Source organism: Mugil cephalus, chromosome 4 (assembly GCF_022458985.1).
Source record: "Mugil cephalus isolate CIBA_MC_2020 chromosome 4, CIBA_Mcephalus_1.1, whole genome shotgun sequence".
NCBI lineage: Eukaryota > Metazoa > Chordata > Actinopteri > Mugiliformes > Mugilidae > Mugil > Mugil cephalus.
Genome location: NC_061773.1, coordinates 2,883,444 through 2,987,172, shown reverse-complemented (window position 1 = coordinate 2,987,172; position 103,729 = coordinate 2,883,444). Strand labels below are relative to the sequence as shown.

Here is a 103,729-nt window from a genome sequence, read left to right as displayed (position 1 = left end):
CGGAGAAAGAGACAGAGAAGGAGAGAGGGGGAGAGAGAGAGAGAGAGGGAGAGAGAGAGAGAGAGAGAGAGAGAGAGAGAGAGAGAGAGAGAGGGCCCCAGCCACAGAACAAAAGCATCTTTGTGAATGATTGGAACCACATTTTCGCCCTCCCATCTCTCTCTCTCTCTCTCTCTCTCTCTCTCTCTCTCTCCCTGTCTCTCTCTCTCTTTCTCTCTCTCTCTCTGCCACACATGAAGCTTCATCAACTTTCTCATCAGACTCATGGCTCCTCAGGGGAGAGACTAAACCATACCTGTGAGAAGACACTAAAAACTGGAGGCGAGGTTATTTAAAAAAAACAATGCAAACCGCTGCTTCGACTTAGTAATCTCTCGTTAAATCACTAACGTTACTCGTGCCTTTAACTTTCCAATTGGTTTGTGAAAGATCTGCAGACCATCCAGAAAACAACAGAGCTGCCGGATGCATGAATGAATCTCAGGAAGTTCCTTTAAACTTTGAATCAGTCACTCGGTTCAACTATTTGTTTCAACATCGGTGCAGATGAGCTTACACAGAGGATTGATGCAATTAGCAGCTTAATCTCTCAGTAAAGGGAACTGAAAAATGTTATTAATCAATTGGAAATGTAGTCAGTTTCAGAGTCGTCTTTACAGCTTCTCAAAGATTTTGTTTTTACTCGTTTGAAATATGGGTTGTTTGTAAGATATTTTAATGGCTAAACTATGGCAGCTTAGCTCAGTTGGTTAGAGCGTTGTGCTAATAAGGGCTGGGGCGCGAATTCGGGTACGAGCCTCATAGTTATGAGAAATTCCCCATATCTTATCTGAATAAAGACATACCTTAATATATGATATGAAAAGAATTTATTGATTGGTTGTAAAGTAAGGGTTACCTGCTTAATTGGTATGTCAGTGTACTTCCAAGGCAGCAGTGTCAAACTCATTAGGGGCCACTCTACACTACAGCCCAGTGTGCCCCTAAGCGGGTCAGACCAGTAGCATAATAGCATAATAACCTATAAATAATGACAACTCTAAAATTTTCCATTCGTTTTAGTGCACAGAAGCACATAATTAAAATATTTACATTTCATTTTCTATCCTAAACATTTTATGTTGAAATCTAAGAAAAAAAGCAATTTCACAATTTTGGCACATTGCTTCCATCTGTTTGGTTGTGTGTCTCAGTCTGCAAATTTGATTAAAACAGTCTGACAAATAAGGAATAGATGCTAATCTTATTCAGAAACTGCAGTTAAAGTCAGTGAAAATGACATCTATCTGTTTTATTAACGGATTTTCAAGGTGGAAATGTTTTAGTTGGATCAGATCAGATTGAAGAAAACAAACATTTCAAATGAAAAATGGTCATTTTACCGTCGTAGTCTTTACTGTACATATACACATAGAGTTGTAGAATCTGTCGAATACCAAGCAATGAGGCGATGGAGTCAACTTCAACAAGACACAAGGTTTTTATCAATTAATTGCACTCGTTATCAATCCACAGAATAGATATTAGAGTGATGCTTTAATAAATGCCACACTGCCCTTACTACGGGACCCACAGGATATCACTGATTTCTGTCCTTGATAAACTGTTAAATAATCCAGATCCATTTTTGTTACTGAATACATGAAACGATATAATAATGAAGGAATCCGCAACGCTGTAGATAATATACGGTTTGTTATTTCTGATATGATTTGTATTTGATCGAATTTTTAATTTTTTTATTTCTCTACAGTGTTCATGTTGTTAGTAACATTAGTGTGTTAATGGTGAATGCACAGGCGGGCCGTCAGTAAGCGAAGCCAAACTGAGAGTTAAAGCAAATCACAGCTTGGGTGTTAACTCGAATCAATTCCTTTTTTTAAATGGAGGGGGCTGGGCTAAATTTAAATGAGCAGAAGAGAAAGAAGCGTATTAGGCTGAATAAGCAGATCCATGTGGGAGCTTGCAGCGGCAGATACACAGCATGTTGTGTTGTTTTCAGTGAGTCAGTAGTGTTTGGAGAGCGGCCCACCGCTTCAGCCACAGACACGGAGGGGAAGAAGGGAGAGGGGGGAAGACAGGGTGAGTGAACTGGGGAGAGGAGGGAGATGTCAGCGTTGCTTCTCAGTAAATTTATTTTGTGACTCACAGGGTCTGCCTGGACCTCAGTGTGCTCCATGCTGTTGGGACTAGCAGCCCCTCGCACCCATCTGTACACTCAGTCACACACACATGCACACTGATTTAGCATCGCAAGTTAATGCAAAACAAACAAACGTGCATTAGTGTAAAAAACAAAACAAAAAAAGCTCCACAGGCTCAGAGAATTGCCTGATGCATGCTCCTATACACACACCCAGTGCTTGCTTTGACCAGATGAGCTTTGAGAAATACATTCAGAGGTTCAGACTCAGGTCTGTGCCAAACATTACTGAGCCACGCCAAGAATAACCTCTTTGTGTGTTGCCCTGCACCCTGGCTCACCTTGTGCAAGTATAAGGTACCAGGTTTCTGCTTAGTATTCATGATGCATGCATGCCAGTGAGTGTGCATTTGTGTGTTCGCGTATGTGTGCCTGTGGCTCGATAATAGGCTTAGGATGGGGTCTCTCCCAAAACCAAATGTCACAGGGATTTAAGCGTCAAGAGTGAGTTTCCTCCCAGTTGACTGACGCAGAGGTTCACTAAAAGCACAAGATTAAACGAAAAGTTTTGACTTTCCAGAAAAACATGCAGCCAGTTCCTCCCCTTTTTTTTCTCCTTGTGGCAACACATCCACGATGCAGAGTTGAGCTCTGAAGCTAATAGGTTGTGGGTTAAATGGGTTAAAGCCTGCGTGGGAGACAAGACACAGGTGAGGAGGGAGAAGGAGGAAAAACTAGAAGTAAAGATGGGTCACAGAGATGTTTCTCACAATGCAGCCCAGCTCATATCTTATAAACCCTACTGAGACTTCAGCCACCTGTTTTCTAGTCATGCAGTCCATCACATACAGGGCTGATAGCTCACATAGTTTTCCTCTAGCTTGTCCTGCACTCTCTGGCCCTCCCTGTTGGTCAGAGAGTGTCAGTGGATCCCAGGCATGTTTGTTGCTGGGTTTATGTTTGTGAGATGCTGCTTGTGTTGTCTGGTTTGTTTACTCCTCCTGGTGGACACTCTCTGTATCACAACACATGCTGACCTCGGCACAGGCCTGCAGAACTGAGGCTTCCGTTAAGGAGCAATATCCTTATCTTTCCTCAGGTAGGTTTGACTATTACTATTCAATCAGTTGACATGTTAAGTGCAAGGGAGCATTTTTGGTGGTGCACGAGGACAATAAATTCAAATATTTTCTGTACTGTAATGATCAGGTAGTGGTGGCAACACGCAACTCCGTTCAAATGCATAAATGCTTGGCTGCTCCTGAATCTGATTGAGTTCTGCATGAATATGTGGTCCCTGTGATAGGTTGGAGACCTGTCCAGGGTGTACCCCGCCTCTCGCCCAATGCCAGCTGGGATATGCTCCAGCAACCCCCACGACCCTAGTGAGGATTAAGCGGTATGGAAGATGAGATGAATATGTGGTACAGCACAGCTTTTTTATACACAAGCTTCTTTACATTACAGCTCAACCTGTGCAGTCAGACTCAACAGGACAATAATTTGGCTTCTTTAGTTCTAAAAGAGGTGTGGGGTTGAAGTTTCAAAAGGAACATCATCTTTGCTGTTATCAAATTCACTAATTTACAGGTACGCAGTTTGGCCGTTAATAGACCCTAGTTATTCCAACGGGCATATTGTGTAGGTCTCCCTTGTTCCGCCAAAACAGTTGTGACTCATCAGAGAATGGACATGGGTCTTCTGAGGGTGCCTCTGTGGATCATCCCACAGATACTTGATCAGTTTGGGATCTAGTGAATTTGGAGGCTCATTGCTATGAGGTGGGGGTGTCTGGTCTGGTCTAGGTGGGTGCTACATGTCTAAGTAACATCCACATGAATGAATACCAGGTCCAAACGTTTCCCAGCAGAACACTGAATTGTCACAAGATAGTCAATGTTATTAACCTCTCCTGTCAGTGGTCATAATGTTGTGGCTGATTAGTGTATATTGTTAATGGTTTGAAATAACTGACGAGGTCAGTTATTCTCTATTTAATATAAAACAATGTTTTTTTTAAAAAAAGAAAACAAAAAATTCCACTCTTTATGTTTGTATGTGCTAGAGAAGAAACAAGGACTCAGTATCTGACAGTGTAATAAGTATTTTATTGCATTTTATAATGCCATTGTCAATAATTAGTACAGATTACATGCAACTAGACCTACTGTACAGTTTTTTTATTGTCTGCATGGACAGACACAAGAAGATTCAGGTTACAAATACACAGATATATGTGTGTGTTTTTATACAGCATGAAGGAAAGGGCAGTGACTGGCATTACATGGCTACCCGGGGTGGAGGGTCAAAGGTCTGGGCTCCACTGTCTGTCTAAAGCCACCACCCAGTCCCTGTTCCCACCTCTTCCTCGGGTCACACTTTCAAATAACAAGAAACATAACAAAAACCAAAAGGATAAAGAGAGGTAAACTGAACTAAGAAACAATACAGAGTCACTGCTGAAAATGTACACACATTCCTAAGGTTTAACCAGAGGAGAGGAGAGAAGTGGTAGTTCCATCAGATTCTGGCTGTCTACTTGATAATACCATCAGGCAATGCTCTGCTTTGAGAGTCCCTTCCCCCTCACATGACACCTCAGAACTGTCCAATCACACATCAGGATTTGATATCTCCCTGCATCCTTTGAGTCAGTCATCAGCCAACGGGATGGAGGCTGGTTCTTCAACACTGGACGTATGAGAGATAACAGCTATCGGTAAAGGTGGTCAGTGAAGTCGATGGAGAGTTTTGGAAGTAGCTTGGGTTTTGTTTGGTTAAAGTTGTGGCATTGGTTTGGTTACAGTTTGGTTACAGTTCAGACATTTGGACTAAGCAGTGTTTGCTTGCAATGCCTTTGGTAGTCAGAGGATGAGCTGCATCTCTGAGAGCCATTCCACATTTTGGTCTTGAGACTACACAAGAGGAGGAGTATCAAAAATGCAACAGTGTCAGTCTTTGATCTGCCTCTGCGGGATCTGGGAGATGGGGTGTGTAGCTGGTCACCACCGGCCAGGTGCTTGACTCAGTGACACCCCCATGGCACCTGCAGATGATTGACAGCTCTGTGGGTCGGAGTTCAGCACAGGAATGACAGGGGTCAGGGGTCAGAGGGAGGGGTCACAGGGAGCAGGGACACATATTGGCACCGGAAAGGACCAACAGCAATACCTTTCTAGAGCTCTGCATTTTTTAAAGCAAGAGAGGGGCTACATATTCTCACATATTTTTTTTTTCCTCTTTCTCTTTTTCTTTTCAGAGGTTTTGGTCCTGTCTTTGAGAAAAAGTCCTTCTGAGGTATCAATACGTAATGAAGAAACTTTTTGTTTGTTTTCCATTAGTTGTTTTTTTTCTTTCCTTAAAAATGCATAAATGCAGTACAGAGACAAAAAAGTATCAAAATAGACCTAGCTAAGATAAATATACAAACAGGTGTTACCTAAACCACTGATCTAACTTTAATCTTTTCTTTTTTTTTAGAGAGAGAGATAATACACTTAAAAAATCCGCGTCCCAGACGTTTTATGAAGAACCGAAAACAAAAAGCAAACAAACGAACAGAAACAAAACTATTAAACCAAGATACCTGCAGCACTTAATATGATAAATACATATACTTCAGCATTAGCAGTACAGTATAGGAATCAGAGCTGAAAGCTTTACGATAGCTAAACAGGTGCAGAAAAAGGAAAAACCCCCAAAAGAGAAAAATCAAAGGACAAAATGGGAAAGAATGCCCTGGAGAGACAAGCCAAGCATTAATATACAAGAATACGTCATGTTATGCCAAGCTGGAGAAAGAACAGAAGTGTTACATGGTGACCTGTGAACAATCTACATCTTTATAAAACAGCTTTGTTTACAGGTGTACCTTAAAGCACGAGTCAGAGATCATCTATGTTCTGTATGCAGCAGTTCCTCTTGGTTTGGATATTTCTAGTAGTAGTAGTAGTAGTAGTAGTAGTAGTAGTAGTAGTAGTAGTGATGAGTGTCATTAGGTGTGTTAGTCATCTCGGTGTCTCTGTGAGTGGTTTGCTGCTGTGTTGTGGGTCTTTGGATATCTGGATGGTCAGAGACTGTGTTTGCACTAACCCATAGTAGCCCTGCTTCTACGCTCCTGTTTTTTTTTTCCGTGTGTGTGTGTTAGTGTGAGTTGTGGCACCGATATATTCTGCCCATCACTACCTCTGCAGCAACACATTAGCGTGCAGCTTCTCACCGGCAGAGAGCCTGATCACCAATATGCACACGTACAGCTTAAAGCACACACAGCTGAGAGGCCGTTGTCATGGCTCAGGGGTACGGTTAGTTAGCTCTACGCAGCTGACAGAAAACTGTTCACACACAGTGGAGCGCTTCACAACACACTTTTGAGACGCAGAGAGTGCTTTAGATGTGGTCTGAGGAGAGGTAGTCGTTTTTAATTCTATGGAAAGTGAAACGTCTCTGTGTTTTTTGGGCTCGAGCAGATGGGTTAGGGAGTCCAGATCAACAAATAGCTTTTTCTTTTTTTTCTTCTTCTTTTTTTTCCTTGTCAGTCATACAGTTAAGTGTAAGAATAATTTTGGCATTCATATTACTATCATTTGAGGAAGAATGGAGAAAAAATAATAATATTTAAGAGCGTTCAGTCTCCTATTGGCTATGTGTTGAACTCTTTTGAAAAGGAGGTAGTGTTATTTTTGGTTTTTATCTCGTTTCAAGATGCCTCTGTCTGCCACGTTGTACTTTGTACGAAATCAGTCTCTAATGTGACAGGAAACGGTCCTGTTTGAACACAAAGTCATATTGGAAAGGTTCTTTCATGAAATAAGAAAAAACGCCTGAAGTGCAAGAGACAAGTTTGACAAAATGTATGAAAATATGAACCAAACTTTAGATACCATGGTGTCCCTTGGTTATGTTCCTCTTACATTGGTATTTTTTTCTTGTTCCCTCTTTATTGTGGTATTATTTGGAATAACTCTTCCCTGTCCAGAGATGTGACTTCTCTAAGCAGATTACAGTACACTTCCTCTTCCTGTGAGCACTATGTACAGATGAAGAGGGCTTTTTTGTCTTTAAAGAGCTTTTTTTTCCTTCTTAAAACATCCAAATGTTAATTACAATAGCATCGGAAAAGTACCTTGTAACAGCAGGTGTTTGAAAACTAATATTTTTTGTTTCACTTCTCTTTTTGCTGGCACCTCAAATAAGTAACAACACACTTGAACTTTCAGGCCATACTGTCATAAGGGCCAGTTCTGGGATTGTGTTTGGAACACAAGTGAGCCTGAGTGTGGGGTGAGACAGGGTTGTTGTTGTTGTTGTTTTTTTTTGTTATTTTTTTAAACTCTAAGTGCTTTTCTTTTTCTCTTTCTTTTGTTTTTCAGAGGAACTGTGCGAGGTTTGTTAATAATAGTTTTTGGCCTCATACGTAACATGAGTCATTCATAACCGTCTCCAAATTCTAGTTGGCTTTACACACTTTGGTTTTTGGAATGGGCAGCACTGTAAGTCATGAATAGTTTTAACACAACAGTTTATATGAATACAATAATAAGAATTCAAACTCCTGGTTTGTTTGTCTTTTGGCCAGTTCTTTTAAGAAGGGGGGGGGGGGGGGATAAAACCATAAAGGGCAAAATAAACTACAGGGTTTTTGGTTTTCTACATATTTCTTTGGTTACCTGTAACAAAAATAAAATGGGAATAAGCAGATAATAGATTAAAATAAATGTTAAAATTTGGTATGGCACCGTAGAGAAAAGTAATGCTTTTATGCTCACGGAAAAACAAAAGAAACATGCTATTCCTTTAAAACAAACTCACACAGTGAATTGCAGATAGCTTCTACACAGTAACTATTACGACCATAGAGCTTTGAATCCAAGCTGAGCAGAGTTGCCGCGTTTGGTGTCCCACAGAAAAAAATCCCCCTTTTATTTCTTTATCAATTTTGGACACAGTTCCAGGTAGAACCTTTGTGGGATGAGGTATTCTCTGACTGCTATATATATATATGTATGTATATATATATATATATATATATATATACACACACACACATATATATATATATGTATATGTACACATACACATATATGTTTGTATGTGTATATATATATATATATATATATATATATATATACACACACATATATACATATATATATATATTTAAAGCATTACGGATAGTTCTCAACTAAAGTACACAACGGAAAAATCGGAATGAGAGAGAATTAAAAGAAAAGAAGATTCAGCTGTTAAATAATGTGTCTGGATAATGGCAACTTTAAGTGCTATTTCCAAATTTCTAGTCTTGCTACAGTTGGGACAGAAAGGGACAGAGGGGCTTGATGTAATTTGGGACAATACTTCTTCTTCTTTGTTTGCTTGCCAATACTCATTTGGAATGGTGTGAACAACCAGAGTAAATCAAACAAATTACAACGCAATAAAACAGAAAAACAGCATCCTTAGAAAAGGTATGTCAAAACAGAGCGCCATCTTGGAAATATTGATCCTCCCAGAAAAAAAATAAAATAAAATAAAACAATGATAATAACATCAAATAATAAAAAAGAAATGACAAAAAGCTACCACACATTTTTCTTGTTATATTCCATAATCATCAACAGTTTTCTTTTTTTTTCTTAGTCACAATATTTCTGTAGACACTTCCTCCGTCGTTTCTGCGCTGCTTCCCCTCTTTTCTTCTTTTTCTCTCAAAAGTGTTCCATGCTTGTCGCTCCATCCACAGATGGAGGAGAGAAGAAGGACAGCACCATATGGTCCTTTTCCTGCAGTCTTCTGGGGTTTGGGGAATGAGAAGGGATGCACTGTCGGTGGGGGTTAGGAAAATGTCTTCTTCTTTTTTTTTTTCCACTCAAAAGCAAAGAGTTTGAAAGACGTCCCTCAACAAGCGTCTTGCTGCTGGCAGAAGTTTGGGCAGGGGGGGGGGGGGGCTGAGCCGCCTCTGTTGGGTCAGTGCTCTTACACAGATGTGGACAGGAGCCTGCTCTGAGTACTGCTGGAGGTAATCTTAAACTTCCTTCCTCCTCATCTTAAAGCCCAAGAGTTTCATTTTGATCAAATAAAAAAAAAGAAAATGAAAAAGCAAGTGATTGACTCAAAGAGGGGGGAGAAGGAGAGGTATACTGCACAGCCCCTGGTGACTGCTCCAAATCTATATACACATGATCCTTGCGTGTGTGTGTGTTGTACTTTCTAACACACACACACACACACATCTGCGTCTTCTCATCTGACGGAGAGATAAAATGGCTAGCCAGGCAGCCAGAGACAACAGAGAGGAGGGTGTGTGCAGGGTGGTGGGACGAGGAGGAGCGAGTGTGTGTGTCCACGCCTCTGGGGGTCTCTACATAGAGGGTGATTTTTCCAGGGAGGATGACGAGACATGGTTTGACAAGTGAATGTGTGTACGTGTGTGTGTTTGTGTGAGTGTGTATGCATTGAGTGGTGTTACACCTCTGAGCCGAGTGTTGTGAAAGCAACACAAGGAGGTAAAGCAGTGCTCCACAGTCTTGTTTTTGCGTCTGAACGTAACGAAGGTCATCTAACCCTGTTTGGAGTTTCTCAATGTCTTAATTGAAATTTCTTAAAAATGAAAAAAACATTCTCTTTTTTTCTCTCTTTTCTCTGAAGTGTACAGTTGGTATATTTTTCTCTTCACTCCGGTGCGAGGGCACGGGTTATCAGCCTCGTCGGGTCCCGCCCCTCTCGCCGGTTTTCGGATCTGTTCCTACTCCAGCTCCTCTGTGGGAAGATCCTCCTCCAGGTCGCGCTCATCGCTCGGCAATGGCAGGCTGTGTGTGACGCCGGCCAGCAGGGATACGGGCCGGCTGTCCTCCTCCACCTCAGTGGGCTCCTCCTTCACGTGCACCTGGTGGCTGGATGAGACAGGGCAGTCTGCGGTGAGGGGACACGTACAGTCCAAGGGACACGCTAAAAGCTGAATGTTTATGTCGACATCACTGATAGCAGATTCATATTTAAGTTTTATTTATTTTTAAGTTTGATTTATTTGGAGCTGTTTTTGCAATCTACATTTGTTAAGGAAAAGGAATTTCTTCTTTTACTGTATTCACTGGTGAACTTACTGCTGACCACCCTAGAGCAGGCATTATGCTTCCAACTACACTGTGATTTCCTAGATATCCTACAGCAGCACTCCAGGTGGCCTTAGGCTTTGATGATGATCTGACCAGCAGAGGTTAAATTCTCCAATCAAACTTATGTATTCATATTTTTGAATTATGGTTCATCGGCTCCTTGAACAGAGGGAAGGTTCCCTTTAAATTTCTCACACATTAAAATGATACAGTGCACCACCATTAGTTTGAAATACTGGCCTACGGGAAGGGACGACCATAATGTAATAATAACAAAAATAATAGCAAAAAAAAAAAAAAATATTATAATAATGAAATAATACTTAATTGATTCCACATGGGGAAATGATTATTATGGGCTTAACGTTAAAGTCTGGTTTAAAGCTTCATGCTTGTGTACCTGTACTGTTGAGGGCTGAGCGTGGGGCTGCAGCTGCCGTTGCTGTTGACCTGCTCCACGGTAGAGCTGACATCATCGTGGCCCACGTGCAGCATGTTGAGGCTGGCTGCAGATGGAGGGGTCACCAGGGGAGGGCTGTTCAGCAGGGACAGACTGCTTTCAGCCAGAGCCGCCTGCACACACACACACACACAGTTGGACTTTTTATTTAAACTATAGTGTTGTCGTTTCCCAGACTGAGCAGAAGATGTTCTGATTTCAATCTGTGCCCCTGGGTAAGATATGTTGAAACATCTCCATAAAAATAATCTAACTGACTGTTAACAACCTTAAGGAATGATGGGGACTTCTTCTACATAAAGCACATGTGGATGCACTACTTCCAGTGAACACGGCAAACCACTAGGGGGCACTTATATACAGCCTCTTCCCCGTCAAGTCCCTGTCGCAAGTGTGAGTGTTGACACTAAAGTCTCAACAGGAAAGTTGAGAGGGAACGAGTCACACAAACAATGTGCAATCTCTGCGCCTGCAGCGGAGGAAGCAGCTGGACCGATAAATGCAGCTTCTGCCACTATTCTACGAGCTCACATCCAGATGTTTGATGAGACAGGTTAGTCGCTGCCTGAGAGACTCACCCCACCTCCCCTACTATGCATAAAAAAAAAAGACAAAAGGAATTCTCACAGGCTCAGAGGTGGATTTTCTGGGACAGGCGATAATTTTATGCAGTAACCTTAATTGACAACTACTTGACGCTATAAATCATCTCCGTCACAAAATTGCATGAGTGTGGGTCCGTCTGCACCGAGGTGAAGAGATGGGTCTAGTGTGCGATTGTGTGTGTGTGTTTGTGTGCATGGCGGTGTGAGAAAGTGAGGTGGGAGGTGAGAGTGTGTGTCGATGTGGGAGGAAGAGGAGGAGGAGGAGGAGGAGGAGGAGGGTGGCGGTGTGAATGTCGTTAGGGAATCGGCTAATTATAAGAGGGAATTGATATTAGTGTCCTTGATTATGACTGGCTGCTATGTGTGCGTATGAGAGAGACTGAGAGGGGATGGGGGGATGTGGGGGGGGCATGCCTTACCTGGTAGCTGGCGTTTAGGGATCCAAAGCCCAGGCCTGAAATCATATTTTTCACCAGAGTGGGACTTCTACACATACGCACAGGAAAAGAGAGACGGGAGAAAAAAGGGAGGGCGGTTGAGAATCACAGATTGCGCACACATGTGAAAAGATGTCACCTCACCCTGCACACTATGACAAAAGATGTTTGTTACAAATAGAAACATCCCCAGACTGTAAACAGATGCTGAAGCATACATGTGAAAGTGTCTGATGTCTGGTGTGCAGGTGCTAATTATCCCTGGGTTCTCTGGTGGTTGGAAAGAACATCTGTTTACATACGCTAACAAGGTTTTTTCCTGTCTCGCATCTCACACAGCTGGTTACTAATGGTGTCGACAAACAGGGAAAAACACACACGCACATACATTATGTACAGTACAACCCGGCAACCCCCCCACCTTAGCCGTACTTGATTCCTGACTCTGCCATTTGGTAATAATAGAGAGGTCTATTTGAGCAATCATAGTGCCAGGGCCCATAAACTCACACTCACATCAGCCTCAGCTATGCACCGAGAAAACAAAACGTGTGTGTGTGAGAAAACCTACCCGGTCATCTTTGGTGGTCTCCTCTTTTGGTATTCGACTTCATCCACAGTCCACACGGCCCCCTTCACGTTCTCAACACGAACAAAACACTTGTGCAGACTCAGGTTGTGGCGCACAGCATTCTGGGAGAAGACAGACGGAGAAAAGATTGAAAGCTTTAATATGACTCAGGAACAGTCAGCTACTTCCTGAACATTTTATTATTTCATAGTTAATTGGAACTGGTTAAATTACTTTACAGCGTTGTGCACCCTCACACTTTCTATACATAAAGTAGAATTTATTTATATTTTTTTCTGGTTTTAAAATTAATCTCGCTTGTAATTCGGCGAAATACTGGGTGGAATAATTAAAAAACACCTTCTGAATATTTCTGTAATAATGTTCTAGGTCTCGTTTAATATGTAACATGCATGAGTTACATCTTGTATTTTTATCATGATCACATTCTATACGTATGCGAACATGAGCTGGTTCTGCTCAAGCTTTCCTCTTGTTTTCAGGGCAGATTTTGAAAAGCATCTCGAGACATATCGCTAAAGAAGCTATACAAATAAAAATGAACTGAACTGAATCCTATCCTGAAAATCATTCATTGAGTATATGTAATAAAAAAAACACCTCTTAAATTCCAGAAGGTAGTGTGTACTTAAAAAGGAGAATTTGTCATTTCCTCAAGCTTGTACTCAAACAAAGGTAAGAACATTTGTTGTGTGCTCAGGACAAATAATGTCTTCCATCTCAAGTTGAAGTGATGTGGCCGAGGGCAGTATTCCTTAACTTCAGCTTCCTGTTCCATGTTAACACAAGGCAGCGGTTCTCTAGTAGCGTTATTTTATCTCAGAATGTTTCTAATCAGTCACCATCAGCGCACACACACGGAGACACACACATCCACAGGCGCTCAGACAGCCGAGCAGGCAGGCAGGCAGGCAGGCAGGCACACCGCTATCTTCGTCTCAACCCCCCAGGGACAGGCCTCCCTTTTCATCTGCTATTTGTAGTTTGTTCATGCCCAATTTCATTACCAATTTTAATTCGTCTATAATTAAATCCTGCATATTCTCTCTGACACGCTGTTCTAAGCCGAGAGGGAGGGACAGGCCAGGCATGCATCACTCCTTGCCGTAATTACACACGCAGATACACACAGGCACAAACACACACACACGTAATTACACAAGCCATAATCAGCGGAGGAACCCTTTCTCCCCCGCATCCCCTCAACCCTCGAGCCGTGATGCTAAGTTTTGTAAATGAGTCTGACCCCAATCTCTGCCCGCCACCCTGACAGTGCAAACACACACACAGACACACACACACAGGCACGCACCAGACACCCGCGCTATTGCAGCGCTATTTGCATTCGTCTCCGTGATGAAAGCCTAATTCTCCCAGTTAAAACATTAGCAGTCATTTACAGTGGGTCACAGCACATGTGCCACTCATCTCCACTCCCTGCAGCTGAGGAGGGAGGGGGGCCAGTTACTAGAGGCAGAGATTTTGGAAGAAAAGATTAAATTGTGGACGGAAAATATTTAAAAATATGACAGACCACATCTGCTTCTTTCATATCCATGGACGTTATAGGAGGTGTTATTGCCTTTATACTGTAAATGAAGATTACTCTGATTAGTTCACTTGTGTTTCTTGTGTTTTCTGGAATAGGCTGTTGATATAGGATCCTAAATATTGATGCAAGGAAGCAGGTAAAATGAGAGCCTGAAGAAAATGGCAGTAATGTGAGGCAACCTGCAATTAGATGTGTGTGTACTCAAATTATTAAAACACTCATAAGGCAGAATATTTTATAGTGGATCAAGATTTTAAAAATTATAGGATCATATGTTTTATACTAAAAAAGAGAGATGAAAAAAAAGTCAAGTAGAGCATCAAAGATTAAATGGAAGTCAATGTGAAACATCTCAGGTCCACATTGTTCTGTTTTATTGGATTTTAATCATATCTTTATGCACTGGACCAACTTTCCAAAAATAGTGAATTGTACCTGGTGAATCTGCTCCAACCCACTGCCCGGCACCTTAACATATTACTTAACACTAATTTCTTCTCCTCTCTCAATCATGCTTTTCTCGTTCTCTATCTCATCTCTTCTCCATTCTCGGCCACTCTGTCTCTCTGATCAATGACTTCCCCTCCCCGACACCGCTGCTCTCCTCATGAAATATGACGGCTTATTAAAGGACATACATCTCCACGGCCCTATTTGACTCACTGAGCCGCTATATAAATACATAGAGCTATATTTAAAGGTCTGCGAGGCCAACGGCGCAGGAAGCAGACACCAGGCATTAATAGTTAAAATTCATAAAAGTCAGATGAGGAGGTAAAGATATTCCTGGCTACCCCATCTCTTAACCTTCTCCTCACCCCTCCCTCCCCCCCATCAGCCACCCCCATCCCATCCCACCCTCCTTGGTGAGGCCTATTAGGAGGAGGCTGTGGTTGCCCCCTTCTCACTCCTTTGCTCATTCCCTCACTCTCCCTCTTTGCGACACCCAAATTAGTGTGAGGTTTCTGCAGAAATGGGTCAGCACCTACAATGGTGGGATCAGGCCAGGTGTGTGCGTGCGTTAGCGACAAAGATGAAGAGGGAGAAAAGGGGGGACAATTCAGTGTGTGATCATGAGCAGTGTGTGTTAGCTCTGTATGTGCTTCCCAGTAATGAGGCTGTATAACAGCTAGATGTGGCTTTACTGGGCTAAGTGGGGCTGACACTCAGTATGCCGTGTTGGAGGTGAGAGAATTGTTTAGGACTGAGAGAGCTAGGGAGTGAGCGAGGGGAAGGATGGCAGTAGGAAAGTGTCTCATAAAGGACGGAAACAGCCAATAACTGTCAAATCAGTCATATCTTTAGGAGCGGGGCAAAGTCAGCTTTAAAGTTTGTGGGTAGAGGTGTGTGTGTTAAATTTATGTCTTTTCTGGTCATTTTTGGCTGTTTCTCTATGAACATTAAAAGCTGCCTACTAACGTTGCTTCTTTCATTGCGGTGTATCTGCTTTCATCTGCTTTGGTGAGGGCCTTCATGAGTGGGCTCACACCACAGTTACTTTGTAATAATCAGTCACTGGTGTATATGAAACTTTAGTGTCAGTCAAAACATCGTGTTCTCTGGGTCGGAGTCGGAAGTCCAAACCTTCAGTTTCTAAAAATGGCTCTGGTTGTTTTCCACATCGTGTAAACAGCTCGAGAGTGATGTGTTATTCTGCCTCATTTATCTCAACATCTTTCATGACTTATTTTGTGGTTTTATCGGATAATGTCTCATACAGAAGCCTCATCTTAGGATTGTTATACTCAGGTTGTTCAGAAGCAACGCAGAGACTACAAGTATATATAAAACAAAAGTGTGCCCTTACCTTCCATGTGGCTGTATTTCTCCTGAAATAGGCAAACTTCCGTGTAAACCAGTTGTAGATCTCATTGAGAGTCAACTGTCTGTCTGGAGACTCCAGAATGGCCTGAGGACGGGGAGAAACAAAAAAGTTAAAGGACCACACAGGCGGACGGAGGGATGGCGAGAGAGGACGTACGGCGGGGTGTTGACTTACATGACGTATAAGGGAGGCGTAGGTGAAGGGAGGCCTGACATCAGCGTTCTTGTAGAACTCACAGTTCTGAGCAAGCTCTGAAAAAAATAATACCCAAAAAATAGTTAAATTATCTGACGTCCACCTTCACAGTCTGTTGCACTCAAAAAATATATATCCGCAGAGAGATTGAAGCTACAGGAAGACTAAACCGAAGCGGTAATCAACACAGGGCGAGTAGCGTATGTATCATTAGTAACAGCTAATTTGAATCCACAAAAATAAATTAAATGGATTAATTATAATTCAGTGAGTGGATAATACATGCTAATAACATAAATGGGAAGGTAATGTAGTAATCAGAGGAAGGGGAGAATGTAGGTTTCAGTCTACCTGAGGCGATAGGGGTGCAGTACTTGTCGGAGTTGCGCCTACGTATTGGCCCAACGCCGTGCGAGTGGGAGTGGGAGTGTGTGTGCAGGCTGGAGGAGCTGATGACTGAAGGGCCCTGGCGCAGTGGGGTGATGGGGGTGGCAGCTGAGGTGGGCGGGTGAGGAAGACCCTCTGGGTAGGCATCGCTGTCCCGCTTTAACAGAGCTCCACTGGAAGCCAGGTTCAGCTAGAAAAAGACACAGACAGGGTCATTATTTCGGTTTTATGTTTTTTTGAAATGTATACAAAATAATAAAATTGTTTTCTTAAAATATCCCAGTACAACGTATGCAGGCAGTTTATTTACACCACCAACACTTGCTTGAGAAGGTGAGAAATTTGCACACTGAAAACATAAATTGACTTGTGTGAGGCTATTCATACTGATGTTTTAATTCAGATGTGAATTGTCCATTAAGTTCAGCTGCTTGGCCACACAAAGAGCACAGAAATGATCCAAACACACACAGACGGCAGTCCCACTTCTCTTCTGATAACTGAAAATTGTTCCAGCCGTTCGTTTGACATCATTTAACCTATCGCAGTAAAGGGGTGCTTTATTCACCAGGCGCTGCTGGTGTTCACTCACATAAAAAAATAAAGGCCTTTAACAGTCTCTGAATGAATATGTGGCCCTATCATTTGTGCAGAACCACAAACACTCGCACACTCCACACACGCACACATATATTTATACACACAGCATTGGCTGCAATTAACCCTCAGCTTACAAAAACAAAACCACACGACAGCATGTTTGTAAGAAGGGAACACACACATGCGCTCTGCGGTGGCGAAGTCTTCACGGACCAATTCGGCCCAATTAGGCAGAGCCTTGCACACACACACACACACACACACACACACACACACACACACACACACACACACACACAGAACCAGTGCTCCCAGTCTCTCTGGGAGAGTCGTCGTAGGGCTGCTAGTTTAGGACTAATTAAAAGCACTGTGTGTGTTTGTGTGTGTGTTGTCTAGATGTATGTAAAATGTGTGAATCGCCTCCTCTTTACTCTGCCCACTCTCTGTACCATTTAAGCTGACTTGAGGGGGCGGGGCTGTTTAACAGGTACTTCATTAAAGCTGCAACCCTGCCCCATCACCACGGCAACAGTCGAACACTGTTAATTGAGGCCAAGCTTTGTTTCCATTCCTGATGCTCCTCCTCTGCCCCTCCTTCTCCAATCCCTGACCCTGAGGCTCGTCTCCAGTGGTGACAGAACACGCCTCTTCCTGATTTCCCATTAGATGATAATGGCAGCTGATCCCCCTGCGATCAACACATCATCCAGACACACAAGCGCGCACAAACACCCGCGCACACACGTTGCCACTCGGCTGCACCCATTTATATCCTCAAATTAAGACACTCTACCTCTAATTGACAATTAATTTCAACATCTTCATATTTTAATAAGACTCCTCGTCAATCTGAATAATGAAATATTCATTAGATACCTAATAACAACCTCACCGAGCAGTTTGGACACACACACACAGGCACACATCAAATTTCTGTTCTATTTGTCGGCACTTTCTGGAAATTACAGAGTGAGACTGTTTTGGCTGATTTGTCTCACTGACAAGCTGAGAAATTGAAATTTGAAAATGCTTATAAAAAGTTAATTCAACTTGGACACTTTGAATGTGTGAATAGGTGCAATTTCTGACTTTTCTGGGAAACTAGAACATTATGAAAGAGTTGATTTCTGGGAAATAAAACACAGTGTGTCATAGGAAATTTAAGAGAGAAGGAAACTTACAGGAAAGACAGAACAGAGTGACGAATAAGAGAAACAGAAAGTTGTCCTTTAGGAGTTATAAACAATACATCAACCCTCATTGGTCAATAGGGGGCGTACATAGCAAGCTAGACAGAGGCAGAGGGATGGAATCCAAAGATGCATAGAAAGAAACTATGAATTAAGAGAAGCTTGTGGGTGAATACAAGATAAGAGTAGTGGTTTAGGGTTAAGATGGTAAAATGGATTCAAAGTTTGGGGTCACAGTGTGGACTCACAGGTTGGTTAAAAGGCTTTGGCTCTGAGGGGCGCATGTGCAGGTGGGTCATCATGGCCTGAAGTCGCTCGCTCTCTTTTGCCAGCTGTGGAACACACAAGAATGGATATCACACACAAGTTATCTAATTTCCTAAACCTTAGATTGATAATGCAGTATTGACACAGAAATTACAATTACATTTACACCCCCGGCGCAGGGCTGAATATGAGAGTCAGTTGTCTCGGCACCCCGAGCGCTCTCGCACACTTACGCCTGCAGACACACTCGTCCCTGTTTTACTTTGTTAACTGCTGTTTAATGGGCGCTGCTACAGCCCGTGGAAACGCTGAATCTTCCTTGTGTGTTTGTGCATGAGTACAAGCGTACACAAGTGTAGCCTCCAGACATAACAGATCCACACTAAGACAAATAGCACCATTAACATACTCACACACACTACAGCGAAGTGTGTCAATGCACAAATATGAGATATTTAAGCACAGTGTATGACCTGTATGTGTGTGTGTGTGCTGTGTGAGGGCAGAGCGGTGGGATGCCTGTGGACTGCTGAGGGATGAAGTGACATGTCAAGAAGAGAGGGACGGCTGTCCTGATGTGATGTGACACCAGCTGCCTCTCTGTCACTTTGTGTTCCCTGGTGGTGGCTTCAGGGGCTCAGCTAAACGCTGTTTACCACCGCTGCCAAACACAAAAGCTAACCGTAATGCTGGACAGCACACACACACGCATACACACACGGATGTGAATGCTGTATTCAGGAAACTGAATGTCAAGATGTGCGTGAAGAGACAGCCTTTGTGTTTCCACTTTGTTTGCAACTTTCCTACGTGCAGTACTGTTAGAGTGCAGCATCTCAGCTCTCACCCGGAGTTATTTTGCATTTGCTGGAGCATTCAGATGTTTCAAGAGTGTTGCGTGCACGAGCCACTTTGAGAACAAGAGACTTCTTGCAGCCTGGTCCTCTCTCTCGTTCTCTTTTCTCTTCTCCCCCTCCTCCCCTCTCGGCCTCGCTCTCTCTTGCTGGTGACCAGAGAAGCTTTATAATTGGAGCAGCGATGGCAGCTTCCCTGCTGACTGCTCCTTTTAAATTACAAGCTCCACTGCTCTCCATAAACTCTGCCCTGCCTCCGACAAGTTACTGCCATTGACAGGCTGAAACAGTCTCCATGACTTTGTTTGTGAGCAAATGAAAATTAAGCATGTGCGTGTGTGAGTTTAATGTGGCTGCATGTTTGTGCATGTCCCACCTGTATCTCCAGTTGCTGAACCACCTGCATCTGGACTCGGCACTGAGCAGTGCTGCGGTCATCGAGGGCGTGCTCATTGTTCAAGTGCCTAAAGGAGATGGGAAATACAAAAGGATCAGGATTTGTTCATTTCTGGGAAATAGCTTGATACCGACATATAAAGACCGTCCACCTCAAAGCTGAGCTCGTCCTAATTCAGTGAGGAATTTCAAGTCAACAGGATTATTATTAAATTGCTTCACAGGTCCCGAATGACGAAGTCACAGAACGCAGCTCTTTACACTGAGTAATGAGCTGTTTCAGTGCTACAAAATAAAATAAATCTTGGAAGTTTATTTTGTCTAGTGAAGGACGCAGCAGCTGTGTTTTGTGTGTGTATCCTTCATTGGTGCTCAGTGAGCCGTGATCCAAGAAAACCACCTGGATATGAGCTCATGTGTTATCGCACAGAGCCTTATCTTATGACTTTCTTTCAGCTTAACTCCACTTATTAGCACCAGTGGGCGTGCGCGTGCGCGGACGTTGTGTGTCAGGGAATGGTGGCACCGTTTGTTTCCTCAAATGCGGGAGGACCTGGGAACTTCTGATCTTTCCCAGAGCACCCCTCCCTTTCTCCCTTTCACCAGCGATTCCGCTTCCTTCTGTCATCACCAGGGTTATTCACAGGTTTTGCCGGAGCCCATCCAGCGTGTGTTCATATATGTAGTGGCGTGGGTAGTTGTGTGACTTCTCAGAGAGAGATATTTGATATCTCGCTGTGTTAACTTACTAAAAGCCACTTCTCTGACTTGTTTATTGTGAAAAAGTACGTTCCAAAAGACACGTCTGAATGTGGTGTATGATTATGAGAGTTTGTGTGGGTCTTTAACAAAGTGGAAGGTTAGGCAATATCAGGCAAAGACTTGAAATGAAACAAAAACAATGATGTCATGGCATGGCTAATCTAGGCAGATAGATGGCTCAACACAAGTGCACGATAATAATAACAAAAACATGATCTCACCCGTCTCTCTCTTTGCCCTCACTCTCTCTCAAGCTCTCTCTTCCTCTTCGTCACTTACACTTCTGTCCACTCTCCCCATCCCACTCTTCTGCCCCCGCAACTCCCCAAATGCCTATGATTCACGCTCATTCCAACCAAATCTGCCCCCAAATCCCTCCCCTCTCTCTATAGCCGGGCCATAAACAGTAGCAGGATTTTTTTTTCTTTTCTCGATGTGTCCCGACAATGAGGCTCTGTTTACTCCTCTGAGTGCTGGCAGACAAGGCTTTAACCCACATTACACCCAGCTCCGCCGACCACAGCCAGAGTATTATACCAGAGGACAGGGAGGAGGAGGTTAGGGAGGGGAGGTGGGAAGAGACAAGAGAAGAGAGAAGAAAAAAAAGACCTGAAATAGTTGAGTGTCTCCCTCCTCTGTTCTTCTGCTCTACCCTTTTCCCTCCTGGGGCGATGACTAAGGCCTGCTGGAAGGGAGCGCACTGTTGGACTGACGGCATTATCTGTCGCTGCTTCTATTTTTTCTCTCTCTTTCTTACACACACACACACATACGCTCTTTCACTCGATCTCTCGCTCTCCTTCCATCTGCCCTGGGGCTACGTGAAATGAGACACCAAACAACAGCTTTCCTCTCCAAACTTTCCCAGCCTGCCTGCAAGCTTTGATCTGACTGTCCGATGCCATCACAATCACTATAACGCGCACTTCTGTGTGCGCAAAGACGTATTTCATCACCCCGGCTTATTAATATCTCCATTGTTCAAATAGCTAAGAGTTCAACGTCGATAATGACTGTGAGTTTGTTTAAAGCTTCATTAGAGGCTGATGAAGCCTTCGTTAGCAGCTGTAGTGCCGAGGGGAAGTCCACTGTACTATGTGTGACAAAGGAGGAGGTAGAAGAACGCAAAGGCCAGACACTACGGCAACATCTGACTAGGACTCCAAACTGGACTGTAGAGGGAAGAGTCAGCGTGAAGCAGAAGGTAGCAGGGGTGGACTGGAAGTGAGAGAGAATCAGCTCGAACACAAAAACCCTAAAGTGACAAATAGGAATGACTTGGTGGCAAATTCTAAAAGAATGGATATGAGTGCACACGCACAGCCAATTAAATGCATTAGAGCTGAGGAATGAAAGAGGAAGACAATTCTGTTGTAACAGGTTGATCTAAAATGAATCCTTGAAAAGAAAGAGTGTACACACACATCAAGCAAATGTGGGTATCAGTGTGTTTGTAAGTGTGTGTGTGTGTGCGCGTACGCATGTATATGCCTCAGAGCAAATGTGATGTAACAGATTGCAACACATGAAGTCAGGAAATGCACAACTCCAGTAGTGTACGTGCCTGTCATGTACATGACTGGCGTTGCTTCATCTTTTACTCGTAGAGGTGATCTAAATCGGAGTAAGTTTACATTTCCTACAATTCTCCTACTGTCCTGTGTGGTTCTGCATTTTAATGATCACAAATTGCTTACCAATTGGTGTTAAAACTTAACAAAGCTTTAATGTGGTCTTAAACCTGATATTGCGAAGGTGTGGGTGCAGGATTATGACAAGACAATTCTGTGCATTACCAGCTCTACCTGAAACAATGCACAGTTATCAGTTCTCAACTTAAAAATAGAGGACTTTGAAATAGCCTACAAATACCGCTCCTCTGACCTCTGCAAGGGAACTATAGACACATCTCTAAAACATGACCTTTCAGTGCCAGTAAAAGCGTGTGTAAATGGAAAACTGACACTTGAACACATGTTTTGGTCAAAACAGAATATTTACAGCTGTGTCCTTTCTAGGCCACAGTGTTAAATATATACGGTGGCAGCACATAGCGCATGTTTTCACTTGTGTCCCTGCAAACGGACTGACATCTTTAAAAGTCTCACAATGTATTCATCACATCTTTGGGCGATTGTTGACTCACTTGATGAACTGTCCCATGTCCTCACACAGTGCTTCACAACCAGGCCACTTACACTCTCCATGGCCGTAGAGGGGATGGGAGCCGGCATGCTCCTCATGACTGCAGAGGAAGAGAGAGAGGCACACAGGAAGAGACAACGGTGAATAAAGCTAGAAAAATTCTTAAAATAAGCAGCAATATGTGTCAATATGCCGCAATTTCACAAGCACATGCAAAACAAAACAAAACAAAAAGCAGAGCAGCAGAATCAATTCAGCCATCTGAGTCTGGTTAGCAGTCATTAGTTTGTGCAGTTCACGAAGCCAAGTGCAGAGAGAGGAGGATAAGAGCAGAGTGGGGTCAGTTACAGAAGCCAGGCAAACAAGGGAATTGGTCCAGCAACCTCAGAGTCGCATTCTGAAGTCCACGACCTGTCTCTCTGTCCTTGGCGCGTGTTTTGCGTGTGCGTGCGTCCGTGTTAGTGTGTGTTCTAATATTTCAGGAGTTGACACAGAGCAGGCACAGGACCAACCAGCCATGACTGATTGGCGGTGGTTGCCGTCATGTGCTGGTTGTTCTTTTGTGGTGAGCGTATGCGTGTGTGTTATTGTGTGTGTATCCGTATGCACGAGTGTGCGCGTATTTGTATGACTGCGCGACGATGAAAGACTAGGCCAGGTTTGGTTTGGATCAGGGGTAAAATAACTGAATCCGTGTGCATGTGTGCATGTTTGTGTGTGAGTGTGTGTGTGTGTGTGTGGCAGGTCCAGTAGCAGATGTGGTTCAGACCTGGATGTTTGCCGGCGACGGCTGTCTCCACATATATTTACATGACTGTGTATGTGCGTATTTGAGAGTGTGTGCACAAATGTGTGTGTGGAGTGGAATGGGGATTCTCCCAAATCAACATCAGAAGGTTGTCTAACAAAAACCATTTGTCTCGCAGATGGAAACATGTCTCCCTCTCTCTCTCTTTGCTTTTTGACTCTTCCTGATCATATGTGGAGGCTGAGGTTGGAGTGTATGTGTGTGTGTTTGTGTGCACGCTGGCTGTGGTTGAGTCAACTCAGAAGCAGCTCAGACAGTAGACATGACAAACTGCTGGCAACCACATTCTCCTCCAGATCAGCCATGCATTAGCTTAGCAGGCTAACACACTAGCGCTACTCCGTTTGCACCCTTCTAAGCCAACCCTGCTGGAATACCCACAGCACCCTGTGGTTGTAATATGACAATGTGTGACACATTTGATCAACTAATACAAGCTTAACACTTGTCCACACACCCTGACCCCGTCCAAATCGAGGTCGCGGTCGACAATACCCCTGGTGCACGTAATGAATCAGTGCTAAAGGAGACCTGGGCAAGTGTTTTTTGTTGTTTTTGTTTTTTTTTTGTCTCGGTCCGTGTGTACATGTGTGTACGTGTATATGCTACTCACTGGCTGCTTGGAAGTTGGCTGCCTTTGGAGTAAAGGGGGACATGGTCTTCTCCGCTGTCTGCCTTGGTGAAGGAGGATATCCACTCAAACAGTCTGGCTCTTAAAGATGAAGACAAGCCCATGAGCAGCCAACACAGCCATGGGTCGACACAGCCCTCATACACAGTGTGTAGTACAAATACCCCTGACACATGTATCCCTGATAAAGCCCACAGTAGTCTGCAGACATCCAGCATCCCTCTACCTCTCCTCCCCTGAATCCACCATCCTCTCCTCTCCTCTCCTCTCCTCTCCTCTCCTCTCCTCTCCTCTCCTCTCCTCTCCTCTCCTCTCCTCTCCTCTCCTCTTACATGTGGTTGACAGCATACGAGCAGAACATAGTGAACCCAACACACCTCCCATCAAATGAGTTGAGGGAGTTTTACACCGTGGTGATGTGTGATATGCTGCGTGTGCACGTTTTGTCACTGTGTGAAGAACAGCTAAAATCTTGCAGTGAAAACCCCCAAAATGACACACAGAGAGCGTTTTTGATTAGAGAGACACCGAGTCACATAGAGGACAGACACACCAACAAAGTGTGGATATTGTAAGAAAGTGAGCTTTTGTACATTTGTTTTTACATCACTGTACCTGTCTCTCTTTGGGGTGTGGCTCTGCCCGTTGGGCAGGCTGTGCAGTGGAATGTGAGCACTGGCAGCTTTGGGGAAGGCTGAGGTAGAATTGGAGCTGTTGGTGCTCAAGTCCAGGCCCTCGGCCTGTTTCAGGGCCTCCTCACTACTCTGCACCCCCGACACTTCCTTCCACAGTTGTTGGAGGTCTGACGGACACATCGCTGCAGAGAGGAACACAAAGGTAAATTAGAACCCAGTTTCACATATTCAGTGCAAATGTGATTAGAGCGTATTACGTTAAGTTAATTCAAATAAAGCAAATAAAAGATGGAGTTGACTCTAAATCCGATAACATCACCCAAAAACAGAAACACACGAAAAAACACTTGACCGTTGACTGAACCAATGTCGCAGACAGACGCAGCTAGTTTTACACAAAACATACATGCTACTATTGTAGGCGCTGTGCTAAGATGAATGGTTAAAAAATGAAAGTGGGGCCTCCTAAAAAAGACACATGGCTAATTTCTGAATGTTTATGTTATCTGTCCACCTACCCACTATTCCGCACAAGTTTTCTAAACTTTTTTGGCAATTGCTACTGTCCACCACCACCACTACTACCACCTCTTGCCATTCCTACTATTTGTGTGAATAGGGTGGGTGCACACTTTGAGCCGCTTCTAGTCGCAGCTTTGTTATTTCTGCTCCAATTTCACAGTGAGCGAGACGCCTAAAATGCCACAACCTACTCCAATGGATCTTAGCGCACACACACACACACACACACACACACACACACACACACACACACACACACACACACACACACACACATAAAATCTGCACAAACGGAGACCTCGCAGCAATCCAAATATTATGTCTGCTTTGTCTGCATTCTTCTGCGGTCCCGCCAAAACAAAAGTTCTCACTCTGGAAGAATGAGGTGGTCGGTGCATAGATTTCCATGTATGTGCGTGCGCATGCATGTATTATCCAAGAAACCTGACCAGTCTGTGAAAACCATCCGAAAGTGAAAGCGCAAAGTTCTTATTTATTGTCATAGAAAGTGGTTTCAACCACATCAGTCCAGTCAATTAAAAAGACGACAAGAGTGTAATGTGTGTAACTGGGGAAAATCTGTATTTTACTGATGAGTGCAAGGTAAACAAACTTTGACTCTGGCAGAAAGCCGATGAGAGGCTGCACAGATTTGTACACAGCATTAGGGTTGCAGCCTTGACTCTGCCAACCACATTGCAGTTTACTTCAATGTGGGTCCAAACTCATGAAGACTTTGAGGGAATTTGCGAGATATTTTCTCTATGATGTCATAGTAAAGTTAAACAAAACAAAATGTCACTTCATAATTTTATCCAATTAGGCATTTTGGGAAATTGCATCAATGTGCTCTTGAGATATCGCGTTCACAGAAATGGCATGGACGTACACAGAGAGAAGGGGGATGGTGGTACAACCACAAAACGTAAGGCCTCGGAGCACGGTTGTTGTCCGCGTGGAAGAAATAAATTCCAACTAGTGTTGACAAATGAAGTGTATTTGAGAAGCTATGTGTGATCCTGTTAACAGTTTTTGGCTAACTCATTTCAAATGTGTACGCATCTATCCGAGTTTCTTTTTATTTCACACAGATGTCTGCAGATAATGAAACATGCTGGAAAGTCTGAATGAAATCAAATCAAGGTAAGTCATTTATATGTTACGGAGAGCTAAAATAGTTCCGTGAATTGTTCAAATTTGTTTAGTGCCATGAACTTTTCGGAGAGTTTTCTACAGGCTGTTGTTCTACAAAGAACAGCATCATACTGCAGTCAAAGAAATAAACAAAAACCACAGCAAGACCCCCTCATGTCACCCCCCTCCACCAACTACACACCACACACAACAGCCCTTTGAGGTGGGGTAACAGTGTGTGCATTTGTGTGTGCGCATGTGTGCGTGTGTCTGTGTGTGCGTGTGTTTATGTGTTTGTGTGGCATGGCTGGTCAGAGGAATGCACTGGCTCACGCCTGGCTGAGCCGTCACAATGGACCAGCTCTTTCACACTGCAGGGAAATTCCAGTCCGATACGGAGGAATAGAGAAAGAAAGAGAAGGAGATGCCAAAGCACAGTGTTTGAAACTGTCTGAAAAATTACACTCTTAAAAAAAACACACAACAACTGTAGCCTCTGTCTTTTCAGCTGCATTCGCTTGATATACAGTTGTTGTTGTTTTTGACCCACTCTGTAAACTGGAAAATCCACTTGTCTGCAAATGCACGCACAAACAATTACTGCGAGGTTACAGGAATTATTTTGGGTGTTGTATTAGATTTATTAGAAATAAACTTTTCCAGAACTCGCCGAATTCGGTTGAATTGACGTTTGATGCTTACAAGTGTGCGTTTGTGCGTCGCTGCATGTGACCGTGCACGTGAGAAAAAGAGAAAGCTCAGAGAGATCAGACAGACAGAGGCAAGGAAACTGGTCTGTTTGGTCAACTCAGTCAGCGCTTTAGCAATGTTACGGCCACTTTAGAGCCCCTAAAGCATTCTCTGTGAGCGAGAGAGTGCGTGTTAAACGTTGCTGCGCAAGTACACAAACAAAGCTGGACCCAGACACACATGCTCACTAAAGGCGGGCCAGTCAACAGTCAACATTTATCATTTTAAATCTCTGCTGACAAAATTAAGAGACTGTGGGAGAAGTTACACATAGGAAAGGGAAAAAAAAATCCAGTGGGCAATGCAATAGCAAAACGATGATGTTCTTGTGTCTGGCTAATCTCAAGTACACACACATGCATGCACACATTCGCCCGAGCACATGCACACATCTCTAAGCAGGGGGCTTAGTGGCATATTTTACCTATTATACAAATGAGTACTTTCCACAAACCCACAAATACGTTCCCTTTTATCTTTTATGGGTTGATTAACTTAACAGGCTTCACAGGCAGCACTGGGTACAGGCCTGTGGGTGCATGCAATTATGCCTATGTGTATGCATGTTCGTCAGGATTTGCCTGTGTCACTAGGAGTTGTACGGTTCGGCCACTGCGTGCACACATACCTTGCTGCAGAGACTGCATGGCAGCAGTGGGCTGCAGTGGAACCAGGCCTTGTCTCTGGAGGTTGAGGATGTGCTGCTGCTGAAGCTGCTGCATCTGGATCAGCTGCTGCTGGAAGGCCAGCTGCTTGCTGCCTAACTGCTGGAAGTAAGAAGATAGGGAGACAGTGGGTAGAGAAGTTAGAAAGGAAGGTCCCATTCATTCCGTAATAGTTTGAAGAACAGAGTTTCATTGTGAAATGAGATCACTACCACCAAAATCTTGCCCACTGACCCATAATCAGATCTTCTTCAGACCAGGAAAAATGGGAAATTTATGGCCACAACAGAACCCTGGAGGTTTGAATATTGTATGCGTTGAGCATGTCATTTGCCGAAATCCCAAACAACTTGTTCTGCTATGACTTCAGTTTGGCTGCTTTTCTCATTACATCATGCATTTGTAGCGTATTCAAGTTTATTGAAGTCGAGGAACACAGAAACGGAATAAAAATGATCAAACAAAGGTTAATTGCTTGTTGCTCAAAAACAAAGTGAGAACAGTGTGCTATAAATGTAGTCCCACGCTAAAAGGAAGGGGAGCCTGATGGCCAGCTGTGAGGACCCTGAGGATGTAGAGAGGGGGCAAAGGGATTGAGGGAGGTTAAAGGCAGGGTGGAAGAGACTACATGGCGTGTGCCGATAATGTCGGTGTGTGTTACGGTGATAAATGTCCCCTTTCCTGCTCTCACAGTCTGGGGTAGACAGGGTCTGCGCTGCGCTATTTGAAGCCCCCCCTCATCCTCCAACCAACCCCTGAGAGACATGGACTTTATCTCCCTTAGATAACTAGTGGAGAGGAAAAATAAATAAATACAACTGCTCATTGTGTGCGCATATGTGTGTGTGTGTGTTAAAGAGAGTGGCAGCCTGAAACTCTTTGAACAGAGAAGAACACACAGGAAGGGCAAATAGGTCATTTCCTTTTCAGACTTGGTGCCTGGGGAGTTGAAGTGTGGTGGCGGTGTGTTTGTGTGGTATATGGGGCTGTTGGTGCTGTTGTGTGCACGTGTGTGTGGTAGAGGAGTGAGCACAATTGTTCATTACATGGATGTAAGGATTTTTCTCGTTTAGTAGCGGTTAAGTTAAACCATACAGTGTTGTTTCCTGGAAATGTGGGAACTGTTTAACAAGTGCAATTTGCAGTCATTTCTTGCACACGGAGACATGTTTAATAGATGGCTGTAGTTCCCACATGTTCAAACGTGCCAAATGCAAATAATACAAATTAAGTATTATACGTCAATGAAGACATTCTAAGGAACAGGGCATAAATGTACATTAGTGAAAAGAGATAATTCCATGAGCAAAGATAAATCCTCATTTCTTGATCTGCTTGTAACTAAACTGAGGCTGCGTTATCCTGCACTTAACTCTAGTCCTGAAGTTTGTTGTTTGAGAAAGCATGCGTCAGTTGTATTTTACCAGTATAACTGGAAAACAGCCTTATCATACGCAAGAGCTGCAGTGATCATTGACAAAATCTGTGTCATGCTTACATACTTGAGCTCTTTGAAGTGAATTGCCAACTTCTCATTAGTTGCAATAAATGGTTTATCAGGATCAGAATGTCCTGACTGAACTGTTTCCTCCCTCTCTTTCCAGTCCTCCTGCCCCTCCTTTTCTTCTCGTCTGTCCATTTTTATTTCTTCCACTCCCTCTTCTGGCTCTCGTTCCCTCCTGAGATATGGCTAAGGTTTTTTTTTTCTTTTTAAACACACATTGTGTATGTGTGGTGTGTGTATGTGTGTGCCTGTGTTCTGTTTACATTAGCTGTGGCTGAGTGGCCAAAGCTAGCGCAGTAACAGGCTGTCAATGTGATTTATGAGCACATCACACACTGTCTGAGCCTGCCAGTCACACAGACACACACACACATACACGCATAGAAGGACACAGAAGATGCATACACACACACACACACACACACACACACACACACACACACACACACACACACACACACACACACAGTAGCTGGACACCCAAGGAAACACACACACAGCACACATCTCTTGTGATGGTGAGAGTCACTTCATTAAGCTGACTCCTGACCAGTCCCAAATGCTCTGGCGACACACAAAACACTAACTCGACGCACACATACACGCTGGTGCTCTCAACGCATCGCTTCCACGCAGACAAGAAAGTGAAGAACTGCAGAAGACAGGGAAAAGGGCAAAAAGTCAAAGCTACTGGTGCACAATCAATCCAAAAAGGCAAAAGAGAAATATTCATTTCTTGTTCCTCCATCCCCTCTCTTTCTTTTCCTTTATCGTTCCCTTTGCTAAAGGCCTGTGATGGTCTGGATGTAGTTAAAACTACCAGCTACCGGCAAACTAATTACTACTATTACAGCATTTTTTTAGCGTATATAAAGCATAGCATTACATCTAAGTGGAGGCTTATGTACAGCTTCTAAACTGTGGGATACATTGTTTGTCTCAACATCTTATCCACCACCCGGTGTGACTAAAAAGGTGTTATGGTGGCGACTGATGCCTCACAGCGACTGAACAGCAGTGGCTGCTGGAAAATGGCCTTAGTCTCATCAGTTGTATGCAGCTCTGCAGAGACGCATATTCCCCCAGATGTATGTGTTTGTGCGCTGAACCATCACACGTCAAGCCTCTCTCTCTCTGCATGTATGCCTAGCTGTGTGACCAGTGTTTGCACTTGTCTCGTTGTTACAGGACAACAAACCTGAAAACTGGGACAGTGGCAGAGCGAAGGGAGAAAAGGGAAAACGGTTCAGGCACCCTCTCAACATGCGAGTCAACCACAACTGGTTTGCTTTGGTCATGGTCGAGTTGCTTGACCGCTGTCGGCGAGGAGTTTTTTGTGGGGTGGGAGGGAGGGGAGGAGAGGGGAGGAGGCTCTGCCCACTGGGAGAGGGGGATGAGGGCGAGGAGGAGGAATCTAGGATGTGTCTCCTCATGCATTTATCAGAAAAGTCTCGTGAGGTCTTTCTCCTTAAGTCTGTCTCCTGCGCGCTCCTCTGTGCACGTGGACGTATTTGAGCTAATGAGCGCTCACGCATGACACACTTTCACAAACACACTCTTGCACACACGCAGGTTATGACGGTAATCTCCTCTGATCAATTCAGATCCTCTTTGTTGTGCCACGATGTGATCCTGGTTGATCCTCTGTTATCCTACTGTATCACAGTTGCAGTTCATGCATATTTGTGTGTGTGTGCGCGGGAGAGCGGGAGAGAGAAGAATAGAGAGCATGGGAGGCTCCAAGTGTTGGTGGGGTTAATTGACAATTAAAAGAGTGGCAAACCCCTCCTACAGAGAGATTTCCCTTCAGTCTTAGAGCTGAAGGGAAGCAAATGAGTCCTGTGGCAGGGCAGAATATGGCATAGCACAGCTCTCCTCCACTGCCCTGACACAGCATCGCCTTCTGATGGAAAATAAAAACTCAGTACATGCCACAGTAAACTAGAGAAAAGGAGGAACAGGAGGAACAGTGAAAGAAAGAGAGGGGAAAAGAAACGTACACTGAGTATACATTAGACCCTCTATGTGCTTTTTTTCTTTCTGCTTATTCACATGTCAGCCACTTTTACTACATTTAAGGGCACTTGTGTACTTCAGAGTGTGCTTGAGCTGAGCGAGTGTGTACTTGGTTCACCTCTTTTGCCGCTTGCTTCCCAGCCTGCTGTTGTTGCTGCTGCTGTTGCTGCTGTTGCTGCTGCTGCTGCTGCTGCTGAGTCAGAAGCTGGAGATGTAACTGCTCCTGCTGCTTTTTGTAATACTCCTGTAACTAGAGACCGACACAGAAAGGAGGGGAGGGAGGCAGGGTGATAGGAAGAAGGGGGTGGGGGGCGTTGAGAAATAAGAGGCAGGTAAGTCCCAACAATCTTACAGTTTTTTTAAACAGTGCAATCATCCACTATAGTCAGACACCATAACCTGAACAAGAGTCTCAAGGAACTCTTTTGATTCCCCCTGTTCTCAGCGAAGGCCACAGTTTATTGTTGTGGTGGTGTGTGGTTTATTGACAAACCACATGTAACAAGCAAACACAGACCTGACAAAGGAGTGACTGTATTACGACAAAGGTAAATGTATACCGCTGGGTTTATTCGCAGGCTCTATGTGGAAAGGTCTGATTGTGGCACAATGCCGCCACACTCAAGGGCAACAAATGTACACCTGCGCTGCATCGCATTATGAAAGGTGAAGGTAACGTGACTAGAAAAGATAAAATCTGAGGATGAGCGCTGGTGGCTGGCACACGCACTTAAAACACGCACAGCCTACAAGACTGAACAGGGCTCCTCTGAACCGACAGGCTAAAAATGCACATGGAGATATTCTTCAGTGGAATATTTTGACTGCATTTAGAGTGCTGCTGTCAAAAAACACCTGCTGGGTCCATGTGTGTGTCTGCTCTGCACTGAAAGGGCTTTTGACTCAGTAAATCTTAAATAGGCTGGTTTTTATACCACGTACTTAAGAGAAGTGGCCCCAGGTTATGTAGGGTTATTTACAGGCTGAACATCAGTTGCATGGTTATGTACCGACACATGCAATTTCTTCATAACATTCTTATCTCATGTAACTAAGAAGATTATCTCTGAAATAAAAGACTGCAACACTAAACACATAAAGGCACAGCAAAACTACCAGATGTGGCAATGAACACGTGACTCACATACCGTATTTGCACACACACACACACGGACACGTGCACACGCATAAGTTCCTCTGATTGGCCACAGCTTGTCTGTTTGTTTGAGTTGGTAATCATTAATTTACTCAGGAAGCTCCATTAAGATTATAATCTTGCTGAGAGGAGAGCGGAGCAGACAGGAAAACTCACACTGACCACAGTGTGTGTTGGTCTTTGTGCGTGTCCGTGTGCGTTGGGGGAATCCTCTTGAGAACAGCTTGTGCATGTGTCCGTCTGCAGTTTGTCTTTGTTTCATGGTGCATCAAATGTTCAAAGAGGCTTTTCAGCGGAGAATGACTTCACAGCGCAGCAGTTGCTTCGGCCTCTCATCCGCCTGACCCTGCAGCGAGACGACTACACGCCACTGCCCATCCTCGCCACACAAGCCTTTGTGCAAAGCTGTTTTGCATTTTCTGGTTCAAATCTTATTCCAGACATAGTTCCATTTTTGCATAAATCACTCTCATAATTTACTTGCTTTTGTACCATGATGTTCATACCTGTCCCTAATTTATTTTAAATGCAGGACTCATTCGTTCTTGCAGTTCTTTCTTTCTTTTCCATCTGTCTTTCCGCTTTTTTTTATCGTTCCTTAGGCGGAGTTAATCTCTGTGTTCTGCGTCACTAGCTCTGATCACCTCCTAATCACACAGACAAATGCATATGCAAGCGCACACGCACACACTTGGCTGGAGAGTGGTGAGTTGAGGGAATAATTAAGTGATAATTAAGGTCTTTTTAATGATTTGATTCAGTGGCTCTGTGCATTAAGAGTATGTGTAAGTGAGGCACTCACCTCTCCAGCCTATTACCATGACCTTGACTTTAGTGAACACACCAAGAAAAAAAAAATAGCCAGAGCAGCTGTAGCTTAAGTAAAGGTTAGAGGAAACTTAAAGGTTAGAACACACGCACACAAACACATATGCAGACCACAAACCAGTGCAAACCATACAAACTCTCAGCTGCTTTGTAGCAGTGGGCTGTAAAACTTATTTCCACACTCTTACACAATGCACTATTGCCATGGGGATATGAAATTTAATGCTCCAGTGAGTGATATGTTGGTTGATTGTTCTGTGTGTGTGTGTGTGCGTCTGTGTGCAAAAGTGCTTGATTTGCAGATATACTCTAAGTGCGTAGTCCATACTGTGGTTAATTAAGTGGGAGAGCAATGTTAAACTCAGTGGTTTTATTAGCGGTGCACTGAGTGAGTGTGCATTATCAACCCCCTTCCCCCCCATCTCCTTTTTCCTCGTTATAGAAAAAAGAGCTGGTGAAGAGGTTCTAAGCCATCTGCATGTCTGTTTCCAGAAAGCCAGCACATTTCACATTTCCATTATGATACATGTTGTCAGATCTTCCCACTGCAATTTATACTCGCCTAAAGCTACCGCTTCTTATTAAATCTACTGTCTGTCTGCTCTGCCCTTTTCTGAGTGTGTGTGTGTACGTGTTTTCGAGACATCCCCTACTATGCAATTACTTCTCTATTGCTATTGCCACACTGTTAACTGTCTTCTTCACAGCCTCTAAAAGGTAGCATGTGTGTTTTTGTTTTGTGGGTAGGAGGTCATCGGTTGGTGTGACTAAATATTGGACAAATCTGTTTCAGCTGAAACATGTTTATTGGTTTGTGTCGACATAGCAACGCCTCTATCACCTGCAGGGCATCAACACACCTGAATCACTATGATTCACGCATTGATTCTAAAGAGTGTCTGTGTGTGTAGGTGTGCACATGTACGCCTGGAGGCGAGGCATGCACATTCTCCAACAATAATGCTAAAGAGGAGGTAGTCCAAATGACAATGTGTGCATAAGTGTAAATATGGACGTGTGTTTATCTTCAAAGACCTTGAGCGGTGAATATGATACAATCACACCCAGTGTGTGTCAGCACCTACTGAAACAGACACATCCAAACATGCCAGCTTGGGACTAGGTCCAAACTGAGTGTGCATGAGTGTGAGAATGCGGGTTTTACCTGCTGTAGCATAAGAGCTTGCTGTTGCTGCAGCAGGGCCTGGAGCTGTGGGGGAGACAGGATCTGTTGCATCTGCTGAGGAGTGATCATCTGTGGACTCATCATTGCCATGGACACGGGCACCTAAAGACAGAACATAAACACACATGCGTTAAATTCCTTACGGAGTTACATGTCAGCATGCAAATGTAGGAACATTTTGTATGAAAGACGCAGCCAGTGCTGCAAGCTTTAAGCATGACTGTGCCTGCAGCTCGCTGCTCAACACAAAACAAACAATGAGTGGAAGTTATAGTGTGTGCTGGAATAGACAGGCAAATCAAGAGAGGTGCATTGTCTCTTATTTTCTGTTGTCAGTCACCACTAAGAAAGGCTGGCAACACCAGACAGAGATAAATAGACAGACGCAGTAAAACACACACACGCTGTTGACACTTCACTACACAAAGCTGGCACTGTTGAAAACAGGCAATTTCTGAGGCAACAGTCAGAGATGAAAGCACGGATATGTAATCTCCCCATAAAATATAAAATCTTATCTGCTTTTATAAACACATGATTACGACTTCCTCTGATTCTCTTTCTACAGAGTCAAGCCTGGCTAAGAAGGAAGGAACAACAAAGTGGATATCTGATGAGATGAATATCTCATCAGATAGACCTGCAGGCAGCTAAAGAAAGAGAGAATGAGAGGACTGGGAGAGCATCAGTGATTTCTGCAAATGTGTTGTGCAAGCACTCTTAATGCAGATGCACTGAACACAGAGATGTGCAGAGATGCTAATCTGATTACAAAGACTGCAAAAGTGAAGCAAACTTAGCACATAGGTCTGAAAGGGAGAGACACACGTGCATGCATAAATGCAGACACAACATGAAAAACCACACCAACAGCCCTGCTGACAACGCGCTTCTGCATTTATTAACTGCTAGAGCAAAAACAGTTAATAAATTCAATTAATATAGAGATAAAGACACTGAGAGATATTTGGAGGGTGATTGAAATTTGAATTGACAGCGGATCTTCGACTGTTTACAGAGTGAAAGACGATTACCTCTTCTTTCACTAGCTACACATCAATAAACCATAATGCGTTCTCAGTACAAATAACCACCACATCTTAACATGTTAACACGGAGAGTCATCACCTCTGAAATTGGCTATTCATCTCTATTCACTTGAAATGAAATATTCATCTCTCTCATGGTCAGGCCGTTTGTATGCGTGCAGCTATGCGTGACCACGTGTGAGTGGCTGTGCACAACTGCCAGTGTGAAGAGAAGTCTATCTATTTACCACCCGAGGGGATAGCAGGTAGGGGGGGTGAGAGGCTGGCCCGAGCTTTCACTGGTAAATTAAATTTGTAAAGAGCTGATTTGACTTTGTAAACAAGATCGCCCATAAATACTAACACCCTCTTTCCCACGTGTCCTCTTTCTTCATCCTTCTCCAATCATCTTTCTCCTTTTCTGTGTGTGTCTGTCAGTGCTCTATCAAACCAGGCGTCCCCACCTGAGCACACTTCCAAGCACGCATAACGGTGTAGGGGTGTGAAACAGGTAGCAGAGGGCAGGGAGCAGGTGTGTGTCTCGGGTTGGGAGAGTCGCAGGGTAGAGCGCCGCGATACGCAGATGACGCCACCGTAGCGCAAGAGTGTGAGTTTACGGCGAGAGAAAGCAAGGAAAAGAAGAAGAAAAGAAAGAGTCAGCGCGGGGTGAGCGAGGGGAAGGGTGACTGTGTGGCAGTTGGTAAAGGAACAAGCAAAGAGGATGGGGGAGGTGGAAAAGTGAGCAAGATGGGAGTGGTGATGGGTGCCGCTTGGCGTCATGCCAGCTTGCCCCCGCCGCTGGGCCTTGTCAGTCTAAGCTGCCAAATGAAAAGCTGTAATTAATTGCTCTTGTGCATCCCATTCTTCCCCCCTGACAACTCATACATTCTATTTTATACACACCGCCATCGACATTTTGAAGTCACAGGCGTAATAATTACAGGAGTTATAGCACCTTTCTGTGTGTTGGCTGACGCTGTGATGCCAGAACTGAATATGCGTGCCTGTGTGCGAGAGTAGATATAATGTACTGTTTGTGCGCGTGTGCAAATGTGCACGTACGCATGTGTTTAGAGCTGAATGTGTGTGTGTGTGTGTGTGTGTGGCAGGCTGAACGCTGAGTAGTTAAGGTTTGACGCCATTAATTGCCCCTATAATCTAATATCACAAAGCGTGGTGATTACGGGGCATGCGTTGCCACCGCCATACGACACCGCCAGGCTGAGAGCGCCGCCACAAAACAAAAGCCTCGCCATTAGCGATTTGACGGGCCAGGACAAAAGCGCCTCACAATGCAGAATTATATTTTCATTCGGCTTTGTCTCTCCTGGTGAATGATTTCTCCCCTTTCATTGGACTGTGAATAGGGAGAGTCTGAAAAGCCGGGCGATTTGAAGTCAGCCATTTATTAAATGCATTTAATTTTTTTTTCCTGCTGTCGTCCAATTTTTTTTTTTTTTTTCATGTTGCATGTTAATTTAAAAGTGAGAGATGCGTGGTAGATTAGTGGGAGAGAGGTGACTCTGGGTGTGTGTATGTGTGTGTGTGGGGGGGTGAGTGAATGGGTGAGCAGAGAAAGGGGAAGGATACCATCCACATAGTGGAAGAAAGGGAGAGAGATAGGGAGGAAGGAAGTAGTAATGTGAAATCATGGTGGAAATGTGTGTGAAGAGTCATACAGAAACACACACCCACGTAGCGTACATCAATGCACACGAGGAGTTCGCTGAACATGAAGCCACTAATAATTAGAAGATTTTAAAAATGTCCCTCCTGCGATTAACATGCAAGAATCCGTCATGAGTAGACACATAAACACACACACACACACACACACACACACACACACACACACACACTGCTGAGGGGTCAGGGGCTGACAGAGGTCAACCGCTGCCATGGATAGAGGGAGATGGGGGAGGGAGGTAAGAGAGGAGAAGCAGGAGACAGTCCTGTCGTTTACAGAGAGAGGAGGAGTAATTAGAGGGGCTGTTTGAAGAGGGAGTTTAACTGATTAACAAAGGAAGAGACGGAGCGAGGGAGCGCCTGGAAGATGGGAAGGAGAAGGAGGAGAAAGGCATGAAGTCCCAGAGGAGGGAAGGCAGAGAGAAACAGGGGAATGTAACTTGCATTTCAATGAGGCTCCATCCCTCTCTCCTCTCCTCCCTTGATGACTTTTCATTCTAGCAAGAAGGAAGCGCTTTCCATTTCAGATGAAAACCTCAGGAAGAGAAGAAGGGTGGCGACTGATATTAAAGCAGCGTGCAGCCAGGGGACTGAGCCCAAGGCAGCAGAAGTGTGTTTGTATAGAGACATGGCATCGCCTCTAATTTAGGAGCCAACTTTGGATTTCACACTTCTCCTTCCTCCTAATTGAGGTCTTGGGCTACACCCAAAACGCGGCACCCGTGAAACATTTGTGCACTAATATTATCACATTTGAAATTTAACACAGACAATCTTTTCAGGCGGGTTAACACAAATTATTAAATTGAGAGAAAGGCACAAACACTGTGTGATGCTTTCTAAAAGAGCAGCAGTCATCCAGCCTTCAGCACTCCCCCGAGCTTCACAGCCAGACAAATTTACTTCTGCAGTTATTCGCCTCGCCAAAAACTGTGCAGCCAATACATAAGCGTGTGTGTGTGATTGTGTGTGTGTGATGGCAGCGAGAGGTGAGAAGAAAGGAGGCTATAATCAGAATCTAAACAGGCTCTCAGTCTAAATGATGCAGGCCCTGCCTCTGGGCCTATGGGGACACACAGGAGAGAGGGATAATTGAAAAAATGACAAGGAGAGAGCAAGAGGAAAAGAGAGAGGCTGACACGGACCTCCTCCTCCTCTTCAACCCCCTCTTGGTAGGAGCAAACCCCAGCGCTGTTTATCCTTGTCACTGAGCATTACCACCTCACCTTGGAAGGGACGGCTGCCTCTCTAGTCAGACACCTAGGGGTGCAGAGGACTGGCCTCTGTCTTCAGACGGTTTACTTTCCACCGTTTTACTGCCATAGTGGTTTTATCGGCATCTTAATTAAAAAATTATAATTGTCACGTCACATCACCCTGTACGAAGCACAACAGCACATGGAACCCCCCCCGAAACTGCACCCGTCCATCCACCCTTCCTCCTCCTGCTTGTTAGTTCAGAATTTGTTTATTCACCAGCTATCATCAGCTTCCATCTTTCAGTCCCTGCAGGTGAACAGCCTGCCTGCGCTCATCACGCAGAGGGATGAGAAGAGGAGGAGAAGAGTTCAAAAAGAGAGAGAGAGAGGGAAAAAGAGAGGACCAAGGAAAGAAAAAAGGCATTTGTGAGTGAAGGAGAGAAATGGAAGGAGCGCCCACTGGACTGAGAGTGTTGTTTAGAACAGGCCTCTACTACAAGTAAAAGGGCCCCATTGTGTGTGGTGAGTACCCCTCCTCCAGCTAATCTGTAGTAGGGCCAGGGGCCACATTACTCAGGGGGGAAACTGATGAGCGAAGCCAGGTGGGGATGATACGGGCATCTCACAGCTCCCAGCTTCAAACCTTTTTTTGCTGAGTAATGTTTCTGTATGAAATTTCAACGTTCATGCCTGAGTTTACATTCCAGACAACATGGTATCTGCAATTTTGAATTCTTAAACTTAAACTTAACTTCCAAAAGTGTAATGTTAAAGATGAACACTGTTTTGGTACTACTACGATATGGTTTTCACAGGACAGCGAGAAATATTTATTATTTTATTATAATTTTAAATGTGACTTTCTAGAGGTTTATTTATGTCAGAGTAACTCACAGGAATAGAAACATCTATAAATGTGGTAGCTTCAAGACTCAAAATGTTTATTGTTTATAGGGTGTTATTTTAAAGATCTGAAGGTGTAAAATGGGTCTTCCGATTTTTCTTGGAGTAAAAATGATGCGCAGATAAACAAAGATAAACAGGGGAGGGACAGGGAACGGTGAGCATACATCGGTCCTCTGGACTCTTCCACTCACACACAAACAGTGTGTATGTGGAAGCGTATAAAACACAGCTCTCCCTGACAGGGGCCAGACAAATGAAAAAAAAAAAAACTTCAAAGAGGACAGTGAAAGACCAGCAAGTTCAAGTGGATAATCCCCCCTCCCTCCCCCACCTTCTCCCCCCTTCTCCTCCTCCTCCTCCTCCTCCTCGGCTGCCTCCCTCCATCTAACGCCCCAGTGCTTCAGAATAAAAATGACAACACATTTCCAGAAACACACGCACAGACATACACACACCCGGGGCCCTTCATTGGGAAGTGTGAGGGGCCGTTATCGACCATATTTCATTACTGATTTCACTCATGTTTCAAATCACAAAATAAGAGTTTCACACTTCAGTGGCCAGACCCAAACCTTTCCTCTCCATCCCTCTCGTCTGTCTGTCCACCCTCTGCCCAGAGCCAAACCCCAATCCACTGGCTGCTCGGCCTCGTCCCATACACACTTCACAAACTGTCAGGATCCCATACCACCACCCCAACACACACACACACACACACACACGCTGACCTGCACACAGATGCGTGAACACACAGCCACAATTCCCTCCACATCAAATAAGAGAAACTGCCAACTAAGCACTTTCATTGAGTGGACAAAAGGAGTGCTTTGGGAAAAACACTTTGAAAGGAAATAAAAGAGAACGAGAGAAGGAACTGCTTCAGTTCCGCAGACTCCGGGGGGCTTAACGCTCATCTTTCCACATACTTCTGTTGATTAGTTAAAAGACTTTGAACCCTGCTTCAGTCTTTACGTTTAGTTTTTCCACAAATCTACAGCCTAGTAGTTCAAATAAGGCAGCGCCAAGAAATCACCTAGCAACGTACAGAAAAATACTGTGAGTTAGGGTTACGAAACTGATCAAAAATAGTTGGAGCTCTAACAGTGACATGACTCAGTTTCCTCCTCTCCTGTTTCCTGGGTGACTCCTTCCCTTCCTCCGTCCCACTGTGCTGGTGTCAGCCCTCTCCAGAGACAGAGAGGGAGAGCCAAGCTAATTAACATATCTCTAATGACTCTTTTCATTTTTTTCCTAATTAAACGAGCTCCTCAATAATACATGAAAACAGGACACCACACTATTCAATTACATACGTATGGGCCACGGCCAAGCACGTGCGTTAATCTGTATGTGCGCATGCCAAGTGCCAGTGTGTTAAGTGTGCCAGGCGTGTGTCTGCCAAGAGGTGCATATGTGTCTGCTTGAGCCTGCCCAGTGTGTGAGTGTGTGCCAAGTGTGTCCATTGTAGACAACGTGTGGCAGGTCAAAGAGACACGGTACGGATCATGCTGGGTAATCCTGGCTTGTTAACTGTGTGCCCACCAGTTCTCTCACGGTCACTTGTACCACGGCCAGTGAAGGTTTAACACCGACCAGAAGCACGCACCTCAAGTGTGAAATTTCCACAGAGTAAAGATATCTTTCAAGTGTAACATTGAGTGACTGCTCCATTACTAACTAATAGAGAGGGCAAACACTGATCAGGCATAACATTATGACCACCTTCCTAATATTGTGTAGGTCCCTTGTGCCTCCAAAACAGTTATGACTCATCAGAGAATGGACATGGGTCTTCTGAGGGTGTCCCGTGGTGTCTGGCAACACAGTGTTGTTAGTGGGGGCCTTTGGGTCCTATTAGTTGAGGGGAGGGGCCTCTGTGGATCATCCCACACATACTTGATCAGTTTGATCAGCTTGTACTGTTCTTCATGTTTTTCTGAGTTTTTCCTAAAGCGTTTTTGTGTGTGTGTCTGTGTTTTAGAGGGTGGGGGGTCCTATCAGGAATATAATTCTTAACAAATACAATTTGTTCCTGTGTAAAATTCAGCTTTTTGGGACAATTGTTTCTGAACTGCTAAATAATCCCTTGTAAAATATATTTGGTGCACCTCAGCAATTCTGCTGCACACAATCAATTTTTCCCGCAATTGCCTGTCTAGAGACTTGAGCCATTGTCGTGACATGTGACGGCGCGACACACACATGCACACGCACGCACACAAAGTGGATTGATACCATCTCACACAGCCAGCCAAACGCAGAGACTATCTCCGAACAACCAATCAAAAAGCAGATACAATCTCAGAGTTTCTTTTGCTCTGCGCTCAGATCCTCCCCTCTATTATAAATAAAGAAAAGAAAAGAAATATGATGGGGAAGGCGTGGGGAGGAGGGGGAGCACGGGGCGGGTGGGTAGGTAGGAAGGGGGGCGGGGGGGTGGGGGTGTGCTTGTCAAGGCGGACCAAGGCTTCTCCCGGAAAGTCAAGACACGAAAAGAAGTCTTCCCGCTCACCCTGTCTGCCTCTGCCGTTCTCCCTCAGAGAGAAGGGAAAAATCTAATTATCGAGCTCCTAAAGATCTCATTATTGGCTGAGGCTCATTTGCATGTGTGAGAGCAGCCCAGCAGGAACCAACCTGAGGACGGCCATTTTGTGCCTTATGTGAGCCACTGTACAGTCTCTTACTGGCACCTTTAGAAATGACCACATTAAATGTCCTGCTCCGCTCAAACTCCAGTGGACGGCTGCCTTTAATCAAAGCAAATGAGCACAGTTGCTGTGATTTAAAGAAATGACAGACAGTTAGGAGCTGTAGCAGGTTTATTGTAAAGTCTGGTAAACAACTAACACTGCTGCAGCGCCTAAGTACACAAACAACAACCGGTTTGTACTGTGCTTTGGTGTTTGCCACTCTGTTGACCCAAGCACAGAAAAAACACATACACACAAATGTAGATCAAAGTGTGTCAGCGTGCGCTGGCAGGATGTGTGGGGCCATGTGAGCTGACAGCTCAGACAACAGAGATGTAGCACGGATGCCCTGGAGAGTATAGAGAAACTGGCTAGGCCGGGCAGCAACAAACAAGACAAACAAGACAGAGATGGAGAGACTTAGAGGAGGGGCAGCGTCGTCTGTGTGTGTCTGCGTGTGTGTTCGATATACAGCGAGAGCAGGAAGGCAGTGGAAGGGTATACTCCTTTCATATCACAAATGTGTGAATAAAGTAGGTCGAAGGAATGCGGGTCCGACACGCGTTTTAGCCGCGTGTAAATGCGCGTCGACATTCAGAGAGATGCGACCACGGTTCTTCACACACCACCGCCTAACAACAGATTTACATCACATGTTAAACTCTAGGCCTCACTTCCTCACACATGCTCACTTTCACTCACGCGCCCCCACACCTTCTTAAGATGAGTCGGGAAGTGAAAAGCTGTAATATGAAATTGAAATAAACCCCCAGCCCACGTGTGGTTTTAAGCCAGAAACAAAAGTCATATCAGTTTATATTTATATCAGTTTATCTCATGTGCAGCATTTTACGTTGACTTACAGGACTCATGCCATGCTAATCTTGAGAGGATCTACACAGTTCAAACGTGTAATGAAACGCTATTTATTTTATTCTCTTATTACTTAAAAGTCATCGTCTAATTTCCACTGCTGACAGTTTCTATCCCGAGTAAATAGAGTGGTTCTGGTTCCAATTCAGCGTTTGATTAAAGTGTAATCTTTAAGATCACACTTTTTTTTATTTTATTTTTGACATCTTGAGTTATAAAGCAGTCATTAGTTCCGTGGCATTTTTGTACTTCCCTGAGGTCACTTGGCAATTAAACTGCGAGGCAGACACTTCCAAATCTTTACTTTTACACTTTATATTGCTGATGTTTCGAGATTTCTATGATATTTTTTCTCTTTTATGCCCCATCATGGAGGACTCAGCTATTGTGCACATTTATTTTTGTTCCCAAAAAATATAATGTAAAAGGCTTTTTTTCTCCCCGGACACTAAATATTTATGAGAACAAATGAATGTGCTTCCACGCATTTTGCATTTAATTTACATTATCTTATCCCTCTCTTACTTTCAGATATACTGTACACTGCACATAAAAAAAAGACATTATCCTAAGTTTAGTGTCTCACTTCCATCTTTCTCTCCCTTCCTCCTCTTTCTCCTTTTCCCACATGGAGATATTCAAGCTGTCTGCTCATCATATGGGTTACTAATGAGAAGAGCAGTGCAACAGCCAGACTGCTTGCTGCTCTAATAGACCTATAATCCCACTTTATTGATATGAGCTGCAGCTACAAATCACACTTCTCCGCGCTGTCTGCACATTATATAATTGTAAACAATTGCCAGAAGTAATGTCTTGTGTGATATCTGTCAATATACACTGGTAGTAATAATGCATATGTCCTGTGTGTGTGTGTGTGTGTGTGTGCATCCCGTTCAAGTGTCTTCTTCTGCACTGCATTCTGCACTCCAGCTAACCCCCCTCACTCTGCGCACTGTGGAATTCAGCTCCAAAAAACAGCTCACTACCCAATCACTACAAAGGCTTCATTCACTCACATACTAACAATCACACACACACACATGCACTCTCAGAAAGAGAGAGACAGAGAGAGAGAGAAAGACAGAGAGAGAGAGAGAGAGAGAGAGAGAGAGAGAGAGAAAGAAAAATGTGCGCCTATATCATACACTGTAGTTGACGTGGCAGGTTGGTGAAAACAAAGCTGCAGCAGCCAGCGGCTTAATAACATACAGATTCTGACGAAGCAACATTTGGGTTTGTGCATCTGTGTGTGTGCGTGCTCTGACCTGCACAGGGCTCTGTTTGACCTCGTTGCTGCCAGGAGAGTTGAGTCCAGAGGCCTGCTGGAGGAGGAACTGTCTGGCTGCCTGAAGCGCCTACAAGAAAGAAATAGCAATGATCAGATGTTCATGGTACATGCACATATATTTTCAAATATTTTCCGTATTAAACAACAGCATGTGAAAGTACTGCAAGTGGTATGTCGCTTTTAAAATGTAAAAGAATGCGCGTAAATGGACATGTAACAACACAGTTATTAATAATAATAATTAATGCTGCCTTTCATTTGCCTCTCCCCATCTGATTTCCACCACTCAGTGCGTGTACCTACCTAGTTTGTGTCTCTAGGAGTTTCAACTCATTCCAACTCATTTAAAACCTTCTTCCTTTTTCTTCTCCGAACTCTGACTCTTTCAAGTCTTTCTTTCTCTGCCCTGCCCTCTGTTTTAAACTCCCTTTCATCCTCCGTTCTTTACATAGGAGAGTGAAAAGTGGGTTTTCCACATCCTCTGAGGCAGAAGTATGTCAGCAGATCTTCATGTGTGTCCGTTGAACTGTGTTTGTGTGTGTCAGACGGATGCAAGGAAACGTTTGCCCTGAAGTGCCTTGAAGAGATGTGACTAACCACCCCCACCTCTTCACTCCCCCTCCCCTTTCTAGTTCCTCTCCCGTCTGCCCTCCAGCGCTGTCCGACTAAACCAGTGACACCATCGCTTACTAGCTCTGTTTCCATTCTTTCACACTGCTTGAGTGTTGCCAATTCATCCTTGCGACGCAGCAACCCCGGCCATCCCACATCCCATACCGCCCCCCCCTGCTACCTTCCATCTCACCTTTAACTGTCTTTGTGTCACTAAATGTTCTCTCTTTTCTTTGTAGTGCTGCAGCGCTGAAGAGTGAAGCTCTCTATCATCAAGACAAATCAGTCCCCGAGGAAAAGGCATTTCTGTTGGAATGTTTGAACTACTCTGAAAACAAGAAAACACCCATTTCAAAACACAAGCGCCGCCTTTCACTTACTGTAAGCACACATACACACACACACGGACACACAGACACACAAACACAACCTCATGACAGAGGGTTAGCGAGTGGAGACAGCAGGATGCACATTTGCTTCCTCTGACTCAAAGGGGAAAGGTTCCTTAGTAAATATTGATTTATGAAAGTCCCTGGGTGTGTGTTTGTGCATGCGTGTGTGCGTGTGCGTGGACGCGCAAATTAACCGCCAGAACGAGGGATGGTCTTTACTGTGGAAGCTCTTACTCAATCACGCAGCGCTAGAAATCTGCCCTACTGCATCATTTCACAACTACATAAAACTGTAACTTGGTGAAACGGCGCGGAGCACACACACTTATTCAGTGAATTGTCACATTAGAAGCTCTGGTACATTAAGTAATGTTTAATTACGAAAACAGAGAGGGGAGATTAGAGGGGAGACGGAATGAGAGAGACGTTCTCTGAGCCGTCGGGGTGATGAAAAACAGCTGCATCCAGCACACTTGCTACTTTTGCTGAGACCGCAATTAAAACACTCACACGGACGTGGCCGTGGATGTGCCTACACACACACACACACACACACACACACACGAATTTGAACACTTTGACAAAATTTTGGGAACCCCCTCCCATTTACTGGTTTGACCTCAGCATTAAAGCAGGCGCAGACACACACACGCACACACACACACACACACGCACGCACACACACACACACACACAAGCACACACACACAGACGCACCGAGAAAACACAACCGCCCAGTTTGTTGGCATGTGGTGTGAATTACTCCTTGAACACCCTGTCTGCCCAAGAGTGAGCGTGTGTGTTTGTCTGTGCATGTGTGTGTTGGCAGGAGTTGAGGAGGCATGTCTGGCAACAATAAGGGACAATTCCACCCAAATTACCACCCTGATTACCACTATATTAAAGAACCATTTATGGCTTTCATAAACGCTACAACCAAGCAGAGGTGATGTCTGTCTCCTCTCCTTCGCCTGTATCCATGGATGTATGAGTATATCTGAAAGACTTCTAAAAAAAAAGGGATTTAATTCTGTCCGCATTCAAACTAAATATGAACGCAGCTGTGGGGCAAACTGTTGGAAGTAGCTACTGTAAAGATATGATTTACAGAAAGATGTTTGCCTGGGAGGTGTCCTGTAAGACTGTGATTCAAGGCATCTTTGACTGAGTCATTTTCAATATTTATTTGAGCTCTAAATCAATATGATCATAACGTCATGCTACAATTCCATTGAAAGACCCGTTTAAATCTAACACAGGAAGGATAAGTCCCAAACAGTAATTACATCCCTATGCTCAACACGTGCCTGTGTCTTGTTAAACTGCAGGTAATCGTACAAACAGTTCTTCTGTAGTGCAAATTAACCATAACTTAAGACCAAATACGTGTGTAGTGAAAATTATTGCTTTCTAATTCAACAGCCCTGTATTAATTCTTAGCTTCATGGAGGTTATGGTATTCAACATTTGTTTAAAATAACCGAGAGAGCTGTTGATTCAACTGCGTTTTCCTTTTGGAGGCTGTGGTTTGTAGTATTATCAGATTGTACTTTGTTGTACCAACACATGTCTCTATTATCTTAACAACTCCATTTTAGCCAGTGGACTAAATAACGGAAACACTTTACCGTTTAATTCAAACCAGTTTAACAGCACCACAAACTGCATCCTCCAGAATGCTCATCCAGCTGAATCACCACCTTTTCTTATGCCGTTTCAACATAAACAAAACTGTCATGAAGATGGATTTAGTGCAGGATTCTAATTATATTAGATTGCATTCTTTTTCTTTGGTGTACCTAAGAGTGAATGTAAAAACAGAGCTTAAAAAATAGTGGATGACTATTTAAACACTGCTTTCTTCTTTTACCTTGTGTAAACACCCTGTTTTATGAGCAATGATACACCCTGAGGTGTTCCATTATAGAAAAATAATGATCTCACCTAAGGAAAACATCTCACCCTCTTTTATCATCAGGATATGGTGTTGTGTACTATGATAAACTCACCCTGGTTCATTAGTTCATTGTGTGATGGACTGTATTAAAGTGTCTATAAGTAACGCACAGAAGTTTGTTTTCTCTACATCTATGGTATCTATGGTGTAGTGACGGGTTTTTACTATATTTGGTCTGTAAACATGTTAAAGCGGGGAGCACTGAAAATTCCATTATTTTATGGATGAATAAATGAAACCATGTACTTTCAATGACTCGAAAAAGAAGGCCACAGGTTTTGTCCTCACACACACACACACACACACACACATACACAAATGCCATCAGCAACCAGAGTCAGACCCTCTTGTGTCTTCTTTGTCAAGAAGCACTTCTCCTCGTTGACCCGTCTCTTTCTTTTCTACTCTTCATACTCACTCCTGGCCTTTTTCTTGGTGTGACCTGGGTGAGCTGTAGCATTGCAAAGCACCCCCCACACCCCATAACCTACCCTCACTCACTCTCTCACTCGCACCAGCTTCTCCAGAAACCCCCCCCACACACACACACCCCAACTCTCCTCTCCCCCTGTGGCATTCTTGGGGGCGCACTGCACCTTTAAAGAAAATATGAGGGAGGCCTAAGAGGGAGGCCCAACAACAGAGTCTTTGTGCTGCCGCGGAGCGCACACATGCACGCGCACACGTATACACACATCAGTGGTGTCAGACAGGTTTTATTAGAGTGAGAGAGGGAGGGAGGGAGGGAGGAGGAAGGGGAAGGAGGGGTGAGGAGGTCACTGCTCAGCTTGGAGGCCTGAGAGCGCGGTGTGAGTGTGCAAGTGTGCATATCAGTTCAGTGTGTGAGTTCTTCTGACTTGTCATCGCTCCCCTCTGTAAATCATCGCCTCTGACACAGCCTTTAATAACAGTGCATTTTTTAATTCTGCAGGGTCACACACACACTCACACTGGCACGCACACACACTCACACACACACGCGCGCACACACACACACACACACACACACACACACACACACACACACACACACACACACAGAAACAGCTACTTTCTCTCCTTAACGGGATTCTAAAAAAAATAGCTGACAACACTGACATGTTTCATTGAGGGCTAGTAAGTCTGTTAGAGGACCCATTAGAAGAAAAGATAGAAATGATTTTTTTTTCTACATGTGTGATGATTTTATGTGTCAGTGTGTATGTGGGGGGTTCTCTGTGTGTGTGTGTGTGTGTGTGTGTGTGTGTGTGTGTGTGTGTGTGTGTGTGTGTGTGTGTGTGTGAATGAAGACATGGACTCAACCTATCAAGGCTGAGATGTCTAGCTGAACTGCCTGATACGAACAAAAAGGTGACAACCGTCATGTGGCAAGGCTAGGCCGCCTTCATTAGTGTGTGTGTGTGTGTGTGTGTGTGTGTGTGTGTGTGTGTGTGCGTGTGTGTGAGTGTGTGTGTGTGTGTGCCTGGCTCAGGTTGCTAAAGCAAACAGGTCTGTGTCTGCATGTGTGTGTGATGAATCTGGCCTCTAATCTGCCCAGTGTGTTTGGGTGACACAGGGAGAGGGAACGCAGGAGTAAGCAAAGAAATCTAAACAGAGAGACATAGCGAAGGAAAGGGAGGAGGGGGTGAGACGGAGGGAGACGGAGGGAGACGGGGAGAGAGAAAGAGACAGGTGGGTACCATATGTTGGAGTAATCCGTCAGCGCTGACTGAGGTCCATTGTTGACGGCCGAAACGAAACAAACCCGTCCCCTTTCTACCCTCTCCTCCTCATCCCTCTCTCCCCCCATAGATAAACAGCCTCTGGGGCAGACAGTGGGCTGTCCTTGGGGGGAGAAGGAGCAGGAGGAGGGGGAGCGGGGTAGGAAGGGCAAAGGGGGAGGCAGGTGGTATCAGATTTCTACGACCTCAGAACCAGAAGTACAGTGCACAAGAAAACGGAGCGAAACAGAAGTTCCATCTGACCGCAACAGAGCTAAACTAGGCTCGACTAAGCCGGTGATTCACATGTTTTCGGTGACGTCTGAGGCAACAGATCTCTACAACATCAAACAACTATCCCCTGCCTGCCTTACAAGCTCAGCAGCCGGGGAAGGGAGGCTTGTAATGCACCTCTCATCCTCTATATGTTCTCCTCCCCAGGAGAGAGCGATAGAAGGAGACATGGGCAGATAGATTCAGGGTGAAGACGGAGGAAAGCGCTCGTCACACCCAGCTGCTTCTCCACAGGTCTGCATGCTTTCTGATTTTGGATCAGGGAAAGAGACTGCGGTTTGAGAAAAAAGCGTTGGAGCTTCTTTTTTCTTCTTCTTCCACACTTCCCTCTCTCTCCTTTTCTGGAGTGCTGTCATTGAAGCTGAAAGCCAAGCTAAAGCTGTGTCGATGCTGCCATCCTCATGGGTCACCCCAGTGATCCCTCGTATCCACTGCTTCTCCTCAGTCTGGCACCAAAACCTCTCCAATAACCCCCCCCCCCCCCCCCCCCCCCCCCCCCACCCCACCACCACCACACCACCACCACCACTTTAATTTACTCTCTTTCCGTCTGCTTCTCTGCTACTCTAGTAGCTTTTTCTGCCCCTAAGTCTTTCTTATCTTTGAATCCTTCTCTTTCTTTAGAAACTCAGAGGGAATTATGATCAGAGAGAAGATGAAAAAAAGCCTGAAAAGATGTAACACAATCTACAAAGCATGTAAATTTGTTAAAAGGATGATGATACACAGCATAGTAACAGCTCACCTGTCTTCAGAGGACGGCCCACTATTTACACCCACGCACACTGTACACAAAGTGAGATAACTGAGGAGGTGACAGTGAGTGGGATTGCAAGATGACTTTGGGGCATCTGTGAGTGAGGGCTTGGTTACAGCTACAGTGGAATCTCACGTATCAAATGCATCACTGTCAGTCACCACAAAAACCAGATTGCTTTCCCAGATCACTCCTTTATTTCTGTCTGCCCATATCACCCGATCTGTCTCCCGCCTTCACTCCACCTCTCCACATAATGTACAACTCACAAAAGTTTGTCTGGCATTTCTCCAAGGATTCTGTCTTTCTTGTGCCCTGACCCAGCCAGCCCCCACCCCTCCCCTGTCGTCTCGAGAAATCTGTTACCCATACCCTTACTCACCACAGTAAATTCTGAGAGCAGACATGGGTTCGACAGAGGCCTAAAATAGATTGTCCAGGCCTACCCGTGGAAGCCAAGTCCTGTGAATGCAGCTGTTGGCCTTATGAGCAGACACTGCGCCTTCAAGTGATTGTCAGACAAAGACCACTACAGAGGCGGCTAAGTGCTAGCTAAAGGTAAAGCTGCATGCACCGCGTCTGAGAGGAAAATATTGAGGAAACGGTTGTAATAGATTTATAACATGTGGCTTTTTAGGTACCTATACCGTTTTGCATAGTTACTATAAGCTTTCATAGTGCTGACATCGCCATCAAGGACATGGTCTGGTAGTTCACATCCCAACCAAACATTACAGCAGCTTATTTCTCCACGCTCATATTTTCCCACCAGACATGAACATTAATGGGAAATTTGATTTGTTAACATGGAAACATAAGAAATCTACAAAGTGTCTACAAGAAGAACTACGAATGATTTTTTTTTTGTGTGTGCGTTCCTCATCAAGGCAGCCATTCCTTAATTTGTTTATGGGAGATAGAAAAAGGGAGTGGCATATGTATTTAGGAAAGATCAGGGGGTTCCCAGGGGGTAAACATATATGTAGAGGGAAGGGCCAGCTTCAACCAAAAGCCTTCTAAAGCCTGCCAATTTCACGGTGGGTTACATATAAACTATGCTCTGCCAAGACCTCACCCCTTTCCTCTGACTCTTCCTCACGTACACCGTGCAGTATTAATCAGGTCCTTCCTCCCTCCCTTCACCAACTTTCTGGCCACTTTTTTTTCCTGCTTTTACAAATGTGGACTTCAAACCAGTTGTCCACCAATACATCTCAGCTCAAGTAGCGCTGAACACCTCAGTCCGCCGAGGATGCCGCCGAGCTGGAACTATGTGGGACACCTTCGAAACAACCAGCCAGCGGCAACCCTGTTCAGCTATTTAATGTAATGTTTCCGCAATATAAAGGCACCATTTGAGAGCTGAGGTTTTAAAACGGCTGAAGCAAGCTTCTCTGGGCCCAGACTGACCATTAAAGAGAGGAAAGACCGCGTTCAAGAGCCAACGCAATAAAAAAAACTCACAAACTCCAAAAGAACTTCAAAATATGCCGTAATGTTTGAAAACCCTGGCTGATTTTAGTTTTTTTTTTCACATACTATTTTTCACAAAAGGGACCTGTTCTAAACTCCGGGGACCCTGCCGTTTTCCAGATGGTTCTCTTCAGTTCAAAACTGTTTCGTGAAACGAGAAAACCTCTCCCCTTCAACTATGTCCCTACACTCATCTAATGTTTCTATTGATTCACGGGGGGAATATGCATGGTCATAAAAAGGAGCTGACTGAATACCCAGGACTGCTTTATATCATGACACAATTCATCATCACACACACATCTTGAATTCACACAGTGAGAAAAGTCCTGAGCTTCCTAAGGAGACGTCTTCGGCTTTTTTTTATTTATTTATTTTTTTTATGTCTGTTGGTGAATGGAAAGAGCATCAAGAAATAGACAATTAAAGATAATGATGAGGTGAGTGGGGACAAGAAAAAGAGAGGAACTCCTTTCCAGAGAATATAAAAGTAGCTCATTCGGCACTGTAGGCCTCATCTTAGTCCAGGCGGCTAATTGATGGCAAATAGCTCTACAGCAGTTTCTTTACACACACACACGCACACACACACACACACACACACACACACACACACACACACACACACACACACACACACACACACACACACACGTCATACATTATATACACATATGCAGTTTCCCTGCGGTTTTCAACACAGCTCGTTTGGCAGGAGAGGAAGGTCTCACTCCAGACAGACCCAGCCCATGGAGGAAAACACACAAACACACACACACAGACGGACAATGTAATATTTATCCCTCATCTTGGGTAAGGTAGGACAGTTAAGTAGTTTTGGTCATGCTCCTGGGAAGACGAGGCCACTTAGGTGTTAGGTCTCATTTGGGTGACCTTCCGAGCTTAAGCTATTTCTCCTACCCGACGAGAGTAGCTTGTGAGAGGGGAGACTGTGCGAGGCCAGTCAGCCCATGATGAGGATAGCACTAGCCTGGCAACCAGGCCTCACATATGGAAACCGTTTAACTCTTATTATTAATAACCAAAAAGAAAAAAATGGCAAACTAATAACACATGCAAGATTCTGCCAAGACTCAGCTCAGGAGACAGAGGGAAAACACATACATACACAAACAGAGGCTGTCTGCCATGTGCACGCACACACACACACACACAACAACGCACACACTCAGACGCCTATTGGTTAAACAGAAAAACACGTTCCTCGTCAGTGGCCTGTAAAAGTATTAGCCCGCCTGCCCACTTGGATGGAAATAAAACTCTTTCATGTTTTTGGTTCAGAGGGTTTTTACACCTGGCTGTGGCTGCTGAGATGGAGATAGACACACCCTCACACCCACCCATACCACAGGCACATGCACAAACACCGGAAGTGGGCAGGCACAACAAAGACTTGGTGAGGCATAAGAAGTTTAACCTCCAAACAAGCACAAAATCTTTAACTTCCCCAAATAAGAAGCAGGGGTGGAGTGCGTTTTAGAAAAGGGAAATGAGGAAGCGTGTGTGTGTGTGTGTGTGTGTGTGTGTGTGTGTGTGTGTGTGCATGTGTGTGTGTGTGTGCTGGACTGTGTGATTTAGTAGGAACTTAATCAATCCAAAGGTGAAAGGCACATTTTTTTCCGTTTAGTGTAATACATGTACAATCCCATTTTAAAAAAAACATGTTTGCTAGTTGGTTTGTTTTGACATTTGGACATATGGTTTCCTGATACAATTCATCTGTACTAACTAAAACAATTATAAGAACGTTATGAGCCAAGTTCTTGCATAGTAAGTATGTTTTCAGAGCTCCTCCCAGGTTGAACTTTATTTGCCGTTCTTGTTACCTCCAATAATTGGTTCAGATAATAAAGTTAAAATGAAGCTCAACTTGTCTGTTGTTTTTATTAACGATAAAAAATAATAATGAGTTGAGTGTATGGGAATTTGTTTTTCTCCTGCAGAATTGTGGACAAAGAAGCTGTGTGAGCATCCAATTAATTTTTCATAACTACGTTTGGCAGTATTTTGGCAAAGCCGCTAAGACAGAAAATTGTAGGAATTTGTCATTTATTCATGCTGCTTTTTTATGATATACTTCACTTTACATATAAAAAAATTACCTTTCCTAATCTCAAATGAAGTTTCACGACACTTGCACTACTATATTTACTTTCTAAACTAACAAGACAACAAATCCATTCTGCCTATCAGGTGAATAAGGGGCCTCTGTGCACTGTTCCAGAGCTTGAGAAGAAGGCAAACAAGAGAGAGAGAGAAGAGCTACATTCCTCTCCTCCTCCCTGTTGACTCTAATCTCTTCTTTAAAATGGCTCGCACAAAGAACCAGCGCAGACTAGCTAATTAGCAACACTTTAGGCCTCTGCAGCTTTTGTGTGTGTGGTGTGTATATGTGCGTGCTCATTGTGTGCATCTTGGGGCTCTCAACTGTTTCCAGGGTAACTGCTTGCCTAGCAGCCTTGCAAGCGTTGCACATTTTGTCTTTACTCTACTTTCTCTTGTTCCCCATCTCGGTGTCCGTCTATTTCGCACGAGTTTGGAGTGGAGGAACGAAGGGGTGAGGACTTAAAGAAAAAAGAGGACGCTATAGGACCTGGATGGGAGGATCCTGTGGGGGTGGGTGGATGGATTGCTGTTCTGTAAACGAATGCTTTCTCGTAAGAGTCGCTTGCCCCTTATGAACTTTGAAACAAGGCACCTGAGCACATGTCAATTATAAACAATTATGGCTGCTGCTCTTTGATAAAGGAAGCCGTAGATGGTGAACACGCACCCCTACACACACAGAGTCCCAGCTCACCGTCACTGGCCAGTAATAGTAATGAGGTCATTCAGCTTAGCTCAGTGACCTGTGACCTCTTAAATAGGCCCAGTCACCATGGTGATAACTTCTGGGGAGTGAAAGTCAACAGTCGGCTTTTTCACCCCACGGAAAACATAAAATTCTCTGTGAGCGGAGGCCACCCCGGCTCACGCGTGACTGTGTGCACATGCGTGTTATTTACCTGACAGCACAGCCAGGCCTACCGAGTTTAAGTGCTTCCAAACACTCCCATGGCAACCAAACCCAACCTAGCCCCTTCAGGTGCCCAGGTATGTGTGTGAGTGGAGCCGGCGGGACACACATTTCTTCTGCTGCTCGTATCTGTCTATTTTTTGTCTTTGAGCCTCTTGGCTGGGTGGGTCAGCCAACCGTGACTGTGTCCATGCTGGCTGATCTCGCCTGCTGGACCATGTCTACTGCCCCTCTACTCCTCATCCACAAGACCCGTAGCCTCACAGCACATTTCTGTGAAGCATCCAGACAGTAAACCTCATTGTTAACTAGATTCTGAGTTCAGCTCAAGGCAGTCTGAAAATGATTATGACGTATCTTCCGGCTATGATTTTCGAGACATTTTAAACTACATTTGACCGTTTTTGTGTAATTGTAGAATGTGGTTGATTGAGGAACACAAAAGCAAAGGAACCGAAGAAACGGGGGTAGTGAGAAAAAAAAAAAAAAAAAACCTCACTTGGTGGATTCTCCACCATTCAATGGCCCGGCTGGAAAAAGCAGTAAAAAAGTTTAATGGGTGCTCATAAATACAACATCTCAGCATCTCAGAATTAGGTCCCAATGTGTGAAAAAATTACTGGATGAGAAATAGGAGGAGGGGGAGTCATGTGAAAGTAATTACGCACCAGTGAGATCTGTATGTGCAGGTGTGTTTGTTGCACGATGTGAGTTGACATGCGCGGAGCGAGGGAGATGAGAACTGTGCAGTCTCTAATGTCCTGCAGTCTCGATGCCTCGAGTATAACTGTCCAGCATGAAGTGCACAGTCTTTATTGATTACTGCAAGCAGGTTCTGATGTGGAGAGATTGTCGTAGAAAGAAAAAAGGAAGTAAAAGTCAAAGAAGATGAATAAAGAGAGCAGCTAGTGCTTTTAAGACTCCTAGAGGAAGTTAGTGTTGTATAGGTCTCTTTGTATCGCTGCGGTTAGAGCAGTGGGTGTTCTGCGATGCTAGGCAACCCTACTTGCCCCTCCTCTGTCTCAGCATGACCTCTGGTGACCTGTGAACTATACTGACCTCGCACATAAAGAAGAAGGCCTGGCCCAGACCGAGGGAAAGCTTTTAGGAGGTGACAGCACTCAGAGAGAGGCCTACGACTGATTTACTGGTCGGCACACACGACCGACGGACACATGCAGACACTCACACTCGGGTTACGCATGCATGCGGACACACAGACGGGAACAGGCACACAGTGAATACAGCCTGTCACACAGATTCACACATCACAAGCATAATTTTACCAAATAAACCCAGAAAATGTATCTGAAAACATCTTCACCTCCTACTCCTCCTCCTCCTCCACTTCTCTAGCCACCCCTTCACCTCCATCTCCTCTGCACCCCTGACCTGAAAGTGAACTCAGTGGAGAACTGGAGGTCAAACAAGACATAACTGTCCCAGTGACCAACATTCACCCCCATTCACTCACATAATTTAGCAAGGCCTTAGCAGCCAAAGCTGGGGAATCACATGTGTCACAAAACGTCCCCGCCTCCATCCATACAGGCCATAATTACCGAGTCTAGCCTATCTAACAGGAAGCCATACGTTATCTGAATCACCCAGCATCTCTCGTCGTGTGTTAACATACACACACACCGGCCTCATACATCTATCCGCAAAACGCTCCCAGCATCAAACCCATATGCACAACCTCGCACATGTGAATACACACAAAACAGCTATCTTTCATCAGTGTTTGTGTATATCTGAGATCTGTATCGGTTCCCCCTGATCTCCAGTCATCACTGTGGCTCCTTAATTACACCCTTCATTAACTCGCATCAGCTCTGTGCATGTGTGGAAATGCCTGTGTGTGTACGAGAAAGGGAGAGAAACAAGGACTGCTAGCATGCGCGTGTGCACATGAGAGAGCAGGAACCAGGGAAGCGCTGAGGAAAAACTAGAACATGACAAATGGGAGTGTGGATCGAAGCTCCAAACCAATTTCTTAAACTGTCTTTTTCTCAACCAATGCTCCTTTTAAACCCTTGGGGAAGGGAGAGCACGGCTGCAGTCTGCCTCTCACTTTCCATTTGTGTGTAAAAGTGAGTTAAGGGTAAGAGAGAGAAAAAGACAGAGAGAAAGGGAAAAGCCTTCCCTGGCTGGCTTAGCCGACCCACCGATGACACCCTCAAGCGGAAACGGCACCTTTCTGCCACCATCTCCCCCTTTCTCTCTCCTCTCTCCGCCGCCTGCCCTCCTTCTTGTTCCTCCCATCATCACCAGCAGCGACTACTGTGGCAAGAAGTGACTAATTGATGGTGAGGAAAAAGGAGGAGACAGAAATGGGTGAGAACAGGAGAGAGAGGGGGGAGCAGCAGCGCTTACAGTGTAGGCTCCCAAAAAAAAGAAGAAGAAAAAAAAAGAAGCGGGTATGAGGGACTTAAAGAAAAGGAGAGAATTGAAGACACCTGGTTCTCGTCAGAGCACCCTCCGCCCAGCCATACACACACTTTGAGGTTTGTTAGGATTTATCCTGCTTACATTTCTCCTCTGCTATGCATCATTTCATGTCCACACCCGGCACCTCAACAAAGTGCCATACACTCTCCACCGCACTCTCACTTTTCCTCCTGTCCTTCCTCTCCCTCTGTAAAGCCGCTCATTGTTTACCCTTCCCTCCCCTCCCCTCATCTCTCCCCTCGATGATGGGGCAAAACTGGTGTTCACCCCCTCTTCACTTTCTTCTCTCTTCTTCCCTCCTTCCTGCTCTGTTCTTTCTGGGGAGGCAGACAGGCCACATTCCACAGGGAGGCCCAGGCGCCCTTTTCTGACACGTCTCAGCATTACACCCCTCCCTCTTCCCTCTATTTCTTCTTTCCAGGCCGCAAATGCCCCCCACCCCACCCCAAATGTGCTGCTTCTCTGCCCGTCCTTTTACCTTCATTCCCTCTGACTGGACGTCCATTCTCAACCATCTCCCCATCTCCTCCGCTGACAATGTTCTTCTTTTTTTTGTTTTTCTTCTCTATCTATCTATCTATCTATCTATCTATCTATCTATCTATCTATCTATCTATCTATCTATCTATCTATCTATCTATCTATCTATCTATCTATCTACCTCTAAGGGAATCTTGGACGGGTTTGATAGCTGGAGATGGCTGTGATTTCTCTCAGGTTCCCAAGGGGTCTGAGGAAAAGACGGGTTTGTGTTCTGACAACACCGCGCTGTCAGGAGCTCCGTGTCTGTGTGAGTGTGTCTTTTCTGCTCGGGTGCGCACTGGCATGGTGTTTAAGCACAAACACTGGTGAGTACTGCACCTTCAGGTGAGAGGCTCCAGCATGGAGGAGAAAGAAAGTACAGGTGGATACGAGGAGCAGGAGGAGGATAAGGTGTATATATATATATATATATATATATATATATATGAGAGATTCAGGTGGCTTTTATGGCTTTTAAAACACCCATATACATTTTTTATTCAGTAAGACATTTAAATAAAAAATAAATCTAAATAAAAATGGTCAGTGTGATAAACAGGTCTTTTTGTGTGTGAATTGTTGTGGACAATTATTAAGGTATCATAAAAGCTTTTCTGCACGAGGTTGACATGTAACACTAAAATTTATTTGCACCATGAAATTTAATTCCCCAAAAACACATGAATATGGGTCCGTGTCAGCCCAGCTCATTGTTGCCAGCCTTCATTTTCCCCTCACACACCTCTCTGTTCTCCCCCAACAAACAAACTCATATCATAGCTCATCTTTTCTCCGCATTCCTCATATTTTCTTTTCATTTGTATGATTAAACACTTATTAAACACACTTCAAAAAATATCTCACCAAATAATTTGGTACAACAACATGCGTAAATATTACATTACTATACAGACAAATGAGTGGGAATATGCGACGCACATTTGTGGATATAGCCTTTTTTTCATAAGGTGAGCGTTGGGATCTGGAGGAAAGGTTGTGCTTGTCTTTCACGGCCCATAGCGGATAGAAGGAAAAAGAAGTACAGGGAGAAAGAGGAAGAGAAAAAGATGGAGAAGGAGAGGGAGCTATGTTTGTGGTTGGTAACCCGCTCAAGAGAGGAAATACCAGGGTGCACACACACACACACACACACACAGGTGCAAAAACATAGAGAGCATAGACACGTCCAAGAGAATAAAGACCCGCTTTGTGTGAGCTACAGGTTTGGTGTTTAAGTGTGTGCATGCGTGCATGGCTGTGAGTCCTCAGCTGAAGGTTGCTGAGGAAGCAGGGTGAGGATGCAGTCAGAGGAAGGAGGGGGGAGGGATTTGGGGGGGGCAGGAGTGAAGGGCTTCAAGTGTTCTTCATTCACCTAAGGCTCCATCATTATAATTAGAGGGAATAATTTTAGCAGCAGGGAGGAAACCTTGATTTTTTTTATTTATTTTTTATTTTTTTATCCCCCTCTCACCCCCTTCGGTTTCCTCAACTGAAACCCAGCTGGTCTTGGGCAGTCCAGAACTCACACTGACCCCACCGTGATGGCTGGGTGCGCAGGGCAAGCGCTACAAATAGTCCCTGTAAACTTACATACTTAAAATATTAAAGAAGACGAATCATCTCTTTTTACCTCTCCATCACTGAGCTTAAAAACATGAATCAGCAAGTTTCCATCATTAAATGACGCCGCAGACATTTTTGTGAGGTGATGGACAAATGACTAATAGAGGGACCACTGGACAAAAAACTGTTGAGGAGCTCTATTTGTGTGTGTGTGTGTGTATGTAGTACGTGTGAGAGAACAGGGTCCTTTGGAGAGTAATCAGTCGAGAGTTTATGTGGATTTTGGGGGAGGAGGGGATGAGAAATAATGTAGAATTTGATCCAAGATATTCCGGGAAAAGTTTAGAAATTCCATTTGACGCAGTGGCGAGTGGGTGCACGTGTGGGTGTACTGTGCATGTGCAAAGTCAGGGGTGGCGTGGTGGGATAAATAGCTCGGCTGCAGACATTACACTCTGACGTGTCAAACACACATAAACACCACTTCACGGGTCAGTGAAAAAAATGAAACACACAGACTTCACGCCCACAACTATGACACACACACACAGTTTGAGTATCTGAATCCTATATGGAGTGTGTGAATGCCATGTTAATACACTGAAACTGGTTTATTTCACCTAGACAGAGCACACCTTATATGTGGCAGGTAGGTTTTTCTCCCAGGAACAACATATCTGTGGGAATTATTCTGGTGAACTGCTTCCCAGTGGAATTAGTTGGCACATTATGAACGGTGGATAATTAAAGCACAGACGAGCCAACCTGTCAGAGCCTTTCACTGCTCGCACATGCAAAGCCTGACAATTACCAGAGTCTAGCCAGCTGAGTGTTGTCACATCTGTACATTATGTAACGCCCGGTGTGTACATGCTGTTCTAGACAATGTACTGTACATACGCGCATGAGTTGCACAAGTGGGCGGTGTTGCAAAACAAGTCTCATGAGAACGTATGTGCAGGTAGATATGTAAACATCACGTCAAACACATGCACGGAAGCGTGCCGTGGCCCATAAACACACACGCACACAAACACACACACGCACACACCTGTTGCTGCTGCAGGTGCAGTAAGTCAACCGGGCTGATCTCTCCGTTGGTGTCTCCATTGGATCCACCCTCTCTACCTCCCCCTCCGTCTGATTGGCTGGTGAGGCTGCTGACTCCGTTCTGGTTGGACGGCGTCGTTCGAATGGTCTCAGAGGCTGATTCCACCATCATCACTGGCACCTGAGAACAGGAGGGGGCAACACACAGGTTTGAACAAAAGTGACCTGGGCAGTTTGAGCAGAGCGTGTTCTCCGGCCTGATTAAACAGACCAAGTGACAAACTAAATACACAGAGAGATAGAGAGTGTTTAAGTGTGTGTGTGTGCATGTGAATGAATAGTTTCTATAAAGGGCTTTTGGTCATGAACCATATGTACAAACATGCCCAACAAAGCAGCACCTAAAGCAGACACTTTTTTGTCTGCATGTAAATGTGCGTCTAGGAGCGTACACACGGATTAGGATCAGATGTGCAGCAAATCTAAACTGACAAGGCTGTTAATACTCGGCTATACAGTTAAATAACACACACATTTCTCCAATAATCAGAGGTGGCAAGTGTGCGCGGCGTGTGAGCCGTGAGCAGGTTGGTCTTTGAGGAAGATCCGTTTGATGCACCTTCAGAGGGCCTCTCTAATTAGAGCGTGTTCCTTCCACAAAACCCGACAAAACGAGCCGTTCCTGGATGTGTTGTTGTTTTTTGAGAAACAACGCCTCGCAAACACACAGGCGCATTTGCCATCGTTAGGAGCTCGAGCGTGGGAGAGAGGAGACGCAGAGGCACACACTTGCACAGAAACACGCACACACTAGCGTGCAGAACACACACAAGGCAGCGAACACAAAACAAAACAAACCTTCATGCAAGCACGCAGGCTGTGAACTCCTAATGACAAGCTCAATCTCGTCTTTCTGCCTCATCCAGTTTTAGAAATTAACACACACACACACAAGCGCATAGTTTTTAAAGGGGAAAGTTCTGCTGCTTTTATGGTACACAAAGTGGGTACACAAAACGCCATCGAGGCATTCTACCCGCCGTCTACGTGCGACTCTGGGTGTGTGTGTGTGTTTCTCAGAGGCGTACAACACATGCCTTCTGGGGAAACAATAAAAGCCATTTCATGAGAGAATCTAACTTTTCTTTTCCTCTGAGGCAAGAGCAGGTGAATCTGTGTGTGCGCACACATTTTTTTTTTTTTTTTTTCTCTGAGACTCTGACAGCAGGTGAGCGTGTGAGAGATCGCTGTTGGCTTTGTTAGAGGAATGCTGCCAAATGCTTGCAGAGGGACAGGGAGTGTGTGTGCAGGTGGACGGGCTGATGGGAGTGCTTGTTAAAGGGTCAGTTCAATCACATAAAGAAAATATATCTTTTCTCACTGAAGAGGTGTCCAGCCATACAGATAGAACTTTAGGGGTCTCAAAATATCTGAACAAGGAAGAATTCCTTTTTTTTTCTACTGAATGTATTCTTTTTTAATTGTTCTTTTTTTTCTCTTTTTTTTTTGCAAATAAATGTGGATACTCTGAAATCTCGGAAATTAAAATATCATTTTTCAATATGTTCCCTTTACCAACACGGATCTGGGAGAACGTCAGATGTTCTGGATACAGATTTCGGTAGAATTGCTGAAATTACACAGCACAAAATCTACGTTTTATGAGCTACATGTCATTATGAGCAAAAATAAATATGCATTTTTTAATTTTTTTTTAGACTGGAGGATTTTAAGATAATACTTTACTGATTCCCATTGGAGAAATTCAAAATTCAAAATTTTGTCCATTAAGACATTTTGAAGCACCCAGAATGACAACTGGTCCCCGACCAATCTGCTGCATGGACATTGTGGTGAGATATATATATATATATATATATATTTCTTAAATTTATGAAAGCTAAACCTTTAAAAGCGCAGTACGGACATATTTCACTTGTTTAATACCCCCCCAACAAGCAGCCCCATTTGAAAACCACAAATCACACTGTAGTATTTTTTTCCTCCCCATTGACTCTCCCCTGTCTTCCTTCTGGCACCCATCCGCCTGAGAAGTTAAGAGTGAGAAGTAGAGCGTTATTGTGACATTTAAAGATAGTCACTTAATCTCCAACCTCACTCCTCTCCCTTCCTCGTTCTCCCTCCCGCCTTCGTCCAGACCCATGCTCGGTCAAACTACTCCCTGAGGTAATATTATGAAGCAAGGCAGAGTGCTGAGTGATCAACAGATCTCCTCGGCGCACAGTCCACTGACTTTGCACTGCAGTAGAAACTCTTCACATCATCACACATTTCACTAAGCATGAATCACTGGCCTGCTATCTAGCCCACGCTTTACTGTGCTGCGCTGTAATGTACTGTACACCCATCTGCTTCTTACTCTTCCTCATTGACCTTATTAGCAACGAGGGGGAAGAGAGATAAAGACAGACGGTGAGAGAGATGGAGCTCGCAGGTGGACAAGGACCTAATGGGAAAGTGGGGAGTGTGTAAAGACGTGAGCGCATGCCCTTCTTTCACACACGCAGGCAGTGTGGTGGTATGCTCGTCTAAAGGGTGTGTACTCTGTCATATCCTGTAATGGGTGTATATAAGCTGGTGTAATGGAGGTCGGGAAAAAGGCAGGGGCATAAATCTACCCTGAAGTCTCTGATTAGGGTTATGATACACACACGTTGACACACACACACACACACACACACACACACACACACACACACACACACACACACACGTTGACACACACACGCGCACGCAGCGCTTTAAGTGTTTCTGGCAGTGAAGAGGAGCTGCCCGTGCAGAGGCCTGCCTCAACCCGCTGCTCACTCTTTCTGTGTGTCTTTTTCCTCGCTCTCTCGCTCCCTCTTTACATGCTCAGACCCTCTCCGGTTGAACCCCTGACCTGAGAGTGTGTGGGGAGAGACATTCCCACTACCCCGAGGGGACCCGAGCGAGGGAGGGAGGAGCGCAGATCAGAGAGATAAAGAATGTGTTTGGAAGAAGAGGGAAATAAAAGGCCTCCTTTGCCTTTTAATTGGGATGGAGAAGAGAAGAGGGGAAATGGGACTGAACATGTTTCTGATGACTCTGATGTATATGTGTGTGTGTGTGTTTGTCTAAGAGACTGACACCTACCTTTGTACTGTAATGGATTAGCTCACTGCAAACGCTAGGTGCATGTGTTTATGTGCGCGTCTGGTGTGATTGATGAGTGGAGTTGAGAGTTAGGATGAGTCCTGTTTCGACACGCAGCTTGTTCAGATGTTCCCAAAAAATTTTGCACTAATAATAATCAGGACTCTCTCCCCCGTTTCTTCCCACTGCTCCGGGTGTGCGTGGAGTTCAAACGAGCTGAGCCAAATGCCCATTGAGCTGGCTCACCGCGGCTGATTCTCAGGGCTTTGTCCGGGGGGATTGGCTCTGTCAGATTCCTCCTGGTCACTACGCATCAGAAACATAAAGGCCGGGCCAGCTTCCCTCTCCGCGACTGTATGTGTGTTTGTGTGAGAGACGGAGAGTTGTGTACGAGCGTGTATTTATGTGTTTACAGCAGCTTAGTGGGATAATAAGTCTTTATCATGTTATGCCTCATGTGGGAATATTTCCAGCAGTCCCTGAACGCCTGTTCTGTTTCCTCCGCCTTGCATCAGCTCACAGGAACGCTGCTTATTAGGCAAAGAACTGAGGGAATAAGGGTGGGAGGGAAAGTGAGTCGAGGAGGGAGGGGGTAAGGGAAAAAATGTCTGTACCAGTATCTACACTCCATCATCTATCTACTTTCATCTGACTCTTGAATTATCTCTCCTGCTCTCTCACATGCCGTCTTTCTCCCTCTGGTTACGCCCGGTAACTAGTGGCATGTTCAACCCTGGAAAACATTAAAGTTTCCATCCTGAAATAGAATCCACATAGGTTACTTCTATGATCTCTGATAGTTCAGTCAATATTTGTGAGCAAAAGAAACGCTCTTCCGGAGACAGAATATGTGAGGAACAGGAAGTCTAACCTGTTTTGTAATCAGGAAACAGAATTTGGAGGAGCCTCTGTGGCAGTGAGTAGCTCTGTGGATTCATACAATATTTGGTTAACTGTCACGCCCAAAGGCGCTTTATTTCATTAGAACTAAAAAAAAAAAAAAGTAAGAATAATTGCGGTTGTTGTCAATGTGTCCACAAAATGTCCTATTTACTGTCAACCACTGTGCAACGGCTACAGGATTTGTCTCATCGTGGAGAGTCTTAGCTGCTCTATATCCGTGCTTTGACAGGGACATGAACACTGACATTCAAAGATAGATCTCAATTTACTCAACGCTCACACACCCACATTCTCACACTCTTGCACCCGCAAGCTGGCAAAGATTCCTTGGCTAAATAAACAGTGACACTGGCCCTGAGGGAATCTGATTTAACCCCAAACCCCAGAACAAACCCAACTACCAGATCCGGGGATCTCACTGTATGTCTACTTCAATCCTTTCTTTGGTTCATATGTGAGGAACACAACCAGAAACACAATAAAAAATAAATGTCAGGTTCACTTTGTGGTATAATGCATACAAAAGGGAGCAAAAAAAAAGTAAATATGGGTTGTATTATTAATGTTCTGGTAAATAGTGACTGCACTTATTGGAACAGAGACAAGGTTTCTGTATAATCACACATTGCTTTTACAGCGTATCCTGCTACCAAAGCGGCTTCCGCTTTACCTTTTCATGCAAACAGATAATTAACTGTTTAATTAACAGAGCTCTTCGTATGCGTGTAAAGACGTGTTTTTGGAAGAGCTGTTAGGAACAGTGTCATTCTGAATGAAGCTAAATGAATTACCGTCAGACCGGTCATGCATTTCGTGGAGCATTTTCACTATGCTGCATTACTGTAACTTCCTCTATGCTCTATTTTTTTTATTTTACCAGCGCTCCTATGAAGTGAGACAGCGTTGCTGGCGGTTTGCTAAGAGGCATTAGGTTTTGTCGCATCGAAACGTAGCAGTGTGATCTATGCTATGCTGCCATGCTCCAGAATTCTCTCCTGCTTTTAGAGGAATGACAAAAAGGAGAGGGAGAAGAAAAGGGATAGGAGGGATAGCTGCGTGGCATTTCTGAGCTGACGTGTATTAGCTTCAATAAAAGAGAATGAGGTCAGAGGAAAGCTGAGGAAATAATACACAAACACTGACACCAGTGCGCACACACAGAGACGAAAACACACTGCGCAAATTCTTTTTCCATCATTTCCCTGTCCAAGTTTGGTTGTTTCCTCAGCAGCTGGCCGTTGCTATGTGCTACTCAGATTTGCAGGGGGATGCCAGGTACACTTCCACGCAGAGCTAAAGCTAGTGGCTAGCAGCTTGCCGCCCCGGGCTACTTTGGCTTCCAGCCAGCGCTAACAGGTTGGCTAACAGCGAAGGGCTAATGTTGGATGTCTGTGGCTGCCCTGGCCCTGCTCCAGTGCTAACAGGTGAACTCCATTATCCCAGACAGATAGTCAAGCAGATGTGGGCCAATATCTACTACTGGCTGCCTTCAAAGAGCATCATCGGCCCAGAAACAGAGAGAGAGAGAGAGAGAAGCTAGCAGCACTGTAGTGCTGGAGTCTGATCTCCAGCGTGCCGTGCAGCTGGTTAATGAAGAAGACAGTGCTTTTGTTGGGGAGTGGAGAGAAGAAGAGAGGTGCTCAGAGTGCAGATGATAAGAAAATCCCCTGCTATGTAAACACGGGCAATATGGCATTTAGTTTGGCTGAGCATTTAATAGAGTGTTTGCATGTGCGTGTAGCCCGCTGCACATGCAAATGTGTGTCGCTTTAAGTAAAACTCCTATGCCTGTCCCTCCTCTTCTCTTCTGGCGTCTGTGTGTGCATGCATGTGCGAATTGGTTGTCGGCCTGCCCGTCTGCAGTTCTCTGAAGACAAAGTCCTGTTTACAGAGCCCATAAAGATTAGCCTCCCTCCGTCAGGTGGGTTTTGGAGCCATAGGTAAACACACAGCACATTCCGCTCCGATGAGATCGCTCCGTATGTGTGTATGACCGGGGCAAACATACACTCCTGCCTTCACCTTGACCCTTCTTTTTAGAGTGCAGTAAGTGATTTACCAGCTTGCAGACTGCTGTCTGTTCAAAATACTAGAGACAGACACAAAGATACACACAAATACATGCACACAAATATTTGTAGAAGGAACGGACTTCACGCACACCTCATTTATCTGCGCCTAAAATCACGGGTTGTACATTCCTGAAGAGGTATCGCTCAAGCGTGTGCGCGTGCGTGCCCTCATTTGCCAGTTGGAAATCATCCCGTGATCACGAAGGTGAAAAATCCCTGCTTTCACCTTCTCTCTTCCCCTCCTGTCCGGAGAGGTAATGAAGGCTGAGGTCAAGCTATGACAGTCCACGTGGATATTACTCAGATTGTATTTAACATGGTGGAACAGAGGTGAAAGGGGGAGGTGGAGGAATGCAGGGCAGGAAGGAGAGAGGCTTTTGAAAAAGGCAATGTGCCTTTATTTGGATCTGAAACCAGCTAGAGCGCCGCGGAGCAATTAGCAGCTCTCTCCTATGAGAGCTCTTTATTAGAATGACCTTCACCATGAAGGAAGGGTGGAGGGGGGCAGAGAGGGGAGAGAGAGAGAGAGAGAGAAAGGTAGTAGAAGAAAAAATTTGAAGAATACAGATGAAAAGGTGTCAGTGGGGAAATGGACACATGACATGAAGGTGAAATAGATGAGTAAACTGAAGCTTAAGTAGACTGAGATTTAATTTTCGTATTTGATCAACAGATGTGACGTGCGAACGGTGTGTGGTGAATGTGACCCATGTGACCCCCAGGGCTGGAATTCATAAATGCACACACGCAAACGCAATTTCAGTCTTTTCAAATCCAATGGAGCAAAACGTGCGCGCCTGTCTGTGTCTGTGCACGTGCAAAATCTCCTTCAATTAATATTTAGAGAAAACTCGCCATTACAGAACACGAAAGTGATCCATTCCTGGCAACGATAGCGCCTGCTTTCAGTGAATAAATTACCAAGTTCCTAATTTTAATTACACGGGACACAGGATTTGTTGCAGGGAAGGAAAAGAAAGAGAAAGTGTGTTTTATGAAGAGGTAAATGTGCTGCCTTTAGGTAAGACATGATTTTCATTTATGATCATTGCTAGGTTAAAAAGATAGAATATTTCCTATAAAAAAAATGGGTCATGGCGACTTACAATAATAAAGGGTTACAATGGATTTAAAAAACAGTAGTGTAAAAAAATTAAAAAATAAATATCAAAGTGGACATGATATAATTTTATACATCGGCTTTCAAGTCGGGCACTTTGCATTTCCTAGTTAATTAATAGATTGGATCAGAGCGAGTTTAATCAAATATAATTGAATAAGTCCACAGTAAAAACAGGCCAGACTTTAAAAGGAGACATGCAGAGAAAATGATAGCATGTCCAGTTCTCAAATTAATTGAATTTTAGTACTTTTGAACTTGGTCCAAGCTGTTATAGAGGTAATTAACTCACATCCTATCCAAAAACTGCTAAAACAAAATGATATCCCTGAGCATTGTATGGGTGGCACACACATGCACACCAACATTTGCAGTTCTTCTTCTTCTTTTTTTTTTTTTTTTAAAAAAAAAGCTAAATAAAAAGCAACACTGTTGCACTGTTGCATACCAATGAAACCCTATAACATATTCCGTATTGTTGTTAGGTTTTTGTTCTTTTTTTCCTCTTTTCTCCTCACTTTTGTCTTACAGGCCACGACTAAAATATTAATAATTTCTCAGGCAGTTCTCATTGTATTAAAAAATGTCTCCTTTATAATTTATCAGAGAAAGAAAAATCTTTGTTATAGTGACAAGCATGCTAATTAATAGAAGTAGCAGGAACATTGAGAGAAGTCATACTAATTTGGACCATGCTAATATTAATAGAATAATTTATGGCGCAGTATAAATAAATTAATAGAGTAATTCGTTTGAAAAAGGGATGCCTTCAATTCAATTTGGGAGAAAAGAGCAAAAAAATAAAAATAAATGTCTGCCTCTCGGACAAGGACATTAATAACAGTGCTCGATCACAAGAACAGGAAAGGAAGAGACAAACTAAACATGCACTGTTCACTTTTAAAACGCATCAATATTTCAGTCAGTTAATGAAAATTGGATGAGCAACACTTGTATTTCCTGCCTAGTTATTTTCATTTGCTGTTTAAGGACTTTTTAAGTGGCAAATTTGCGCAGAATCTGCGAAAGCCAGCTACATCGTTTTTTTTTTTTTCTTTAAATGAACTTATCCCATTGGGTTCGTGTGAACCAATAGCTGTGTGCCAGGCAGTGGGCAAGAGATGCAGAGAAATAGAGGGAGTGAGTAACAAAGACAGAGAGAGAGAGAGAGAGAGGACTGGGTCATTACCATCCTTATTACTCCTCATTAAAATACACCCATCACAAAGACATTCTGCTGTGTGTGTGAGTGTGTGTGTGTTTGCATGTGACCCAGCATGTGCATGCGCTCGCTTTTGGTGTTCCTGATGTGCACATGTGCGTCCCTATGCAAAAGTGACAAAAAAAGAACAATATAATTGGAGAAATGTACGCAGTAATAATAGGTATTCACAAAATGATAATTCATATTAAACAGGGTGCACAAAGTCAGCCTCATTTGCATGTTTTAGATTATATGCATTTCAAAAGTAATTTCCGCAGGGCATATGAATGACATTAATTCCCGGGCGGGTTCTGCTATAGACCTCAAACTATCAAACACTCAAACATTTAACAGATGAAAAAAAGAGGGAGCTGGTGCCTTAGCAAGGGGAGATTTCAAGGTTAAAGTATTTGAATGAGAATTTTTAAACTTCTGTCTTGGTTTGTTTAAAGTTGCTCTACAGCTAGACCAAGAATTCCATTAATTTGAAGATTCGGGGAACAGCAGATGTGTTTTTCCTTTTTGTATTACTCAGCTGTGCATATGTGTGTGTTTTCCTGTACCAGTCTGAGAAAGACACCTTTCCTCCTAATCCACAACCATTTCCTCAGCAATAAGCCTAAATTGGTCTGACTCACTTTGTGAGTCATGTGCTTGTGTCACTTCAGAGGAACAATCAAACACAAAGAGAGAGAGCTCCAATAGCCCACATTAACGGACTCTAACTGATGGAGGGGAAAGGAAGAGTGATGAAATGGATGAGAAAAAGGATGTGGCAAGGGAGGGGACGGGGACAATGGGAAGAGCAGGGAGGGAGACAGAGGGTTCCCTCTGCTCGTGTGTTGAAGCCGAGAGGAAGACCCCGGGGCAGGAAACAGACTGGATGAATGTGTGATTCCAGTGGAAAACTCTGGATGCCTTGGACAACATTCTTCTCTTATTAGAGAATCTGGTCTGCAGCCACATCATATCGCCTGTCTCATTACTGCGTATGTGTCTGTCTATCAGACAGACTCATACTGTGCACACACACGCACGCACGCACGCACGCACGCACGCATGTGCACTATCAAGATGTTCCCCACCTGTTATTCTCACAAGTTTTTGGGCCAAGGTGAAAGTCCTTGCTGGAGAAGAAGTGGATAACAGTGAATAGAAAGTGTATATAAAACTTAAAGGGCTCGGCATGTCTGTGTCTTGTTTGTGGTTTGTCTTCATCTTTAAACAGAGCTGCTGCTCGGAGCATGTTAGCATGTCATTATCTCATTAAGAATTGATGGCTTCTGCGCTGAGGAATCAAACTGTTTTGCTTGTGAACGTTCAGCGACTGATGTTGTACAAACACAACAACCACCAAACACACATTTCCGACAGTGCAGACGCACACGGATGCAAACGGATGGTAGCACACAACTCTTAAACACATAAACAGCATCCCAGACAAATTGTGTGAATCTGGAAAAACACATTTAAGAAAGCAGGCAGAAGTGTCCTTTCTCCCACCTCATTCTTTCCTCCCTCTCTTGCCATCATGTCCATTTGCCACCTTTTTTTTTTCTTTCGCTTTTTTTGTTGCTTATGCTTAAGCACTCTCAATGATGTGAAGCATTCTGTGCAAGGCTTCAGGGAGTGGCGGAGGGGGGGCATATCTAGAGGCGATAAAAGTGGGCTAATTGGGGCCTGGGAAACATGTTTGTTTTATCACTTGTTCTTTTTCCCCTTTCATTTTTCCCCAGCCAGTCACAGCAGATCTGTTCATCCGAGAAGGACGGGTGGAAAAAGCAAAGAGGATTAGATTCTATAAGACACTAATCGTTGCACACACATGCACGTATAGATGTGTAATTGCACTCACGCAGACACATGCACAGTCCGATTTAATGTGCCACAAGGCAGCCGTGGGGTGCATGTATTGAACAAGGTCTGTCTGTCTTAACCAAATGACCAACAGGGTGCAGGGCTCTCCACTGGTCCTCTCTGCCCTATCAATACTCCACTGGTCGGCCTATTCAGCAGCAAAGAGCTTTCCTACGGCTGCAGTTCAACACTGGATCAATGTTATGAGCAATGCAGACAAACTGCTGCTAAACAGACTGGCCCCTGCCTGGAAGGCCCGCCACAGCACCAGCTCCCTCAGGCTCAGATCGTTCCACTAATGGAGGTCTCCGCCGAGGCCCCCAAGGACCCCTAACCACCAAACAGGCCCCCGAGGATTCACCCCCCCCCCTTTTTTCACTCTCTGTCACTTCCCAATCTCTCAGTTATTTCTCCATCCATCGACCTACACCTCTTTAATCAGGACTACTGACTTGTGCCCATGTGTGCATTTGAGTGCATTCGCAACATCTCTAATAATAATCTATGTATGCAACGGCTAAGTCCAAATGTGCAGCTTGACTATTTCAGGTGGTGGAAAGGGGAAAAAAATTCCCCCTTCCCGCACCCTCCTCCTCAGCGTTGCTGGGACCCCTCACGGCATGACTTCGGACTAGTCATTCTCCTGCATTTGTCTTCTGTAATAACATTGAAAATAGCGAGAGTTGAAAAAAAGGAGCGATGGAAAGAACCTGCGTATTTGTCATTTCCGATTGTTTACCTTTTTCACGGCAAATTGATTTTTACATCTCCTGTTACTGGAAGCTCTCCGGGTTCGACTGCCAGGCCTGTCTGGCTCTGGCCTCGGCTGCCAAGCCTGTCTCTGAGCTTTATGACCTGGCTCTGGGGAGGACGTTTAAGGCTTTCAACTCACAAGTCATTTCAGTGATACAATACTGCTTTTGTCCTGACCACCTTTGTTGTTTTCTTTCTCTCTCTCATGCCTCTCAGTCTTTCTTTCTTTTCTTCAATTTTCATCTTTCAGTCTAAAATCCTTTTTCGCTGCCTGAGTGCCTGAAGACCAGGAACTATTTCTTGTCCATTCCTGTATGTTTACAGAAAAGGTGGGACTTGTTGCATCATGAAGGGCTGACTATCGAACAGAAAAGACGTGCTCTAGAAAACACACGCTCAAACCCTCCAGTTGACATTTATGTCTTGCTGTGGGGCGAGCCTGGTTGAAGCAGCTAGAGTTTCACTGTGGTGGCTGGGCGGTGCGCTGTGGTTCAGATCTTCCTGGATTCTGGTAGGACTGAGGTTTGCCTGCAGGGACCTCCAGTGAGCCAGGCAGCAGGCCTGGGCTAAACTGAGGCCAGAGCCAGGAATAGTCTTCAGTGCAGAGAGCGGGCCTAATGGTGTGTTTGCAAGGGCAAAACCAAACAAACAACCTGCAGTTTGAAATGAAGGACTGAGCGGGGCTCGGGCCAGATGCTGTCGAACGGGAGAAACACACACAAACATGTACAAACACACGGAGCAAATGTGTATAGAGAAGCAAAGGCTGAAATAGACTTGTGGCACAAAAAAAAAGGTGCACCACGTAACTCCAGACGATAGTCCTGGATCAGCCTCAGGACGGCGCACGTGTGTGGACTTCTGCCGAACGCTCGGCGCATGCTAACCAAAGATCTACCATTTCTCTTCGTATTCGCACTAATGAGAGAAAACGGCCAGAAAACCTTCTGTAATTACTCCCAGAGGAGCAAGGTTTCAGCATGACCATGGTGCATAAACAAATACACACACACTCGTGCATACAGAAAGCCTCAACAGTATGAGGCTGACATTTAAATGTGTTCACCTGTTGTGTACGGGAGCACGTGAACACAGGAATACTAACAGTAATAATATCAGATCATTAGAAAAGGCAGGGACAATGGTTAATTAGAGCCCTGCCAAATGTCCAGTTTGTGTGTGTGTCTGTGCATTTGTAAACAAACATTAACATTACTCACCTAACAATTAGACCCTTCTCATTGTCGCCCACACTCTTGTAACGGCAAATCTAAATAGAGCTTTGCCTTAAACGTGCTAATCTTACGTGTAGTGCGTCTGTGTGTTACCGCATGTGTGTGTCTGCGTGTGTGGAGGAGGCATAATGCGATGTACATGAGGTCAATGTTTTCATGAAACAGCTTTCTTTGTCACTCTGCATCAGTTCTGACTTCTCTGCAATTCATGGAGCTTTTAATTCCAGCAGTACTGGGTCGCAGCAGCTTTTAACATCTATAATAGTCCTATTCAGCACACACACTCACACACAGAGTCACGCACACACACACACACAGTCCCACACACTACCATATTTTAAAACCTGCTCACACTCAGACAAAGAAGCAGCAGATATACGACAAAATCCAGCAATCATTTTGTCTGTCTGAGAGCGAATAGTTGAGAAAGGAGTCTTTGAGGCGCGCGCGCGCACACACACACACACACACACACACACACACACACACACGCTGCCTGCCCAGTGTTTGTGGTGGCGGAGCACAGCTGGTAACATCTGGATGTATTTTAGAAGTGTTTACATTTCCAAAATGCTGAAAAACTACACAGAAAGGGAGAAAGAGGAGAGACAGAATTCTGAAAAACACTGCAGGTGCCAGAAGAGTAATAAAAAAAGGAGCAGTCCCAAAAGACGATTGTTTAAAATCTATCACAGTGGAGTTAGTCCACTTACGCACACACATGCTCATAACCGTTGGCCAATTGCAGTTATTGCCGTAATTCTAGTCCAACAATAACTGACATCTGGTGCGCTAATTGGCAGACTACAGCTTCTCCGTCTGAGTTTTGTCCCATCAAGCTTCCCTTACTCTGGCCGCTCAAATGAAAGCGGAGACTTGCGCATCGGTTTCTCTATGCACGGTGCTTTCTGCTGCTTACCAGCTGACAACCAGTCTTACGCACTCACCGCCACACACCACAAGGCAATTTCCTCCGACGTGCACACATACACACACGCACACAAAAACAGCTGCATTTCCATTTTGCTTCCCCTAAATGACGAAAACACAAAAACAGTTGGACTTCATTCGGCCTAATCAAACCTGACGCGGAGAACAGCTCTGCGAGGTGACGTCAACAATCAAGACACACAGGCACAGAAAGAGAGTCCATAGGATGTAATTTCAGTGATTGGGTGTAATTTACCAGTGTAAGTTGAAACCACACAGGGCAACCGGGGTGATCCCGGAGAGATAAAAAAACAACAAAAAAAAAAAACAGGGACCATACACACTTGGGTGGAGCACAGTACACACACAAGCAGAGGCATACCTTCAAGGTGTGCTCATCTTACAGTAACTTTAAATAAAAAGGTCTGAGGTGTGTGAGTTACAAAATGGCAGTGGAAATTAGTATGTGAATGTGTCCCACGGAAAGCGTCCTCAGGATCATTCTAATCCCCTCAGGTATGCCCCTTTCCCATGGCCCACCCTAACCTCAACAACACACACACACACACACACACACACAGGGGAGATTATTAAAGCGACCTCGTGGCACATGGAGGTTTCTGATGGATTTAACATCAAGTATGATTGTTAACTTTTAGGACTAAAAAGGCTTGGAGTAACTCCTGAGAATGAAAGAAAAAAAAAAAAAACGAGCTCTTAGCCAGACACACGGATCACATGACAACTGGACCGCAGCAAGCGGCAGCAAGCAGGGACCCCTGGGAAAACGGCACATTGCCATCTCTCAGATCACACAGACGCAACAGCCGAGCGGTAATGACGCTGTGCAGATATATCATATTTAGGTATGAATATACCATTCACGTGCAGAGGGCTGAAGTGGATTTTGCGGTGAATATGCGCATAACAGTCAAGTGGTTAGAAAAAAAAAAAAAAGATAATCACCGTGAAATAAATTAAACCTATTAAGAGGAACGTATGCTCAAGGTGACAGAAGAAATTAATTTGGCTCAACTATTGAGACCCATACCTCCACCCTGCTATAGGATTTCAACCAAACTAATTATCACGCTCCACTTTCAGAAATAATAAGGAAAGTACTTAATAGGTTAGGATTCACCCCTGCATTCATATGTCCATTTAACATCCCTGCTTTTATGCCCACACACTCCTGCTTTAATGCAATTTCCCATCCATGATTTAAAATAGGGGAAAGAATTATATTTCAAGTGGTGTCAGGATTAGAATATACAAGCGGGCGATATTAAAATACTGTAAGGTCTTCTGTCTGTGTGTGTGTGTGTGTGAGCTGGGCCTTTCTGAGTGTCTGAAGCGGAGGTAAAGATGTTAAATAATGTTTTTGTCACAGTTAGCATGATGGAAGAATTACAATGAAACTCCAGATCTTTGATTAGTCTTCTCTTGCTGTATATTAATCCCTCCCTCCCCCCGACTCACTCTCTGTTTTATGCCGGTTAGGAGTTTAATTTTTAAACAGAACACAGATATGGAAAGACCCCCAAGTGCGTGCTCCTACACCAGCAACAGAAGTCTGTTTATCTAGGCAGTCATTCGCTCCAATTATAGCAACGTCCACACGCAACTATTGTTTCATCTCAAATAGTCGTTAAAATTAAAATCAGTGTTTATATCCTGCTTAATATGCACTGCGGTTTTAGTCTTTTAGCTCCGCGGGCTACGGGAAAAAAGTGCAAAGTCAAAATGCAGGTTAGGCCAGTTTTGTTCGTTATCTGCGCAACAATAGTCAGACAAAAAAAAAAATAATAAATTAAACGTGCAAAAGGCTCGATCGAAATGACGTTTTTTTTGCCTGAACTCGAAGGCAATGAATGTTAATTGTGCATTTGTGAGGATCTTAATTAGTTCTTTTTCTTTACGGATACACACTCCCGGCTTTTGCTGCGATTTCTCTCGCGTGACATGTGACAGGGCTCTGTTATTTGGAGCCATGTGAAACATAACAAGGTGCTAGAGAGAAAAGGAGTCAATATCCTGTTGAAGGTTGAGGGGATTACTGCTATATGTCACTTCTTCAGAGTCCAGCAGCATCCGCCTCAGAAAACAGCGCGCCGCATGTCTCCCGGTGCATCAGCTGAGATAATGTCGAAAAAATAAAATATTAAGAGACTGAGAAGGAGAGTCTATTAAGTGCTGTGGTTTTCTATTAAACTCTAGTGGAGGCGGGGGAGAAAAGGGGAAGAGGAGTTCACATTATCTAAGCGAATTCCAATTAACACTCTCCCCCTCAGTAATTAGCTACTAAAATAGCTAGCGAACAAACCCAAAATCCCAACCCTGACGCCACAGCACTGCCTAATTAATTCTCCAATCAGGAGCATCTGATTCAGAAAATAACCTGACGGTGGAGAGGTTCGAGCGGTCAGAATGCACCACGTGGAATCGCGCTCAACAGTAAATAAAGAAGAAAATCTGCCTGCTTTAGGAGCTTGCTATTTTCATTGCTCATCATTTTCTCGTGCTAATTTTATTCCAGACTCGTGTAAAAACAAAAAGAAAAAAAAAAACAACAGCAAAAAAATCTAGAATGACCTCATTTAGAAAAAATGTTAGTGAGATAACGTAGGAGATTCACAATAAAAGACTTCTGAGTCATCCAGGCTGAAGAGAATGAGGTAAGACAAGCTGTGACGAGCGCTATGGCCAGAAAAACAGATATCTTTTAGCCGCCTGCCGCTCATTTGCTCCTTGGCCGGTCAGTTCTTCCACTCTTTAATGCAAACACATGAGGCCTTTTCTCGCTCTTTTTCCAAATCCTGTCTTTTTAACAGTGGCTTCTTGGCCTCTGCAGTAACGCCAGCACGGCGACTATTAAAACAGCATGTGTCCCAGACTGCTACACACACAGAGGCGCACGCACGCACACACACACACACACAAAGCAAGGACCTCTGCACTTTTTTTAGTGAACTTTTAACCTCTTTCTACGAAGTGAAATTTAGAGCATGGGCGTTAAGGTATGCCCCGAGGGCTTTGCGCGCGTTGTCGTGTCCGCGTGTGCAACAGGTATGCAGATAAAAAGTTATCGGAGGTGGGGATCGGCACGGCCTGCGGTAAGATGTCGTCTATCTGCAGCTCCTATCGGCTATCGGTGACCAGTGCTGACTGATAACAAGGCAGAGATAAACTGAAACAGCCGACAACCTGTGTAGCCACTGGGTGGGCTGGAAGGTCTGGCTCTAATAATACGAGCCTAATTCATCTGCTTTTCAATATGCACACGGTGGCCTGATACAACTAGACACACATATTAAGACGCAGCCTGTGGAGAATACAGTACTTCTAGCAGTAACCTTTAATATGCTGAGATACCAATCATTTAGATTTTACACCGATTTTTGCAGCCAACACACATGTAAACTAAGCCACACACACACACACACACACACACACACACACACACACACACACACACACACAGTGCCACATTATAAAAACACGCTGTCACATGCTGATCTCTATCTGGACAAGTCAAACTGTGATAAAGTCACTCTACAACTACAGAAATCGATGGAAGTAATTTATTTACCTCACCAGGCAATTTCTGCTCTGTCTTCAGAGAGCGGGAGAGAGAGGGAGGAAGAGAGGGAGACAGAGGGAGATTTGGCAAGCATGTGAGTGGTGTGTAAATTAATCTAGCAGCAGTGAGATCCAGAGCCATGTATAAGTCCATAAAACAAGAGGAGGTTAAAGCAGCTCACATCACACACACACACACACACACACACACACACACACACACATCAGGCAAAGGTCCAACACCAAAACCACTTCTTTCAGAGAGAGAGGAGATGCGAAACGTCATCTCTGTTCCATTAATGTGATGTGCTATCCCTGGATGCCACTAAAAACTAAAAAGAGGGAAAAAAGAACAGTTAAGAGTTCTTTCTCCTATTTTTTTTTTCTTTCTTGCCTGCTTTCTCTCCATTCAAAAGCAACACACACCGGAGAGAGGCCTGTCCATGGCCCTTGACTTTAACTCGGTGAAATAAAAGGCACTTAACTAAGCCTCAATGATCGATACAAACACCGCTGCTGGCTGGTTTTCACACACACACGCACACATGCAGACACACACTTATCCCACCTCCTCAGATGCTCATGCATATGCATGTCCATTGTGATTTATGCGTCCTGGCGGGGGTGTGAGCCTATCTGAGCGCAAGGCCAACACACAGGTCAGCTCATTTGTAAATCAGTTGCCTATTTATGGATGTGTATGTATTTGTGCGTAAACGTGCATGTCTGTGGATGTCTGTGCCTATGAGTCTGTGTGTACGAATAGAGGTCAGCATTGGAAACAGGCTCATAATCACTGCAGCGCCTTCATTCATTATATTTATTGAACTCTTTCCAGCTTCTGCACTTGGCTCGTGTAACTCATACAAGTTCTACACTGTGGGTTGCCGTCCGTTCCCTGTGTGTGCCTTCCAAGTCATGTCCACTGAGTGCTGACTATTTCTGCCAACCAGCGCTCTGACCCCGATCTTTGCAGCAGGAAGTCACCCAGCTTTGTGACCTCTCTTATTATTCCCAGGGAAGGTTGGGAAAAAGTCTTTAAGAAAAACATCTTCCATCAGAGAGGCTGTCAGTTAATGGGGTCCCCATGGTCTCCTCTGACTTGTGCACTGGATTGTGGGTAAAAAAAAATAAGACATGATCCACACCTGAAGAAGAGTTGGGGGTTAAATGTGCGTTTAGATGTTGCATAATTTGTGAAGATAGACAAAAAAAGTGGGTGTTCTTTCCTTTGTGGAAATTCAGTGGTGCTGCTCCACCCTCCTCCCACCTCTGCTGAACAACAGATTTGGGCTAATAGGGCAGCTGCTTGTAACCCCCCCTCACCAAAAAAAAAAAAAAAAAAAAAAAAAAAAAAACACTATGCTGCGCCCCTTGAAATCCTTCCACCCTGTCTCCATTCCCAAAAAAACATCCCAGGAGGAAGCCTGTTGTTTTGTTTTTGACACAGCCGTAAATGGAAAAGTTCAAACTGTTGGAACTCTCCACCCAGAAAAAAAGGGTTGCATTATTATTTGTCCTGCTGTTTTTTTTTCCTTGAGTGCTGCTCAAAACATTTTGTGTGGCAGTTTATCCATCTATCCATCTATGTAGCTGTCTTGCCATTTCCCTTCTGTTGTGCTACGTTGTCAACACCGTATCCCAGAAATAAACCCCACTTTCTACTGGCCAGCAACCGTGGTTTGTCAATCACCCGCACGGCTACGACAGCTTGTATTCTCCAGGATGAAAAATAATAACAATAATTTGGAAAAAAACCTGCCTGGGTATACAAAAGAAAAAAAAAACATGAAAACATTTCAAGCTATTGCAACATAAAAAAAAAAAAGATAACCAGGGGAAACACTATCGAGATAAAACCCCTCAAACGCACACAATCAATCCCTTGTGGTGTGTGTAAGTGAGCTCATAGAGACGTTTCAATGGACTGAAAACTACTCTGTGTGTACATGTCCAATCACATAAGACAGCCCAGCCTGACCTCTGTGAGTGTACGTGTGTGGAGGTGTTTGTTTGTATGTGTGTATGAACATGTGTGAAAGCGGAGCCAAACTGTAAGCCATATGCCACATAAACCGCCCGCCCCCATCCACACACACACACGCCCCCTCATAAACACCCTCGCATGTGCACACACACATACACAGGCTTCCCTGCATAAAAAAAAGAAAAAGAAGGCCCTCCACTTCATTAGGAAAGTAAACACAAGTGCTGTCTGAAGTGGCTAATTAGAGACTAATTACTCCCTGCTCGTTACTAATGCAAATTAGATTATGCTGCTTAACTTCCTCGTGTCCACAACGCTGCTGTTAATTGAGGCCTTTTGAAATTAAATTACCCGCTAATTAGCATATCAAAACCATTAATTCTGAGCAAGGAGGGGGAAAAAAACAACAACAAATGCCAAGTTTTGCTAATGAGTTTTGCTAATTGAATATGTACGCTCAATACGCCGGTTTGTGCCAGGAATACCTATTCAGCTGATCAGCACGCCTGTGCCCGCACGCGCGAATGCGTGCATGCGTGTGTGTGTGTGTGCCAGACAGAAACACCACGCATCATAAGAGCAGCATATAATTAAAGGAACCGTTCCATCTCTCCAAACGCTTTGTCAATATTTCCCTCTGAACACACGACTCCACTGATGTTCGGCATGCGGGGAGCAAGGGATACAGCAGAGACGCGGGGAGAGAGGAGTGGGAGAGGGGACGGATATTCATCTCATGAGAGGCACTGGATGTGGAGTGTGTGTATGTTGCGGTGCCATGTGAGTATGGTTAGCGTTTGTCCAGCCTGTAAGCCTCCTTTGAAGTAAAGAACTCTGCCTCTCTGATGATCTCCTAAAGCCCCAGACCCCCCGCCAGCTCTTTCTCTGTGCCCCCCTCTCTCGCTTCAGCTGGCCCCTCTTCACCTCTTCTACAATACCTGTCCAATTAGGGAGACACACACACACACGCACACACATACATATATATTTTAATGCCACTAGCAGGTGAACAGACAAATATTTCCTTCACTCAAAGATGAATCATTTTCTATCTCTTTCTGTCTCTCTCTCTCAGAATTGAATTGATGATTTCAAACTTTGCGGATTAGAAATGGTGAGCGCATTCATGGCTGAGGCCCACCTGCTTCTGAATGAGAGGGATGCGCACAGTGAGGCCGGGAGCTATTAGCCACTTTAATCTGCTGACGAAATAAAAGAATCCTACATCTGAAGATCCATCTCAGCTTCGCATGTAAAACTAGCAGAAATAATGTCATTCTGAACACCTCCACCTCTCCGTTCCTAAATGTCTATCCAATCAGGGCGCGTGAAAAGCCCCATTCAGGTTGGCCCCTTCTGAAAGTTTCATCTTATTACACTTTCCAACTCTCATTTCATTATCCCTATAATGGCAGATGAAAAAAAAATGAATGGTAAAATTGAGAGGTAGCCATACAAAAAAATTAAATAACCATGATAATTAGATGTAAAGATATTATAATTCCTTTAACAGGATGCATAGAAACTGCTGCTCGACAATATTTGCCCTAATTGCTAGAATTATCATATTAACCAGTTACCATTTGGGTAAGTTGATTAAAAAATTGATTATTCGTCTATTTCTTTTAGGAGTTTCTTAATCAAAATCTAACATCCTTGAAAAATTAATTTGAAGCCGTTTCTTATCAGTTAATTAAATCGGGTTGGAAGTCATTTTTTTTCTGCGCGGCATGATTAGAACGGTTCTGTTCTCTTCTGTTCAGACACCATGACGTTAGAGGGGGAACTTTTCACTGTCTCATCAAACATTCACAACCACAAGAATAGGACTTCTTTGAAGGGCCCGCCGCCTTTTTTTTTTTCAAACCTCTGCCTTTCTGATAAATTGTGCTATACCCAATAGATCTTTCTTTCTCGTTAACACATTCTCATTAACGGACAGAGAAAGCGAAAGGAGAGGGGAGGGGAAGGGAAAAGGGAAAGTGTCGTGGAGAGGCAGAGGGAAGCGAGAGGGTGTGGGTGCTGGAGGAGGGAGGTGGGAAAGCAGGGCAGAAAAAAACTGAATCAATGGCAGAGATAAAGTCAAAAATAGAAATGAATACACTGAGAAATAGTAGCACACGCTGATGAAAACTAAATAATATAAAGACAACACAGACACACACATGCAATGTTGCCTGGGTGACAGCCTTGGGCTGGACTGAGCTGAGACTAAACAACTAAGCCAGGAGCTAAAAACAAGATCTGCTGTTATTACAGGAAGCAAATGACTCTATAACCACATTCCCTCTCTCTGTCATTTAATTTTCTCTAACTGTTAACGTTATGTGTCGTAACAATCGAACGTGAAAATGCTACAAGGCGGACGGTGGTGGAAATCGATTTCCCTGACATTTATATAATAGATTTCACTTCATTTTGTATCGATTCAAATTAACAGCCTTAAAAACTACACATCAGAGGTTGACTTCACCTCAGAAAACTAGTTTTCTATTTCGGGAAGAAGACTAATTATAAAGCTCTGCCCCTGGGAAAGAAAAGCCCCTCTTGGAGGAGAGAGAGAGACAGAGAGAGAGAGAGAAAGAGAGAGAGGGAGAGAGGGAGAGCCCATTCAGCGCTGGCATCAGTGGAATATAAGTTTGTCTCTCTCTACTTCAGTAGGCAGCAGAGCAGAACGGAACAGATACAGCGCGCTCTGCTCATCTGTCCGTCCCAGAGTCCTCAGGGAGGTATGGGAGGACTGGAGAGGAGGAGGAGGAGGAGGGGGTCAGAAGGAGAATTAAAAGCAGAATCAGTGAGGATGCCGAGTGGTAGAGTAAGTCTCTCTGATTGGATAATGAATTGAGTGATTATTAGAGCCAGGCTAGTAAAGTTACACAGAAATCTCAGTTCATCAGCCAATCAGCCAATCAAGCGGCTCCCTCATCAACCAATCAAACCCCCACCCGGGGGGTGCTGAGGCAGGGGTGCGGGGGCTTTTCTATTTGCTCTTCCATCTGCCTCTCGCACCATATTTTTCTCTCTCCTTTTCTCTTACAACACGTCATTCTGTCTTCGCTACAGCTGCCCTCATCTTCCTCTGTGGGAGACAGAGAATTCTCAAAGCCACAATTACTGCACAAAACTATCAATTTCCCCTTCAATTAACCCTGTGGGAAGAGAGGGGACGAGGGAGAGGAAGGAGCAAGAGGAGAAGGGGAAGAGAAATTCAAATTGGGGATAAAGCGGACCAGCTCAGTCCGTTTCTCCTCCCTCACGGCCTCCCCCCAGGGTGCAGTCATGTGTTTGGGCTGAGAAGGGAGAGAATTACACCTCCTCAGGACGAACTTGACCCCGCCACCAGAGGTCAAGGAAGTTACTATACAGCCCGGGCCCCCGATCCTCATTACCAGCAAATAGGCCCAGCCAGTGTTCCACTAATGCAGACTGTATGTTAATAACCAGCACAGATCCGTCGAAAGCTACGACAGAGAGGCAGAGCGGCGAGGAGGAGAACGGAGGGAACAAGAGGGGAAAGGAAAAAGGACGGAGAGGAGAAGGGGAGGGATAAGGAGGGGGCGTGAGCCAGGAGTTGTGTTTCTTAGATCAGCGACTAAGGGCCTGTGCCCCGTAACAACGGACAACTATGATGGCATGCCTGCTCTCTGTGCGCTGCTCCCCTCTCCACCTCTTCTTTGCATTCTCGCTTCCTTTCCCACCTCCTCCTCCTCCTCCTCCTCCTCCTCCTCCTCCTCCTGCTCCTCCTCCTCTTCCCCTTCCACCCACTCTCTGAGCGAACCCCTGGGGGAGCTGCTCAAACCAAACCCAGCCTTCAGCAAAGTTTCGCAGGCAAACTTTTCACAAAGCCCCAAGAAGCCGTACGCCTGCCTGACACCACAAAGCACACCAGGGTTTCATTGCCACTCACCCTCCCTCCTGTCCTCGTTTTTGTACTTTAGTCCTTCGTTCCTCCCTCGGTCCCCTCCCTCGTTTATGCTAACTACTTTCCGAGGCTAATGCACTGTTCCTGACTGACCTTTAGACAATGGAAACCTGCAGCAGCAGAAGTTGCCGATTAGGGCTACAGGTTGCATACAGCAGCACTGACCTTCAATGGGCAAATGGGCATTGTGGCATCTGCTAATCTAACAACTCAATGGCCACCTTTTGAAGCTGATAATACATGCCCAGTCTTTGTAGAAAAATACCCCAGAGACTGCGGTTTTCTCTACTATGTGCAAGTTTATATCAGAAGCATCATTTAGGAAATAATGAGAAAAATACAAACTATAAATCTGTGTCTTTTCTCTCTCTCTCTCTCCCTAGTTTTTAGACTCATGGTTAAAGGCTGTTTACACTTGTGAGTTTTTTTTCTTTTTTTTTTTTCCCAGGGACAAGTAGGTGTGCAAGCAAAATACTGCAATCACATTTTACCACAAAAAATGGACTGAATAAAATTTATAAAAACATATTTCAAAACATTTTTATTCCAAGCTGAATGTAATTATTTGAAAGGCTAAAAGTTTATGAATGAAAATCTGAGGAACATGTCTGAATGTGTGACAGTGACTACAGCTGCCTGGCGCTCTTGCATAAAATTTGCCTGTATTCAAAGCAAGCAAAATATTTTATTTAATAAATAGATTTTTGTTAAGACTTTTTTTTTTTTTTTTAATCTTGAAATAATGTTTTCAATTTGTTGTAATATAAAACCCGTCATCCCGGCAGTCATTTCAGTAATACAGAATAAATTATTCCCATTGAATTGGGGCCTGAGCAGAGGTGGCGAATGTTGGAGGTAAACTGTGATGACATCTTGGATGTAATGAGGAAGCTGAGGGAACACAGAGCTGTGATAATTAGAGTCCAGGCATGAGGACGAGAGGGGAGCACCAGAGAGGGAGAGCGCAGACGAGAGGAGAAGAAGTAGATGGACAACACGACAAGAGGCAAGGAGGAGAAAGGAGAGACAGCAAGTGTTGAGTCCTTCACACTGAGTGACTATTGGAGCTCCAGCAGGGAAAAGAACGCTCCCCAACCAACCGCCGGCCAGAAATGAAGGCAGCCCTGGCAACTGCAGGCACGCATGCTGAGTGCATGTGTGCAGCCTCATGAGTGACACAAGCGTTCACCCCAATACATTTGTGTGGCAACTGATCCAGGCAGCAGTGAGAAACAAAAATTTAATACAAAAGCAGAACAGACGCAACTGCCTGTTTATTGCAATCTAATTTCATTTTATTTTTATTTTATTTATTTATTTAGTTTAAAAAAAGAGGCCTGATTAAATATTCTTTTTTAGTCCACATATGTCTTATTAAAAGTCTAGAAAAAAAAATGTCTGTGTTTAAACATTGTGTTGTGCCTTTGTAGATATTGAGGAACAGTAAGAATGTGACAGCGGTTTATTTGAATGATGTCTCTCTCTCTCTCTCTCTCTCTCTCTCCCTCTCGCTTTCTTTTAATCCAGGGAAATTAATTTTAATTAATTTTTAAAAGAAAAAAATGTGCTTTTTTTTGTTTAGTTTTTTTTTTTTTTTTTTAAACTTGAGTTGATGTACTGAAGTTGGCGGGGGAAAAAATCCCGTAGGTGTAACAAAATAAAAAACAGATTTCTTTCTTTAATTAACAAAAACAAATATGTGATAACAGTAAATGAATGGTATCTTCATCCCCGTAATCTGAGAGTGATCTTAGTTTGAACGGTGAGCCGGGAACTTCAACACTGTTAAAAATCAAAGCCTAGCTACTCTTTCCCTGCTTTTCGCCTTTTCTTCTTCCTCTCTTGCACGGCTCTCTGCTTTGCTTTCCTCTCACCGCCTTGTCCAAGATCCTGCCGGCTAACAGTTAACGCTGCTTCACAGGCCAGCGGCCCACAACGCAAACACACCCACCTACACTCTCTGCCTTCCCTCTCCTCAGGAACATGAGAGCTGGCTCTAATTCACAGGCTGGTAAAGCTGTGGTGGACAGCAGTCTTGATCTGGCAGGATTAGGCTACTTTTATTTCCCCGAGAGCCACGGGGAAGAAGGGAGGAGAAGGTGGAGGGAGGTGAGTGTGCGTGCGTGGGGGGTGCTCAAATCCCTCTACAAATGTCAGACAACGACCGGTGACCAGAGGCCGCAGAGGCAGACACACACACACACACACACACACACACACAAAAATCACACACTCATAAACACTCCCGACAAAAAGCCTGGTGTGCCACCCAGAAAAGAGACTGATCACTCTCCGTCTCATCACTCTGAGGAAGACATGATGTGGGGGCAAGAAGGGAGCAAAGAGGAGGAGGGGGGAGCGAGGCAGAGGAGGAAGGAGGGAGTAGAAGAGGGAGGGGAGTGAGGCAAGGAGGAGGGGGTGTGTGGGGGGGGGATTACACAATTATTCAGATAACAGCTGGGAATAATCTAGTGGCAGATGTCTCTCGGTCAACAATGCCCACCACACACAGGCGTGCATGTGTATGTGCGTACACACTAACAGTGTTTCAATGCTCAGCCAGCAGCCACAGAGTGAAAAAAAAAAAAAACGGCCGCTGATGAACCAACTACTCAACCACACAGCTCCCTCAGCCTGTCTGAAAAAGTTTTTTTTTCTGGTATAAATCAGTCTCTGGTGTGTATGAATCAATCTATACAGAAAAAAAGACATGTTTTCTCCTTATCAATGAAAAAAAAAGGGAAGAAGGAAGAAAAGGCTGGAGTTGGGAACGTGAGGACCTGTTTGCTTTTCTTTCCCCTCTGACAGCGGTCTGAAAAACAAAACCCAAAACTTGGGGAATTCTGTCCGAGGAGGAGAGAGGTGGAGGGTCAGCCGTTTGATTGACAGTTAATTGCAGTGGGATGTGTGCACACCCAGACGTACGCACACAAGCATGCAGATTCCAACAGCATCCCTTCGCATCTAAGAACAATCTCCCGACGGTGGCTGAAGCTGTCACTATCGGCCCCTTCACAGACGCCACCGAGAAAACGCTGGCACAGTCTCTTCACCTCAAAGCAGAGAGAAGGGGAAGAAAAATAAAGGCGCGAGCTGTCAGAGACACTGAGCATGAAGTCTTCTGCTGCTGGACAGATCATATTATTCATCACACTAAAAGAATATCCCTCTAATATTTCTTCCTGGAGTTTTTGAGGAAGTAAATTCCCCCTCGAACATGAATAAATCTTGGTGAGAGTTTATGCGCAGTTGGGAAGGAAGGAAGGGGCGGCCCAGGCAAGTGGCGAGAGGGAGCTCTGTCAATCCGTCAACCCAGGCAGCCTATTGTGATTTGGTTTAACACTGGTTAACAGCTCGTCCTGTCAGGGGATGGATCATCCCACGGCGCCTCACATGCTAATAGCTTAAGTAGGCATCCCATGTCCCCCGGAACTAATACCACAAATACTAATACCATAAAAGAGCGGTGTGCGCCAACGCTCCAGCCTGCCTTTCGCCTGCGTTAGCCAACATCTCGATACTTTACGGATTAGAAAACATAATGAGATGCATTTAAATGGTTATTACCTCCCTGGTCCTGGAACCGGGACAAGGGGAAACGCTCCATTGCTAACTTCCTATATGCTAATCCACGCTGATCGCGGTGCAAGTAATTCAGTGACCAAAAACTGAAAGAAATGCTTGAATATTGTCTTCATATTCATCAAGCCAACTGTCCAACAGAAGCACACACTATGATTCGTGGACCTTTATGCGAATCCCTGCACTCTCGCAGTCTTGTGTGAATCTCGGGATTTCATCAGAGCGTTCACCCATCCGCTCGGCCGACTCTACCGTCACAGCACTGCACGGACAAACGAGCACTCAAGAGCTGTGTAATGCTCTCTCTACAGTCAGATGCTTTATGAAATGCGTAAAAAAAAAAAAAAACTGTGTGTGTGTGTGTATCCATAACGTTCGAGGTCTTGTGCTTCACAGCTGTCACCTACCCTTCACAGCCATCCTTTCAATACACATTAAAGCGAGGCTGCAGAAAGTTTAGTCACATTGTTGTTCTGAGTGAAGCTTTCCACCGCTCCGCTCCCTCGGTTACCCGCTCGATTGACGGCTGCCCTGTCAGTTTGTCGCAGTGCTTTAGAAAACACCAACGGCTCTCTGATGAAGTGCTTACAAAAGGTCATAGGGTGGAGGCGACGGAGAGGAGGGGAGCCGACTACTGAGAGAGGGAGGCAGGGGAAAAGGAAAGGGAGACGGGATAGAGTGAAGGAAAATCCATAACACAAATACAGCTGTCAAAAGCAATGCAGAGTTAGCAGGGGACGCAACGACCGATGAGAGCTTTTTCAAGAAGATGCTCTGCTTGAGCACAACAGGCGTTCTCTCAGATTCCACACACACCTCGGCTCAGTTATTCTCTGTTTACGCTGACCATCTCGAGAGCTCTACCTGATCTGATATGTGCCGCTGACCTAAAGATCCTCTGGAACTCGTTCTCTTTGTCTCTAAAATCAAACTTGATAGCCCCCACTACTTCATGGTCCGCTCGCAGTCCTTCAGACTCCACAGCCCCTTTCCTTCAGCTCCAAGTTTCTGCTCCAGCAATGCTCTCGGGTGCCAAGTACACTCTGGAGAGGCTGATCTAATGCTTCCTCGGCTGTAATAACCCATGCCTATAACCCCTCGCACCGATGTTTCCCTCACTTTACACAGCCTTTCGGTCATATTTTCTATCTGTATCCCTGACCAGTCCCCACCCCCCACCACCATCATTACGCCCATAGGAAACAGTCTCTTCCGCCCCGAGCCGATGGGTCACTCCTTCCCACATCTATCAGCTGTTAATGGGCCGGTGCTCTGTAGAGGTGCTGAAACATCTCTGTTTTAGCCTGCATCCCAGCCACCTTACACATAAAAAGTAGAACTTAGAAGATGTTAGACGCAAAGACATGTTCATGGCCACAAGCTAAACCATTGTCAGAATAAATAATTTCCTTATCAATCAGAGCAGATAAAGCGGTGTAAATTTTAGATAAATTATGCCGGGGTCTTTCAAAAGGCTCGAAATGCAAAATACATTTTTTCTTTCTCACAGGTGGTCAATTCCCAAAAGACCGCAGAGAGCATCTCCCCGCTCTCCTCCTCCTCCTCCTCCGATGTCCTGCAACTACACCGCGCGACACCGTCTCCTCACCTCATCAGAAAAAACACATCTCATCCTCAAAAAATGTGTGGGATTTATTATATGCGCACACCGACAGGCAGACACGCACTTTTTCGCGCGAGCATTCAGCCCTCTCCTAAATAACAGGTTCAATTAGAACCACATGTTATAATCAGGCCTCAGTCTAAAGCAATGTGGCGGCAGTTTCACTGTGCAGTCAATCACTTCAAAAAAGAGCACACCCCCACTTGCGGGTTGTCCACGCACAATAACGCCTTCCTTTAACCCATTCATTTGTCAGTTACATTTCATTTACAGTTCCGTAAAAGAAGTAAACAAGCAGCGGCAGCGATCACACCGTCATTTCATTTTCTATCAGCTTGTATCACAGGAAAGGAAACAGAAACAGAAACAGAAAAGGAGGAACTCTATAAAAATCTGCAGTGCACTAAATTAAAACCTTTTGCCATTTTAATAAATAATTTCACACTTGTTTTGACCTGTAGAGTATCTTATGTCCTATATTTAAACACAGGCGAAAAATGTGTGACGCCCTGGAAAGCTGTCAGGCTCAGGACCAACACACGAAACAATCCCATTTAAAAACTCTTAGAAATATATATATACACACATATACATTTATATATTTTTGCTTTTCTCAAAGCCCATCTAAAAGATATTGAAAATTTAACCATTTCAGCTTTTAAGCAGGTAATACACTAAGTGCTGCAATAGGAGTCAATCTGTGAGTATCTATCAACGGGTCAGACCCTACATGTATAGCAGTGTCGCATACGGGTGCTCTTCAACATCACTTTGGAACCAAAAGCCCACTCAGACTTGTGGGTTTGGGATAGCAAGAGGGTTTTAATGAAGAGAGCGCGAGAGATGTAGACACGGACCGACGCACAGGACATTTAAAACTTCAAATACTGTCCATTTTCACTCAAGCAGGACAGGTGAATTGAGAAAAAAGCACTCTGGCACACACGCTCACATATATACGCTCTTCCACACATACGCTCAAACCTGAGGTAAGGACTCTCTGAGTGAGTTTATGGACTAACACAATCATGTTGGTGGCTTTTAATCCCACTGGAGGGGTTTTAAAGCGCATCAGATTCACAACCATTACTGCCCGTCTCTAGACCGTCTCACGCGTGGCCCCAGTCACAAGCCAGGAAAACACTCAGGACCAAGCTGAAAATCATCATTTCAGAAATGTGTCAGCAAGCATAACAGAAACAATCGTCTGGTGGAGAACCGAGTCTGAATCTGATAATATCAGCAGTACATGAGCAACTCTTGCAAACAATGAACCAAAACAGGACATGGAAAAGACACAGCTGTTGAGAGGAGAAGGAGGGGGAAAAGAAAAAGAAAGCAAAGACGGAAAAGTGTTGGACCAAGTCAGACGAAAAAAGGTGGCAACGCAGAGGCAAACACGCAGACATGGGTACACAATAGCCGACAGAGAGCAGAGACAGTCAATCTGTCTCTGACACCTCTGGCTTCCTGCACAAATACACTCCTTTTCTCTTTAATAACTACTTCTGCTCTTTTGTTTCATTGTCTGATAATATTTTCATTAAAAAAAAGCCTGTCACTGATATCAACAAGCAAAACACCAGGTACAAATAGTAAGTGGGTTTAACGATTTCTAAGTCCTAATAACTGCTGCTGTGTTCCGAGGTAGGAATAATAAAAAAAGATCTTTTTCTCTTTTCTTCAGCAGCGCCTCACACGTCAGGTCTGCAAATGAGGCCATTTTAAAATATAAATGCGACTAAATTGTCTAGTAAGTGGCATCCTGTAAACCATACAAGTTCTAAAATATTTTTTAAACTGAGCCAACTCAGCTAAAAGGAATTAGGCAGCAGCTAAAAGAAGAGGCAACAGTGAAAATCTTTTTTTTCTTTCTTTTTTAAAGAAAATTAACCGCTCAAATAGCTGTCTTATAATTTAGAAAACAGTTTTATATAAAAAGAGGCTGGCTGTAGAATTTGTAGTCACGATTTTAAAAGCAAAACACGTTCACTCTATGGGGTTAATAAATCCACAAACATTAAAAATCTGCTACACAACATAAGAGTGAGACAAAAGCCAGTGCACATTAAAAAACTTGAAGCTAAAGTTGTTGTGTAACAGATGCAGGTGACATCCAACTTGTTATATTTTTTTATTCTAAAGGCACACAGTGAACCAGGGCCTCCGAGCCGCCACAAAATACCTGCTTCCCTTCCTGACACTAGAACTGTGACAAGGTCATAAAACGTGATTAAGAGCTTTTTCATTCCGGTTGGATCTTCTATTAAAGTGCAATTAAAAGTGTGTCACCACGTCGCGGAAATGCCACCGAGGAGGACAGGGTAGTTGGGGGGAGGATGGGGAGGTGGAGGTGGTGGTGTTGTTGGGGGGAGTGGGCACAACAGGAGAGGGAGAAGACACAGTAAATAAAATTAATTATGCCAAATGCCCCTGCGCCCATCAATCACGGGGCAATAATGCCCGTGTCAGGGTGTGCACCCACACGGCCTGTATGCTTTTCTCTCAATGACAGACAACTAACACCAATTAATTGTCATTTCATTTCTCCTTTTTTTTTTTTTTTTTTTCTCTCTGCAGCCCTCAAACGTGATGGATCTGAGTCGATCTGACAGGCAAGAATGTCCCGGCTGATATTTGATGATAGGAGATTTATATTAGGAAGAAAAATTAAGGGAACAACTTGTTTTGTTTTTTTTTTTTTTTTTTTTGTTGTTTGTTTGTTTTTTCCAATGGAAGGTTGCTGCGCAGTGGTTGCTGAAAATCCTAATTTAAACGGTTTATCTTCTGACCGTATACTTTAAATTAAAAATATATATATACATAAACTACGGGGTTTCCTCTTGGAAAAAGGAAATATATTTATAGATACTTTTACGTGCGGTGTAGGCCTACTTTGTGTGTTTTTGATGGCTGCAAAAAGAAGGAAAAACCATCATCGTTGAGAGGTTCAAACTTCACCTCCCTCTATTTCTATTTTTTTCTAAACACCGTCTGTCACACCTTAATGTGAGGGAATATGTTTTATCCTCATGCGTATGACACTTGTATTTCCGTTCATCCGATCAGTCTAATTTATGTATTATACAAAAGCACTGGAACACACCAATGCTGTAATGTACGTCTAATCACTGCCTGCACATTTGATCCGTTTAAAATTCAAAAAATTTCAAAAAAAAAAAAAAAGAAGAAGAAGAAAAAAGACAAAAAAAGGAAGTGAAAGTTTCACCGTGCAGGGACACCTTTTTTCCACCTGATAAACAATTCTTTAAATTTAAAGTGATTTATTTAATCCGATTTAAATATATATGTATATATATGCTACGGGTATTACTGCAGACACGCCGGTGAGGTCACACAAAGCGGTTCCAGTTTCAAAAGTCAAAATGGTTTGAAAAGAAAGTATTGTCCTCAGACCTATTGACCATGTCAACAAGAAAGCTTTTTTTCCTCCTTAAGAGAAGGGATCTATTATCTACAGGGGGGTGTAATGCCGTTTTATAATTTTGAACGTTACTGTTTAATTGTCAGAAACATTATTTTTCTATTTCTTTTTTTTTCCTTTAAAAAAAAGACAAATTTTAGTGGCTTTTAGATGACAAACGATTTTAAGACGGCGTGCGTGTGTGTGTAAAATCTTCGGTGTCTATGATCAAATCCCTTAACAATGGTTATTAACGGGGAGTTAAAGTTTACTTCTTCCATTCACATCCACTGCCGACATCTTAGTTGGTCTTAACGCGAGGAATAAAGAACTTTTTTGTTGTCTCATAAACGAAGCCTTTAGGACTTAATACTTAATGGACGTGCTTGGTTATCCACGGAACTGTGCATATTATATATAAATTGTAATATCCTATTCAAATCAATGGGAATTTAAAGAAACTGGATTCGGACTCTATGAATGTGACACTGATCGATAGAAACTTTTCTTTCTACTGAGGATGAAAACAGCTGCTTCAGAGACGATGTTTTAAAAAGTGTAAAAAAAAAAAAAGTTTCAACGACTCGAAGTGAAACAGACGAAGAGAAGAATGGAAGAGGAAAACCCCGAATGTGTCCGCTTTATCATCTGATAGCTTCCTCTACTATTAGGCTGACTCGGAGGAGTTTTCACAAACAGCGCGATGGAAAGTTGAAGTTGGGTGTTTTTTTTTAGCGTAGAGAGAATAACGCGTGTGTCAGAGAGTTTCAATGGAAGCACACGGCGAGAGAGCGACAGAGGTAGGAAAGGAAAAGTGGGGAAAAGCGAAGTGTAGATAATGCATCAACCTGTTCTCTTGGTTTCTGAAGAAGTCAACTTTCACGCCAGTGGTTGGACCATGTGGGCAGCCCGCTTCTGCTCCTCAAACCCCGGCGCGTCCACTCTCTCACGGCGACAAAAGGGGGACACAAACCGACGGGACGTAAAAAAATAAAAAATAAAAAATGAAAGAAACAGAGAGGAGAGAGAGACAGAGAAATCTAGGATCTAAGACCGCAGCACCATTACTTTAAACGACAAAGCGTGCTCGTTAGTCCTTTCCTTTTCCCTTTTGTGTGCGTCCTCTCTCCTCGGAGTGGCCCCTCTGGAGTGAAGTCAGAACAATACTGCCGCTAAAACTCTGGCACTGAGCGCAAGTTGCCGCGGAGAAACAACGCAGCTTCTCGCCTTGTTTAGTTGCTTCTGCTTCCCCCGCTATCTCTTCAAGAGGCTTAGTCAGCGCGTATAACCTCTCCGCCGGTCTCCACTTTTTGGCATCCCGTCTGTTGCTTGCTCGTTCGCTGGAAATCAGGGTTGAATCACTGGGGCTGCATGTGTGTGTGCGAGTGGTGGAGTGTGTGTATGTGTGTGTGTGTTGCGGGGGGACAGTTTGCTGCGCTACCGTAATGCCTCTAAAGCAGGTGCGCGTTTGCTTTGCTGCCCTATCCTCGCAAAGCCCTGGCGCACAATAAAAAACAGCAACCAGTCAGAGGTATCTCTCTCTGACGCTCCGTCCCAGTGCGTGTGTGTGTGTGTGCGTGTGTGCGTGTGCGTGTGATTGTGTGTGTGTATGTATGGATGAGGGGAAGGCACTGATCTTTTGACCTCTCTTTGCATCCTGGCTCAGTTGTGCTATTGTGGAGGCAGAGAGGAACAGATGTTAGCCTGCGCAAAGTTTGAGCACAGAAAACCGCCAGAAACAAAGCCAGATCACCCAAACAAAAAAACAGTCTACGTCTACACTCGGCTTTTCTACAACTCTACACTTAAATTATGTTATTTATTTATTTTTTATTTTTCTGAAAAGAAAAAGGAAAAAAATAAATAAATTATGCAAAAGACAAAAAAGCATTCTACAAGTTTAGCGCATAATAAATAAGCTGTAATAGTTTTTTAAGTATACATGTCCAGCCTATACATTTTACTTTTAACAGAGCTCATTGTAAAATAACTCTCACACTTCTACACTGACTGGCACTCCGTATTGATTTCTGTCACAAAGATTTATGTCACCCCAAGAAATGTTGTATTCTACAAATAAAAACCAAGTATACAATCTGTTTAAGTGGGTTTAAGTCTTGTCACACACCTACCTCCCAAACAGACAGTTATATTGTGATTAGATAAATTTTACTGTCTGCCTGCCTCACTGTGTCCTTTATGTATTTTGGAAGCTCGTCAACTCCTTTGCACAGAGTTATTACCCCCCCCCCCCCCTTTTTTTCTTTCCACCACATTCATTTACTAATTGACAGCGTAATCAGTGTTGAGATTACTGTCTCTGATGAAATTTGGAAATTACATCATACCTGTCGCTGCAAAAAAAAAAAGAAAAAAAGAGAAAAAAGAGAAGAAGAAGATGAAGGAAAAAAAGGGGGTAATAACTCAAGAGAAGATCCTGGAATAATTTTTGCTTTGGTCGTTAAATGGGATTCTGCCCTCGTGTCTTTGCTCTGTCTAGAGCTTTTACCTTTGGAAAATGATGGCAGTCCATCACAGCACCACCCAACAATGGGCCGGGACTGCAGTAAATCACAACACATTCATTAGCGCGATCAATACCACTAAAAAAATGAGTGTCTGTGCGTGTACGTGTGCAAATGTTTGTGTGTGTGTGTGTGTGTGTGTGTGTGTGTGTGCAAGCGCATGTACCCATATATTTTTTTTTACCTACTCACCTCTCCTGTGAGCCTCACAAATTTTCCCTGGAAACACTTTGTCGCGCATCTACCATGATTCTCCAGAGAATTGCCAAAGTGAGAACTGGAAGTTGATGACTGATGTTTTTCTAAGTGGCTGGAGGGTGCAAAAATTAGACAATGTTATTAAAATAAAGTTTAGACAAGGACCCACAGCAGTTGTGCATGGTTAGTTATTATCCCAAACAACCTGCAACCTGTTCACAGTCGAGAGCAAAAAGACTGAATCATTCTTGTGCACGGTGTTGTGTAACTGCTGACATTTTGACTAAAGATAAATCAGCCACCCCCGCCTGCTTGCAGAATCATGATTTGTTTGTTGTTGTTTTCCTTTTTTTGGCTCATATTAGTTGAATCAAATCAGGAGATTATAACAGACGACAGGCTGACCTGGAATAACTGAGCCAAGCCAAGTGCGAAACTAGATCAAAATAGACCTGGCCTGGACGTCCAAGTTCAACACCCTCAGTCTTGTTCTTGGTGAGAGGAGGAAAATGCTGCTTGGCCCTCTAACCCGTCTCCCATCCCATTTAGGAACCATTCACTCCCTGTTAATCAGGGGGAATAATTATCAAAGTGGACAGGTAATTAAATTAAAACATAAGTGGCTACATGAGCTGGGTTGGCTGTACTACAAGGTTTTCCCTGGCTTAATTAAAGAGAAATATGGGAGTGCTCACCCACAGTGTCACAGAGCTGGTAAAAACGAGGAAAAAAAAGCTCCTGCCACCAACTCGAATAACTCAGTTTGATCAATACAGGATTGATAAAAAAAAAAAAAGAAAAAAAAAAGCAGCGGTGATTCTGCCCTCTGTGCGTAGCGAGGATAAAATCGTCTTCACTGCTGAATCAGTTCCCCTCACTGTGTTGTTTGTTTGCACATGAAAGCAAAAGCACATGTGCGGTGGCGAGCGCGAGCTGAGAGATGTGTGGTAGACGCATTAAAAAACTGCAGGCTTTAGCAGCCATCTGGGAATAATGTCGTAAAATAAAGCTACAATAAAATAAAACTTACTGATGTTTACAAACAACTCCCACAAAATCCCCACAATGCCTTGAAAAAGCCAGCTACAGGCCCCACACACACGCACACAAGCACACATATACAAATAAACAGAGCCAGCGCGGGAATGCAGCGCACGGAAAAAATTATCCAAACATTCACAAACACGGTCATATGTGCCCACACCCACTCTGGTTAGCATATGAGTGTGCATGTTTACAAATAAAGACAAAGTGGGAAGACAGCAAATACACACATAAACACACACACACACCCAGACATACCGCTGCCGCCTCTGTGGCTCTGCAAAGACAACAGCAGACCGTAGCTCAAGAAAACAAGCACTGTAATAATAAATGAGCGAGGGCATCCGCACACACTCGCCAGTTCATTAGGCACACCGGTGAAAATTAATGCATTATAATGTAATAGTCCTGCACTAAATCGTTACTTCATGGAGGTTATGGTATTCAGCGTTTGTTTAAAATAACTGAGAGAGCTGTTGATTCAACTGTGATTTCATTCTGGAGGCTGTGGTTTGTAGTTTGCAGCTCAGTGTAAACTGAACATTATGTAAGTCACAAAGGGAGATTTAGTGCAGCACTGTTGTATGAGATTGCATTTATTGTCAATAGCGGACCTAATGTTTTGGCAAGTGAGTTAATATATTTGCACTGTAGACACACATATCCATGTACACTAATCAGCCACAACATTATGACCACTGACAGGAGAAGTAAATAACATTGGCCATCTTGTGACAATTAAATGTTCTACTGGGAAACTTTTAGACCTGGTAAATTCCCCGAAACACAAAAATGCTTTAACAACAAATAAAAAACTAATTTGGCCTTCAAACTGACTAGATCCCAAACTGATCAAGTATCTGTGGGATGATCCACCTCCCCTCAACCCATTGTGTTTCCAGACACAGCAGGACACCCTCAGCGGGTCCATGTCCATTCTCTGATGAGTCACAACTGTTTTGGAGTCACAAGGGAGACCTACACAGTATTAGGATGGTGGTCATAATGTTATGCCTGACTGGTGTATGTTAGTAGAAGTAGGCAGAGCAGTAAAAGTTGTGAGTATTGCAGTTACTGCTGATGTCATGTCTGTATATGCACAGCGGGACAGGGGAAACGGCCTTTTTTTAATGCCTTTTTATTTTTTATTAACGTGTACCTAATGAACTGGTAGTCCCTCACTCAGTCCAGCACCTGCGGACAAACTGCGTTCGCGTGGCCTCGGTGCAGACGGTGGCATCTGCATGAACACACTGATTACTGGGAGGATCGCAGCCAATCACCACCTGCTTTCCATTAGTCACTCATAAACATGTTTACTGTCACAGCTGCTCCGCATCACACAACCACAGGCTTACACACACACACACGCAGCGAAGTGCACAGAAAGAGAGAGACACGCCGCGAATATGTGTTTATCACTACTCTCTCCTCGTCTTGGCCTTTCGTTGGAAGGGAATAATTAGGGAGTCCCGGCCAAGGCAGTGGTGTACGTGTTAACAAGCTGTTTTAACACACACTCACACACTTCTCCCCATATGCAGGGGACAGCCGGAGAGAGAGAGAGAGAGAGAGGGAGAGAGAGAGAGAGAGAGAGAGAGAGAGAGAGAGATAGGATCTCATTGGACGCCTCAAGGACTCACTTCATTTTAAAGCTCTCCAGGATCGAGGCTTTCCGGCTGGCTGCTGCGTGGATCTGACGAGTGCGCTTTCACTACAACCAGATTCCACAACAACACAAATATTAAGACTGTCCTTGGAGAGTTAGAGAATGAGTGACAGAAACTTGTCATCCTCAAACATTTGTCCATTTGAAATGAAATTTTCCGAGCGTAAAAATCCTTTTTTTTTCTTTTACATGAGGAAAAGAAGAAATGTGTGTATGGGAGAAGGGCTGAGCGTGGGAGGAGCTGTTGAATCAAAGATTTCAATTGTAGCTCCTTTTAACGCACCCAGGGAAAGTCAGCATCGCTGTCCTGTCATTTTGAATCCTAAGGCCCGGAGTTCATTTTTAATGAATGTCCTTGTGCTTTTCTAACAGTAACACTATCCTGACATTTATAAAGTTATCTCAAACACTTTCCACCTTTAATTTGGGGTGAGGACATCAGCCCGCAGAGAGAAACAAGATATTTACAGCATGTATTTGGGTTAAGGTGGTATATGGCTCAATTGTATATTTACTATATTGTGTTACGTTCTTTATCCGCCTAAAATGTGTGATCACAAACTATTGTAGCTCTTATTTTACCTGTTATGAAAAACTGCAGTTACATGAATTTTCGTAGCATGCTTCACTAAGGTTTAGAGGGAAACACTGCACATTTTACTCAAACACTCATCTGAGAGCTTGTTGCTTACTTTAAACACGTAGAAGTTAGCAGCAAAATGCATCCTAACATATCAATCTAATGTTCCTGAACTGGGAGCCCCTTCATGTGTTCACTTTTTTTATTTCGTAGCGGCTGCAGCAGATTTTGGTGCTACAGTAAAACTTGAGCCTGTGTTTTAATAAACCCTGCATTAAATCTGAGCGAATAGCCGCAGTAACACCGGATGAAAACAATGATGCTGATGCTGGGGATCTTTGTTAATGTGCGCGGCATGGGGCTCCACGTTCCTGCGTGCGAGTTGCAGAGCTCCCGAGCCCAGACTATGACGGAACTGTGCCAGTCTTCTGCTTGTAACTTAATACAAGGCATTTAGGAAATATCCCTGAAATCCTACCCCTTCATCTGGTCACGTGCTGGACGAACAAACACACTGTCAGAAAGGGCACACACACACGTACACACACACACACACACGTATGCATCTGCAGAGCCCTCCATTCACTCCCTTGGTGCGATCTTGTATCAAAGCAAACAAATGACATGCTGTCTTCTCCTCTCTCTTCCCCCACTGTCTTTTTTGATGTGTGGTTGTGTAAAATGACACGCCGTATCTCTCCAGCTGACATTATCACTCGCCAGCGCGCTCACATCTTCCGGCCGCACGCCTTTCCCACAGGACTCCCTACAGCAGGGGTCTTTGTCTCTGAAAGCATCGCGCATGCACACACACACACACACACACACACACACACACACACACACCTAGAAAGATGTGGAAAAGCCTCTATGATTTTACCTCTGCATTGTCTGCTGACAGTGACTGGTTTAAAAAATGAGAGACAGAGCGAGGCAGAGGAGAGATGGAGAGGAAGGATAGGATAGAACTGGCTTTCCTGAGCAACCTTTCTGGTGTGTGTGTGTGCGTTTTGGCGATCGTGGATGACGTGTGGCGTTTCCCCGCTGCACTGGAGATTTTTAACGCTACGGAGAGAGATGTAACCCGGAGAGGCCTGTCACATTAATGTGGCCATCATTGCTAAGCTGACACATCCAGCAGCCCCCGATTCAATAACAAGCTCGAGACCAGATAGGCTGATAGACAGCAGGAAATGCGTTCGGTTTACAGGAGGAAATCAGAAAATAGAAGATACACATTTTTATGAATGAAACAGTGCGAAGAAAAACTTTTTACAGTGCAGTGTATCTGTGTGCCAGGGAGAAAAAAGCACCGAAGGTTGCAGAAATGTCAAAATGGAAAGAAATAAGTGGGAGTCGGGGGATAATAATAATAATAATAATAATTATTATTATTATTATTATTATTATTATAGTACCATCAGGTCAATGCAGCAGCCGCAGACACATACACCTCCAGAACTCTTGCCCTCTGACACACACAAAAAAACATTATTTAGTGAACACACAGTGATGTTGTTGACATTAAAATACATAGATGTCCTTTCACTTGCTTCAAACGAGCCACCTCTCCCTGGACAGTCTCTGGACCTCTCTCATCAGTAAAGAGTTCCCTCATTTCCACTGGATCAAAACATAATGATAAGTAGAAAAATGACAATAATAATAATGTGTAACATGTATGGTCGTGTAGTCGGTTGTTTTCACAACCTTGGATGCGTCAGATAGACAGAATGCAGCATGCTCCATTTTTTTATTTGTTTGACGCTGGATTCACTGAACTGCTTATTGACATTTACAGTGTCTGTTTGTCTGTAAGCGCTGTGGTTGTGAAAGGCTCAATGATTTCTTTTGACCCACACGTCTCAGTTCCCCCGGTCTATTCATCTGATCTCCTTTAGCTCCTCTGCACAGCTTCATGTAGTTTCACTAACAACTGTTTAGGAATATAACTAGCTTTATTTTGTAAAGAAAAAGATACATTGCAAGAATGTCCTTGTAATTTGCTGTAGACTGTGGACACAGGACACAATATGAGCCATTGATTTATTGAGCTTCACTTTCTGTCCGTATTTAAAGCGTAACATCCAAACAACGACGTCTTATTTAAAAAAAAAAAAAGGTCTTGCAGAAAATGGGTTTTGCTGCTGCATTAGATAAAGATGATGCTGAAATTAAACTTGAATACTTTAGATTTATGTAACTGTTTAATTCTCAATAGTTTCCAAACAAATATGAAATAATAACAATAATAGCAATAAAAAAACAGCAGAGATTTTGGCTTTCTTTTTGAAAAAAATCAGAGAAGGTAATTAGTTACCTTGCAAAAAAAAATTACACATTCATTACACATGTAAAAAAAAAAAAAGAATGAAAGAAAAAAAAGATTAGATTCTATCAGTGTTTCATGATTAGGTCACTCCATATATGTGTGTGTGCACTGCAGAGAGGGAAAGAGACGGTGAAGGCCATCAAAGGTCGTGAAATTGCCACACCGCTTTTTTTGTCCTGTCAAACGCTCATGTGAGCCAGTCTTGAGTGAATTTCAATAATCATCCTGAAGGACTTTTCTTCTTGGGCTGCATTCTACTAAATGTATCTCTCTCCTTCTAATTCCCCTTCACAATACGTCTGGCTCAGACTACTCATCATGTCATTGGTCCCCTTTCTATTCCCCTGTGTTTGATTCTGACAAATACATGGATTATCGGCCAGGGGGATTTTTAAATATATGGCTAATGTGAGCTTTCATGCCTGTGCTTTAATCTGCTGAGTATTTAAAACCAATCTTAAGGACGGGAGAAAACGCAGAGGTCAGGCTTTTTCCGCGCCCGGGCCCCCGGAGAAAAGAGAGAGAGCGAGATTGAGGGTGGGAGACGGCGTCGGAGTGAAAATGAAAGTGAGAGAAGGGGAGTCAGAGAAAGGCCGTCATTTCCCTGCTATTTGAATTCTAACCAGGATTAACTGAAGAATCGCAGGTATCAAACCTCATCTGGCAGTCGTCCCTCAAAGGAAGAAAAAAGTTGGGGTCCTCACTGTGGTTATGTGTGTGTAAAAAGACTGAAAGAGAGGTAAGGATTCACGAGGTGCTGCTTTTTCACTTATCATGTGCCCGACTATCCTGTTGGGCCTAAAATGAAAAAGTACATCTCTCCCAGTCTCAGTTTTTTAACGGGGCAATGACACAGTACGCTGAAGGATGAAAGTTCCGTCATGTGTCCGGCTGCTCCGCTGTCAGAGTGTCGTTTTCTCATTTACAATTCAGACACTTTCAACTCCTTATTACTGTCTTTCTCTCACCTCACCTTTCATCTGCCTTCTTGTTTCCCTTCGTCTCTTGTCCACTCGTCTCCGGTGCTCTTTTCTCTTGTCATTTTGAGTGCGTGTGAAAGGCAGACAAGACCTCTGGCTGCCAAAGGGCTCTCGTGTGCGTCTGTGATGGTCTATAAGACTAAAGAGCAGCGTGTGATTTGTGGCATTACATCTGCAGCTTTAAACTGCATCAAGCAACTTACAGACCTTTTTTACGACTGCAATATGAGGTACTTCATGTGTCGCTGCCATAAAGAGCAACAGACGCGGGGTCGAGGGGCTTGAACACACAGGCAAGCACGCATATGTACGTTACTGCGAGGAGAACCCACGGTGCAGCTGGAGACAGATGTACTGTATGAGCCGAGTCTAGTTTTTAATGGTACAGACTCGTGTGTCTCACCCAGGACAGTTAAGTAGGCCAAGGCTGATATCATCTGATACACTTGTTTGCTCGCCAACCATACAATCACAGTCCTTCCCTGCTGAGGAAGCATTCAAACTGCTGTTTGAACATCAATGCAGCATGCAAATAACATTCACCACCCCTTTTTAAATGAGATAAGATAACCCACAATGCCTCTTACGGCAGCACAGAGATGTGCTTCGCATCCTAAGGCTACGCTGCTGTTGCAAAACATCATAAATGGGCCCTCTCGGCAACTTCCCTTGGAAAGGCGAAGCAGAGGAAGGAGTTAGCGAGCGTCCACGCACGGCATGTATGTATGTGTGCGTCTCTGTGTGCGAGCGTGTATGAGGGAAAGCGAAAAGCAGCTCAATGGTAGGAGAGGGAGATGGAGACAGGATTAGAGAGGGGAGTGGAGGGGTGAGGTGGCCCTTTAATTTGGAAAGTTTGATGTGAATGACGCACATCTGGCTCCCCAAGATGATGGATTCTGCTACACATGCAATATGGGAAAGTGATCCATCCTTCTATTTCTTTCTCTATCGTCTCCCCTCCACCCACATCCCCGATTTCTTACCTCAGCCTCCCATATCATCAACAAGCAACTAAATTTTTCCCCTCGCCGTCACTCATGTTACTTCCTCCTTCCTGCTTCCCTCACTCCTTCTGTTAGCCTGGGCGTACCGAGCCGCAGCACAACCTCTTGGCCAGACGCTCTCCTCTGATTGGTGACAGTAAATCTGAGCTCGGCTTAGCACGCTGTACACACACGCACACGCACACACACATACACACACACACACACACATAAATATACACACGTTTTCACCCTTTCTTTAGACTCGGCAAGATTTGCTAATTGATGTTTCACAAGTATAAAAATATATTTGGAAGGAGAACGCCCTCAAGGGTCAATCATGCCTCTACATTTGTATGTTCATTTGTATATATTTAACAAGATTGGGAAATCATTTGCAAGGTCATATAATCTCATTTCCACAATACACTTGTGGATAATTGGGTATCACCCCACCAACGGATTTACACTGATTTCTTTATAATACCCCAATGAGTCATTGTTGTATCATTGTTACCTGATTGATGATATTGTTTTTTTTTTGTTGTTGTTTTTTTTCAATTCATCATAGTTGCTTTTATTTATTTTGTGGTGCTCTGGAGTGGAACTATAGCTGTGCTCGTGTGGATTTGTTTTCATCAGGTTAAAATGAGGAAGTCTTTCATTGCTTTTGAATCTGCAGTGAATAGATTTATTTTATGCAAGGTCCCTGGATGTAGCAGCCATTATGATTGTTCATTCTGTTGTAGGATATACAGCACCAAGCGGCGGCAGGTGTCTGGATTTAATAAGATGATTGTTTCACATGATTAAGTTCATTTGTGTTTGTGTGTGTCTGAGAGAAGTTCTCACATCACTTACTTGAGTGAGAGCAGCAGCAAGAAGCAACGACAAGCAAAAGCGCAAAACTGTCAACATTAACAGGCACTTACGACAATAAAAGGGGAAGTATACATTATACAGGACTGCCCACATTTTATGCCATACCATGATTATTAAAACATTTTAGATTTTTAAAGGTTTTATTGTCTTTTTTAATTTTTTTTTTATATACCTTTTCTGCTTTTATTTAACTGGTGGACACAGAAAGAGGCAGACAGTGATGGGGCTTCCCACCACACACTTGGATCTGGGAGGACGTTTGCCTCGTGATCAATAAAATCTGATCTTATTATAACTTTCATCAACACTTTTTAATGTATTTCTTCATCATTCGGATTCTTAATGTTATCATTGTCATACCTTTATTAATTAAAATCAACTAGTAATTGAATTGATCAAACACTGTATTTCACTTTGAACAAGAGTCACCGTGTTCACATTAATGCACAATCAAATGCAACAGGTGCCGGTGATTCCACAAACAATAGTAATTCATAATATGTGAGAGTCATGTATCGCCTATGGGACATACAGTATAAAATCTTCCACATATTGCAGGCATTTGCTCATGTGTTACAGTTAACTTTCTAAACAGTGGCGCTGGCTGCGTGCTGGTAATTGCTATGCATTGAAATTCATTTCATAATTGCTATTGTTATCAGTGAACCAAAGCAAACTCACATACATGTTATGAGGGAGAAAGGTAAACACGATTATATGTGTTTGGATGTACATTTAATTTGTGTGTGCACGGATTTTTTTGAGCAATCTTGACCCGTCAGTTCTGTCATATCAATGTGGAGCGCTTGTTATTCATCACCTGAAACAACCTATTGCTCTGTCTCTGTGCTTCTGCAAATATATATTCATATGTACCATATATGGAGAAAAAAAGAACTTTTGATGCATTTTTCCTAGCTCTTCATATCAGTGTATTCATTCAAAAATATACAATTTAAATTGAAATTGGACTTTCCTGTGTTTTGCAGTGAAACAAAGCTAATATAATAAAAACACTAATTTTGACTAATTTGCTGTTTTACTGGTTGTCCCAACCAAGTAAGGAATCCTTATTGACACCTACAAGTGATGTATTGATTCTGCATGCGTCAGGATAAAGCGTACAGTATATAAGAAGCTACGAGATGTGTGATGTGTGATGATTATCATCATCATTTACAAAAACTAAAGTTGTACAAAAGTTAATTCAATTCAATTAAATTCCATTCAATTTTGTGTTCAATTCAAATACTGGGATATGAATTAACAAGAGCACAAAGCAAGGGCGAGTAGAGTAGTAACTTACCTAACAAGTTAGGTAAAACTCATAATAAAAATTTTTTAATAAATTAGTATATTTGTTTCAAGA

The 103,729-nt window shown here is 44.0% G+C and overlaps 1 protein-coding gene across 5 annotated transcripts; it reads right to left on the bottom strand.

Moving 5' to 3' along the window:
- Positions 1-4,231: 4,231 nt before the first annotated feature.
- Positions 4,232-92,806, bottom strand: foxp4 (forkhead box P4). 5 transcript variants are annotated; one of them, XM_047583787.1, is made up of 18 exons: positions 92,016-92,806; positions 59,842-60,021; positions 44,010-44,099; positions 34,339-34,461; positions 31,308-31,433; positions 27,633-27,771; positions 24,579-24,780; positions 23,946-24,044; positions 22,526-22,624; positions 19,598-19,685; positions 18,349-18,432; positions 16,275-16,500; positions 15,903-15,979; positions 15,711-15,812; positions 12,331-12,452; positions 11,742-11,808; positions 10,658-10,830; positions 4,232-10,035 (listed from the first exon to the last, which is right to left on the bottom strand). In XM_047583787.1, the coding sequence occupies exons 2-18, from the start codon at positions 60,010-60,012 to the stop codon at positions 9,888-9,890; spliced, it is 2,136 nt and encodes a 711-aa protein (XP_047439743.1). In that variant the 5' UTR covers positions 60,013-60,021; positions 92,016-92,806; the 3' UTR covers positions 4,232-9,887. The 5 variants fall into 5 exon arrangements, with proteins under 5 accessions (XP_047439743.1, XP_047439742.1, XP_047439741.1 ...); XM_047583786.1 differs by having other exon boundaries at positions 27,633-27,768; positions 31,308-31,439; positions 92,016-92,803; XM_047583785.1 differs by having other exon boundaries at positions 31,308-31,439; positions 92,016-92,802.
- Between the last annotated feature and the right edge of the window lie 10,923 nt (positions 92,807-103,729).

Bases quoted from the DNA above. Each gene is read 5' to 3' on its own strand.
- foxp4 (XM_047583785.1), bottom strand. From the start codon at position 60,012: ATGATGGTGGAATCAGCCTCTGAGACCATTCGAACGACGCCGTCCAAC. The intron at 22,625-23,945 runs GTGAGTAGCATA...CTTCCTCTGCAG, and splicing joins AGCCAACTTCCAAGCAGCCA to TCATGAGGAGCATGCCGGCT. The intron at 15,980-16,274 runs GTAGACTGAAAC...TATTTTTTTCAG, and splicing joins CTGCACCCCTATCGCCTCAG to AGCTTGCTCAGAACTGTGAG.